At 41.2% G+C, this 144,179-nt stretch overlaps 3 protein-coding genes and 1 non-coding gene across 5 annotated transcripts; 3 read left to right on the top strand and 1 right to left on the bottom strand.

Moving 5' to 3' along the window:
* Positions 1-8,800: 8,800 nt before the first annotated feature.
* Positions 8,801-9,244, bottom strand: LOC131765205 (small ribosomal subunit protein uS10-like). Its single transcript, XM_059078651.1, has one exon. It carries the CDS (start codon positions 9,242-9,244, stop codon positions 8,801-8,803), a length of 444 nt encoding a protein of 147 aa, XP_058934634.1.
* Positions 9,245-21,257: 12,013 nt separating this feature from the next.
* EPCAM (epithelial cell adhesion molecule) lies at positions 21,258-32,704 on the top strand. The gene is made up of 9 exons (XM_059078332.2): positions 21,258-21,591; positions 24,207-24,314; positions 24,594-24,834; positions 25,772-25,837; positions 27,078-27,141; positions 27,971-28,072; positions 29,257-29,457; positions 31,371-31,415; positions 32,227-32,704. The coding sequence occupies exons 1-9, from the start codon at positions 21,516-21,518 to the stop codon at positions 32,266-32,268; spliced, it is 945 nt and encodes a 314-aa protein (XP_058934315.1). The 5' UTR covers positions 21,258-21,515; the 3' UTR covers positions 32,269-32,704.
* A 10,775-nt stretch (positions 32,705-43,479) lies between these two features.
* On the top strand, positions 43,480-119,728 carry MSH2 (mutS homolog 2). Of its 2 annotated transcripts, XM_067007644.1 has the most exons (18): positions 43,487-43,802; positions 50,744-50,898; positions 53,778-54,056; positions 55,731-55,877; positions 58,432-58,581; positions 59,470-59,603; positions 69,909-70,108; positions 86,490-86,599; positions 98,053-98,176; positions 99,639-99,789; positions 102,214-102,311; positions 105,340-105,585; positions 106,673-106,877; positions 108,118-108,365; positions 109,959-110,134; positions 111,961-112,119; positions 114,669-114,873; positions 119,505-119,728. In XM_067007644.1, the coding sequence occupies exons 1-18, from the start codon at positions 43,592-43,594 to the stop codon at positions 119,711-119,713; spliced, it is 3,207 nt and encodes a 1,068-aa protein (XP_066863745.1). In that variant the 5' UTR covers positions 43,487-43,591; the 3' UTR covers positions 119,714-119,728. The 2 variants fall into 2 exon arrangements, with proteins under 2 accessions (XP_058934280.1, XP_066863745.1); XM_059078297.2 differs by lacking the exons at positions 114,669-114,873; positions 119,505-119,728 and having other exon boundaries at positions 43,480-43,802; positions 111,961-112,408.
* On the top strand, positions 83,931-84,037 carry LOC131766038 (U6 spliceosomal RNA). The gene has a single exon (XR_009338341.1). It is a non-coding gene; the product is annotated as a U6 spliceosomal RNA (small nuclear RNA).
* Positions 119,729-144,179: the final 24,451 nt, after the last annotated feature.

Raw genomic sequence — 144,179 nt, 5'->3', positions numbered from 1 at the left:
GCCTACGAGGAGAAGAATAAGTTAGAGAGACCACAGTAGGTGCAGGGAATCCAGGCAGAGGACAGTCCCCTGTACCAGAAGGGTGGCACGGGAGGCAAAGAAAGTCGATGGATTTGGGAGCTATTTAAGAGAGAATAGGGCTTCCCTGGTGGCGCAGTGGTTGAGAGTCTGCCTGCCGAGGCAGGGGACACGGGTTTGTGCCCCGGTCTGGGAGGATCCCACATGCCGCGGAGCGGCTGGGCCCGTGAGCCATGGCCACTGAGCCTGTGCTCAGCAACGGGAGAGGCCACAACAGTGAGAGGCCCGCGTACCGCAAAAAGAAAAAAAAAAAAAGAGAATATTCTGAGGGAGATGCGGAGAGAAAGGACTCGATACTAGAAATTGGATTTCCCAGTATAAACTTTGGCATCTGTTACAGTTCTACAGCCCTTGAGCAGCCAGGTATCAGGGAGGATAATAAAGGGGGAATCTAACGCCTGAATTCTCAGATTCCTACTATGTGCCAGGCACTGCCTCAAGCTCTTATAACCCATAGGTTAATATGGACTTTGAAATAAGAAGGGTTCTAGTTCTGCCTTTATCACGTATTTGACTGTGGAAAATTTACTTAAACTTCCTCATCTATATAATGGGGTTAATAATGTCTTTCATTCAGAGTTGTTGTGAAGTTCAAATATATGTGAGATACTTAATATGAGTTACTTAGGGTGAGGCCTGGCGCATATAAACACTCAGCAAATGGCAGCTACTACTATAAGCATGTATTATTGCATTTACTCTTCACATTATCTCTGGGATATACAAATCATTGGCTCTGTTCTATAGAAGAAGAAACTTGGGCTCAGAGGGGTTAAGTAATTTACCCAGAATTTTCACTTCTGGCCCACGGTGGAGTTACAGGAATCAGAATTACCCTCTCACTGTAAACAACCAGAAAAGTAGACAAAAATGTATGAGACAAATGTTGTTAGACATTGGACGACAGGCAGCACAAGTCTGTGATCCCTAAGAGAAGGAAACAAAGGAAGTGAGACCAGCCATTGTCCCGGTTCTGCCTGGAGGCACATTCTAGACCATGGCACAGGGAGAGCCCAGTGGTCTTGCTGAGTTGAGGAGAGAATCATTGTTCAGGGGCCAGGGATTGAGAGTAGCTGGAATTAGTGGGGCTGAATTCCAGGGAGGGTGAGGTTACAAAGGAGAAAGGGCTTGGGGATCCCCTTGAATCTTTGCTGAACAGTAGGGTATACATGAGGAGTGAAACTCCATGAAAACATGAACACACAGAAGAGAAATGGAAGATACTTTTTAAAAACCCAAATGGGGCACTTCCCTGGTGGTCCAGTGGTTAAGACTTTGCCTTCCAATTGCAGGGGGTATGGGTTTTATCCCTGGTCAGGGAGCTAAGATCCCACACGCCTCGGGACCAAACAAATCAAAACATAAAGCAGAACAATATTGTAACAAATTCAAGACTTTGAAAATGGTCCACATCAAAAAAATCTAAAAAAAAAATCCAAATGGAATTTCTAGAGATGGAACTAACAGTAGACTATACACAAAACAAAAAAACAAGAGTACTGAACTTGAGACACAGAAAGAGAAACCAGCGAAAGTGGAGCAGAGGGGAAAAAAAGACTTTAAAAACTGAACAGAGCCTCAGTGATCTGTGGGACAATATCAAGTGATCTAACATAATTGGAGCCTCCCCAAAACAAGGGAAGGCACAAAAATTTGAAGAAGGGAACCGCCATTGTAAATCAACTATACTTTAATATAAAATAAAATTTTAAAAACACTACTATATATAAAACAGATAATCAACAAGGACCAACTGTATAGCACAGGAACTCTACTCAATATTCTGTAATAACCTATGTGGGAAAAGAATCTGAAACAGAATGAACATATGTATGTGTATAACTGATTCACTTTGCTGTACACCTGAAACTAACACAACATTGTAAATCAACTATACTCTAACATAAAATTAAATTTAGAAAAAAAGAATTGCTCAAATTTTCCCAAGTTTGATACTATTTGAAGTAAAAAATAATAACAATGTCTTATGGGGTTTATAACATACGTCCAAGTAAAATGTGTGATCACACTAGCTTAAAGGATGGGAGAGAAGCAATGGAAATACTTTGTTGAGAGATACTTAAATTTTACATGGAGATACATAGTAACATTTGAAAGTATTCTAGGATACGTGGTTTAGCCAAGGTTGCACATACGGAGCGGAGCTGGGATTCAAATCATGGGTTCTAGCTGGCAAAGCCTCACATGGAGAGAGAAGATGGGAGAACAAACTCACATAGACTTAGAGCCATACATGCTCCAAGACAGAGTTTTACCAAAGGCTGTGGGAATTAAGCTCTTTTATCTCTGTAATGGGTAGAATTATGTCCCCTAAAAAGATATGTTCAAGTCCTAACACCCCTGTACCTGTGAATGTGACCTTATTTGGAAATAGGGTCTTTGCAGGTGCAAACAAGTTAAGATGAGGTCAGACTAGATTAGGGCGGGCCCTAAATCCAGCGACTGGTGTCCTTATAAAAAGAGGGAAATTTGGACACGCAGGGAAAATGCCATGTGACAGTGGAGGCAGCGAATGGAGTGTTTACATCTATAAGCCAAGGAACACCAAGTGTTGCCAGCTCTACAGAAGCTGGAGGAGGTTGGGAGGGGAGGGACCCTCCCCTATGATCCTCAGGGGGAGCATGGCCCTGCCCACACCTTGATTTTGGACTTCTAGCCTCCAGAACCATGAGAGAATACATTTCTATTTTTTTTTCTTGTATTTAAGTTGAAGTATAGTTGATTCACAGTGTTTCAAGTGTATTATATGATAGTGAATATAGTTCTCTGTGCTATACTGTAGGTCTTTGTTGATTATCTATTTTGTATATAGTAGTGTATATCTGCTAATCCCCGATTCCCAGTTTTTCCTTACCCCTCCCCTTCCCCTTGGTAACCACAAGTTTATTTTCTGTGAGTTTATTTCTGTTTTGTAAATACGTATCATTTTTTTTAGATTCCACATATGTGATGTCATATGATATTTGTCTTTCTCTGCGTTTCTATTATTTTAAGTCTCCAAGTTTGTGATACTTCATACAGCAGCCCTAGGAAACTAACATAATCTCTAAAACTTTCTTTTCCCTGACATCCCCAGTCTTTTTTTTTTAACATTAAAAACTTTTTAAAATACATTTACTTTTTTAAAAAAATTATTTATTTATTTTTGGCTGTGTTGGGTCTTTGTTGCTGCGCATGGTCTTTGTTGCGGCAAACGGGGGCTATTCTTTGTTGTGGTGTGTGGGCTTCTCATTGTAGTGGCTTCTCTTGTGGAGCACGGACTCTAGGCATGCAGGCTTCAGTAGTTGTGGCACGTGGGCTCAGTAGTTGTGTCTCATGGGCTCTAGAGCGCAGGCTCAGTAGTTGTGCATGCAGGCTCAGTAGTTGTGGCTCGTGGCCTCTAGAGCGCAGGCTTCAGTAGTTGTGGCATGCGGGCTCGGTAGTTGTGGCACATGGGCTCTGGAGTGCAGGCTAAGTAGTTGTGACACATAGGCTTAGCTGCTCTGCAGCATGTGGGATCTTCCCGGATCAGGGCTTGAACCCGTGTCCCCTGCATTAGCAGGGGGATTCTTAACCACTGCGCCAGCGGGGAAATCCAGTCTCTAGTCTTTATAAGCTTAAAAAGCTCTGGGGGCCCAGGTGTGAAGAGAATGCTGAAAACAGGGCGCTAAGCTGACAAAATAAACCAGCCTCAGGATCTAAGAGCCATGAAGGAGGGAACTGGTTGGACTGGTTTTCCCATAAAACTCAGTGACTTTAATCCCAACCAGGTCGAATTTTAAAGTTAACTGATTCAGTGAGTGGGCCTGAGCACCTGTGTGTGAGGCCCTGTGCTAGGCCCACTGGGGAAAAGCCGGAGAAGTCACATGCCCTCTGTCTGTGAGGAGCTCTTTCTAACAGGACTCTCTGAGTGCAAGGTGTAATGGAATCCATGAGTGATTAATCCAGGTGTGACTAACAGGCTGTAGAGGCTCCAAATCAAGAGAGTGATTCATTCCACTTGGAAAAGGATCAGCCAGCTCCTCCTCCTCAGAGGAGGAGGGGGTAGAGGAGGAGATGTCACCAAATAATGCCTGACTGTGGAGTCCACAGCCCAGAGGAGATACCAGTCTTATCAGCTGATCAGAGACCAACAGAGGAAAGCAAATCTGCCAAGAATGCTGATGTTCTTCTGGGAAGTGTTTCACCAGCAGTTAGGTAGTGCTGTCTGCTCTGTGGAGAGGTATAAAGCTGTCCAGCCCCTGCTTGATCGGGGGCAATTCTTTGGGCTCTTGGAATCTTCTCTTCTTTTTCTACCTGGTAGAAAAGTCAGTGTTCCTCACCACCTTCTGAAGAGGATGAGGAAGGTGGCAAAGTGGAGAAGGTATGGGGGGGGATGTGCAACTGCTAATGAATGATCCCTTGACAACTACTTTTTGTTCAAGACCTGGTGGTGTAAGAAGAAGGGGACAGGCCCTTGTCTGACATTTGCAGTTTCCAGGGTAAGAATACAGCCTGCTTGTCCAAGCTCCATCCACACTGCCAATAAGTGACACTCCTTGGCCCCAGGTGGGCCTCTTCAGTGGCATGGCCCACAGGTCTGGAAAAGGGACCCAGAGAAGAGACCATGTCAGCCCTGAAAGCAGACTTGACCCTTTTGAGAAAGGAATTTTTTTTTTTTTTTTTTTTTTTTTTTTCCTGTATGTGGGCCTCTCACTGTTGTGGCCTCTCCCGTTGTGGAGCACAGGCTCCGGACGCACAGGCCTAGCGGCCATGGCTCACGGGCTTAGTTGCTCCGCGGCATGTGGGATCTTCCCGGACCAGGGCACGAACCCGTGTCTCCTGCATCAGCAGGCGGATTCTCAACCACTGCGCCACCAGGGAAGCCCGAGAAAGGAATTTTGACGTGCCAGAATGTGGTCCGGAAGCAAGGCGAAGGCTCCAGTGGGCATATTCTCTTGGCCCTGTTGGTCTCTTGTCCCATGGGAAGGGACATGGCTGGGATAGGCCTAGAGCAGGACCCTCTAAAGCCTGGAACCCCAAGCTGACTGACCCTTAGATTTATCTAAGGTAGAACTGGGCAGGAGCATTCTTAAACTCAGCATGTACTGACATTAAGTTTCTTGGTTTTGTTCTGGTAGCTGGATGAACTAATACCTATCATCACAATAGACTATATGAAGAATTTCACTGAAGGTAACTTGTCTGAGGCAGTGGCTCTCAACTGGGGGCAATTTTGCCATCGAGGGGCATTTGGCAATGTTAAGAGACATTTGTATTGTCACATTTGGGGGATGCTACTGGCATCTAGTGGGTAGAGGCCAGGATGTTGCAAAATCTCCTACTACCCTACAATCCTACAGAACAGCCCCCCTGAACAAACAATGATCCAGATCCAAATATCAATAATGCTGAGTGTTTGATAAGTGAATTTTAATATCTTGAGCCTGTGCATTCGGACCTGCCTGCTGCAGGATGCTGCGCCTGGATGTGTAAGATCACAGGCAGTCAGGGCTCCTAAAGAAGGACCCAGAGTGACTGCTTCCAGAAAAAAAATGGGTCAGTATCAGCAGAAAAACAACTCGATGGCGAACATGGAACTGTACTTATCAGCCTCAACAAGTGCACTTGAGGCCCAGCAATTGGCCATGCCAAGCTCCCATGAGACCAACCAGTCCTGAACCATGGATCCCTCTTCCTTGTGCAACTTTGCCACCATTGCCCCCCACCCCCAATCCCCTTGTCTTTGGTCTTCAAAGGAGCAGCTCTCATCCAACTAAATCTCCAAGGTTGAAACGAATTGGCTGAGTTTTCTTTACAGCTTAACACCATGCCCCACAGTGTCTACTTGTCTTTTATCAGACTCTACACCTCTGGACACAGACAGAATTTGGACTCAGGTCTGTGTGGTCAACAGAGCAACCGGTACTATCTCCCCAGAGCAGCCAGGAGTCTGGGAGAGATGCTTTGGGCAACATTTTACCAAATGTTTCTGTCTTCCCTCTTGCCCAGAGCAGAAAGTAGTGGTCAGGACTGGTTGGGTTCTAAACATCAAGCCCCCTTTACCCCTTCCCCAGGTTGATGACAACTCTTTAAGGTGAGAATACTGCAGCCACTTAATTCTTTTATACATAAAATAAGTAGCTGTGTCCACTCTGAGCCTGTGAGCAGGAAGGACCAAGTTCAACACCACTGCCTTGTTTGCACTGTAAGGCGTGGGATCCCAGCAGTTCTGGGGTCTAAAGGCTTTTCAGGTTCCTAAAACTTCCTCTATGTCCAATAATATTTTTCTCTGAAAACTTCCCCAGAAATTAGCTAAGTGTAAAGGAAAAGGTGTACCTTTATTGACACTCAATTCTTGATTAGTCTAGGAGGAATCCTCCCATTTTAGATATCACCAGCTTCCTCTTTGTTCCACTATTTTTCATTCATTCATAAATATTTATCTGACATCTCCCAGGTCCCTTAGCTCAGGGGTGTACAGTGGTGAAGGGCCATTTTCCTGTATAATATTACCCAGGCTGACTCCAAGATTTGACATCTCAGTCATGAAAAGGAGAAAAAGTTTTAATGAAATACGTGACATGCAATTTCACCAGTGTAAAAACAATATCCCAGGGAGATAATTCTTTATACCTCAGTTATTTGGGTGATATATGAAGGAGACTTAAAAATAGTGATATCATCCTAGAAAGGGAAGGGAAGGATCCTGAGTGACTGGTTGTTTTTTTAAAAAAGCGCCTTGATCTCAGGCATTTCCTACAAGTAAATAGGCGCCCATCTTTCAAGATCTGAGAACTACTAGTGAGTGTCAGTTTTATGGAGAAATAGAACAAAGCTTTCTTTCTGCAATAAGGATATATTAGCTTGATGTTGCTTTTTAAAAAAAGTTTCCACTGACCTTAAAAATACTGAAATCTACGAAATTGGATACTGGCTGATGAGGGAATCCCAGGGTTGTGGACACAGAGCCACATCGACGAAAAAACAAAAGGAAAAATGACAAAAGGGGGCTGCCGCCGGAAAGACTAGGAATCCTGGTCTCTGCAGGGATCCCAGGGGACTGAGAGGCACACGGCCCCATTCGTGCCACGTGACCCTTCTCTCAGCCTCCCCGGGGCCTGGAGACAAAGGAGACGGGAGGAGACTTGAGGACAAAGACCTGTAGAAACCAGCCCTCGGGTGAGAGTTTCTGCCTTTGTTTTTGATCTCACCACGAGGAAGTTAAATATTAACCCAAGCTGGTAAGAGGACTCGAGTCTGTAAAGGCTGTGAGGATCCTTAAGAGTCCCTGCTCCTCCAGTCTGTTCGCCGTTCTGAGACCAGAGAGCCAGAGAGCGGACGAGGAAGACTTTCAGGACAAGCTCGAGCCCCGCCCCTCCCTTCAGGTCTCTCCTACCCTCAGAGTCTCCCCTCCCACCCGCCGGGAGCTATGGACAAACCACCTCTCCCTGCCACCGTCTGAGCGTTTGTGCGTTAAGTTCCCTGTGCCCCGGCCGACTGGTTACAGAAGAGAAACTGTGCAAATGAGTGTCACCGAACAGCCAAGTGGTGGGAAAGGAGATCTTTTGTCATTTGATGTTGTTCAGAAAAATGCAAACATCATGTTAATGAGGCCAGACAAGAACAGGTGGGGAAAGCAGGACAGAGATTCAGGTCCCTGCATGGCCGTGGAATACATTTCCTCTGGGTCTGGTGAAACTATTTCCTCTAGCTTCAAATTTATGATGATATTCGTTATTTGGAGTGTTTGTGAGTTTCTCCTTCTCACTCTCTTCTCCCCCTGCCCCCTCCTGGCCGCCCCCCCTCCGAGAGCCAGATGCAGTTTAGAGATCATATCTCTGTTGAACAGACTATGAAATTAAAGAAGCTTCAATAGAATAACTTTCAGGAAAGCAATTTGTAAATAAGTGTCAAGGGGCTAAAAATGCTCTCATCCTCTTACTCAATTCCATTTTAAGAATCCATCCTATGAAGAAAGGAGAAATATATGTAAAGGTTTATATGCAAATATATTTGTCTTGCCATCTCATACTGAAAAAAAAAATAGAAGCAACCTAAATGTCCAAGAATAAGGAAGTTATTGCTTAATTATAGCATATTCATACAATGGAATATTATGCAATAATTTTTAAGGTAATGTTTTAAAGAATAATTAATGGTGTAGAAAATATTTATGATACAATGTTAAATATTCAGTGTATAAAACTATATACCAGGGCTTCCCTGGTGTCGCAGTGGTTAAGAATCTGCCTGCCAATGCAGGGGACACAGGTTTGAGCCCTTGTCCGGGAAGATACCACATGCCGAGGAGCAACTAAATCTGTGCACCACAACTACTGAGCCTGCGCTCTAGGGCCCGCGAGCCACAACTACTGAGCGTGCGTGCCACAACTAGTGAAGCCCACACACCTAGAGCCCACGCTCCACCAACAAGAGAAACCACCGCAATGAGAAGCCTGCACACCGCAACAAAGACTAAATAAAATAAAACAACTGTATACTATGTGTTCTAATTTTTTAAATTAAATGTTCTGTAGCATTCTAAATATGAATACAAGCAAATATTCTAGAAAAAAAGTAAGTATATGTGGATTTATGAGTGATTAAGGTTTTCTTCTTTTTTTATGATTTTCTTCTTTATGCTTTTATATATTCCTCCAAGCATGGGTTATTTTCATAATTATAAATCGGCTTGGAGTTTTTTTTAACATATGATTATCAATTTATTAAAAAGTTTGGTTTAAGCATCTGCAATGGTGACTTCAGCCTCGACTCCTGGCTCAATACTGATGGAAGTAATCTGCTTGTCAATTTTAGAAGGACTGTGCAAGTCAATGAGTCGCTTGTGGATCCTCAACTGAAAACGATCCCAAGTCTTAGAACCTTCACCACAAGGAGTTTTCCTTGCAGTTATTCTCAGAGGCTTGGTAGGCATCCGAACGGGTCCTTTCACTTTGAGATTGTTTTTCTTTGCACCTCTGATCAGGTTAGCATAGACCTTCTCCAAAGAGTTCATGTTGCAGCTGGTTAGAATAATTTTATTTCGGTGAGTCCCCACCTCTGGCTCCACCGGAGTCTTTCTGGTATCTTTAAAAGCCCAAGGCTGTGGTGAAGCTTCCTGACCGAGTTGTTCGGTGAGAGTGAACAGCGGCGAGTCAGGGAAGCGGGCAGTCCGGGGCTCCATTGCAGCAGCGACGGGAGATCGTGTCTTCCTCAAAGAGCCAGTTTTGTTTTTGGTTTTTTGGGTTTTTTGACCCACATAGGTTTGAGGGGAAGCTGAAGTCCACGTGGAGGTGAGATCCATCAAGTAAAGCTGACTGCCCAGCAGGCGGCTGATTCCACCTTCACCTCTATCTAGTCTTCCCACCTACTGGAGATGCATAAGGAAGCTGTGCTTCTACCAGCCAGTCATCTATCTTGGGCAGAGCTAGCTAGCTCATGGGGAAGTGGTGTAGTTCCCTGGGTTCCAGCCTGGCTCTGCTATGCGCTACCACTCTCTCTACTCTTGGGAAGCTACCTGACTGCCCTGCATGCATTTATAAAATGGAGGCAGTAATGGTAACACTTAACACCCATTTCAAAGCAGGAAGGTCCCCTGTAAAGATGACCCATTTCAAAGAAGGAAGGTCCCCTGTAAAGATGAGCATTCAATTACAAGCTTCTTTTGGAATCAGGCGGAAGTTAGTAAGTGCCAAAGTTTATCTGATACACAAATAAACATTTCTTTTTTTAATATTTATTTTAGTTATTTGATTGTGTTGGGTCTTAGTTGCAGCAGGCGTGCTCCTTAGTTGCAGCACGTGTGCTCCTTGGTCGCGGTTGGCAGGCTTCTTATTTGTAGCATGCAAAATCTGAGCTGTGGCATGCAAACTCTTAGTGGCAGCATGCATGTGGGATCTAGTTCCCTGACCAGGGATTGAACCTGAGCCCTCTGCACTGAGAGCAGGGGTCTTAACCACTGCACCCCAAGGGAATTCCCACAAATAAACATTTCTGTTAGTCTTCATGACTTAGACATAAACTTTAGGGTTGACATCAGCATTCAGTGGGTTAATGCATATATCCAGTTAATGATTTCACAAATTATTGAAATATTGTAGCTTAAGGTCTAATTTGTTAAAATTTCTTAAAACTGGACTTGCATGAGAAATTAAAATATAATAATATGGTACTTAATTATTAACCAAAATGCTCTCTCAGCTGAAATGCTTACCCATTGGTCTGCCATGAATGTGTTCAAATAAGAATCATTCTCGGGGCTTCCCTGGTGGCGCAGTGGTTGAGAATCCGCCTGCCCATGCAGGGAACAAGGGTTTGTGCCCTGGTCCGGGAGGATCCCACATGCCGCGGAGCGGCTGGGCCCAGTGAGCCATGGCAGCTGAGCCTGTGCGTCCGGAGCCTGTGCTCCGTAACAGGAGAGGCCACAACAGTGAGAGGCCCGCGTACCTCAGAAAAAAAAAAGAATCATTCTCTTTGCTGTTAAGGAGATCAGTATCCAGACTGAACTTTGGAGCCCTGAAAGAAAAACAATTAACTTCTCCTGAAAAGTTCTTCTGGGAATTAGTTCATGAACTCCCCAGACCTCAGTCTCATGATGGATTTGGGTACCACAATGTATCTTTCTTCTGGAAAGCTTAATGTTGTCCGCAAGTATTATTGTCTGGTGTTAATATGCAGCTCTTTATTTTTTAACTTCACGTGTGTCTGATCTCTCCCAGCTGGGCTGGAGGTTCTTGAGAACAGGCTCTTTTTCTTTTTCTTCCTACTCCCTGGATGCCATTAAAGCTTAGTACAGTGTTGTATAACTTAAATAATTTAAGTACTTAGTATGTATGTATTAAGTAAACAAGTTACAATTTAATGCCAAGCCAGCCCTGTGCTTCAGGGCGGTGATTTGACAGGTACCGAAAAACCATGTTACCTCAAACACCTCCCTCAAAGACTTGCTTCTACGCCTAAGATTCCTATCATCACTTGGCTCTTTTGGATAACAATTGTCCTCAGAAGGCCTGAATTAAAATGTAAATATCTAACCTTGGAGATGTCACTCACTAGCACACTGTCTTTAATTGTTTCCTAGCAGGGAGCTTGGGCCTAGGATTGTGTCCAGAGAAAGATCCAGAGAACCTTGCATCCAACTTTGGGGTGCAGATTACATGGAGTACCCCAACCACGTCTGTGACAGAGGAGGGGTGGAGCATAGAGCAGGAGTCCACTGGGCTGGACACCTGTGGGGTGGGGCCAGGAATGCCTAACTGGGCCAGAGTGCATCTCCCGAATGAAGCTATAGTATAGAGCCTTCAAACTAACACAGCGCTGCTGGGTATAAACCAAGTATTAGAGTGAATTCGCATCTGACCAAGAGGCACAAATGACTGGTCCAAGGGTACACTCAGAGCGTTGTCTGAGTGGTGACTAGGAGCTGGGTCAGTGCTCTTTGCAGGCTGTTCTACTTTCAGAAATAAGTGCTAATTTCATTGCAATTGCAAAGAGAACCAAAGCAGGAGAGCAGAGGAGAAACAATTTGGGAGAGAACCAGGAGGTTTATTTTATTTTATTTTAAATTAATTAATTTATTTATTTTTGGTTGAGTTGGGTCTTTGTTGCTGCATGCGGGCTTTCTCAAGCTGTGGCGAGGCGAGCCTGGGCTACTCTTCGCTGTAGTGAGCGGGCTTCTCGTTGCAGTGGCTTCTCTTGTTGCAGAGCACAGGCTCTAGGCGCGCAGGCTTCAGTAGTTGTGGCTTGTGGGCTCTAGAGCGCAGGCTCAGTACTTGAGGCGCACGGGCTTAGTTGCTCCGCGGCATGTGGGATCTTCCCAGACCAGGGCTCGAACCCATGTCCTCTGCACTGGCAGGCGGATTCTTAACCACTGCACCACCAGGGAAGCCCCAGGGGGCTTTATTAACTCAAGCCCTCAAGAGTCATGGGGAGATGGGTCGATGTGGTGTGGCCCTTGGCCTACAACCAATATAGCTTCTGAATTCTCAGCCATGTGTACATAAACATAACATGCCCATGTGCAACATACCTATGCTCAAGTGCCTCCACATATATAATTCCAATTTTTTTTTCTATAAGTTTCCTGCTAGGGTGGGGTAGGAGTCAGAAGTCAGCAGCATCCCAAAGTGAGTGGAAAAGTCATGGCTACCAGCCAGGGTCCTCTCTCCTCTACCAACCCCCAGCAGGAAGCAGACAGAGAGGGTTCCAATGGTTGTAAGGGCTTGGCTGCTTTATTATGTTCATTCTTATGGGCGTTTCTACAAGAAATAAGCAAAGTACAAAATATTGTATAGCCTCTCAGTTAGAAAGTATGACATCCTATCTTAAAGAATGAAGGCCCCCTGTAAAGATGAACACCTAACTACAAGCTCCTTTGGGAATTAATCCAAAGTTATTAAGTGCCTGAGCTTATCTGATACACAAATGTTTATTTCTCTAAGTTTTGACAACCAAGACATAAGTTTTGGGGTTGATAGCACTGAAGCTACATGACATGAGGAAAGAGTATAGGTTTTTGTGTCACAAACCTAGGGTCAAGCCTTAGCACCACCATTCACTAACAAGATTTTGGGCGTTACTTAACTTTGTTTAACCAGTTCTCTCACTTGTAAAATGGAAAAAAGTGATACAGTCTCTGTGAAGATTAAATAAGATAATGTGAAGAACGCACCTTGTGAGTGCCTACTGAATGTTCATTTTCTCTTCTCTTCCTTTCTAAATGGTCAGCTGAATTAACAAACCACTAAGGAAGATTTCTGAGCAGGAGCCAAATAAGGCTCTGAAAACTTTTGAGGGTAAGAAGAATCCAAAAAATTAAGCTGAAAAAGAGAAAACAGCCTGTTTCATTAACATTTACAATGATCTAGAACTGGGTAGTAGCCAGACCAATGCAGATCCTATTAATTCTACACACTGGAGTTATCGGTGTGGGTATATGTCTCGCCACTGAAGCTGGAAACTCATCGACTGAGAACCCTAAGAATTCTGTCTTACTGAAACAGAATCTCCACAGAAGTAGAACGGAGACCCACAGTTTGATTGTTGATTAAAATGAATCATTTTAATCTCCCCTCCCCTCCCCTCCAATTGGTTCTGAAATATCATTAGGTAATTTTGGATCCCCTTAAGGCTTACTCATTGGCCAACTTTCGCATTTTTGCCCCCACTTTATGCCCCCAAATGAATTTACCTATGCTTTCAGATGGACCTATTTCTACGGGGTGAACTAGCTTGGATGGCATATAAGCTGAGCTACGGCTGTGTCCTTATCTATACTTGTGAAATTCCACTGGCTAGCGATCTCCATTCAACACACCTGCAGCTTTCTCCTACAAAGCCTTTTGGACCTAAAGATAGAAGCAGAGTGTGATGTCCTCCATGTTCACATGGCTTACTAACCCTTCATCAGTCTGAGATATTCTTTGAACTATTCTCAGCATTTAGACCTGCATGCTATTTTTTCTGGGCTGTCTTTTGACCAAAGAGGAGATAGAAATTTGTCCCTAACAGTACTCCAACTGTGTAAGTAACTCAACTCACCACGCATTAGCTCCTAGCTGTATTCCAGCAAGTTTTGTCAGCAGCTGACCACAGGGGAAAATGCTAACTGTAGATTTGTTCTCTACAGGACTTTGTATCATCACCATCATCACCCCACCCCTTTTCTAACCTGCTGCTTGTTCACCTAATAAATCTTTTGTGGAAATGATCATGTGGTCATTACTTTATCACAAGACTTCCCTACAAACTCCTGGAAGTTCCCCTTCTTTTTTTTTTTTTTACAAACAGGGAACCAACAAAGAGATGACATGCCCTCTCTCCCCCCTCCTCTATGCACATTATTTATTTCCTCCTCTCACTTCCATCTACCAGTTCAAGGCAATCATTCTCCCTCTTACTCGGTCCTCAGTGACTGCTGATCCTCAGCACTAGGACAGGGGACAGCCCAGACTCCCTGGAACATTATCAAACTGAGTACATTCTGAGTCAGTACTATATACAGTGATGTGTGTTGTATGTGGTTCGGCTGGACTGTGACACTTGGTAATTCACTCATCCTGGGTAGAAGTACCAATGAAATTAAATTTGTGACATTTAGTTCATTCTTATCACACATCTGGATTTTCTAGGGACATCTCAGGAGTCCCTATTGGGACATACAGATAATTCCAGAAAGGAAAGCAATCTAAGTGTGCATTTTTATCCTTTGCTGTTTCCTTATCATGCTTTGTAAACTGCCAATGCATTCATTCTCAACCAGCAACATGAGAACCCAGGGCCACCATCCTGTTGGGCCCTGTCCAGTTACCAGGAGATGGAACTTCCTCACAATTGTGTATGTATACTTGGTTGCCTCAGAGATGTCATTAAACATGAACACTGAAAAAAGCTCTCAGGTTTTATCAAGGCTGTTGCCAACACCATAAATGACCCATCATAAAGACCCCACCCCTCTCTGATACTGATAAGGCAAAGGCTAAGGTCCATCTCTGTTACACTCTTATTTCCTTCTGTCTAGGCCAGAATACAGTTTCTGGAACCAACTGATTCCTCTCTCAGCTGTCTGTAAGAACACTGTATTCTTTTTACACTGTTTAATTCTCATACACAAAGTAAATGCCCAATATTTGTTAATGATCATGACTCAATCATTCAGGTGGTTATGAGCTAAGACTGGTCACTCCATAGCCCCTATGTTACCGTACTCTCCCAAGAGACCACAGCCACCCCTCTCCATAAGATTGTCACCACCACTACACTCTGCGGGGGTGGGCAGTCATCCTGAAGCTCCTGGACCTTCCTACTAACTATCCAAAATCCACACATCTCGGGCTGGTTTCCCATCTCCCTCCAAGAGCCTGTCAGGTTAATCCTGTCATGCTTTATATCTCATTTGCCTCAGTCACTGCCAGGAAAACAAGCCCTCTAAGAGACCCAGCATCAACACCGGACACTCATTCCAGAATCCCTGAGTTCATCGCCTAATCTGATCCAACCCTTCCCTGCCCTCCCTGAACTCTTCCACTGTGCCCTTTGCAACTCCAGATCCGTCACCATCAAACATCTTGGTAACCTCCTCTTCTTTGAACATTCCCTCCATCTCCTGGCAGTAAGTGAAACTGGTGGTCCCTGATTATCCCATCTCCGGAGCAGCTCTCTCGGGTAGAAGGTACTCATATCCCAGGCACCTAAGGGCCAGGGGGTATAGTAGGTGTGCTGCTTGCCATTTCTAAATTATTTCTTTCCTCTCCTCCTTCTAAACATCCAGCTCCTTTGAAGTCCCTCCTATCACCTCCTGTCCTTCCAGATCACTTACTCAAGAACTCCTATTGTCACAGCTCCTCAGCCTTGTCTGGCAGCTGCTTTTCTCTCCTCTCGTCTTCACTTCCAAACCCTGCTGAGGTCCCATGGCCCAGCGTTTTCATCCCACTTCTGCAAACATCTTCCCTAACAATCTTGTCTTTCTCTCTTCGGTCATACTGGCCTGAAATATCCCTGGAGGAAATCACACAAAGTAGTTGATAGATTTCACTTTGAGCTGGTGATCATGAATCTCAAATGAACACTGCATACTGCCTGGCAAATACTATCAACTTTCCTGGGAAAGTTCACTTTCCCACTCTAACATGACTTTCTCCATTTTTCCTCAAAATCTCCCACATTGCAAAGTTTTAAGGATAAATAGAATGTTTACTAACCTCAAAGTATCTCCCCCAGAATATCTATTAAAATTCTGATGGTTTTAGGGAACTCCCTGGTGGTCCTGTGGTTAGGACTAGGCACTTTCAATGCTGGTTTGGGCCCTGCTTTGATCCCTTGTCAGGGAACTAAGATCCCAAAAGCCACATGGCATGGCCACCCCCAACCAAAAAAAAAAAAAAAAAAAAAAAAACCACACCCAACTCTGACAGTTTTTAAAAATTAATTAATTTATTAATTAATTTATTTTTTGGCTGCATTGGGTCTTCATTGTTGCACGGGCTTTCTCTAGTTGCTGCGAGTGGGGCTACTCTTTGTTGCAGTGCACAGGCTTCTCATTGCGGTGGCTTCTCTTGTTGTGGAGCACAGGCTCTAGGCACGCAGGCTTCAGTAGTTGTGGCACATGGGCCAGTAGCTGTGGCTCACGGGCTCTAGAGCACAGGCCCAGTAGTTGTGGTGCATGGGCTTAGTTGCTCCGTGGCATGTGGGATCTTCCTGGACCAGGTCTCGAACCCTTGTCCCCTGCATTGGCAGGGAAATTCTTAACCACTGTGCCACCAGGGAAGCCCTGATGGCTTTAATATCTGTCCACAGTTTCTTTTATACTTCATCATTCAGGAGGTGATACTTAACTACCCTCCCCTTGAGTGTGGGCTGGATAGAGTGACTCAAATGAATAGAGTATGAAAATGGAAATGTAGCAACTTCACAGTGGGAAAACCTGGCAGACACCACCTTATACAAATGATCCAAGTAATAAATCATGTTGATATCTTATACCCCCGATATGATTCAATGAGAAGTGTGTAACACCTCTATGGCATTCTTCCCCCAAACACATAACCTCTGACTACTCATGAGAAAACCTCAGACAACCCCCAACTGAGGGACATTCCACAAAACTGTACTATACAAAATACTCTTCACAGTGTCAAGGTCATGAAAGAAAAGGAAAGACTGAAAAGTTGTCACAGATTGGTAGACACTAAGGAGATATGATGCCTTAATGCAATATGGGACCTTAGATTGGATCCTGGAACAGTAAAAGATCATTAGTGGAAAAACTGGGAAATTCCCAATAAAGTCAACAGTTTAGTCAAAAATATTGTACCAATGTTAACTTCTTATGGTTATGTGAGATGCTAACACTAGGGGATACTGGGTAAAGGACATATGGGAACTATACCATATTTTCATCTCTTTCATAAAATCTAAAATTATTTCAAAATAAAATTTAAAATAACTCATATCTCCTCATCCTCATACACTTCTTGAAGCTGGTGACCTCACCTCATACATCCTTGATAAAATAAAATGGTCAGAACAGTTTCATTCTCCACCACCACATTAGCTAGTATATCTGCACCTGCCTCCATCCTTCTTTTACAGTAGGAAACCTGTCCCTGCTCTTCTCAAGGGCTTACCCCTCCACTCTGGGTCCCATCCTCTCTCCTCTCTTCCTTTCTCATGTTGTCCCTCCTCTAGTTATTCCTCATCTCCCCTATTTCGTCAATCTCCCCTCTCTCCTGGACCATTTCCATCACCATAGAAACACGTTATATTATCCCTCAGATTAATAAGACCCTTTCTTGAGCCCTCATGTCTCTCAGGTTCCTATCTTATTTCTCTCATTGCCTTGGCTACATAATTTCCAGGGCCCAGTACAAAATGAAAATATGGGTTCCTTATTAAAATATTAAGAATTTCAATATTGTTACAGTAGAGCATTATACCAAGTATGGGGCCCTTCTAAGCATGGGGTCCTATGACTGTGCAGGTTGCATACCCATGAAGCTGGCCTTAAGTGCTAGACTAGGCAAACTAATTTATGGTGGAAAAAATCAGAATTGGGATTGCATCTGGAAGGAGCAGAGATTGATTTGAAAGAGAAAAACAGAACTTTCTGAAAATGATGGTTATATTTATCTTGATAAGAGTCCATATCACAGGTGCATGAATTTTGTCAAACTCATTTAATGTTACACTTACATTTTTTTTTCTCCTTATTCTTTCACCACACCAAAAAACCCTCTAAGCAAACACTGATCTCTACATAATGTCATACTTACTGAAGTAGTTAGAGAAAAATATGTAATGAAGCCTGCAGTTGACTTGGAAATGCATCAAAATAATAAGACAGATGAGTAGGTAAATGGATAGTTATGTGATAAAGCAAGTACAGTAAAACATTAATGGTATAGTCTAAGGCTGGATCTCTTCTCTCAACAACTGATAGAAGTAGACACAAAATCAAAAGGAATTTACAAGACCTGAAAAATACCATCAACCAACCTGAACACTCCACCTCACAAAATAGTTATTCTTTTCAAGCGCACATGGAACATTCACCAAGACAGGCCACATGCTGGGGATGAAAGACCCCTTAAGAAAGTGGTTGCCTCTGGAGGAACAAGAATCAGGACAGGAAGGAAGCTCTTATTTTTTATTTTAAACTTTATAGTACTACTTGACTTTTATACTATGTACACGCATTTCTTTGATAAAAGTAAAACTTTACTGTATTATTTTAATTACAATAGATATCACTTAATAAGCATGTACATATTGATATTAATGTACTAAATAGTATACTAAGTGCTTATTATGTGGTGCTTTGTATTTTATAAAATAATTTCAGGGGTAGAAAGATATGAAAAGGGTTTTTTCATGGTAGGGGTTAGGCATTTTGCTTTGGAGACAAAGTTTACTTTAATGACAAACATAATGACACTTGACAAAAAAATTATACACACATATGTATATGTATTAAGGTGGACTCTGAATATACAGACTATTTTTATAAACCTAAACCAAACTAAATAATATCTCCCACTCTGCAGAGAGTACATCCTATGAAACCAGGTTCTTTAGGATATGTGAGAAGTAATGAACAAGCAGTATGAATACCAAACTGTTAACAAGGATTATCTAGGAGAGGAGTTTGCTGAATAGTGGTCAAAAAGAGCTTTCATTCTTCATTCTATATAATGTACTTTTGTTTTCTACTAATGTATTATTCATGAAATAACTAAAATTTTAAGAACTAGTAGTCATTTATAGCAAATGTTTACACATTACACTCTCCTCTAGCCATGTGCAAGAATAACATTCATCCCATTTAAGGTTTCATTACACACATATACACACACACATACTCTAAAATCTATGTGAAGAAACTATACTAGAGAATATTAAATAAGTAATTTTCTTAAATAGTATCCCTAATTGTTTCTTTTTAAGGAACATGATACTTTTCTCCAATACTATTTATATTTAACATGTTATCTTTTTGATTTAGAAGTATCTCTTAACATTCAAGAGAAAGTCACAACCAAAATACCTAACCTAGCAATACTTTGCACTACCCATTGTATCTTTTCTTAACTAGTTTCTCTCCTTTTCTATCCACTCTTTAGCTTTGATGTTGGTTTTTTTTTTTTTTTTTTTTTTTTTTTTTTTTTTTTTTTTTTTTTTTTTGCGGTATGCGGGCCTCTCACTGTTGTGGCCTCTCCCGTTGTGGAGCACAGGCTCCGGACGCGCAGGCCCAGCGGCCATGGCTCACGGGCTCAGCCGCTCCGCGGCATGTGGGATCCTCCCGGACCAGGGCACGAACCCGTGTCTCCTGCATCGGCAGGCGGACTCTCAACCACTGCGCCACCAGGGAAGCCCTGATGTTGGTTTTTTAATTGGGTTCTTAACTGACGGACTGCAAGAGTTTGGTCAGAAAAGTTTAAATACAATTTTTAGTATTGTCATATTTTTTCTTAGCCAAATATATACAAAACTGACTACTGTGAAAATTAAAAAGCAACACCTGTAAATTTTAAGAACAATTTAAAGAATATACTTAGCTAGGAAATCTTACCAAGATTTTACGAAATGTTCTTAAATATGGCACTGGAACTAAAAAAGATTCACAAAGCATAAAATGGGAGCAATTTTGAGCAGTGACAAATTGAGAAGGTGTTAAAGAGCTATAAAAATAAATAATATCTTGGATGTATACTCAGATACTATGAGTCGGATTAGTCTGGTGTTTTGTCATTTATTTAATAATCATGTTTATTCAATTCACATGATTGAAATGAACCATTTAATAAACAGCTGTCAAGTTATTAAAAGATGAGGTTTTTCTTGATTAGGTAGGTAACAGATTTAGACCTGGCAATGGAACATTTTGCAAATAAAGCCACAATAACCAGTTTTATTCTTGGGAAAACAGTGTGTAGTTTGGGGGCTGGCAGTGTGTAACTTCCTGAAAACATCCAAAATGCAGAAGATAACAAAAATCTGGTTGATAGTTGTTCCTGACTTGATGGTACTATTCTTTTCATTTAAAGAAATTTTTAAACAGATCACAAAGTTCCAGAACTAGGTCTAGCTCAGATTTACAGATTTAAAATATTGACAGGATTTCCTTAATATGTCAATAATCAAATAGTTAAATAACTTATTTAACGTCCAACTAAAATTCACATTATACTGGTATTTACTGCAACAAAGTTATTATTTACATTAATCAACTGGCAATAGGCGGGTACAACACACTTAAATTATTGCTCAATAAAAGCATAATCCATGACTTGATATATATTTGTAAAAATTAATCAAATTTAGTTGAATCTTTAAATTGCCTGTTCATTTTTCCTCTTTTGAACTCTTTCTCCGATGATTAAACTGAAAAAAAAAAAAGACTTTTTAAAAACAGGTCAGAATGATATTACAGCTAACAAAAATACCATTAAAAACATTTAATACTTTTAATAACTATTAAAAGCTTCAAGTCACTATACTTATTTTAAGAGTGTAACAACAGCGTGTTGTAATTTGAATTCATTTGCACTGAAATAAATTATTGTCCTTCGTTTCTACTTCCTTCTATTTTCGATGTACTCAACATTGTTCTCTAATATTAATCGACCCTGGTAATCTCAGTTTCCAGCATTTCGCTCTATGGGAACACCTTCAAGTGCTAAAAAGGCTTATAAGAAAAAGAAAAGAATTATTGAGAATAATTATAAAGATCACATGAGTTTGTCATCCCGAGAGCTAGGGAGATTCTCCTTTTTTTCTAGTTTCAAAGGAGTACAATTAAACGGACAGGTAAAGCTCGAAGGTCTATATTTTATTGTGCTTGGGACGGTCTTCCGCTTCTCTTTGTATTGCATTTTACCTTCCGCCTTCATCCTCCCGGCCCCCTCACTCTTTCCTCCAGGTCCCATTCTTCAGAGTCGTGCTCCCTCCGGTAAAAAGGAAGTCTCAGTATTTTCAAACTTTCTCCGTGGCCACCCAGGGTCCCACCCTTCCCGCCCCTACCGGCCGCAAGAGCAAGAACCTAGCGAACCCGGCGCACACCTGGGGAGGGGTGGTATCCCAACGGCCGCGTTCCGAGTGGGGGAGGGGAGGGGAGGGGAGTCTGTTCCCTCCCCCCGCCTCCCGGCGGTGACTCATAGTCGAGAACTGGCCGGCAGAGGTGAGCAGCCGCTGGCAGGGGCCGGGGGCGGGGCCGCCAGGTCTGGAAGGTCTGCTCCGCCCCGCTGAGCGTCCAAAGCGCGCAGTCCGTCGGCCAGCTCGCACCGTGCTCCCGGCTCTGGGGCACCTCGCTGTCGTCTTCCCGACGCGGACCCGCGCGTCCTAGGCCTCGCGCCGTCCCGCCGGCCAGCGGGCTTCCCAGCGGCCTACTTTGTCCGCACGTCCTCCCGCGAGCCCCCGGACCGCCTCGAGCCCCTCGCGCCCTTGTCCTCGGCGCGCGCAGCATGGCGCCCCCCCACATCCTTGCGTTCGGGCTGCTGCTCGCCGCGGCGACGGCGGCGGTGGCCGCAGCCCAGGAAGGTGAGGAGCGGAGTTTGGGGGTTAGGAGGACCAAGGGGTGGCGGACCTTGGCGCCCTAGACGTAACCTGCGGGGACGGGGCGGGCGGCCGCGCTTCTCCGCCCGGAGACGGACGGCGCGGGGCTGCCCAGGCTCTGTGCAGGTGGAAGGCAGCGGGAAGGCGCCCACTCGCGTGGGCCGGAGGGAGCAGCCTCACTTGGCGCTCTGCGCGCCTCTCTCGGGAAATGGACCGGGGCAGGGGCGGAAGGGCAGGCGGGGAGCAGAGTGGCTGCGGCGGCGGCCGCCTCGACGCGCCCACCTCCTTCGGTCCCTGCGCACTTGGGGTTTTGGCGAAGCGGAAACCTGCCAGGGCCGGGAGGTGACTCTGCGATTGCGACCTGCGGCCCCGCCCCTCCCCGGGCACCTGCGGTGGGCCCCGGATGTGGGTCTCGGGCGGGGACTGGCGGCTGTGGTGAGGCCTCTGGGGCCGCTACGCACCTGTGCGCGGGGAGGAGGGCCTTGACTACGAGGTGTGTGGATGTTTTCTCAAGGATCATATAAATAATGCCAAGTTTATTGTAGGGAACCCAGTTATATCGATAATCGTAAAGAGTAAAAAAGTCATATTGGAACCACTTCAAGAGAATCCCGTAATTAATAATTGGATATATTTTTCTTTTAGACATCGCTCTAAACATTACCCTAAACCTAAACACATTGTTTTATGTCTTGATTTTTTTCCCCCTACATAATATCCAGAGTTTTCCGTCTCCTTTAGTCGTGAAAAGCATGATTTAAATGGTGCAAAACAATCTATAGCTTGGAAGGTCGCACCGTTATCCTAATGTTGGACATGTAGTTTGATTCCAGTTTTTCTTACTCTGGAATAAACATCTTGGCTGCCATCTCTTGATTTATTTGTAAGGTCGTGGCTAGCAGTGAAATGTCAGTTAGCCAAAGTTTTGTGGAAAGGCTTTTGTAGGCCAGCAGGGCTCAGCCTAATTCACTACACTTTCAAAATAATGCAGTTTAATCAACTCATGTTTTTTCAACTTCAATCTGAGGCCAAATACTTAATTTTAAATTGCTTTAAAGTGATGATAGCTGCTGTAGGAGTATGTTCAGAAAGTCTGATTGGTCTCTTTTAAATTTCACGTTGTTTAGGCATAAATATGTGCACTGAGCAGGTATAGCGTAGTGCTGCATAAGATTTTAACTCCTTGAGGACCGGCACTATACTTTCTCCTTTTATGACCCCGATACTGAGTGCTGGACAGATTATATAGGTGGTTTGTATTGATTATAATTTAAACAGGGAAAAACTAAAGCCAACTTGAGATATGAAGGAGCAATGTATAAATTCTTTGGTCTGTCGTAAATAGTTTTTGTTTTTAAAGATTGCACTCTCTTAGCTAGACGAAGAAATTAAATGTGCTTGCCATTTGAAGTTAAAATGAACTTTTGAGTTAGTCGAAAATATAACTATTAAATTGACATCAATATCCAGGATGGGCTGCTTAATAGCACTTTCAAAATCAGGTTCTAGAATTTAATTTAGTTAGGAAACGCACATCCGGAGGTACCTCCAAATTCAATTGAAAGTTTAATTTTTCTAAGATACAAAATTGTCCAGGGGTTGAATATGTTCCCATTAAGTCTCAAGTAGCATCTCTTATTAACAAAATGGGGTGGGAAGAGGGAGGTAATGTGAGTTATTCACTGCTCATAGAATTGGTACTTTTTTAAATTTAATTTTTATTATATATTGGGATCTAGTTGATTTTACAATGTGTTTCAGATGTACAGCAAAATGGTTCAGTTAAACATGTATCCATTCTTTTTCAGATTCTTTTCCCATATAGGTTACTAGAGAATATTGAGTGGAGTGTTCTGTGCAATACAGCAGGTCCATGTTATCTATTTTATTTTACTTTTTAAATTAAAAAAATTTTTGGCCACGCTGCGTGGCATGTGGAATCTTAGTTCCCTGACCAGGGATCGAACCCACGGCCCCTGTACTGGAAGAGTGGAGTCTTAACCACTGGACCGCCAGGGAAGTCCCTTGGTTATCTATTTTATATATACTAGTGTGTTGTTGATTTTGGGGAAAAGACTCCATGACCAACAGGCAAATGTTTATCTAGCAGGACAGGAGGAGGGAAGAAGCTGAGTCTGGGAGTTATCATGAAGGCAAAGCTGAATCTGGTGTTTGGAGGGTTTATTCTTGGTTTAAAACACAAATATTGGAAGGCATGCAAATTAGACTGTCTATATAATATGTACAAACTATTTAGCATAGTGTCAGCCACTCCAGTTATAGCTGAAAAATGACACATTCAGGACCACTTTTTTTTTTTGTATTTTTGTTTGTTTGTTTTCTGTATGTGGGCCTCTCACTGTTGTGGCCTCTCCCGTTGTGGAGCACAGGCTCCGGACGCGCAGGCTCAGCGGCCATGGCTCACGGGCCCAGCCGCTCTGCGGCATGTGGGATCTTCCCAGACCGGGGCACGAACCCGTATCCCTTGCGTCGGCAGGCGGACTCTCAACCACTGCGCCACCAGGGAACCCCTCAGGACCACATTTTAAGGCTGTATGTTCCTGTAACTTGGGCATTAAAGTGGATTTTTTCCCCTGCAGGATGTGTGTGTGAAAACTACAAACTGACCACAAACTGCTCTTTGAATGCACATGGTCAGTGCCAGTGTACTTCGATCGGTACACAGCATTCCGTCATTTGCACAAAATGTGAGTAGAATATCCTCATTACCTTTACGTTTTATTTTGACTTATACTTCTTTAATTGATTTGTCTTGAGTCGGGAAGTGTTTAATTGGCTTAAATCTGAATCATGTTATTTTGTCAACATTATCTCACCTCTGAAGTTTCTTATGATTTAGAAAGTGAACCTGGGAACTTATAAGTCTCCGGTAATCTTTGGCCGTGAAAGTTTGGAGTAAATTAAATTTTTTCCTTAAGCATACAACTGCAGTTATTTTTCACTTTGCCTTGATGCTTTCTTTTCAGTGGCTTCCAAATGTTTGGTGATGAAGGCAGAAATGACTGGCTCAAAGGATGGGAGAAGAGTGAAACCAGAGGGCGCTATCCAGAATAATGACGGGCTCTATGATCCCGAGTGTGACGACAAGGGGCTCTTTAAAGCCAAGCAGTGCAATGGCACCTCCACGTGCTGGTGTGTGAACACTGCTGGAGTCAGAAGAACCGATAAGGACAGTGAAATATCCTGCTCCGAGCCAGTGAGGACCTTGTGAGTTGGGCTGCCTATAAATTACTTGTTTTCATGCTTTTTGGATTTGTTTAATTAAATTTAGTTTTGAACATGTAATATGATTTTGTGATTTAGAATTCAAAAGATAGAAGAGAGTGCACAGTGACAATCCCATCACATCTCAATCCCATCTCAATCCCCCATTTACTAAGTTTACTTCTGTAGAACTGATGTCATCAGTTTATGCCATAACCTTCCAGAGATCTTCTGTGAATTTACTAGCAATGTAGTTTTTCTTATTTTTAAATTTTTTTCTTATGGTAGCATACTAAACATTTTCCTTAATATATTTTTACTTGACACTCTTCAGTATTTTAAAGTACGATTAGTGTTAAATGTAAATGAATTATTTAGGCTATGTATATATTTGCTCATTTATTGTGTCTTAGAGCAAGGTATGATTGTTTTAGGGATTATGTAATGGAAAGGAATGGAAACACACTGCAGCTAGCTTAAGCCAAAAAGATTTTATTGGAAAGGAGTAGAAAGATCAAGGCAGGCACTCTGTCCACTTCTGTCTTCTGGAGCCTTGTGGCCACTTTTCTGTTTCTCTCAGTGCCTTTTTGTCTCTTCCCATGAACGTGACCCAACATGACCAACTAAGCCTTAGCTGCCTATATATTACTTGTTTTCATGCTTTTTGGATTCATTTAATTAAATTTAGTTTTGAATATGTAATATGTGATCTTGAGTGTGGTGACCAGAGGCCAGAGGGTCCATGTTAGAAAGCCTGAGTTCTTTATGAATGATGTGTGTGAGGGCCAAGGAAGAAATGAAGGGCATGTCTTTTATATAGATCCTTTTTCTCTTAATTCTCCTGTAATTCCACTTGGGAATTTGGGTATTAGCATATTAAGAAAATAATATAAAAGGCTGAGTTGTTATGGTCAATCAATACTGTCTTTCTACTTTATAGCTGGATCATCATTGAACTAAAACACAAGACAAGAGAAAAACCTTATGATGTTCAAAGTTTGCAGGCGTAAGTGCTATTAAATGCATTATGTTTGAACAGTTGGTACTCAGAACGTCCATCCTACACCATTAGATAAACTAAAACAAGTCTCAATGCGTTTTCGTATTTCTGAAAAATAAAATACTGTAAATAATATTTTTAACTTTTTTTAAAAAACAGAGATGCAAGAATTGTACAGATTCCTGTAGTACCCTTCGCTCAGATTTACCAGTAAACATTTTGCCACATTTTCTTTTTATATGTGTATGCATATGTGTGTGTACTTTCTGTATCTATCTGAGCATGTATAAATATTATTTCCCCAGCACCATTTGAGAGCAAGTTCTAGATGTCATGCACCTTGACCCCTAAATACTATGGTGTATCTTTTCCTAGGAACAAAAGGCATTCTCTTACATAACCACTACACAGTTAATCAAATTCAGGAAATTTAATGTTAAACCATATTGTGCCAGTTTTCCCAATGTCCTTTGTGGCAGTTTTTCCCCCTCTAACCCAGGACCCAGTCTAAGATCATTCATTTAGTTGTTGTGACTGTTCAGTCTCTTTAAATATGGAACACTGCTTTGGCCTTTCTTTGTCTTTGTTTTTCCAATAAAATTTAAAATTTTAATTAATATTTGAATTATAAACCATGACATTAATTTTTTTTGTGTGTGTGTGGTATGTGGGCCTCTCACTGTTGTGGCCTCTCCTGTTGTGGAGCACAGGCTCCAGTCACACAGGCTCAGCGGCCACAGCTCATGGGCCCAGCCGCTGCATGGCATGTGGGATCTTCCCAGACCGGGGCACGAACCTGTGTCCCCTGCATCGGCAGGCGGATTCTCAACCACTGCGTCACCAGGGAAGCCCCATTGATATTTTTGAAGAGTATGGGCAAATTGTTTTATAGAATGTCCCTCAATTTTGGATTTGTCTCATGTTTCCTCATAATTAAATACAGGTAATTCATTTTTGACAGGAAAGCTACTTAAAGTGATCTTGTGTCCATCTCAGTACTTCACATTGGGAGGCACATACATCAGCTTGTCCCTTTACTAGTAATGTTAACTGTTGTCAGGGTGTTGTCCACCAGGTTTCTGTACTGTGGAGTTACCACTTTCCTTTTTGTAATTAATAAGTATAATCTGTGGGTAGATACTTGGATACTGTGTAAATATCCTGTTTCTAGTCAAACTAGAACTCAACAGTTTTTGCATCTATTATGATGATAGTTGCAAAATGGCAGAAAATTTTTTATTTACAGTGCACTCAAGGAGGTAATCACAAGTCGTTATCAACTGGATCCAAAATATATCACAAATATTCTGGTAAGATTTGTTTTTTTTAGCAAGTGAGCTTTAACAGAAAATTGGTCGGATAGTTTGGTTTGGGTATGATTTTTGATAGTGGTTAAACTGCATTTGAATAACAGTTTAAGCCCTGGGCACTTAATCCTGCAAATCCCCTGTTGTTGTTTTCCTTCCATAGTCTTTGAAAACCTCAGTTTACCCTTAAAGAAAATGTAGTGTCTCTTACTATTCCTGACACATGCCAGTCTTCACACCTTGGAAAACCTCTCTCTGTGGTTGTTTTTGGCAATACTTAGGATGCTACATAGTCCTGTTTTCTCTGGTTTCAGGAGCTAGTCTTTAACCAGTTAGCCCTTCCTTAACTCTTTCAACTGGTTGAAAAGTGCTTGAATAGTGTGATGGAACTCTTTCAAGGCAGAAAATTGCTGTCATTTTTTAAAAGACTTTTTAGTAGAGGCAGACTTTTTTCCTTCCTAAAAACAGAACATGGTAAATGCCACTGCATTTTGGATTGCATTTCTTTAGCATTTTAGCATTAAAGTAGTTCTAACCAAATAAGGTACTTTAATATCTTATTTAAAATCTTTTGAAAATTCTCTTTTGAAAAGAAAATTATAATTATCTTTGGTTACATTTCTATTTTAATTCCTTTGGATAGGTTTTTAAAACCTCCCAAAGATTTTGAAATTGTTAGTGATAAACCCAATTATCCACTAATGGCAAGAAACACTGACACATGCAGATTACAGAAAATCAAACACTGAATATTCTGATTATTGAACAATGATATTTTCATACAGTTTTCATTACAGTAATATTAATTTGTATTTTTCAATTTTTCCCCCAGTATGAGAATGATGTTATCGTTATTGACCTGGTACAAAATTCTTCTCAGAAAACTCAGAATGATGTGGACATAGCTGATGTGGCTTATTATTTTGAAAAAGATGTGAGTATAATCTTCCTCATTTCATTCCTGTGTTTAGAAATGTAATGTTGTCTATCATGCCTCGGTGGATTCAAGATCTTTCATCTGTTTCTCTACTTTTAGATCAACTGTATGAATAACTATTCTCCAACTGGTTCTCATGCTGCAATTAATTTTGTCCTCCTTGTCGTTGACACTCACCTTTCTTATACACCTTTCTTACTTGTTTGTATATTTATGCCTTTTTATCACATTGTTCTGCCTAGAATATCTTCTCTCCTGTGATTCTTATTACCTCCTTGGCAGTTATTTAGTTTGTGAGTGTAGCCTTCGCCTACTATAATTTCCGTTAACAAGAGACTATGTAAAAAATGCTGTGTAACTGGTGTGATTAAAATGTTTGTTTAAACTTTAATATACTGAAGTGAGCTGTTTTCATTTTTATTTTTTTTCTGAGCCCATCTCCTGGAATTTCAGTTACATGTATGTTAGACCACTTGGTAGTAACCACAGGGGCACTGAGCCTTTGTTCTTTTTTTTGTAAATTTTTTTGGCCGTGCTGTACAGCATGGGAGATATTAGTTCCCTGACCAGGGATCAAACCCGTGCCCCCTGAAATGGAAGCATGGACTGTTAACCACTGGACCACCAGGGAAGTCCCTAAAGTGAGCTATTTTCTGATGAAATCTGGGATTCACTTCAAAATAACAAGGCCAGGGAATTCCCTGGCGGTCCAGTGGTTAGGACTCCACGATTTCACTGCCAAGGGCTTGAGTTCGATCCCTGGTCAGGGAACTAAGATCCCACAAGCCAAGCAATGCAGCAAAACAAAACAAAACCGAACCCCACAAAACAAACAAAACAAAAAACCAGGATGCGAGAGGCTGGGGGGGTGGGGATAGAAGGAAGAGTAGATAAAATAAGGTTGGCCATGTGTTTATGTTATTGAATCTCCATAACAGGTACATGGGATCTCATTATTCTATTGTTTCTACTTTTGTATATGTTTGAAATTTTCCTGTCATTAAAGTGGTGGGTATTTTTTGTTTTTTTCTTTCTTATGTTTCAATGGATGAGATTGTTATCACCAAAACCATAAAGATTCTTGGCAGCACTTCTTTTGGTACATAATTGGCATGTAAATCTATGTGGCCATGGTAGGTTTTCTTAACTATTTTAAATTGCCTTTCTCGTTCTCAATGTAGGTTAAAGATGAATCCTTGTTCCAGTCCAAAAGGATGGACCTGAGAGTAAATGGGGAACTACTAGATCTGGATCCCAGTCGAACTTCAATTTACTATGTTGATGAAAAACCACCTGAATTTTCAATGCAGGGTCTACAAGCTGGTATTATTGCTGTCATTGTGGTTGTGGCAGTAGCAATTACTGCTGGAATTGCTGTGCTGGTGAGCATAGTACAAGTAAAATTTCATTTCAGGGTCTCTTCTTTGAAGAAAAGGTGATAATATGAAAAAGCCACAACAGTGTTCCAAAACAAGTTAATGAGACCAGGTCTTCACTTTTTGTAATCCTTTATGCTGAATGAATCTATTGCATTTCCAGTCCCTTTTTATAAAATAGTCAACCTTATGAAGCAAGAAAGGATACTGATCTGAGAAAAGCTTGTAGCTGAGCACCTCACAGGTTGGTTACATTGCTGTCAAATAGCAAACGTCCTTCAGTTGTCCTCACTGCACACAGGAGTGCAATTCAACACTGTTGCCCCAGGGTTAGTGCAAAATAACCTGAATTCCCAAACCATTCAGTGAGATGAAACTACAGAACAGAAATTAATGTTAGCATAAAAAAAAAGGATAAATATGAAGCAACAGTTCAAGATAAAAGATTTAATGTAAACTGAACTTAGAAGTGCTTCAGAAGAAGACTGTATCACCTGAACAAATAGCGTTTGTTCTAGATATATAAGGGTCTTTAGCATCAGGAAATTTTACCAACACAGCAAATTCAGAAATAGATTTCATGGTATATGAGAAGTTATATTTTCAGTTCAGCAGCATTATCACACTTGGCTCTCCATCTGGAAGAAAACAAAAGTTGGTTTCCTGTTTCACCCCACCAGGGCTGGCCGTATTGCTCGACTGTGTGTGAATAGCACATTTTGGAGCACAGTAGCGTGAAAGGAGTTGGGCAGTGCACCCATGTTCAAACACAAATGCTAGACAGGTTACAGTTCAAAATGTTAAAGAATAAAATAAGTCTCAAAATTAATTTAGGAGATGTTGTACAATTGTGGTAAAAGAAACCAAGTAAGCTGGGAAATCTGGAATCCATGAAGGAAGAAGTATATATTTGACTTCACTGAAATTAAATATTTTGTATGGCAGAGATACTGTAAAGTGAAAAAAATGTCAGTGATAGGCTGGAGGAAATTACTCAGTATGCATAAAACAAAAGATGATTATGCATACTATATAAAGGGTTCTTAGAAAATGATGAGGAAACTAAAGAAAGAGTGGTAACAAGTATGAATAGACAATTTACAGAAAAGGAATTCCAGATGGCAGATAAACACATGAAAGGTTCATCATAGAAATCTAATTGTCCTACAGAAATGAAAGCACAAGTACATAAGGAAGCATGGTCAAGGTCATATATTCCAGCGTTGCTAGTAAGGGTGAATCTGGAAACAACCTGAGTGTACATCCAGAGGAGGATGGATGAGTTAACTGTGGGGTATCCATGCCATGGAATAAAGTGGCTATTAAAAAGAAGTTCAGGGCTTCCCTGGTGGTGCAGTGGTTGAGAATCCACCTGCCGATTCAGGGGACATGGGTTCGTGCCCAGGTCCGAGAAGATCCCATACGCCATGGAGCGGCTAGGCCCGTGAGCCATGGCTGCTGAGCCTGCGCGTCTGGAGCCTGTGCTCCGCAATGGGAGAGGCCACAACAGTGAGAGGCCCGCGTACCGCAAAAAAAAAAAAAAAAAAAAAAAAAAGTTCAATCCATAGCTTTTGATCTGGAAGGATTCCTGTGATGTGGATACAGGCTGTGCAACGAGGGAAATGATACTCTGCATGATCCCGTTTTTTTTTGAGACCCCCTAAAACTTACATGCATATGTTCATATATTTGTATTAGGATGGAAAAAGATGTGGAAGAATGCACACGAAGCTGTTAAATTTCACTAAAGATTATTCATTGTTTTCTCAGTGCATTTGAGAAACAATGTCTACGGATAGATTTTAAAATTAGATTTGTTCATATCAGAATTGTGTTCATGAAAAGCATATGTGTCAGTTTAGACTAACTTTTTGTTTGGGTAGCAGTCCTCAAATAGTAATCATTTTTCTTCCATATAGGTTGTTTCCAGAAAGAAAAGAATGGCAAAATATGAGAAAGCTGAGGTAAGTGGATTATTTAATTAAAAGGCCCTTGTTTAATCTCTTACTCCTAATAATCCGTCTACCTTCCAGACACTGACAGGTCTCAATTACACTTGAGTCCCTTTATAGTATAGTCCTTAGGGTCTTAGGGAGAGTCTCACAATGCTAAATTTTCTTGCATGAATTCCATAGCAGACCAGATTATGTTGAATTCTGACCACTTATTGGCTGGGCAAGTTATTTAACTTCCCTTAAGCCTCCATGTTTCCTTTATCTGTAAGACGGGGATAATAGTACAGACCCATTGTAAGGATTTAATAAAGTAATTTGTGCAAAGTGTCAATCCCATGCTTGCCGCACAGCAAGATGTTTGCCATCCATAGCAGTTGTCATCATCTTGTCTCGGTTCTGCCTATAATTAATTGTACGATCTCAGACAAATCATTTAATTCTAAACTTCAATTTCCTCACCCATAAAGTAAAAGATTTTAAAATGTTTATTTTATTTTAAAATGTTATACATTTAACAATTAAATAAATAAAATGTTATTTTATTTAAAAATGTTACACATTTAACAAAAATATTACCCATTCTTAAAGATTTAGCTTACCTGCTACTTCCCCCTGTCACTTTGGCCATCTTATCTCTAAAAAGCAATTTGGATCATGTACTTAATGTGTGCTTCCTTGTAATATACCTTTTTTAAAAAAAATTTAAGTCATAAATGTGGAAGAGAATTTTTGTGCTTTTTTGTTTTTTAAGCTATTTTCAGAATGAACAAAAGACTGGGTCCAAAATTATTTTAATTTTTTCTTTTTCCCTCTATTTCAGATAAAGGAGATGGGTGAAATGCATAGGGAACTCAATGCATAACACTAATTTGAAGAGTAACTATAGAAGGGAAATTAGCAAACAGACTCAGATTACAAACGTATGAACATGGGGCAAAGAGAAGATCTTTGAAGACCACTATTGTGTTAGTTAACATCATATATTTGTAACAGTTAAACCTGTACTCAAAATATAAGCAGTTTGAAGTTGACTTTACTAATCTTAAAATTTGACCACAAGTGTCGTATATATGCAGATCTGATACAAAACCCAGAATTTGAACTGCATAGTTTGAATTATTTATGCGTAACATTGAAGGGTATGCATTAAATATGCTTCCACAGTAGAGTCTGAGTGACCACTGTCTCGTCTGTTTGTGATTAAATAGCTGCCTTTCTGTCTACTTTGAGTCTTGTACATATAAATGTTTTTTATGAACTATGAAATAAAACATTTGAAAAATGAGTTTCCTAACTTCATTTGAATCATATTGAATCAAATTTCATAGTATACAAATAATAGGTTAAGAAATGCTCTGAATGCTAGCTACAAATTAGAATTTGCATGAGTCCTTATAGTCATGTATATTCAATATAAAATGTATAACCTGTAGTGTGTAACTTCTTTTTTTTTTTTTTTTTTTTTTTTTTTTTGTGGTATGCGGGCCTCACTGTTGTGGCCTCTCCCTTGCGGAGCACAGGCTCCGGACGCGCAGGCTCAGCGGCCATGGCTCACGGGCCCAGCCGCTCCGCGGCATGTGGGATCTTCCCAGACCGGGGCACGAACCCGTGTCCCCTGCATCGGCAGGCGGATTCTCAACCACTGCGCCACCAGGGAAGCCCAACTTCTTTTTTTTAATAACATCTTTTTTTAAAAAAATATTTATCTGTTTTGGCTGCACCAGGTCTTCGTTGCAGCACGCAGGCTCTTTAGTTGTGGCGTGGACTTCTTAGTAGCGGCATGCAGGATCTAGTTGCCCCACCAGGGATTGAACCTGGGCCCCCTGCATTGGGAGCACGGAGTCTTACCTACTGGAGCACCAGGGAAGTCCCTGTAGTGTGTAACATCTACACACAGAAAAACCAAACAATTTTATTCTGCATGCATCTAAGATTCTATTTTAGTCAAAGTGGCATTTTGACACACTTAATACCTTGAGGCAGAATTGATGGAGAATGTTGTGAACCATGAATTCCATGGTTGATTGAATTAGAAGCACCAGTTTTTCAACTCAATAATTATGGTACAAACACATTTTATATGAAGTTAAAGTATCCTGAAATATTTTGCTTTTCTTAGGAAATTTTTTAAAACACTATGAAAAGAACATTAAAGAAAATATAAAAACTAGATTTAAACATTTACCTATGATTTTTATCCCTTCAGTAGTAGGCAAATTCTAGGATGGCCCCTAAGATTTCTTACCCATGATATATATGCTTTATGTAATTTCTTCCCTTAGAGTGTGGTCAAGATCTGTGAATATGATAGGCTATCACCCCTGAGATTAAGTTATATGGCAAAGGTGAATGGATTTTGTAGATGCAGTTAAGATCCCCCATCATTTGACTCAATTAAAGGGAGATTACAAAAGTGCCTAAAAGTAAGAGACAAAAAGCAGAAATAGACGTGCTCTCCTGTTAGCCTTAAAGCAAACTGCTGTGTTTTGGAGAGAGTCACCTATCAGGAAATGGCAGGCTGACCCTAGTGGCTGAGGGCCTCAGTCCCTCAACCATGGAAGTGAATTCTGTCAACGACCAGTGAGCTCGGAAGAGGACCTCAGCTCCTGATGAGAGCAACCCTGATGACATTTTCACTGCAGTCTCAAGACCCTGAGGAAAAGACCCTGTCACCCTTTGCTTGGACTCCAGACCTATAGAAAGTGAGGTGATAAATGTTTATTGTCTTAAGATGCTAAATTTGTGGTAATTTGTTACACAGCAACAAAAATTAGTAGTAGAAAGTAATGAGAACTTTAAAGACAGAATAGCAGATACGAGGAACAGCCACCACCCCAGGGCTGAGATAGCACCCAGAGAAGAGACCCTCTACTTCCACCAAGCCCCACACCCTGGGCTGGAATCCAGACCCTGTGGGAGAGGGCATTATGGCTTGATAAAGAGCAGAGAAGTTGCTGTGGTGCTGCACTGGCAGAACTTTTTGAAAATCTCTCTTGTGGAACTTACTGGAAAAATTTTCTCTCAAGGGCAGGAGTCATCAAACTACAGCCTGCAGCCTGGTCTGCCACTTGTTTTTAAACAGTCTGGGAGTTACGGATGGTTTTTGCATTTTAAATGGTTGAAAAAATTTAAAGAACATTTCATGATATGTGAAAATTACATGGAATAAAAATCTGTGTCCATGAAGTTTTATTGGAGCACAGCTACACTCATTTGTTTATGTGTTGTGTGTGGCTGATTTGCACTACAAGGGCAGTTGAGTAATTGTAACAGACCAGGCCAGTGGAACGCAAAGCCTAACTATTACTCTGGTCCTTTACAGAGAAAGTTTGCTGACCCCTGCTCTAGGGTGCTGAGGGATAGCTCCTCATAGGGAGGTGTCCTGCCTGACACCTACGGCACTGTATAAAGCTGCCTTTTATAGCTGTGGTGTAGCAGTTGGTGCTCCGGGAAGCTGCCATCTGCTGTCCAGGGCTGCAGAAGCCCTGGGTGCTTCAGGAGCTGGGCACTGGGGAAGCAGCAGGTGCCACAGGGGAAACAATACCCTTTCTTCTTGCAGTGTCTCTCCAGCGCCCTCTACCGACAAAGCTTCAGAGCATGCACAAAGGGTGAATTTGGAGCTAAGTGGTAATAAATCAGTACCTCTTCAATCCAGTGCCCTCTAGTTTCTGTTCTACCTCTTCTGAAGCTACTCCTGCCAAAAGTCAACACTGACCAGCTAATTGCCCATTTCCCCAGTATTGAATCGTTTGATCTCCACAGCTTATCACCACAATGACTGCCCCATATCCTACCCCAGTATGTTGCCTACAGATTTTCTTCTTTGGCTTTACTGGCATTACTCTCCTCTGTTTTGTTTTGTTTTGTTTTCTCTTCTGCTGACTCTGAAATACTGATGTTCCCAGGATTTATCCTTTCTTCTTTTTTTTTTTTTTTTTTTTTTTGCGGTATGCGAGCCTCTCACTGTTGTGGCCTCTCCCGCTGCGGAGCACAGGCTCCGGACGCGCAGGCTCAGCCGCCATGGCTCACGGGCCCAGCCGCTCCGCGGCATGTGGGATCTTCCCAGACCGGGGCAAGAACCCGAGTCCCCTGCATCGGCAGGCGGACTCTCAACCACTGCGCCACCAGGGAAGCCCCTTTCTTCTATTTTTTCCTTTCTTTTTCTTCCGGGAGGATTTCATCATTCTCTTGCTTTAGTTACCATCCAAGTCCTGATGATAATAGAAATACCATCTCCATTCTTGTAGTTCACCATGAGTTCTACACTAAGCTATGTTTCACTTAACTAACCTTTAATGACCTCATCATCTTCCTCCAAATACCTAGTGAACTCTTATTCTCAGAATCAGTTAATGGCATTGTCACCAGGTACCAAGTCCCAAGTTCTTTTTTCTCTCTTCTCCATTCTTTTAGTCATCAGGCCCCGAGATTCTCCCTCAGGCATAAATCTGCCTCTAATTTGCCTCTCACACATTTTCACTGATCTCTTCGCCACCAATCTATTCCCTTTCTAAACCAAATCCCACATTGCTCTCAAAATTATTTGCCTAAAGTTGATCATAGCACTTTTCTGCCCCTTTCCCCTGCCAGTCTGGCCCTGCACTGGGTGCTGTTTCCCCTTTTGGCTGCCCAGCATCCCGTCTCCTCTTCCATTTGGGGAGAATCCTCCTGTGTGTGGTATTGGGAGCCAGTTCTCCAACTCCCTCTGCAGAAATTTAAGGGTGGATATCCTCCCTCTGTTCTGAGCATCAGGGCACAGGCACCTCTACCTAGGACTTGGAATCTTGTGAAACCTCTCAAGGGCAGCGATGGGGTGAGACCAATGGCAGCCACAGGAGTGTTCCACGGTGGGATCCCAGCCCTCTAGCTATGGTCACTCTGCCTGGCCTCTCTTGGTTCCTCCTTTGTCTCCAGTGCCAATACCCTGCTCCAAAACTTTACCACTTGCCTAGATGTAATTTCTGGCTTCCTTCCTCTTCGCTCTCAATCCTTCCTGTGTATTATTCCCAGAACAACGAAAATGGTCACAATCTACCTTATTTCCCATTATACTTCAATATATCCAACTTTGCTGCATTCAAGATTTTCCTTCCCATCCCTCAAATGTTCCTGTTCCCCAGTCCTTTTATACTTTGCTTGGGCTTGACCATGCCTTTGCTTATGTTCTTTCTTTTATTTTTTTAAAAATTGGGGTATAGTTGATGTACAATGTTATATAAGTTTCAGGTGTACAACATAGTGATTCACAATTTTTAAAGTTTATATTCTTTTTTTAAACATCTTTATTGGAGTATAATTGCATTACAATGGTGTGTTAAAGGTTATATTCTTATGTTCTTTTCTTACATCTGGAATATCCTCTACTTAGTCAAGGCCCAGTGTAAGATTCCCTTTCATGAAGCCTTTCTTAACACTTTAGTTTCAGCTTTCTAATTCTTTCAACATGAAGGGGATCAGGATATGCTACCCCAAATATGCCACTTTGGCATAAGGATTTTTTTGAGCTAAAGGCAATTGAGAATCAACAGATGCAGAAAGAGTTCTCTGCCCTCTCCTTATCTGCCTAAAATCAGGGCATAAATTTCCCTTTGTGAAGGTGTCCCCCCCCCATCACCAGAGAGAGAGAGAGTTGACACTGAGATGAGTTTGCATAACTAGACCTTACTACAACACCCCTTATCTTCCATTAGTTCTCCCATATATTTCCTGGTTACTTCCCCACAATTGTCATCTCTGGAAGCCCAAACCCTCTTTCCTTTGTTAAGAGGATATATGAGGGCTTCCCTGGTGGCGCAGTGGTTGAGAATCCGCCTGCCGATGCAGGAGACACGGGTTCGTGCCCTGGTCCGGGAAGATCCCATATGCTGCGGAGCAACTAAGCCCGTGAGCCATGGCCGGTAGGCCTGCGCGTCCGGAGCCTGTGCTCCGCAATGGGAGAGGCCACAACAGTGAGAGGCCCGCATACCACAAAAAAAAAAAAAAAAAAAAAAAAAAAAGAGTATATATGAGACCCTGTGTCTAACCGATTCTTTGATATTTACTTTTCTGTGCACTCCTGTGCATGTATATATTAATAAAAAGTGTGCCTTTTCCCCCATTAATCTGTCTTTTATTAGTTTAATTCACATATTACCAGTAACTGAACTTAAGAGAGTAGAGAAAAAGTTTTCCCTCCTCAATAAACACAACCCTTTCTGTAGATACAACATAATTTCAGTTATTTCCCATCATCCTAAAACATGGCCCCCCAACCCCTCTAAAAATTCCCACTGACCTTGCTTCCCTGACAAGCTGCCATTTCTATCTCTTTTCCTTTCTTAACAAACTTCTTAAATAGAACGAGCACATTTTTTCAGAATGAAATTTTCAATCCATAGAGTTTCTGTTGCCCACATCAACCAACCAAAGAGCTTTCTCAAAAACCAATGACTTTTTCAGATCATTTGCCCACTTTTAAATTGGGTTATTTATCTTTCTATTATTGAGATGTAAGATGTCTTTATATATTCTGAATACGAATCCTTTGTCAGATATATAATTTGCAAATATTTTCTCAGAAGAACATACAGAGCACATGAAAAGATACTCAATATCATTAGTCATTAGGGAAGTGAAAATCAAAACCACAATCAGATACCATTCATATCCACTAAGATGGCTAGAATCAAAAAGACAGACAGCAACAAGTGTGGGTGAGGATGTGGAAAAGCTGGAACACTTATACATTGCTAAAGAGAGTGTAAAATGTTGCAGGCATTTTGGAAAAAGTTTTACAATTCCTCAAAATGTTAAACATAGCATGTTAAACATATGGGTTATAGTTTAACATGAGGACTACAGCTAAACATATATTAGAAGTATGATATAGTAGTCCCACTTCTAGGTATATATCGAAGAGAAAAACATTTGTCCACATAAGAACTTGTAAATGAACGTTCATAGCAGCATTATTCATGATGGCCAAAAGTGGAAACAATCCAAATGTCCACCAACTGATGAATGAATACATAAAATGTGGTATAGCCATTCAATAATACATTATTTAGTAATAAAAAGGAGTGAAGTATTGACACGTTATGAAGTGAATTAACTTTAAAAACATTATGCTTAGTTAAAGAATCCAGTCATTAAACACCCTATATTGTATGATTCCATTTATATGAAATGCCCAGAAAAGGCAAATTTATAGAGACAGAAAGTTGATCTGTGGTTGCCAGGAACTAGGGGGAGTAGGAAATAGGGAGTGACTGCTAATTTGTATGGAGTTTCTTTTTGGAATGACAAAATGTTCTAAAATTAGATTGTTGTGATGGTTATACAACCCTGTTAATATACCAAAAATCATTGAGTTATATACTTTAAATGGATGAATTATGCAGTATGTAAATTATATCTCCATAAAGCTGTTTAAAAAAGAAAAAGGTGTCTTAATACTCAGCTCCAGGGGTCATTCTTAATCGTCCTTTCTCTGAAACTGCAGCTTCTGACATGGTTGACAATACTTTACTTATTGTCATTTTTTAATAATGGAATAATACAACAAAATTACAAATATTTTAGAAACTAGAGTGGTGGCAAAATTAGTGTTGAATATGAATTTCTCATGGGCATATTATCATAGAAAACTGAGCTAACAATAATTTATTTATTTTTATAAATTTATTTATTTATTTTATTTTTGGCTGCATTGGGACTTCGTTGCTGCGCCCGGGCTTACTCTAGTTGCGGCGAGCGGGGGCTGCTCTTTGTTGTGGTGCCTGGGCTTCTCATTGCAGTGACTTCCCTTGTTGCCAAGCATAGGATCTAGGTGCATGGGCTTCAGTAGTTGTGGCACGTGGGGTCGGTAGTTGTGGCTCGCGGGCTCTAGAGCGCAGGCTCAGTAGTTGTGGCACTCGGACTCAGTAGTTGTGGTGCACGGACTCAGTTGCTCCGCAGCATGTGGGATCTTCCCAGACCAGGGCTTGAACCCATGTCCCCTGCATTGGCAGGTGGATTCTTTTTTTTTTTTTTTTTTTTTGTGGTACGCGGGCCTCTCACTGTCGTGGCCTCTCCCGCTGTGGAGCACAGGCTCCGGACGCGCAGGCTCAGCGGCCATGGCTCACGGGCTCAGCCGCTCCGCGGCATGTGGGATCTTCCCGGACCGGGGCAGGAACCCGTGACCCCTGCATCGGCAGGCGGATTCTCAACCACTGCGCCACCAGGGAAGCCCCAGGCAGGTGGATTCTTAACCACTGCACCACCAAGGAAGTCCCCGAGCTAGCAATAATTTATTTTTAAGATTAAGTTAAGACACAAGAGGGAGGAGATATGGGGACATATGTATATGTATAGCTGATTCACTTTGTTATAAAGCAGAAACTAGCACACCATTGTAAAGCAATCATACTCCAATAAAGATGTTAAAGAAAAAACGATTAAGTTAAACACTTTAAAATTTACTAAGCACTTTTCTATTTTTGGTTGTTTAAAAATCTTAATTATTATTTCTTTGAAGAGCCTCTTTGTTAGGTACATGTGCCTTTTTGCCCAATACTTACTTACTCTGATTATAAATAGGTAACAGTCATGAATTTGGAAAATATGAGAAAATTAAAACCCATTTGGTGGTAATGATTTTATTGCACCCTATCAGTCATATTATACCATGTCTTCCAGTTATATTTTTGCAAAATCCCTCTTTTCTGTTATTTTTAGAAATTCATAGTTTCCTATGTAGGACTAGAAAATATAAAAAATTTCTATAAGACAACTATTTGACATAACTTTCAAAATTATCATAAACATTTAATATGTGCACATGGCTTTAAAGAAAAGATATTGTTAAAACAACCTCTTAGGGAGTTCCCTGGTAGCTCAGTGGTTAGAATTCCAGGCTTTCAATGCCATGACCTGGGTTCAATCCCTGGTCCGGGAACTGAGATTCTGCAAGCCACACGGTGTGGCCAAAAAAACCCCAAACAACAAAAACAAACAAACAACAAAACAAAACAAAAACCTCTTAGGCAAATTGATTACAAGCACATTTCAAAGTTTTATTTCAAGCTTTCTCTAAGCAGGCTAATTTAAAGGTCCCTCTTCTCGAAGACATTTTGGCATTTTGGAGGAAAAAAAGCCTGTTAGGATCATTGTTATTATTTGCCTGGATACAAAGTAAAGAGTGTCTGAAATCATTAGCTATCTTTTAAGTCTGGTGAAAGGTCATTGTCCTCTGCCAAGGCTGATAGTCCTCTAGATGAATTTCTAGACTTTATGCCCATTAGTCTACCAGAAATGGTAGTAACTCCCCAAAAGGAGCAGTTAATGACATCAGACTATAAGGCTTAGGTCTGAGACACATTTTCTTTCTCAGAACAAAAGGACACAGAAAAAGCTCCCATTCAGGCTGTTGGCCCTTAGTCCCCCTGCCCAGAAGCAGCCATGGTTATGTTCCTTGTACTAGGTTCACACTCTGGAGATCCATCTGTATCAGCAGAGCTATGCATCTAAACTGTACAAATATTATAGCTCATAATCTAAAGTGGATTTATTAAAAATCTTGTTCATCTTTAAAGACTAGAGAAAAATCCACTGCCCTCACCTAGATGAAACCAAACCCCCTCCCGTCAGGCTCTCTACCTCCACCCTGTAAACTCTGTCTTTCTTAAATTGCCATGAGAAGCTTATGTTTTGATATTCCATTATCTTGAACTGCCCTCTAGTACACATCCAGGTCCTAACTCTCTAGATAAATCAGGCAAGTCCAGGTATTCTCTTTATTTTTAGAATTAATAGACTCAATTGATAAATAAATAATTCAATGAATAAGTGAAAGACATAGTCTGGGGGGGGAATGTGATGATAATAGTATAAAGGCTTTTTTTACAAAAGATAACAAAATATTTTCAAAGCTACTACCTTATTTGATCCTGACATCAACCCTGGAGGTAGTTATTACTATTTTGCCTTCCTCTGAACTATTTAGAATGTGAATTAGGAAAGGGGAGAAATGGATGACACTCAAGGCTAGGTTATCATATAGAAGTGGTTACTGTGATACACAGTTCCTTCATTTAAAAACATTTCCTGTGTACCTAGTATGTGCCAGGCCCCCTCTGGCACACAGATGGTTAAACTTACAGAATCTGGAGACTGAACTCTAGCTCTATCACTTACTATTATCTCTGGATCTTGGGCAAGCTACTTCACATTTCCAAGTTCCAGTTTCCTCAATGTAAAATAAGAATAACAATAGCTCCTAATAGAGTTGCAAAAATTAAAACAGTAAGCACATGTAAAAAATTTAAAAGTCAAAAAATGCTGATGAACATTAGCCGTGATTATTAACTATAAAAAAATGTAAATACTCATCTGTGTTCTTTCCAGGTGTTTAGTAAGAGAGACAGGTGAACATATATTTCTTTTTCTGAAATTAATTAATTAATTATTTTATTTATTTATTTTATTTTTGGCTGCGTTGGGTCTTCGTTGCTGCTCGCGGGCTTTCTCTGGTTGCAGCGAGCAGGGGCTACTATTCGTTGCGGTGCGTGGGGCTTCTCACTGCGGTGGCTTCTCTTGCGGAGCACGGGCTCTAGGCTCGGGGGCTTCAGCAGTTGCAGCACGCAGGCTCAGTAGTTGTGGCTTGTGGGCTCTAGAGCGCAGGCTCAGTAGTTGTGGCGCACGGGCGTAGTTGCTCCGCGGCATGTGGGATCTTCCCAGACCAGGGCTCGAACCCGTGTCCCCTGCATTGGCAGGCGGCTTCTTAACCACTGCCCCACCAGGGAAGTCCCTGAACATAAATTTCTAAAACAATGCAGCAAATATAATAGAGATATGAACAAAATGATACTTCAGAAGATAATTCAACTAATTACACCTGGGGGGACTGGGCATACTTGAGGCCTGAGGACTGAAAAATGACCAGTAGTTTGCTACACAAAGGGCAGGGCAAGGCCATTCCAGAGCACAGGGACAAGTCTGTGTTAGAGCCACAGGTATTGAAAGGTAAGGGGAAGTTTATTGCTCCAGATCACAGAGTTGGGGTGAGGGGAGGGAGCATTACAGGAAGTGGGAGACAGCAGTCAGATGATTCAAACTTTCTCTGCTTCTGAAACTATTTGAATTAAGTGGTTTCTAAACTGAGATGATTGTCAGGAATCTCCAGGGAGCTTTCTTACAGATCCCAAGATCCCACCTTCAGAAATTCCAACCCATTATGTGTGGGTGGGGCCCAGGAACACCTTCGAAAAGCCCTGGGGTAATTCTGCTGCTGAATCAGGGTTTGGGGCTGCTTTTATGGGGGAAGGGTGAGCAAAACGGAGAGTGCAATACCTTTTGTAAGGCAGGTAACTGTGCAGGACGTATCCTGACGTCCTTCAAGTCTTTGCTCAACATTAAATTAAAAAAAAAAAAAGTCAACCCCTCCCCATCTTTTTTACCTAAACACTTATCTTCTAACAGTTTACTTACTATAAGTTTACTTAGTATATTATCTGAATCCATTCATTAGAATGTAAGTTCAACAAAGGCAGTGGTTTTTCTCTTCTTTACTAGTGATCCTCAGATCCCAGAAGTCTGGCGCATAGCAGGCCTTTTGTTTTTGAATGAATGAATCAATCAAGGAGTGGACGATACGAGAATTTGGCCAGGATGGAGGCTGTGGAGAAGAAACGTGTAACCTTGATGCAGGCAGTTTGCTTAAAAACGAAAAGTGAGGCAGTTGGAGAGAGAGGGGCACAGGTTAAAAAAATACTGTGATAGGGAGAAAGACTAGTTTTTCCTTGTTTTCAAGTTTCTTTCTGATTCCACTCTCTTGCTTCCGGGTAGATAATAAACTCAAAACCTGCCAGAACTTTCCACCTGGTCTCCTAACTAGCTAACCATACACCGGGGACCCACACAAGTGTAGCCGAGAAAAGCCGAAGAACTGAATTCTTTCAAGGACGGCTGTCTGCCGGGGCGGCGCGCGACCTAGGCTCAAGCATGCGCAACAGACGGAGTCACCAGCGTGCGCGGGAAGCTGGGCCGCGTCCGATTATGATTGGCTGTCGCGGCGCACTCCCACCCACCGAAACGCAGCGCTGAATGCTGATTGGGTGTCTCCGCAGAGGCCGGACGCCGCACGGGGGGCAAGGGAGGGGAGGCGGGAAACAGCTTAGTGGGTGCGGGGTCGCGCAGTTCCATCAGGCAGGCGGCGGAGAGGTTCCGAAATGGCGGTGCAGCCGAAGGAGACGCTGCAGCTGGAGAGCGGGGCCGAGGTCGGCTTCGTGCGCTTCTTCCAGGGCATGCCGGAGAAGCCGACCACCACGGTGCGCCTCTTCGACCGGGGCGACTTCTACACGGCGCACCGGGAGGACGCGCTGCTGGCCGCCCGGGAGGTGTTCAAGACCCAGGGGGTGGTCAAGTACATGGGGCCGACAGGTGAGGGCGGGGACGGCGCGGGCTCAGGGGAGGACCCCGCGGAGTTGGCTTCTCTCAGGAAGTGGGAGGGTGTCGGGCAGGGAGACACGGGGGCGGGGACGCTGGTGCCTCGTGGGGGCACTGCGCGTGCTCCGGCCCCTGCCTGGCCGAGTGGGGCGCCACCCGCCCCCTGCCCTGCCTCTGCCCTGAGTCTGTCTCTCCGGAGCTGCCCCGGATCAGACCTAATAGCGTGCCAGGCTTCGTGCGAGGCGTTTTAACACATTGTTCTATTTAATTTTGCTGCAGTCCTCGTGGGTGTCTGCTTCTCGCTCCAGCCTTGTCGCTGTGGATATCATCACAAACGCCGCCAAGCCTCTCTATCACAAACACCAGTCCAGGATTGAGATTTAGAATAGAAGGGGGTTAGGGAGACCGTTTTATGTCACCAGCGTGATTTTGCCTGTTGGGCGAACGTGATTTATATCGCTGTTCAGCGCAGGGACCTATAGTGTCTGCTGTTAATAGGCAGTATTGCCAAGTGGTCAGGACCTCGAACTGGAGCCGGATTGCCTGGCTTCAAGTCGCAGCCCTCCACTTAGCAGCTGTGTGGCCTTGAGCTAGTCATGTATGTCTGTGCCTCTCAGCTCGGCATTCAGTGCCCTCGGTAACCCATCCCCATCGCTCTAGCATCATCTCTCCCTGGAAAGGTACAAACTTCTTACCCTCTTGTAGTTAGCTGTTTTGAACATCTAGTTTTATGTTAATCTCTTTTATCCCTGGCTCCTAGGAATGAACATAATAGGAGGAGTAAGGAGTTGTGGGTTTTAGTCCTGCCTCTGCCATATGCAGATGGAAGGTTACTGACAAAAGATGTTTCATTCATTAGGTAGACATTTATTTGTTTAAACATTAAAAAAAAATAAATTTATTTGTTTTTGGCTGCGTTGGTCTTCGTTGCTGCGCGCGGGCTTTCTCTAGTTGCGGCGAGCGGGGGCTACTCTTTTTGTTCCAGTGCGCGGGCTTCTCATTGCGGTGGCTTCTCTTATTGCGGAGCACGGGCTGTAGGTGCGCGGGCTTCAGTAGTTGTGACACGTGGGCTCAGTAGTTGTGGCTCGCAGGCTCTAGAGTGCAGGCTCAGTAGTTGCGGCAGACGGGTTTCAGTAGTTGTGGCACGCGGGCTCAGTATTTGTGGCTCATGGGCTCTAGAGCACAGGCTCAGTAGTTGTGGTGCACGGGCTTAGTTGCTCCGTGGCATGTGGGATCTTCCCGGACCAGGGTTCGAACCCGTGTCCCCTGCATTGGCAGGTGGATTCTTAACCACTGCAACACCAGGGAAGCCCAATAGACATTTATTGAGTGCTGCCTTGTCGGGCAGGGTTATGGGCACTGGGAGTACATAGATCAAAAGGCAGTATCCCCACCTTCACAGAGTTCCCCCTAGTGGAGAGAAAGGCAGAAGTAATTCCAATTACAGGTGAAGACCTATGGAGGATGCTCCATAACAAGTTGCCAAAGAGGCAGAGGCAGGATTGCCAAAGACTGAAGCCATCAGAAGAGGCATTACAAGAGAGGTTAAATTTCACCTGAGTCTTGAGAAACCCTGTACCCATTAGCAGGAACTTTCCGTTTCCCCTGAGTCCTCCCAAACCCAGGCAACTGCTAGTCTGCTTTCTCTCTCTAGATTTGCTTATAACGTTGGTCTTTTGTGACTGATTTCTTTCACTTAACATTTTCAAGGCTCATCTGTGTTATCAGTACTTTTTTTTTTTTTTTGTGTGTGTGTGTGTGTGTGTGGTACGTGGGCCTCTCACTGTTGTGGCCTCTCCCGTTGCGGGGCACAGGCTCCGGACGCGCAGTCTCAGTGGCCGTGGCTCACGGGCCCAGCCGCTCCCGGACCGGGGCACGAACCCGTGTCCCCTGCATCGGCAGGTGGATTCTCAACCACTGCGCCACCAGGGAAGCCCACTTCATTTCTTTTTATTGCCAAATATTCCATTGTATGGATATACAGTATTTTGTTTAATCCATTCGTTAGTTGATGGACATTTGGGCTGTTTCTTGAACTAATACTTTTAATGTCGTCTGTGCCCATTCTCTCCTTCCCTGTTGTGCCAGTGAAGAGATGAGCCTTTTTCTGTGGTCTGGATCCCCTCTCCTCTTCTCACAGATGGCTTTTCTGTTGATCATTTCTTCTCTCTTTGATTCATTCTTTTGGCATTTAGGCGTATTCATATCCTTTTAGCTACTTTTCTCTTACTTTTCAACAACTATCAAAACATTATTATAATAAATCCCTGTGAGGTGGGTTAGTAGCTTCAGTTTATTGATAAGGAATCTGAGTCCCTAAAAGAGGAAGTTCCTTATCTTTTTCCTCTTTTGCTGTCAGAACTCAGCTTAGAAGCATCTCCTCTTGGAAGCCTGTCTTAACTTCCATCTTAAGGCTGCCTGATTAGCTGCCCCTCTCATGTGTTCACTGCCCTAGGACCTTCTCCTTATCCTAGACACAGCACTTATTTTACTCTATGCCAATATACTGAAAGTTCCCAGAGGGCAGGAATTCTATCTTAACCAGTCTCTGCCTTTGAATCCCAGCACCTGGCACAGTGCCCACATGTAAGCAGACACATTATCAGCTGAATGAAGATGGGGGCTCCAAATTATTCTTGAAGCCCCCATACTTCAGACTTAAAGCATACAGCCAAGCTCTTCACCAGGAACATCCAGTGTGTCACAAACACTCCTTTGAGAGAAATAGTATCTTCGGAGGGTAACCTTTTTTTTTTTTTTTAAATAAATTTATTTATTTTATTTAATTTTTGGCTGCGTTGGGTCTTTGTTGCTTTGCGCGGACTTTCTCTGGTTGCAGCGAGTGGTGGCTACTCTTCATGGTGGTGCGTGGGCTTCTCATTGCGGTGGCTTCTCTTGTTGTGGAGCACGGGCTCTAGGCGCGCCGGCTTCAGTAGTTGTGGCACATGGGCTTAGTTGCTCCGTGGTATGTGGGATCTTCCTGGACCAGGGCTCGAACCCGTGTCCACTGCATTGGCAGGCGGATTCTTAACCACTGTGCCACCACGGAAGCCCGGAGGATAACCTTGATGGTTGGGCAGCCTATCTGGAGATTAGTAATGGAGGAAGTAGGGGAGGCCATGGTGGGGAGGGGAATCACCTCATTTGCCTCTTCACCCACCCACTCTTAAGAAATCAGCACTGGAGACTTCCCTGGCAGTCCAGTGGTTAGGACTCCATGCTTCCACTGCAGGGGGCACAGGATTGATTCCTGGTTGGGGAAAGATCCCACATGCTTCATGGTGTGATTAAAAAAAGAAAGAAGGAAAGAAAGAAATCTGTAGTGTTGTGAATGTGTTCCTGTTGAGTGTGTCTAGAAAAAGACTGAGGATTGACCTTGATCCCCCTGCCCTTGGCCTGGCAGATAACATTGATGTGCAAATAGTCAGGTATAAGTAATAGGGAGTGGTGGGGCTTGTGGATCTGAGAGTGCTTGTTCTTGTGTGCTAAGCATTCAAATTCAAATGCTTTAAAAACCCAGTGCTGGCCAGACAGCAACGCTGGTACATTCTATTGGGCTGATGATTTTTAAGACCTGTTTCTGAATTAGGTGCCAGACCAGTGTTATTTTGTCTTCTAAATTAAAGGATGATATAACACTGTTTTGAAATTCATTGCTGTTTTTACTGGAAGTTGCTGACCGATACTTACAGTGGCATTTATAAGTGTCTCTGGGAGAAATTCATCTCTAATTTTGTATTAACTCTGGTTCAGTGCTTTCCGTGAGCAAATTTTTTTAAATGATAATATTTTGTCATATGAGTAATGTTACTTATGTAGAGTTCAGCTGGATAAACTGATAGTGTGTTCAGTCATTCTGGTTTGCTTGAGACTGACCGGGGTTGGGGGGGGACCTCCTGGCATGCTGGACTTTCAGTACTAAAACTTGGGGAGTCTTGGGCAAAATGGGATGAGTTTCTCACCCTATGTGCTAGGCAAAAACAGGAAATAATTTAAATAGGGCCTACCATTCCACTGAGGTTCTGGTCCTGAGGGAGTCTTAATTGGGAGATGTGAGTCTGTTGCAGCCTGGATAGGCCTTAGATCCTGCTTATGCCTCTGAGAATGTTAGTACAGGCTTTGCTGAATGAGTAATGTTCACAGTAAACATAATTTTCATGCAGCTTTCCAAATGCAAGGTAAAGAAACAGCAGTATATTCAAGTCTGTAAAAATGTGGCCGTGTTGAACTTGCTGAGTTGAAAACTGGTGGCCTAAATAGTGTTTTCTTAAAAGTTTGAATTAATTGCCTGTATTTTAAAGATTGGGTAGTTTTATGAAAAAATTCAGATTTTGAGCTTCTTTTGAAAATTCTGCACAGTTGGAAACCCTGGGCAAATTAGCAGTAGGTTGGAGTTGAGTGGCTGCTCCCTCTGACCTACTGAGTCTAGATTTTTTTCCTTTACCCTGATGTGCTTTCCTTGTTTTGCCACAGTTCCCACCATTTGAAGTCATTTTTCATCTGTCAGTTGTGTTGTTCTTCCTTTGGCTTTCTCTGCTCATTAGATACCTGCCTGGTCCCTGTAGATATGTTTGCCAGTCCTGGGTTAGATCTTAAGGAATGTTCTAGGGAATAACTTTATAGAGGCAAGATTTGAGCCAGTTTTCAGGGTGTCTTTGACAGCAGGGGGGATTCTTTTTTTTTTTTTTTTGTCTGCATTGGGTCTTCATTGCTGTGCTCCGGCTTTCTCTAGTTGTGGCGAGCGGGGGGCTACTCATTGTTGCAGTGCGTGGGCTTCTCATTGTGGTGGCTTATCTTGTTGTGGAGCACAGGCTCTAGGCCTGTAGGCTTCAGTAGTTGCGGTGCGTGGGCTCTAGAGTGCAGGCTCAGTAGTTGTGGCACACAGGCAGCGGGGATTCTTGTCCATTACTTGCAACTAGTGAACTGATACTGAAAGTATCAGCTCCGTTTTGCTGTACAAAACAATTGTATTATGTCATTTAATTAATCTTTATGCTTATTTGTATTTGTACTTGATATGATCTATTGTTAAATTTAGGTTAAATCTTTCATAAGATCCAGAATTGTCAGAATAATCTACAAGTATAATCTGAATTACCTTTAAGTGAATAATTTGTATTACCTATATTATATGAAAATTGAATTTTAATTCCATTTGATGATGTGGGTGATTTTATCTATTTTGTAAAGAAATTGTTATTTACAAATCAAAACTAAGGTGAGACACTGTATTCCATCTAAGACAATTTTTTAGCCTTGGCACTATTGATATTTTGGACCGAAGAATTAATTTGTTACTGTGAGGGGCTATCCTGTGCACATTTAACAACATCCGTGCCTCTTCCTACTAGATTCTGTTTTTATTCCCTTTCCCCAGTTGTAACAACCAAAATGCCCCCCAGGCATTGACAGTTGTTCCCTAAGGGAGCATGATCCTCCGCTGAGAACCAGTGATGTAAGATGAAGGCCAGGAAGTTCGAAAACTCGTTGACTGGATAAGGGAAATAGATGCACTCACACTTTATAGGTGGTAGTGTTAATTGGTACAGCCAACCAAGGGGGATAGTCTGCAATATTTATAAAAATCACACATATCATCCTTTGATAAAATCCAGTTTTAGGACTTTATCTCACAGATACACTCAAATGTTTGTAGAGTGAAGCACATACAAGGTTATTCATGCAACATTGTTGTAATAACAAAGATTGGAAACAACCCATAGGTCCATCAGGAAGAGGCTAAATTATAGAAATTCCTGAGGTTCATTGGAACATTTGCAGCTGTAAACAGAAAGAAGCTGATTATGTACTGATGGAACAATCTCCAAAATACTATATCAAAGTTAAAAAAAAAAGATACAGTACAATGTGTAATTACTTATGTAAAAGAGGAAAAAAGCAGGGCCTTATATTTGCTTGTGTGTGCCTAGACTATGTTTGGAAATATATTCTATAAACTGATAACACTTGGGTGGTGAACTGGATGTGTAGGGGACAGTGGTGAAATGCAAGTCTCCTTTTTGATGTACCTTTTTGAGCCTTCAAGTATTTTTTCTTTTTTTCTTGTGTTTTGATGTGGACGATTTTTAAAGTCTTTATTGAATTTGTTACAGTATTGTTTCTGTTCCGTGTTTTGCTTTTTGGCTGCAAGCCATGTGGGATCCCACCTCCCTGACCAGGGATCGAACCCACACCCCCTGCATTGGAAGGCCAAGTCCCAACCACTGGGCCACCAGGGAAGTCTCTGAACCTTCAAGTTTTTTTTTTTTTTTTTTTTTTTTTTTTGGTATGCGGGCCTCTCACCGCCGCGGCCTCTCCCGTTGTGGAGCACAGGCTCCGGACGCGCAGGCCCAGCGGCCATGGCCCACGGGCCCAGCCGCTCCGCGGCACGTGGGATCCTCCCGGACCAGGGCACGAACCCGCGCCCCCTGCATCGGCAGGCGGACCCCCAACCACCGCGCCACCAGGGAAGCCCCAACCTTCAAGTTTTGAACTGTGTTACCTAGAACATTTTAGAACATTTTATAATGAATAATAACAAATTTATTTTTATGGACCTTTTGAAAAAAGTCCTATACAAATACTATTGTAGTTGTTACATAAGAGTTTTATTCAAACTTGTGAAAGACAAATGATAAAAAAGGACAAGTAGGATTAGCTGTATATATATTGGCTCATTCTTTTGTCTTTGTGTTTTCTCAATTCTTTATTTTGATGTGTAGGCTCCACAGGTGCAGGGGGTTATGTCTATCCACCATTTTATACCCTTCATCTACTAAAGTCTCCAGGACATGTAATAGGTGCTTGATAGTTTATTGAGTGAATGAATTATGGGAAAACAACATAGCTTGTGGGGAGGCATTGTGTTAGGTCTTCAACACTTATGACTTCAAATCCTCAAATCCCTAACATGTATTTTTAATATTTTTCTTTAGGAGCAAAGTCTCTGGAGAGTGTTGTGCTTAGTAAAATGAATTTTGAGTCTTTTGTAAAAGATCTTCTTCTAGTTCGTCAGTACAGAGTTGAAGTTTATAAGAATAGAGCTGGAAATAAGGCCTCCAAGGAGAATGATTGGTATTTGGCATTTAAGGTAATTATCTTCCTTTTAAATTTAGTTGTGTTTTTAACAGTAGACAAAATAAAAACATGAGAGAATTCTGTGTTGGTTTAATATTTTAGCCAGGTTGTGATAGTAAAATGCTGTGAGAAACTTTAATAATCTTTAGCATGTGGTTTTTAAAATCACAGTTTAATAGCAATTCAGAAATTCAGTAAATCCTTATTATGAGTATGAATACTCTGAGCTTTGTCACTGTCCCTAAAACCTAAATAATAAATAGCCTTTACATAAAGTTGAATACCAGCATTAAAGAAGATTTGATTTTTACTGTTTTTGAAGTAATATCACTGAAATTTACATATCCCAAATATCTATTCATACACGTTTGTAATGTGTTTGGATATTTGTATTTTCCTTTCACTTTCATTAGACTGTAATTTTTTTAGGAGTATGGCACTTTGTTTAATGCTGATCATATTCCTAGGTGTGCCTAGAAGGGCTTATTGATGTGCTTCTAATGCCTTCGTGGAGATGGGGGTACTATTTTGTTTTATTTAAGGACTATCTTTATTTTTAGTCTGTAAAATCATGTTTCTGTTTGTTCACACACAATACCTTCACATAAATATTGGATAATGGTTAAAATGTTGGGGAGGTGAGATTTATCCTTGAAAGGGAATAAATGTGTGGTAAGGCAGGACAGTGTTCTGGGCTTGTATTTGGCTGATCTCATTTCTCTGCATGACCTTGGCAAATTTCCCAGCCTTCTCCTGTATCTGTTTCTTTATAAACAGTAAAATTAGAAGGTTTTTAAGATGTTTTTCTGACCTGAAAGGCCTGTGAAAGTTTTTTTGTGAGGTTTAATACAATATTTCAACATTTGATGTTGGTGCTGCCCCAAATAGAATATTCTTTAATATTCCTTCCATATTGCCTGCTGTCACTACCCCCTGCCTTTGTAAATGTCGACGTTTACTGAAGATTATATCTGCGAGCATTTCTCATTCCTTATTATGGAATTTCCTCGGAATTTTCATTGCTACTTTACTGAGAAAAGTGGGACTTATAGTTTTATCCTACATTTTGAAAGATTTTAATAGAAAATTGAGGGTACCACAAAGTGATGTTTTTCTATCTCATTCTTCACAGAGCTCAGTTAGTAACAATGTGGGATCATGAGTTCAACTGATTAACTGGATTATCAGCCCATCACACCTCACTCCTTTGTGTCATCAGAATTCTTTGAGATGCATTGTTTTTAACCCTTATGTTTTAGATCAGATGGAAAAAACTCTTCAAATATGTATCTTTATCAGGTTAAAAGATAGTATCTTCATCCTGATATTTATTTTAAGAAGTTCAGATCTAATACTGCTAAAACTGATTTATCTTTTAATTTTTAGCTTATTGATTCTATTGTAAAGTATTAGTGATATTTAGGATAGTTGACCTCTATAATTGACATTTAAAAAAAATTATTTAATTTTTGGCCTTGCTGTGTGGCTTGCGGGATCTTACTTGATAAGCTAGCTACTAGTTCACTTTTGAGAGTTTTTTTAAGGTGTGTATAACCTGTGCGTGTAAATCCAAAGCATGTATGTGAAAATATGATGTTCACGTTTGTGATTGAATCAGTGCTTTTTAAATTTGAGTATCAGGTAATACTAGCTTTCCATTTCTTTTTTTTTGGGGGGGGGGGTCACAGGGATCGAACCTAAGACCCCTGCAGTGGAAGTGCGAAGTCTTGACTGCTAGACCGCCGGGGAACTTCCTCCATTTCATTTCTGATCCAGATTTTAATCAATAATCCATACATAGTACAGGATATTCAGAACCATATTGAGAAAAAATAAATGATTATCATGATTATGATGCTAAAGACATTTGAGAACTATTGATGGCTACTGGTTGCTTAAATTTGGCTTGTCACTGTGCTCATTTGGACTATTCCTGACTATCTCATGTTTCATACCGTGGTCCATCAGTTGCCCCAGAAATGCCTCACGTTAACAGCAACCTGTCAGTTTCTGATCATGTTGAAGTAGTTACCTACCAACTTGACACAGGTGGAGCCAAAAGCAAAGAAACTTGACCCTTTACTCACCTTGTACAGTCTTAAAGAGATTTCTAATCTTTTTGAAATTTAAAAAATAGGTCAGGGACTTCTCTTGTGGTCCAGTGGTTAAGATGCCGCACTCTCAATGCAGGGGGCCTGGGTTCGATCCCTGGTCAGGTAACTAGATCCCACCTGCCACAACTAAAGGTCCCGCATGCCGCAACTAAAAGATCTGCATGCCTCAACTAAAGATCCTATATGCTGCAACAAAGATCCCGTGTGCTGCAACTAAGACCCGGCACAGCCAAAAAAAAAAAAAAAAAAATGGTCAAAGACCCTTTATTTGGAAATCATTGATCTAGAAGAATCTCTGCATTTTACTAATAAATACATTGATATAGAGAGATGTCTATCCAAGGTTAATATTTAAGCTAATAATACTGTTTTTCTATGTGGTATAACTACTCAGTGAAAATTCTGATATGTGCAACCAATAGGTAGTTTGGCAGAGTGTAGAAATTTAGGCATACCATTGAGAAGGTTATCACTTTGGGTACCTCAATGATTGTGTGAGTGAGTGTAAACTTAGATGCCAAATTTCAAACTGAAAATCGCTTTTGATACTATTATTTTTAGATGTGCCCAAGTGTTCTGAAATTAATTGGAAAAGTAGGGAGGATACTTTATAGAAAATGTGGTAATATTAATTGGACTATATGGTTATAAGTAATTTTTTTTTGGTAAGAAAATGTTTCATTAATAAAATTCATCTAGGTTGGGTAATTTCTGTTGGTTAGTAAAGTTTTAAAGTACATTCAACAGTTTCTTAAAATTTTTCTTTATTTTTGCTTAGGCTTCTCCAGGTAATCTTTCTCAGTTTGAAGACATTCTCTTTGGTAACAACGATATGTCAGCTTCCATTGGTGTTGTGGGTGTTAAAATGTCTACAGTTGATGGCCAAAGACAGATTGGAGTTGGGTATGTTGACTCCATACAGAGGAAGCTAGGACTGTGTGAGTTTCCCGATAATGATCAATTCTCCAATCTGGAGGCTCTCCTGATTCAGATTGGACCAAAGGAATGTGTTTTACCAGGAGGAGAGACTGCTGGAGACATGGGAAAACTGAGGCAGGTAAGGAAATGGAGCATAGAGATAGAGGAGAATCCAAGGCTAGGAATGGCTCTAAATTAACATAATACTGTTTTACTTAAGGAAAAAAAATTAAAAGTCAAACCCTTTTAAATCTAATCACAACAGGGTTTTGAGGAATGTCTTGATGTTTATCTTTGATAGAAACTTTGTATCTTTAATAGGACTTAAGAAGGAGCTGTTTCTTGTTTAAGACTTTGTTCTACCTCAGATCATACCCCCTGCCCCTCCCCCTCCCAAAAGAGAAACTCAGTGCCATTTTAAAGGGATCACAATTGATAAAAGGAGTGCTTTCACAGTTGGGGGGTGCAGGGTGGGGAAGAGGTGATTTAGGGCCATTAAAGAAAAAAAAACTGTAACTGTATTTAGCATGGATATATCAAATAACTTGCAGTTCTTCAGGATTAATTTTTTTTTTTTTTTTTTTTTTTTTTTTGCGGTACGTGGGCCTCTTACTGTTGTGGCCTCCGGACGTGCAGGCCCAGCGGCCATGGCTCACGGGCCCAGCCGCTCCGCGGCATGTGGGATCCTCCCGGACCGGTGCACGAACCCACGTCCCCTGCATCGGCAGGTGGACTCTCAACCACTGCGCCACCAGGGAAGCCCCCAGGATTAATTTTTAATAGTTCAAGTGGAACTTCAGCTTATTGTTATTATTTTAATTAATTTTTGACTGCGTTGGGTCTTCGTTGCAGTGCGCTGGCTTCTCATCACGGTGGCTTCTCTTGCTGTGAAGCATGGTCTCTAGGCACACAGGTTTCGGTAGTTGTGGTATGCAGCCTCAGTAGTTGTGGCTTGTAGGCTCCAGAGCGCAAGCTCAGCAGTTGTGGCGCACGGGCTTAGTTGCTCCGCGGCAGGTGGGATCCTCCCGGACCAGGGCTCAAAACCGTGTCCCCTGTATTGGCAGGTGGATTCTTAACCATTGTGCCACCAGGGAAACCCTAGCCTCTTATTATTTTACTGATTCTTTTATTTTAACAGAATTCGATTTTGCTATTTGTATAGATACATGTTTTATTATTATTATTATTATTTGCGGTACGCGGGCCTCTCACTGTTGTGGCCTCTCCCGTTGCGGAGCACAGGCTCCGGACGCGCAGGCTCAGCGGCCATGGCTCACGGGCTTAGTTGCTCCGCGGCATGTGGGATCTTCCCAGACCGGGGCACGAACCCGCGTCCTCTGCATCGGCAGGCGGACTTTCAACCACTGTGCCACCGGGGAAGCCCATGGTTTATTATTTAGATATTTAAGAGATGTTGTATTCCCCCCAAGGATTCTTTTCTTCTCATGAGCCTCAAATACAATAAGAACTACTTGAGAGTTAGCATATCTGTGATGGGCATTTTTAGCATAAATAGTATTTAGGCAACTTTCCACAAGTATTATTCTGTTAAGAGATTTTACTATTGAAACTATTTTTTGAAAGCTTTATGTGAGCCTAATTTTAAATTTCCATGAAAATTTCATTTACAGATTTTAAAAATACATGTTAATACATATATTACCAATGTCTTCTTGCATGTTGTATAAAAATTTAATGTGGGTTAATAATTTGTTAAGCTGTTGTCACTTTATATTTGTCAGTGATACAGCTTTCCTTATTGCTTTTCTTGTTCCTTTTCTCCTAGTAATTAAAAATATTTCTTGTAAAATAGGTTATTCAGAGAGGAGGAATTCTGATCACAGAAAGAAAAAGAGCTGACTTTTCCACAAAAGATATTTATCAGGACCTCAACCGGTTGTTGAAAGGCAAGAAGGGAGAACAGATGAATAGTGCTGTGTTGCCAGAAATGGAGAATCAGGTATGTGGATTACAAATGTGAATTTACCATTAAATAGTGACCTTTTAGAAGGCTGCTTCTGTCATCTATATCTCAAAGCCTAAACTGGATTACTGATATTTAAATTTATTTTAATCTATGAAGAAGCTTGTGAAAAACTCAAGGACTGACTAGAAAAATTTAAACATAACCTTAAATATAATTTCATTATATTTACACAATATATATCCTTGGGGTAAGGAAGAGTTTATTGTTTTATTGGTTTCACCTGAAAGAGCCTGATTACTGTCACCTAAGTAGGTGAGGTAGCTTAGTTGTTTAGGGGGAAAAAGACCTATCAAAGTTTTATAATGTACGAGCTGTGGGGTTTTTAAAAATTACTTCAGTTTCATTATCTGTGGAGGATCGTTGTGGAGATTAGGAAGTAATAAGGGTGAAAGTATATACAGTGCATAAACAGTTCAAAAATTGGCACTGATTATGTATGTTCAGTGTAGAAATGAATATGCAAACAATGTAACTTTTTATGGGATTTTTCAGTGGTTGAAGTTTATCTTCAGTTTTTCAAATCTTTGAGGCAAGTATGGTTTGAGGGATGTATTTTTAGGGTAAAATATTAGAAACTCTTGACCAGGTTATTTGTGGATCACTGATAAGTAAAATGAAGAATTGTATATTTAAATAAGAGCAAACTCTAGCTTCTTATAATTTTGAAAATTGATTTCAAACTACAGTAGAGGCTATTATTACTATCATGATTTTGCAGTGATGGCTTATCACATAATAGTTTGATCCTTATAAACTAAGTTTACCTGTTTTACTTTTCTTGTGTGACAGAATCAAAAGCAGTTGTGTATGAGCAATAATCCCAATATAGACGTTCCCTGACTTATGATGGTTCAACTTACAATTTTTTTTTTTACTTTACAATGGTGCGAAAGTGATATGCATTCAGAAGAAACTATACTTCGCATTTTGACCTTTTCCTGGGCTAACAATACTCAGTGCAATTCTCTCGTGATGCTGGGCAGGGCAGCGTGCAGCAGCTCCCAACCAGCCATGCAGTCATAAGGGTTAAATGGCCAATACACTTAAAACCATGCTGTACCCATAAAACCATTCTGTTTTTCACTTTCAGCACAGTATTCAATAAATTTTGAGTTATTCAACTTTATTATAAAATAGGCTTTGTGTTAGATGATTTTGCCCAACTATAGGCTAATGTAATGCTCTGAGCATATTTAAGGTAGGTGAGGCTAAGCTACAGTGTTCAGTAGGTTAGGTGTATTAAATGCATTTTACATTTACGATGCGTTTGTTGGGATGTAACCCCATCATAAGTCAAGGCAGATCTGTATTAGAGAAACTTCAGCGTTGAAAATGGAAGAAGCTTTTAGGGCTACTAAAAGGTGTTATCATCTGTGCCTTCTGGTGACATAGCAGGAGATTCTTGTGACAACCTTATATATTTGTTAGAGTTTGGTAGAGGCAGATAGATGACTGTGTTATCAATTAGGAAATATATGCACATTCACAATGAATCTGGTATTGAATATAAGTAGAACTTGTCATTGGGCTATCAGTTTGATGTCCTTAGCTTCTTTATTTTATGTTATAGTAGTAATATAGGCATTTTATTTAAACTTTTTAATTAAATATACATATAGGAAAGTGCATATATCATAAGTGTATAACTAAATTTTCATAAATTATAAGTACCCACATGACCAACACCCATGAAACAGAATAGTACCAGCAACGTAAAGACCCTTTTTGTTTTCTTCCAGTTGTTATCTCCACCAAGAGTAACCCTGCTTCTTACCTCTGACAGTATGGATTAGTTTGGTCTGTTTTTGTAGTTTACATAAATGGACTCATACAGTTCATGCTCTTGTGTTTGATTTCTTTTGTTCAGTATCATGTTTGTGAGATTTATCTATATTGTTGCATGTTGTTGTGGATTGTTTGTGCTTATATCTGTTGTTGTGTGTAGTATTCCACAATGTGAACATGCCAGGCTGTATCCCTTTTACTCTTGGTGGACATTTGCATAATTTCTGCTTTTGGCTATTGTAAATAATGTTGCTGTTACAGTAAATTTTTACTTTCTGAAAATCATTTTTTATTTATTTAATTTATTATTTATTTTTGGCGGCGTTGGGTGTTCATTGCTGCGCGCGAGCTTTCTGTAGTTGTGGTGAGTGGGGGCTACTCTTCGTTGCGGTGCTTGGGCTTCAGTAGTTGTGGCTTGCAGGCTCCAGAGCGCAGGCTCAGTAGTTGTGGCACACGGGCTTAGTTGCTCCGCGGCATGTGGGATCTTCCCGGACCAGGGCTCGAACCTTGTCCCCTGCATTGACAGGCGGATTCTTAACCACTGCACCACCAGGGAAGTCCCTGAAAATCATTTTTTAGTCTTAGGTTTATTTAAACTTTGTCTGATTTTCTTGGTTTGGATTGGGAAAGAACAGGGAAAACGATAGTGTTTGAAATTTATTTTCATCTTGCCATTTGTTTTTTTAAAAAATCTCTGGAATTCTAGTGATAGTCATCTTTTATTTTAAATTCTTAATCTTAGGTTGCAGTTTCTTCATTGTGTGCAGTAATCAAGTTTCTAGAACTCTTATCAGATGATTCAAACTTTGGACAGTTTGAACTGACTACTTTTGACTTCAGCCAGTACATGAAATTGGATATTGCTGCAGTCAGAGGCCTTAACCTTTTCCAGGTAAAAAAAAATACATGGGTTAAAAATATTGAGTGGTTAAAAATGTTTCTCTCTCCCTCCCTCCCTCCCTCTCTCTCTCTCTCTCTCTCTCTCTCTCTCTCTCTCTCTCTCTATATATATATATATATATATATATATATATATATGTAAAAGACTCTTACTAAGGAGCTTAAATATTTTGAAATATTATACTTAAAACATATAGTTTTATGAATAATTTTGTGTATTAATAGCAGTTTTTAAAAATTACATTCTAAGAAGTTTTATGTCTAGAACTGCAGTAATTTGGTGGTTTTGGTTTGGGGGAAAATATACAGCAGAAAATCAGATTAACAGGTTGAAAGTTTGATTTTTGGATGAGGAACCTTTGTATACATTTCTATTTAATATTTGAAGAATGTTAAGTGTTTTTTCTTTGTTTGTTTTTACAAGTTTGGGGAGTGCAGGGGTTGTTGTTGTTGGTTTTTTTTTTTTTGGTATGCGGGCCTCTCACTGTTGTGGCCTCTCCCGTTGCGGAGTGCAGGCTCAGCAGCCATGGCTCACGGGCCTAGCCGCTCCGCGGCATGTCGGATCTTCCCGGACCGGGGCACGAACCCGCGTCGCCTGCATCGGCACGTGGACTCTCAACCACTGCGCCACCAGGGAAGCCTGGGGTTGGTTATTTTTAAATTTTTTTTTGGCTGCGTGGCTTGTGGGATTTTAGTTCTCCGACCAAGGATCGAACCCAGGCCCTCGGCAGTGTGAGTACAGAGTCCTAACCACTGGACTGCCAGGGAATTCCCAGTGTTAAGTGTTCTTGTTCCCCAAATTACTTAATCATTATTCAGGGCATAGTAAAGTTTTCACTAATGAGCGTGCCATTGTTCTATTTTATTTTTTGTTTACTAGGGTTCCGTTGAAGATACTACTGGCTCTCAGTCTCTGGCTGCATTGCTGAATAAATGCAAAACCCCTCAAGGACAAAGACTGGTTAACCAGTGGATTAAGCAGCCTCTCATGGACAAGAACAGAATAGAAGAGAGGTATATTACTAGTATACACTTTTTTAAGCTCTGAGTAACTTCCAGTCACTCCGTATGATTATACCACTTATTGTAACATGGAATTTTGCACCTATATTTTAGCATCTAACTGCACAGAAAGCTAATAAAGTAATAGAGTAGTTACGATTTAGATTGATTAAATAGCTTATTTTCTTAATTATTATTTTTCCTCCATTATGAAAAAGTAAAATTTTATTAGAGAGGTGGTATGGATAATGTCTCAGCATGAGCTTGGGAGCCGGGTGACCTTGGTTCATGTTAAGGCTCTACCACTTAGGAGCTCTGTTATATTGGCTGTTATTCAACCTCTGTGTGGCAGTTTCTTCCCTTTTAAAATGACAGTAATAACACACCTACTTCTTAGGGTTGTTATGAGGCTTTGATGATTTTCTGAGGATTAGATGATCTAATGTGTATAAAGTACTTTGAACAAGGTCTGGCACATAGGAAGCACTTATGCTTTATTATTCTAGAAAGGATTTAAGGCAGCCTAAATGTATTTCAGAAAATCTTTAAAATTGAGGAAATAAAAGTTATATAATGCTGCTGTCGTAATATAATTAGCATTGGAGTAGGTTTTATTTTTATTTTTTGTTTTAGATACAAGTTTTAAAACTTAAATGAAGTATACTTTGCATAAGAGCACAAATCCTAAATGTGCAGTTTGATGGATTTTCACAAAGTGAACGCATTGGTAGTAACACACAAGTCAAGAAACAACATAACTAGCATCCCAGAAACTCCCCTCAATTATCCTGATAGTTACTACCTCTCCTCACTTCAAGAGTAATTACTATCCTTCTAACATCATAGATTAATTAGTTTTGCCTGTTTTTGAACTGCATATAAATAAAAGAATTTTCTGTAGTGCACTCTTATGTTTGATAGTCTTTTTAAAAACATAATTGTAATCCTAATATAGTTTTGTGCCCTTGTTTTTTTCCCACTTGTGCTTACATTATCATAAGCATTTTTTAGCGTTGTTTTATGTTCATATTCAGCATTTTTAATAAGTACATAATATTTTATTGACTGGATATACTTTACCTTTTTCAATAATTAGGTTATTTCATGTGACCTTATTGTATACCTAATGTTTTCGATTTGGTAAATTAAGATATATTGCTAGGAGAGGTAAAAGAGAGTCAGTATTTTTATGGATTTGATGTTGTCAGATTGTTCAAGAATTTGTTGAATATCTACTGAATTCTGATGGTATAAAGCGTGGTGATCTCTTGACTATTTGGGACTCTGTGTATGCCAGGCAAACGTAAAATAGTTGATCAGTATCATAAGACACCCTGCAGATAATTACCAAGCTAAGTGTTGATCCTGTGGATTCTCAAGGGTCTTACAATAAAAATAACTCATGAAGTCAGTGATTCGTGGGTATGTTGATATATCATTGAAAATGCAAAAATTGAAATGCTAAGGCAACTTTCTGAAGCCAGGTTTGTTGGGGAAGAAAAGTGGAATTTAGTAACTTAAAATAAGAAATAGGAAGGATTGGATATTTGCAAGTAACTAAGGCAGTTTACAATTTTTAATTTTAATTATTTGTGAGTAAGTAACTACGTTACCGTGTGTCGAAAGTCCAACAGAACAGAAGGATATACAGTGATGAGTCTCTTACTCTTGTCTCCCAGTTTCCCAGTACTCTTTTCTCAGGGCCTCTACACAGCTCCAGGGACACATTTAGTATTGTACTCTATGTGAATTGCCAACACCTGCCCTGGGAGCAACTGGTCTTAATCAGTTTCTTGAGTATCCTACCATGGAAAGCCTGTACCTAAACAAGTAAAAGTTTATGTCCATTCTCCCTCATCTTTTAGTTGTTTCTTAAAAGAAATATTAGGTAATTTAAATAATTCCCAAGACCTAGGTCATTGGTTTTATTTTTAACTTTGGGCTTGTGGGAACAGGGCACGTGTCAGTGGTCCTCTTCCGGCCTAACAACTAGAGCCTGCATGTATTTAAACGCTTCAAAAACCTTACATACTATTACCAGAATAACAAATTATTTAGAAGACAAGATATCAAAATTATTATTTTTTGACTGTAAGTAAAGGTTATTTTCATAGGACATAGCAATAATTTCCAAAATCTGGTGGCCTTATAAGACTTATTAATTAGAAATAACATTTGCGAGAAAGTCTTTATAAGTCAAAATATGATCTACTAAGATAAGAGGAAATATTTTCACCTTTTTATCTTGGGCAGAATTTTTTTTTTTTTAACCAGCAATTACTAAGGCCTGTGGTTTTCAAAGCCAAATGCTGAAATTCCACAGACAAGGAAGAACAAGTTATACTCCTTAAGGCAGACTTTCATTGGGACAGTCTCCTTTTTTTTAATCACCGTTCCTCAATTCCACCTGCTGTGATACCTCATGCTTTCTAGTTAATGCCTTCCTGGGGTTCTCAGGGCAAGTCTATTAACTCCCTCTCTAAGCATTTAAGATTGATCTTCAGGATTACACACTGAATCAAGTTTTTTCTTTTTTAATATTTATTTATTTTTTTGGCTGCGTTGGGTCTTAGTTGCGGCGCGCAGGCTTAGTTGCCCTGCGGCATGTGGGATCTTAGTTCCCCGACCAGGGATCGAACCGGCGTTCCCTGCATTGCAGGACGGACTCTTAACCACTGGACCACCAGGGAAGTCCCCATTTTTTTCTGTTTTTTTTACTGTCATTGTTTTGGGATGATTTTCTAGCAGAGAAAGTGGTGGAAATCTCTACTCCACCCTCTTAAACAGTAAGTGAGGAGTTAATTTTAAAGTGTATGGCTGTGTGGTGAATTCTGTTAAGGAAAGCAAAGGTTTCTCTTTTTCTTCTATTTTTATTAGAGCAGACATAGGGACAGTTATGACTAGATCTTTGAGTTTGATGCATGTATCTTGTCCAGGACTGTAGCCCAGTGATAGGTTCAGGAACAATGATGAAAATAGGATTACTTTTAAGTTACTATCAGGCTCTTAGGAGGAAGAGAAGACAGGTTGCCTGGCACTGTGCTAAGCATCTCATGTTCATTAGCTGTGTGGTGATGGAGGCTGGCTTTAAAGCCAGGCTGGCCTGACTCCAGAGCCCATGCCCTTAAACGCTGTACTGTATTTCTGTTTTTTTATATAAATTTATTTTATTTATTTACTTTTGGCTGCGTTGGGTCTTCGTTGCTGCAGGCAGGCTTTCTCTAGTTGTGGCGAGCAGGGGCTGCTGTTTGTTGTGGTGCCCAGGCTTCTCATTGTGGTGGCTTCTTGTTGCGGAGCACGGGCTCTAGGTGTGCAGGCTTCAGTAGTCGCAATGCGTGGGCTCAGTAGTTGTGGCTCGTGGGCTTTAGAGCTCAGGCTCAGTAGTTGTGGTGCATGGGCTTAGTTGCTCCATGGCGTGTGGGATCTTCCCGGACCATTAGCAGGTGGATTCTTAACCACTGCGCCACCAGGGAAGTCCCTGTACTGTATTTCTTGTTTCTGTCAATTGTATTTAATTTGATCCAAGTTGGATTAACATCATAAGTGAAATGTACTATTTTGGCTTTTATTTAAGTTATATCCATGGAATTGCTTTATGTATTGTAATGCTCATTTTTCCATTCATTAAAACCTATTTGTACTGAGACTACAAATACTTTTTAGCTAATGGCTTAAATACTTTAATCTCCAATGAGAATTGATAAGTTATTACCTTTTAGGAGTGAGTTTCTGGATATTTCTTCCTTTTGTGCTTTATCTAACAATCAAATTAGGAATTATAAGAACACTGTCCATATTACTATTTTTGCACTTATTTTCTGAAAGGTCCAAAGAGTCCTCATGTTTGCACATACACTAGGACTATTACTGTTACTTTTAATCTTCTGGGATTTTTTTTGTTTTTGTTTTTTTGTCTTTCCATAGATTCATCTGAAGCCTTTGTAATTGCCCCATGTTTTTTCAAAGTTAGAATTCTTTAAAGAACATTGACTGTATGTTAGCATATGAAATAGTTCACTCGTGAAATTGCTGATGATATCATTTGCATATGTTGAATTTGTTATTCTTATTGCCTTCTAGTTTAAAACTGAGTATTTCTTTTTCTATGACATTTAATATGATTAATGTAGCAATCTTTCCACTTTTTTTTTTTTTTTTTTTTTTTTGCGGTACGCGGGCCTCTCACTGTTGTGGCCTCTCCCGTTGCAGAGCACAGGCTCCGGACGCGCAGGCTCAGCGGCCATGGCTCAAGGGCCTAGCTGCTCCGTGGCATGTGAGATCTTCCCGGACCGGGGCTCGAACCCGTGTCCCCTGCATCGGCAGGCGGATTCTCAACCACTGCGCCACCAGGAAAGCCCGATCCTATCTCTTTAAATCCCAACTATTTAGAATATAGGCAAATGAAATACCCCAAAATGAGGTTCCCCAGCTCCCATAGGAATTCTCTGCTTTCTTACTTGTATCACATTTCATTGCATTTTGTATCTTGGTTGTTACTCAGCACTAACTGTAAGATGCAACATGTCCTTCTCCTCCATTAGATTGAAAATTCCTTGAAAGCATGTTCTTTTCTTTTATATTTTGCCATACTTTTTTTTCTTTTTTAATTTTCTCAAGCCTAGGTAGCAGATTATTTGCTATTTAATGTATCAAATGAGTGGTTCTGTCTGCCTTAAACCATGTGAAGAACAGATAAAGAAGAGGCTCAAAAACTTGTATTTAGGTACCAGATTTGTTCTCAGCCATATGAATAAGCTGTCATGAAATTCCAGTCAACTGTTCTTACAGTGAGAGATCAGAAGTGCTGGTTTTAAAGAACAGAATGGTGATTTTAAAATATCAAAAATTTCATGACTTATTTTATAATTTATTCTTTTGGAATTTTAGAGATTAACTGACCCTAAAAATTATCTTGTATTCCAGTCAACTTGTGAGTTAATGTATCAAATTGTGACAGCTGAGTAATTTTGAGTAGGTTGACAGGTATACTCTGTTTTGCCAACACTAACTTTGGTACTTCTGAAATTGTGATTTGAAAGTGGTATTGTCATGGAAACAGTAGAGCAGTCTTTTTTTAAAAAAACCTCTGTTAGGCAGAACACAAACTAATACTATAATTATTTCTGAAATGGCATATTGAATAGACTTGTGAAACTAGCAATTTATTAGACTTAAAAAAAATAAATTTATTTATTTATTTTTGGCTGCACTGGGTCTTCGTTGCTGTGCATGAGCTTTCTCTAGTTGCGGTGAGCAGGGACTATTCTTCACTGCGGTGCATGGGTTTCTTATTGTGGTGGCTTCTCATTGCAGAGGACAGGCTCTACCTGCGCGGGCTTCATTAGTTGTGGCGCACGGGGGCTTAGTTGCTCCGTGGCATGTGGAATCTACCCGGACTAGGGCTCGAACCCGTGTTGCCTGCATTGTCAGGCGGATTCCTAACCACTGTGCCACCAGGGAAGTCCATTATTAGACTTTTAATGATATCCAGACCAAAGACTGAGGGGGCTGTGTATCTTGCCTTGTGCTATGTGTTTTAGAAGCTTTTTCATTCCCTTGCTGTTTTACTTCTTAATACTCTTTCTGGAACTTTATGCTGTTTTTTTAAATTAAAGTATAGTTGATTTACAATGTGTTAATTTCTGCTGTACAGCAAGGTGATTCAGTTATGTATATACATTCTTTTTTTATATTCTTTTTCATGATGGTTTCTTATAGGATATCGAATATAGTTCCATTTGCTGTACAGTAGGACCTTGTTGTTTATCCGTTCTATATATAATAGCTTACATCTGCTAACTCCAACCTCCCACTCAATCCCTCTTGCCCTTGGCAACCACAAGTCTGTTCTGTATGTCCATGAGTCTGTTGCTGTTTTGTAGATAGATTCATTTGTGTCATATTTTAGAATCCACATATAAGTGATATACGGTATTTGTCTTTCTCTTTCTGACTGACTTAGTATGGTAATATCTAGTTGCATCCATGTTGCTGCAAATGGCTTTATTTCGTTCTTTTTCATTCCTGAGTATTATTCCATTATATATATATATACTACATCTTCTTTATCCATTCATTCATCGATGGACATTAGGTTGCTTCCATGTCTTGGCTATTGTGAATAGTCCTGCTGTGAACATAGGGGGTGCATGTATCTTTTTGAATTATAGTTTTGTCTGGGTATATGCCCAGGAATGGGATTGCTGGATCATATGGTAATTCTATTTTTAGTATTCTGGGGAACCTCCATACTGTTTTCCAAGTGGCTGCACCAACTTACATTCCCACCTTTTCTCCACACCCTCTCCGACATTTGTTACTTGTAGACTTTTTAGTGGTGGCCATTCTGACTGGTGTGAGGTGATACCTCATTGTAGTTTTTTTTTTTTTTTTAAACTTACTTATTTATTTATTTTTGGCTGTGTTGGGTCTTCGTTTCTTTGCGAGGGCTTTCTCTAGTCGTGGCAAGCGGGGGCCACTCACTGTAGCGGCCTCTCTTGTTGTGGAGCACAGGCTCCAGATGCGCAGGCTCAGTAGCTGTGGCTCACGGGCCTAGTTGCTCAGTGGCATGTGGGATCTTCCCAGCAGGGCTCAAACCCATGTCCCCTTCATTGGCAGGCGGACTCTCAACCACTGCACCACCCGGGAAGCCCCTCATTTTAGTTTTGATTTGCATTTCTCTATGTTGAAAAGATGTTGAGCATCTTTTCATGTGCTTATTGGGCATCTGTATGTCTTCTTTGGAGAAATGTCTATTTAGATCTTCTGCCCGTTTTTTGATTGGGTTGTTTGGTTTTTTGTTGTTGAGTTGTATGAGCTGTTTGTATATTTTGGAAATTAAGCTCTTGTCAGTGGCATTGTTGGCAAATATTTTCTCCCAGTCTGTAGGATGTCTTCTTTTTGTTTGTGGTTTCCTTTGCTGTGCAAAAGCTTCTAAGTTTGATTAGGTCCCATTGTTTATTTTTGTTTTTATTTCTATTGCCTTGGGAGACTGAGCTAAGAAAACATTGGTAGGATTTATGTCAGAGAATGTTTTACAAAATTATGATCTCTTCTAGGAGTTTTATGGCATCATGTCTTATGTTTAAGTCTTTAAGTTATTTTGAGTTTATTTTTGTGTGTGGTATGAGGCTGTTTTCAGCTTCATTGATGTATGTGTGTCTGTCCCAACTTTCCCAACACCACTTGCTGAAGAGACCATCTTTTTGCCATTGTATATTCTTGCCTCCTTGGTTGAAGATTAATTGACCGTAGGTGTGTGGGTTTAATTCTGGGCTCTCTATTCTGTGGAACTTTATGCTCTTGAACAATGTTGGTTACTTATGATTCTGTGGTCAGCTTGAGAGGAAACAGTGATAAGATACTTGGTGGAACAGCAAAGAAGCATAGGGAGATTCTAGATCAGAAATGTCTTCTCTATGGTTACTTACCATTTATGGAGAGTGGCCTAAGGAGTTTTAGGAAAAGAAGAGGAAAAGAAAGATGAGGTAGGTGAAGCCAACATCAGGATTCTTTCATCCTTTTCCTGACCCCCTTAAACTTCTCTTCCTCCTTTATCATGAGAACTCAGAAATTGCTTGTGATTGTTAGAACTCACTTTTTTAAACTGTTTCGGGCCAGAGAATCGCTTGAGAAGCTCATTGCAGTTTCACAGGTGGGCCCCAACCTTGGGGATTCTGTATTCCACCTCCAAGTGATTTAATATGGGTAATCTTGGATCAAACTTGGAGAAGCCCAGTTAGAGCCAGAGGATTAGCTAGGAAGGCCCAAATTTGCTGTGATTTGGCTGCATCCCTTACTCAGTTTTGTTTGCTTTGTTTTTAAAATCTAGAGTACAAGCCATAGAAATCTTTTCTGGAGCAGTAAGTGCCTGAATACTTCTGTTTGTTTATATAGCCTGTGACTGGTTTGCAATACAAGCTTGGTAGCAGATTATTTCCCCACTAATTTGGCATTTGCTATAACAAATATATCTACTACCAACTCCCTAAATATTATCATGACATTCTATAGAGTTTGTTATTTTTCTCTTTATTTTCATCTTTTAAAGTGATTCAAGGTCCTTTAAACCAGTGGCCTAGCCTGGGGCTGTACTCCCCTCCCCTGCCGCCTCTGGGACATTTGGCAGTGTCTGGAGACATTTTGTGTTGTTACTCTGGAAAGAGTATAGTGGGTGGAATTCAGGGATGCTGTTAAACAGCACAGAACAACCCCTCACAGCAAAGAATTATCTAGCCTAAATGTCAATATTGCTGAGGTTGCAAAATCTTTTTTTTTTTTTTTTTAACTTTTTACTTTATATTGGAGTATAGCTGATTAACAATGTTGTGATAGTTTCAGGTGCACAGCAAAGCGACTCAGCCGTACATAAACATGTATCCATTCTCCCTCAGGCTCCCCTCCCATCCAGGCTGCCACATACCAAGGTTGCAAAATCTTGCTTTAATATTTGTAGTCATTATATGATTACTACAGGGGCAGCATATTTTTCCCTTCATATGACATGCTAGATGAACATTATGATGATGCAGGAATTGTAAATGCTGATGGAGAGATCAGTAAATAGTTAAGAAATTTAGAAAGCTGATTTGGTTCCTTTTCCTGTTCCTGTGCAATTTGAGGATGAATTTACTACTCATATAGTTTTTACAAATGTAAGGAAAATGGTAGTTCATCTGATAGCGTTCTAAACCTAGGATTGTCTTCTGTGCCCACGCCATTTCCCCTACCTTTGAATGTTAAAGTTTACCTTTCAGCTATTACTTCAATACCATCTACTACATAGTTTTTCATACTGCATGTTGTGACCCAGTGGTGGGTTGTGAAGTTAGTGTAGCAGGTATAACTAGCATTTTTGAAAAGTTAAATACAATAGAAAAATAAAAGAGTGCACCACATAGAGTAAGAGTTAAGTTTTGTCTTATAAAACCTATTTTAATTATATGTTGTCAGGGAGGAAATTTTCTTTTTCCTACTACTCTCCTAGTTCTTTGGCTGTGGCCCTATGAATTGGACTGACAAAAGGCAGATTAACAAGAGAAAAAACAAACAAGTTTATGCTTACATGTGGGAGCACTCAGAGATGAGTAACTCTAGGGTTAGTTGGAACTCGGGCTTATATAGCATCTTAGCAAAGGAACAATAAATTTTCAGAGAAGTGACAAGACAAAGGAAAAGGACTTTGAGTTCCTAGGGCTACAAATTGTGGGAAGGGAAAAGTATGGAAACTAAAGGTAGATAAAGGCTAGCTGGTAGGGTTATGTAGGTTCCTCTGTTGCCATCTCCAGGCTGTTAAGGGTCTAAAGTTGAGATTAATTGTTGTCCTTCCTGGTAAAGAAGGAAGGGGGAGCCCCTTGGTAAATTGATGTCCTGGTTTTGGGCAAATAGGGAGAAGGCAAAGAGCTTTCCTTCTTTCTGCTCCTTCTCAATTGTCCTCAACTAAAAATAGCCCTTAAGGACCAAAGTAGTCCTTATGGACACTAGAGTGGCATGTTTTGAGGTGGCTTATTTTGCCCGCTACAATATCTGTGCATGTGTGTGCTGGGTCATGATGTAAAACTATTTTTCTTGCTGTGGATTACGGGGAAAAAAATGGAAAGACACTGATTCCAATAAATTACAAAAACAATATTAGCTGCGTGTTTGATAGTTCTTGAAACAAGCTAAGATCTTACTTATTGATTTTTGTGAAGCAATAAACTTATTTCAGTTTTTTAATTAGAAAATTTTGGCTTTGTACTATCATGAGGTAATTTTAGAATGCATTTTGAATTTATAAGACTTTCTGATAGAGTAAGTATTGAATTTGGCAACATTCTTGAATTGTAGTTCTGTTTCATTAAAGATGTTTCATTAAAGATCATTTTGGCTTTGTACTATCATGAGGTAATTTTAGAATACATTTTGAATTTATAAGACTTTCTGATAGAGTAAGTATTGAATTTGGCAACATTCTTGAATTGTAATTCTGTTTCATTAAAGATTATTTTTTCCATGTGCAATAATGTATCAATATCAACAGTCCCAATAATGAGATTCCTCTATTTAAGAAATGTCAATTTGATGAAAGGCAAACAAAATTGGGTATATTTCAGTATCATATGATACTACTTAACTAAACATTAATTTGGTTATTAACTAATCACAAACTGCTTGCATCACAGTGTTATGGAGCTTTCCATCCTCTACAAAAAACTAATATTTCAGAATAGGTTCAAGCTTCTTACATGGAGTTTTTGAGTTGAGACATGCACCTAGTTGACAAATTTTAGTTTCATACTAAATATTTAAGATTAATTCTAGTATAATTTATTTCAGATTAAATTTAGTAGAAGCTTTTGTAGAAGATGCAGAATTGAGGCAGAGTTTACAAGAAGATTTACTTCGTCGATTTCCAGATCTTAACCGACTTGCCAAGAAATTTCAAAGACAAGCAGCAAACTTACAAGATTGTTACCGACTCTATCAGGGTATAAATCAACTCCCTAATGTTATTCAGGCTCTGGAAAAATATGAAGGTAATAAAATGATTTTGTTTTTGTCTTCCTTCACTTTCAATATACTGAGCAAATGTTCTGCCCTTTTAAAGTTGGTTCTGGTTACTCATCTTTTAAGTTTTCCTAATAGGCTTGTATTGCCCTCTGGCTGTATCACAGAAGCCAAAAGTCATGAGACAGTTTAGAATTTTTGTTTTTTAGAAATGAATATTAGGATTACGAGGTTTATTAATAGGTGTCTTGCACTAACAGTGGCAGTTGAACAGGGTTTGATTGCTAAAGACTCACAGGACCCGAAATGACAGTGCTTAAACAAATATATGGTTTATTACGGGAAAAGGATACAGTCTAGCAGCTGCACTAAAGTAAGGATAATGCATGACAGCCAAAGGCTGTCACAGCAAGGGGGCCAGGGAGGTCAGGTGCAGGTACCTATAAAAAGGTCCTTGGTGAGGTGCACCTCATGAGGTAAAAAAGCCATCCTTGTCCCTGCATCTTCCTCTTGTACCTGTACTTAGTGAAGTTTCTGAAAGCCTACATTTCCATATTCCATTCACTCCACTGGCTTCAGCCCTGACCACTGTACTGAAATGGCATTTGCTACGTGACTTAACTTGTTGCTAAATTCAATGAACACGGTCCAGTCCTTATCTTACTAGGTTTCACTGGAGAGTGTGACAGGCTTTTTTGCCTCCCGGTTTTATTGAGATATAATTGACATATAACATTGTATAAATTTAGGTGTACAATGCGATTTGATATGTACATATATACTATGTAAATGATCACCACAATAAGTTTAGTTAACATCGTCACCTCGTAGTTTTTTTTCTTATGATGAGACTTTTTAAGGTCTGATCTCTTAGCAGCTTTTCGAATATACAATACAGTTTTTGTTTTTGTTTTTGAATTACAGTCACCATGTTGTACATTACCTTGCCAGGACTTAAATCTTATAACTTGAAATTTGTACCTTTTGACCACCTTCATCCCTGCCTCTCGCAACCACCAGTCTGTTCTGTATTTATGAGTTTGGTTTTATTAGATTCCACACATAAGTGAGATCACAAAGTATTTGACTTTCCCTATGTCACTCTTTTCACTTGACATAATGCCCTCAAGGTCCATCCATGTTGTTGCAGATGGCAGGATTTCTTTCTTTATGGTTGAAGGATACTCCGTTGTACATATGTATCACAGTTTCTTTATCCATTCCTTCGCTGGTGGACATTTAGGTGGTTTCCATGTCTTGGCTGTTGTAAATGATGCTGCAGTGAACGTGGGGGGTGCAGATATTTCTTCGAGATAACGATTTTGTTTCCTTTAGATATATACCCAGAACTGGAATTGCTGGATCCTTCTATTTTTTGCCATCCTCTTCAGTGTAGTCACCCCATGCTCACCCCACAACCCCGAGTTCTATTTTTGGCCCCCGTTTCACTCAATACCTGAAACTTTAAACCTGGGATTTTTGAATGAGTTCTTGAAAGTATCATGAAATTTTATGCAAAATTTTGTGTATATGTATTTTTGGAGGGGTAAAGGATCTGCAAGTTTCATCAGATATTCAAAAGTATATGTAAACCACCACCACACACCCGCAAAAAAGTAAGAAATATTGCTCTGCATATTCTCTGGGGAATCTTTCTTATTCCCTGAGATAAGCATGGAAGTTAGGAATTGGATTTGAAAGGCTTGGCTCTCTTCATGAGCCTCTCTGCATATGTGTGGATTAATGTACTTGAGAGTTTTCAACAAGTCAGTAATTCCCTACTTTTTCAGTGTTACACTTAATACAAGACCTGTGAGATATCATCACATATAGCCCTGTGAGATATCATAAATTATGTAAATCAAATGCTTTACATTGTCAGTTTGATAACTGATGTCCAGTTAAGGTATTTGAAATCACCAAGCGTAGGAAATATTAAAGGAGGAAGACTGTTCCAAGTTTCGTGGTGCTAAGAGCTATGTATTTTCTTTCAATAACATGGAACATTGGAGAATCTAGATGTATCCTAGTCACTGGGAACCTAACTAATCTCTCTTGGGTTGATTTACACTATTAGTTTCAGGTGTACAACATAGTGATTCAGTATTTTTATAGGTTATACTCCATTTAAAGTTATTATAAAATATTGGCTATATTCCCTATGCTGTACAATATATCCTTGTAACTTTTTTTACCCATAGTAGTTTGTACCGCTTAATCCCCTACTCCTATGTTGCCCCTCCCCTCTTCTCTCTCCCCACTGGTAACCACTAGCTTGTTCTTTATATCTGTGCGTCTGTTTGTTTTATTTTTTAGATTCCACATATAAATGATAGCATACAGTATTTGGCTTTCTCTGTCTGACTTCATTAAGCACCATACCCTCCAGGTCCATCCATGTTGTTGGAAATGGCAAAAATTTCATCCTTTTTTATGGCTGAGTAATATTCCGTGTGTGTGTGTGTGTGTGTGTGTGTGTGTGTGTGTGTGTGCGCGCGCACACACACACACACACACACACACACATCTTCTTTGCCCATTAATCTGTTGATGGACACAGGTTCCTTCTGTATCTTGGCAATTGTAAATAATGCTGATAGGAATATTGGGATTTGTGTATCTTTTTGTATTAGTGTTTTCATTTTCTTCGGATATATACCCAGGAGTGGAATTGCTGGATCATATGGTAGTTCTATGTTTAGTTATTTTTTTTCCATACTGTTTTTCACAGCACAGTGGCTGCACCAGTTTACACTCCCACCAACAGTTTATGAGGGTTCCCCCCCTTTTTTTTTTTTTTTTGTGGCATGCAGGCCTCTCACTGTTGTGGCCTCTCTCATTGTGGAGCACAGGCTCCGGACGCGCAGGCTCAGCGGCCATGGCTCACGGGCCCAGCCGCTCCGCGGCATGTGGGATCCTCCCGGACCAGGGCACAAACTCATGTCCCCTGCATCGGCAGGCATACTCTCAACCACTGCGCCACCAGGGAAGCCTGAGGCTTCCCTTTTTTCTACATCCTCGCCAACAATTTCTTATTTGTGGTCTTTTTAATGATAACCATTCTGACAGGTGTGAGGTGATGTCTCATTGTGGTTTTGATTTGCATTTTTCTGATGATTAGGAATGTTCAGCATCTTTTCATGTGCCTCTCTTGAGTTTAAAATGGCATTTTGCAGAGTTCAGCATAGCTCCTTAGCCTACTGACTTCATGGAGAAAGTCAAAACAGGCTAATTTATGAGGAAAAACCAAATGCACTGTCCTTAAAAGTAAAATCATTAAAAGTTTTAAAAAATATATTTGTATATTACTACAAATTGAATGTATTCTGCCGTCTTGTGATGTTTTGGTTTTAATTAACTCTAGGTTTAATGTTATTCCTGGAGAAAAAATGAAAATAAAGTAAATTCAGAGACAGCAGAGGGCAGCAACAGTTTAGAAAGTAGATTTGCATTGAGTGATAAAAGCTCTACTCTAAATTATCTTTCTCCTGTTTAAAAAAAAAGGCTATTTGAGAAATGTACTTGGCCTCCCTTATTCCTCATATCTTTTAAAATTGAAAAGTTGAGACACACATTTGCAGCAACATGGATGGATCCAGAGTTTATCAAACTAAGCGAAGTAAGTCAGAAAGAGAAAGACAAATACCATATAATATCATTTATATATGGAATCTAAAATGCGACATAAATGAACCTATCTACAAAAACGAAACAGACTCATAGATATAGAGAACAGACTTGTGGTTGCCAAGGGGGAAGGGGGTCGGGGAGGGAAAGATTGGGAGTCTGGGGTTAGCAGATGCAATCTACTATATATAGAATGGATAAAAAATGAGGTCCTACTGTACAGCAAAGGGAACTATATTCAATATCCTGTGATAAACCATAATGCAAAAGAATATGAAAAAGAATATATACGTGTAGCTGAATCATTTTGCTGTACAACAGAAATTAACACAACATTGTAAATTAACTATAGTTCAATAAAATTTTTTTAAAAAATTGAGGCACAACCTAAAACAATGGTATTCTGCATTTGGAGCAGATTTCTGATAGTGCTTAACACAACTCTAAGTATCTAGATTTTGTTGATGAATTTTATTGCAACAGCTAATATCATACTGAGGTATGTAACCCTTTCCTTTGCCCACATCCAAGTAATCATCCGTTTCTGTTTCAGTATATTTAAAAACCTTACATGTGCTATTTTCCCTCCCCTGGTCATTGCATCCTCCTCAATGACCCCATAGTAATCTTTCTTAGCACATCTTAAAATATCCTTTCTTCCCTTTCGGTTATGAACACATTAATTTGCTTCCCATGACCTACCAGAAGAAGCCCCATTCCTGTGCCTGGCTGGCTGCTACTTCTGTCAGCCTCCCTTATACTCCCTCACCTACTGTTCTTCTCACTGTACTGGTTTTCCAGACTGCTCTGATTTTTTATGCTTTTCTCCATGTTTTTCCTTTGTCTTAAATGCCCTTCACTACCTTGTCCACGTGATGGAACCCTACTAATATTTAAGATTGAGCTCAAATATCACCCTTTCTGTGAAGCTTTCTCTGCCCTCCTCATGCAGTGTTCTGGTTTCCATAGCACCTTCTGCTTATATCTCCATTGCTTTTCAACCCTAAATAACATAGTAGGTTAGCGTAATAATAATCCCCCCTTTTAACCTGATTGCTCAGTTTCCTTCTAAATAGAAGATAAGAATATGAAAGCAATTTGGCATTTCTGAAAAGGAATCTGCTTTACTAATGTAGCACTTTTTAAACTTTAGCCTATAAAGCTGCAATTTAAGATCTGGTTGGATTTTTGTATTTTGGACATATTTTCTTTAAATTTCATCTTTATCAGTTTATAAAAGTAAGGTAAACTCTTGGTAGTAATTATTCTACCATCCAGAGGTACTCATTATTAATATTTTGCCTTATGTTGTTTCATTCTTTAAGCAAAATTATAGAAGGTCAGTTATGCTTAACACTTTCTTTGACAAGGAAGACTTGTTCTAATGTAGTTCATATATTAGGAAACAATTTGAGCATAATGTGAATTTTGTGTTGCTTATGCACATTTTGCCCATGGGAAACACTGGGTGAATGCAGAAAATTGCACCCAGCTGAACTGAGCAGGGTAGGCATACACAAAATGTACACAGACACACACCTCAGATATCCACCGTGTGTTCTTGAGCCATGCTCATTTGCATGTGGTGTTACAGCTTTGCACTGCACTTCAGAGGACTCACCATTTCACAGTAACTTACAAGCTGCAGCCTTCTGGAAGTCCACCTCCACAAGCAAACTTCATGTCTTTTGTGAGGTAAAATGCATTACTTATTGTAGTATTCTTGTATTTCCCATACATTTAATTTAAATTAACATGTGTAAAACTGCCCTTTAAATTTTTTTGTTTTTTATTTCTTTTCTTAATTTTATTTATTTTTTCATGGAAGTATAATTAACTTACCCAGTTAGTGTCAAGTCATAGAGGTTAAATTATGGCAACTAACAATTAGTACTATTTTTACTATTGTAAAATTAGTACTATTTATTTATTAAATGTACAATTAGAACATTTTTATCCCACCAATATATTCTATTACACTTTTCCATACAGCCTGTTCTGTTATAATGCAACATATGCATCCCTATGCAAAACTGTGCAATAAAAACTAGTTTATGAGATAAAAGAGGTCAAGGCACAACACTCAGAAACTTCATCAGTTACACTTCTGGTCACCAAATGTGTGGAGGTTTTGCCCCACACCAAGTGATTTCCTGTGACACTAACTGGGTGTTCTGCAGTTTAACTCAGTTGTGACACTGTCTCCCTGGAGATAGCATCAGATCCCATAGGTTAAGGGCTCAATCCCACAAGCCTGGTGCCCTGCAACCTCTCTACCCAGTCTCAAGCCCAGGTATTACCTGTACTTCTGACCAACCAGTTACAGATGAGGTCCCAATGACCCCCTTCTTGGGTTTAATCAATTTGCTAAAACAGCTCACTGAACTCAGGGAAACACTTACTTAACACTTAACAGTTTATTGATAAAGGATGCAGATGAACAGCCAGATGAAAATATAGGGCAAGTCTTGGGGGGTCCTGAACACAGGAGCTTCTGTCCTATAGAGGTGAGTTGCGTCACCCTTCTGGTGGATGTGTTTGCCCTCCTGAAAGCTCTCTGAACTGAACATGCCCCCCTTACCACCACTACTGGGGTTTTAGGAAGCTTCCTCATGTAGGCATGATCAATTATTAACTCAATTTCCAGCCCCTTTCCCCTCTCTGGATGATGGTGGCGGGGGTAGAGCTAAAAATTCCAAGCTCCTAATCATGGCTTGGTCTTTCTGGTGACCAGCCCACATTCAGGAGCTCATCTCGGATCACCTTATTAGAACAAGAGATGCTCCTAGTGCTCTTATCACTTAGGAAATTACAAGGGTTTTAGGAGCTCTGTGTCAGGAACCAGGAGCAGAGACCAGTACATTTTTCTGTTATCTCACAGAGACTGGCATGGTGTAAAATGAAACTCCTAACTAATCAGTGGAATCAGAAGAGAAAGTCAGCATTGGAAAGAAAATTACTGTTTTGTCAAAATGACAATAGTAAGAAAGGAAAATGAGGTATATTGTCAGAGAAAGTATTACCTGCAAATGAAGGAACGGAAACAGGTGGCTGTGCTCAACAAAAGGGGTGACGTGACCCAAGAATCTGAAAAGGAAGAGAGGGCAGGGGCCATGAGGGAGGATAAGAGGCCAAAACTATAGGGCGGCTGTTGGTGGTGGAGGAATAACAGAGATGCCCTTGTGCTAAAGGTGGTTATTCAGAGCGATTGAATTATTTTGATCTTTTACCATGATTGACTGCACTTCAATGTTGGCTTCTTTGCTGATTTGGTAATGTTTTGGCTCCAGCCTCATATTTGTGTGAATACTGTAAACTTTCATTAGCAGCATCTTGCTAGCCTTTTTTCTACTTACATGAATTTTTAAATCCATTTCATAAATATATTTAAAGGGTCAGATAAAATTTAATTGTACTTCATAAAACTTCTAGGTTGGAGTTAATAATACAAGGAAATTCCGTTAAATTAGTTAAGGGAACATGGGCATAGCATAAATTTTTAAATCTTTGTTAATTGAAACTCATGTCTTTTTATTACCATTTACCAAAATATTTACTAGAATAAGGATGTTAATACTAACTTGATAATTAATGTAGACTTTAGGTTGGTTTTTCCGATCGTATTCTATTTGGAAAGTCTGATTCAGCAGATTTGTGACTAGCGGTAGGCCTTGGACCTGAGTTACTGTCGGGAGGACACATGTAGGGAGGCACCTCATATCTGTTACCCAGAACTCTCCTATAGTTGATTTTGATTTTAGTGTTACTTGTTCATTTGACTTGATTAGAAAATCTTAGTGTCTTTTTCTTAATTATTTTGCCAACGTTTCCAGTTACTTCTCAGTTACATTAAATAAAATGTAAATGATTTGAGAGAGAAGACGTTTACCAGTGAGTATCAATAATTTAGGTGCAATTACAGCCAATTTACCCAGCAACCTCAACTTTGCCAGACACAGATCTGGGAAAGTCTTCTCGTGGTGGGAAGTTGGGGGCCTGTGGTGTGGTTGGTGTCTGCCTGTGGTGAATAAGACTAGGCATTGCAAGCTCGTGCCTGAAGGGGCCCGTCAGGTTATAGATAATGAGGCAGAATGGTGGGCTGATATTCTGATGAGCTAGGGAAGTCATGGTCTGACTAAAGTGGACTGCTGCTGGTCGGACTACCTGAGTATCACAGAATGGGAATTCTGACTGAGGATTTCTCATATGGGCCCATGTTTCAAAGTCTACTCTGAATTCCTCCCTCTAAACTCTGCTTTTGGTGTTCACTCTCTCAGTAAATGGCCCCATTATCTACCCAGTGGTCCAAGCCTTGGGAATCAGCCTTAACTGTTGCCTCTCCCTCTTTGTATTCACTCAGTCACCAAGTCCTCTTGGTATCGCATCATATATATTCTTTACCTCGGACACCTTTCCATCCCACTGCCGGCACCCTAGTCCAGGCTGTAGCATTTCTTACCTGAACTACTGTCAGCCTCCTAATGCTTTTACTATCTCTTGTCTTGGCTCTTTCTAATCCTTTCTCTTTGCTTCAGCCAACTGTCTTTCTCAATATGTAAATATATTTATAAATAAAAATATAAATGTGTTGTTAACCCTTCAGGGGTTTTTCACTGCCTTTATATATTTACTGCCCTTATATTTCACTTCCTTATATTTTTGTGCGATTACTTGTCTAATGTCTGTTTCCCTCACATGCTGTAAGGGTAGAGACAAGACTGTTTCGGGGTTTGACAGGCCCCTCATAAATTGTTGCCTCTGCCTATCTCTCTGTCTATCCTTTCCCTCCTAGGACTCATTGCCAATGTTTCTCAGACTTTTTTGACCATGTCTCAGAGTAAGATATACATTTCATTTGACTTAGTGCATACCCATGGGTGTGTCTATGCAGTGTTAAAAAACAAAATTCAACTGAGTGAATTTTTTTTTTTTTTTCAACTGAGTGAATTTTAAAGATCTTATTGGCTTTATTGAACAGTTCATGAATTGGGCAGCATCCCATCCAGGAGACAGAAAGGAGCTCTCTAGAACTGTACAAAATGAAAGACTTTCATAGGCAGATGGGAGCTGAAACAAGGGAGTCATAAAAAGTGGGTTGGTTATTGTAAGGTTACTTTCCTTTAGGGGATTGTAGGGGTCCGTCAGGTGTATTACCTAACTGGTGCTGATCAGGTGATTCCTGATTGGCTGGTGCAAGATTCCATTTCTGGGAGAGCCGAAACTGTAATTAAGGTAAGCCTCGATTTGGTGACATGGGGCTTAGCATAAGTGACTCCATTTGGGGCCTATTGTTCTGTTTTTAACAACATGTATACACGGTATATATAAAAACTGAAATAATTATATAATAAATTGTATAAACTGAAATAATTTGTAAAACTGAAACAATACAGTGTACTTTGGCATTTTTCAATTTTTTCACTTGAAAATGCTAAGATTTATGAAATTTATGACGGAGAAAAGTTTGCAATTTGAAAAAACAAACTGCATTTGTTTTTGGCATCTGTTCAAGTGAGCTTGAACATCCTCCGGATCTCACATATACTGCACACTCTTTGGCCTTTGTTTGTGCTGTTCCTTTAGAGTCAGACATTTATCCCTTCCTGTCTCACCTGGCTTTGTTGTCTTCATCTTTAGATTTTCACCTTCAAAGTCATTTCTTTGGGTAGACCTACCTTGTTCCTACATTTGAGTACACTCCTGTCCTGGTTATGTGTTTCCAAAGCACCCTGTATTTCCCTGTCATCATACTTGCCATCCTTCTTTGTAATTAGTTTAATGACTGTGTCATCTCTCCCCGACACCTGAGTGTACGGTATGTCCCCAGGGAACAAGTATTTCAGCCCAGCTTCTGACATGTAATAGGCCTTCAGAAACTTCTTTTGGGAGAATGAGAAAATACCACTTAGTGTGGGAGAGAGAATGTGTCAGAAAGGAAACTGAAAAGCAGTAAAAGAATGGGAAAGTACTTAGTGATGAATGGTTGTGCTAGGGGTTCAAGATGCTTTGTCTTACCATTGTTATTTAAGAGGTCCTGAAAGCTTACGTTGTTCTTTATTTTACTTTAGTGTCTATACTAATAAAGGTATGTTAGCAAAAATTGATTAATTCATTGCTTACATCATAACAAAGGACTGGTATCCAGAGTTTGTTAGGGAAGATAAGGGAGAAGCAGAAACAGCGAGAAGGTTTAGCAAACACTTGGAGTACTCACTGTGTTCCTGACACTGCTAGCTGCTGAAGCTGTGATAGGACCCCAAAACAGTCTCTGCCCTTATAGCATGTGAGGGAAACAGACATTAGACAAATGATCACACAAAAATATAATTTTGATAGATGTCATAAAAGGAGAATTCTAAAGTGGTATATCAAGAAAGTGCAACATTTTATTTTGGGGCAGTGCACATGCCAAAGTGGTTTTCATTGGTGTTTTTGCCACTTGATAAGTAGCCGTGTGGCTTGCGGGCTCCTAGTTCCCTGACCAGGGATTGAACCTTGCCCCAGCAGTGAAAGCGCTGAGTCCTAACCACTGGACCGCCAGGGAATTCCCCTGGAAATTAGCCTTTCTAAAAAGGATAGTCTCCATAGTATTTCTCTCCATAGTCTCCATAGTATTTCTCTCAATCTGTGCTTAAGTGGTATGAACATAGGCAAGATGGAGAAAACAAGTCCCCAAACTGGTGTTAATACACCAGTTAAGGCTTAGATTTAAAGCTGGCCTGGGCATCATTCCAGGAGTATATTTAATGAACCACTTACTGTTTTTTTTTTGTTTTGTTTTGTTTGTTTTTTTTTAGTATTTAAATATTTATTTATTTTTGGCTGCATCGGGTCTTAGTTACTGCATGCAGAGTCTTTGTTGCGGCATGCAGGATATTTCCTTGTGGTGCATGGGCTTCTCTCTAGTTGTGGCATGCAGGCTCAGTAGTTGTGGCGCATGAGCTCGGTAGTTGTGGCTCATGTGCTCAGTTACCCCACAGCATGTGGGATCCTAGTTCCCTGACCAGGGATCGCACCTGCGTCCCCTGCATTGGAAGGCGGATTCTTAACCACTGGACCACCAGGGAAGTCCCTGAACCACTTACCCTTGATAGACTTATGGGCTTTCAGTTTATCCTGAAATTTGTTATAATTTTTATCATAGTAATTGATGATGAAATGTTTGATAGTGATTAAATTATGCTTTGGGTTGTTACAGAAGTGTAAGTACTTATGCTTATTGACCTAAACATTGCAGCAGTTTCTGAGGCACATAGCAGCATTCTTTTAAAATTTTTCCTTGTGATGAGAATTCTAAGGATTTACTTACTCTCTTAACAGTTTTCATACGTATCATACAGCCGTGTTAACTGTAGTCATCATGCTGTACATTATATCCTCACTGCTTATTTATCTTGTAACTAGAAGTTTGTAGCTTTTGACCACCTTCCTCCAATCCCCCTCCCCTCCCAGCCACAAATCTGATCCCTTTAACTATGAGTTGTTTTTGTTGTTGTTGTTTTAAGATTTCATGTATAAGTGAGATAATGAAGTATTTGTCTTTCTGGACTTCCCTGGTGGTGCAGTGGTTAAGAATCCGCCTGCCAGTGCAGGGGACACGGGTTCAAGCCCTGGTCTGGGAAGATCCCACATGCCGTGGAGCAACTAAGCCCAAGCACCACAACTACTGAGCCTGTGCTCTAGAGCCCGCAAGCCACAACTGCTGAGCCCAGGGCCACAACCACTGAAGCCCACATGCCTAGAGCCTGTGCTCTGCAACAAGAGAAGCCACTGCAATGAGAAGCCCGCACACCACAACAAAGAGTAGCCCCTGCTCACTGCAACTAGAGAAAGCCCGCGTGCAGCAGTGAAGATCCAATGCAGCCCAAATAAATAAATAAATAAATTAATTAATTTTTTTTAAAAAAGTGTTTGTCTTTCTCTGATTTATTTCACTTAGCATAATGCCCTCTAGGTCCATTCATGTTGTTGTAAATGGTGGTATTTCCTTTTTTTTAAATGACTGAATAGTATTCCATTTTGTGGGTATGTCTGTGTGTCCGTGTGTATGCGTGTCTGTTTGTCCGTGTGTATGCGCGCGTGTGTGCGCGCGTGCCACGTTTTCTTTATCCCTTTATCCATAGATGGATACTTAGGTTGTTTCCATATCTTGGCTATTATAAATAATGCTGCTATGAACATGGGAGGTGCAGATACCTTTTCCAGTTAGTGTTTTGGGTTTCTTTGGTTATATTCCCAGGAGTGGAATTTCTGGATCATATGGCAGTTCTATTTTAAATTTTTTAAGGATCCTCCATCCACTGTTTTCCATAGTGGCTGTACCAGTTTACAATCCCATGTCAAGGAACTTCTCCCCCATGTTTTCCTTTTTCTTAAAAAAAAAAAATTATTTATTTGGCTGTGTTGGGTCTTAGTTGTGTCATGCAGCATCTTCATTGTGGCATGTGGGATCTTTCATTGTGGTGCGTGGGTTCTTTGTTGCGGCACGTGGGCTCTAGAGCGCGCAGGCTTAGTTGCCCTGCGGCATGTGGGATCTTAGTTCCCCCACCAGGGATCAAACCCACGTCGCCTGCATTGGAAGGTGGATTCTTAACTACTGGACCACCAGGGAAGTCCCTCCCCCATGTTTTTTTCTAGGAGTTCCATGTTTTCAGGTCTTAACAAATTTACGTATTTAATCCATTTCAAGTTAATTTTTTGTAAGTGGTACAAGATAAGGGTCTAGTTTCATTCTTTGACATGTGAATATCCAGTCTTCCCAGCACTGTTTATTGAAGAAGATTGTCTTTTCTCCATTGAGTATTCAGCATTCTCAAAAATGAAATCTTCAGTGAGTTATAAATGAATCTTTAGGGGCTGACAATGAATCTGGAGTTCTTAGAGAAATTATTGAATTTGATTGCTTAGATATTCCACATTTTGATGCATTTAAGGAGTTAACAGGGACTTCCCTGGCAGTCCAGTGGTTAAGACTCTGTGCTTCCACTGCAGGGGACGCAGGTTCGATCAGTGGTCAGGGAGCCAAGATCCTGCATGTCAGGGCCAAAAAATAAAAATTATTAAAAAAAAAAAAAAAGAAGCAGCAGCTAACAGTTATTTCCCAGTGTGATCTTTTGTATTTTTCCTAGGTGACTGTTGCGTGTTTCAGAACTAATGACCAGTGATTGGTTGCTTCATTAGTCCTTTGCTCCTTTCATAAAGTCATTCATTCAGCATAGAGTTATCCATTGCCTACTTTGTGCCAGGCATTGTTCTGGGAACTACAATGGTAGATATGACAGGTAGGGTCCCTCTTCTTATGGAGGTTCAGTAACAGTGGAAGGGTAGAGAGAGATAAATAAATGAGCAAGAATTTCAAAGAGTAGTAAGTACAACAAAGAAAGCATAATATTTTGATGTGACAGAGTGACTTGGCTAGGCCAGAAAGATGCTGGATATGGTGGTCAAGGATGGCCTCTCTATGGAATTGCTATCTCAGGTGAATCTCAAATGATGACAAAGAGCTCACTGTTAAGATCTAGGGGAGGCTAGTGGGGCCAGCTAGTATAAGTACCTATAGCTTGACTTGTTGAAGGAGTGAAAGGAAGCTAGGGTTGTCAAGCATAGAGATAGAGAATAAGGGCGCTTGTTAGGAGGTGAGGCCAGAGAGGTGAGGCCTGTCCAAGGTTCTTAACATTTTTCATGCTGTGGACCCTTTTGGCTTCTAATAAAGTCTATGAACCACTTGTCAGAATAGTGTTTTTAAATGCGTAAAATAAAACACATAGAGTTAAACAGGAAGCCAATTATATTGAAATACACTTATCAAAATATAAAAGAAATTGTTGAGAAATAAGTCCTTTTTATTAGTGCATTAAATAACATGATCTGAGTGAAGTTCGTACTTCTTTAATTTTGAACTAATGAGTTTAAATATTAAAGTTATCTCCAAAAAACTATAATATGATATGAAAATATATCTGGAATTTTACTTGATGACAAAGACAGAAGTACTGATGATACTACTGTGATTTATTACTTACGTTAACAATGGAAGAAAATGCTTGATTCCAGTTAGAGGTTAGAGAAAATGAAGATGGGATTTACTTCTCTTCTTTGTTTATGTACTACCTTGAATTCAAGGATCTATGGACCTTTGTTTAAGACCCTGGGATGGTAGATCATGTAAGGCTTTTTAGGTTGTGATAACTAGTGGAAGATGGAGTTTATCAAAACCCAATGGTGGTGCTCGCTTTGGCAGCACATACACTAAAATTGGAACGATACAGAGAAGATTAGCAGGGCCCCTGCGCCAGGATGACACGCAAATTCGTGAAGCGTTCCATATTTTTAGGTAACAGTGTTGTTAAGATTTTATTTTAGTTTCTGTACTTCTGTAATTAAAAACAATCGTACTGAAACGTATGTTACTAGAAATAAACCAAAAATGATAAAAAAAAAACCCCCAATGGTGCCCATCAATTGATGAATGAATAAATAAATGTGGCATACCCATACAATGGAATATTGTTCCTCAGTCAAAAGTAAAGAAGTACTGATGCATGATACAAGATGGATGAACCTTGAAAACATTATGCTAAGTGAAAAAAAGCTGTCACAATACAATGTGATCCATTTATATGAAAAGACCAGAATAGGCAAATTTATAGATTCAGAAGGTGGATTAGTGATTGCCTAGGCTTGGAGGAATAGCAGGAGGTTGGAAGGAAATTGTAAGTTACTGCTAATGGGTACTGCTAATGCGTTCCTTGTTTCTTTTGAGGGCAGTGACAGTTTGAAAATTGATTGTGGTGACGGTTGCACAAATCTGTGAATATACTAAAAACCATTGAATCGTACACTTTAAAATCGAGAATTGTTTGGTATATGATTTATATCTCAATAGAGCTGTTATTTTTAGTTAAAACCATAACCAACTGGGGGGAAAAACAACCCAGTGGGAAATTGCCAACTGGGGCTTAGTACAAATTACAAGTAGGGGAAGGAATTCAGGATGCTAGTGAAGGCTTTGCAGGATATGGAACAAGTGAGCAGAGGAAGGGACTTTAACTCTGAGAAGAGCGGCAGCAAGGTGGGCCTTTGTGTGTGAGGGGCTAGAGGACATGTTCTGAAGTTTAAACAGGTACTTCTGTAATAATACTACTTGTGTTTTCTTGGAAAACCTTACCTTCTTCAAAGTCATGTGCTAGAAAACAGAACTTACAGAAAAAAATAGAGATAAGGTAGACCTCAAAATATATGAAAAATTTTAAGTGATTAATAACAAAAGCATTAACAACCTTTAATAAAAACAGTAGCCTGCGTAAATCTCCGTTGCATTTGTAGCCAGCATCAAGTGACACTTTGCAGCTTTAAAGTCCTCCTTTGAGATGCCCTTTGAGGACATTTGCTTCAAATGTCAGTTTCAACAAAGTTAAAAATCTGAACCAGGGTATATAGAATTCAGTTAAATAAAAATTTTCTTTTTAAACAGTGGCAAATGTTTTTGTACTCTTCATCTATACTCAGCCTTTCTACATATCAACATAGTGGAAAGTATAATGGTCATTAAGCCAGCTACTCTGAGGTCTTTGTATGTTGCTAAGCTTACTCTTAATTGTGTGAAAGCTTTCCCTTGATCTCTTCAAAGCATTTATGGGCTGGGGGAAAAATAATTCGTGAACCAGTGCCACCACCATGTTTTGCTGCCATCATTCCCCTCTTTACCAATAGCATATGAGCTAATTCAGAATAAAGAACCAGGCATTGTAGCACAACAGACATGTGGGCAAAGTGTTGTTTATAGACTGTCTAAATAATGTTTCACACATACGTACTATTTTCTAAATATGTCTAGATGCTGTTGTGATTAATAATAAAATATGAATTCTCACAATAGTTTTACTGACTGCCATCATAACATTTTATCATTTTCTCAATCAAGAGCTACCAATATGTCTGGAAAATGTTGGGAATTATTGCTTTGGAGTGAAATGCAGTATGCTAGAGATCACTTGCAGTGTTCTCCTAAGGGAATTTATTGGAGATCAGAAGAAAATCCTTGTGTTATAACCAATAATAATGCGTGGTAACTATTGCTGAGCTTCTATTGTGTCAACTACTGTATATATACTAAGCATAGTTGTCTTATTTATTCATCTTCTAGGTAGCTGTTATTATTACTCCCATTGTAATAGACAAGGAAAAGGAGGCTCCAGATCACAGAGCCAGTAGATACCAGAGCAGGGATTGGCTTCCAGGTCTCTCTACTCATACCTTTCACACTGTAGACTCTGTTGCTTCACTTACTTCACCTCACATAATTCCCCAGCATGTGCTCTTAAACAGCATCAAGCGAAGTTGCATTTACTTGTGGCTTGATTTAACATCTGTCAATTGGAACACTGTATTATTAATGGAAATTAGGGATTTATAAGGTAAGTTAGATATTTTAATGACTTCAACTTTGGGTTATTAAATCTAAAACGCAACGCTATTCATTTGGTTGTAATTAATGTCACGTTTCTGCATCTATAGTACCTCTTCTGAAGGAGGTTAACAGACATGCAGGGCAGGCAGTGTTTTATTAGTAGGAAACTTTGAGTGCCAGATCATCTCCCTTACTATATAAGTACTAAACACATTTGAATTAAGATACCTGAGTGAGTAGTAACTTCAGAGATCTGCTACACAGTTTGTGCTTTTGGGATCAAAGGCTGCTCATTATCGCAAATTTTCATGATTTGTAGTTCTGTATTTTTAATATAGGACCTACTTATTTATTTACTTTTTGCTTTCTTTTAGGAAAACATCAGGCATTGTTATTGGCAGTTTTTGTGACTCCTCTTATTGATCTTCGTTCTGATTTCTCCAAGTTTCAGGAAATGATAGAAACAACTTTAGATATGGATCAGGTATGTAATATACTCTTTAAAACAAGTGGCAGAATAGTTTTGAAAAGCAAAGGCACATCAGAACACTTTCCAGATTTCTCTTTTTAATATTTAATTTTGGCACTTTTGTAAGGCACCTTTGAGACAGTGGATGTAAGATTAAGTGATGGGAAAAGGTTTTTAAACTTTTTTTTAATAACAATCATTTCAGTGGACAAAAATTAAGAAAGGTTAACAGAGGAAGTGAATATTGGGCATAAGTGGCCTGGTTAAAGGAAATTTCATAAATAAAAGATTTCACATATGCCAACTGAGTTTTGTTTTAATTCCAAGAAAGAAGGAAAGTTATAGTCACTGGAAAAGGGAAGGGTATAGAGGTAAACATAGAACGTAAGAGAAGTCAGCTTCTCTTGTTTAATTTTCCACGTAGGGAAGGTCTTGGGGGGAGGAGGTTAGAGTGTGGGTGTATCTCCTGAGTTAGTTGTATACTAAAAAATTAACCATGACTCTAAATACTAATACTTTGAAATTTTCTATACTAACTTTCCTGTTAAACATAATCATGCAGGAAATATGTGCTTACATTATTCTTATTAAAGAATAGTTAGATTCTTTGCATTCTTCTTAATAACTGGATTAAGTGGAGTTAACATTTGCCATATATGATGTTGATTTATTTTGTTTTTACTGGATCATTAACTGAGATTTAAAGCAATTAAACCTCGTTTACTCTGTGCTCTTTGGATTTTAGAAGCGTGTGCGCGTGTGTGTGTGTGTGTGTGTGTGTGTGTAGGTAGGTAGGTATAAATACTCTTTTCTGGTAATTTGTCAGTGATAGGGCAATCTTTTCCATTTACTTGCAGGTTAAGCAGTCAGAAAACTTGCATCATTCATCCTTTGTTTAGGAAAACTTGTGTTTTAGCTCTCGTTTCCTCTGTAATGTTGCTGTTAGTGGAATGATTTTAGGTACCCAACTTTTAGATCATTGGGAGCCCAGCAGTCTGTTTTAACAAGCCCACCAGGTGATTCTGATACATGATTAAGTTTGAGACCCACAATATTAAGGCATGGAGATAGCAACTTAGAAGTTTCTAATAAAGCTGGCCACAAAGAGCAAAATCAGCTGCAGCATTTCATCAGAGCTTTGCCTGGCCTCTGGGTTCCTTCAAGTGTGTAAATAGGTGTAATGACATGGAAAAGTTCAATTCTTGCTTTCCCACCTCTATTTTAGAGTTTTTGTTCACCATCAAGAGCTACACATTTACTTGCTTTCATTTAAAGGAATGTTTACAAATATCCAACTCTGCCCAGTCACAGGTAAGGCCACATCCTCACCTGTTGGGAAGAAGGGGGCAGCAGTATCCAGATGTTTAAAATCTTTGGATTTTAGAAGCACATGAATGTGTGTGAGTGTGTGTTTGTGTGTGTGTGTCGTCCATGTGTGTGTAAGTATAATTGCTTCTCTTCTGGTAGTATTTTGTCAGTGATAGGGCAGTCTTTTTCATTTACTTGTAGGTTAGTGTGCTTGTGGGTAGTTTTCCAGGAAGATATTTAAAATACCAGGATATAAATTTTTAAAGTGTTTTTCTTTATTTGGTGCATTTCTGCTTACAACTGGAACACATGGTATTAGAACAAGTGAAACAAAATGATTGAAAGAAATACAGAGTCAAAAATGACCATCCTTGATATTTCTCCTTCCCTCTTTTCAGATGAACAATGTTAACAGCCTGGTGTGCTTTCTTCAGCTCCATTGTATTATCCTTATTGTGGGTTAAGGATTTTTACTTTGATCTGAAATACTTGACACATATCTGTTAAACTAGAATTTGCTGTGACTGTGAAATAGTAGTCAGTGTTAATTCTTGCATGATGCTATGGGATTAGAGCATTATAAGATTTTATAAATGTCTGGGAAGAGTGGATTGCGAAGGTAAGCAGTGCAATAATTGGTTGGATATAGACTGCAAAAGAAGAGGTCGTTTGTCCTAATTTCATTGCTGTCACTTTAGATACGACAAGCCCCAGTTTTTAAATCTGAAAGTAGAATATTAAGTAGTTAACTTTGTAGGGGAAGAAAACTTTTCTTCTCCTTTCTTAGGTTCATTGTTTGGGGGACTGGTAGTTAAACTGACCCCCCCCCCAAAAAAAAAAAAAACTTTAGCAAGAGAACAGACTTTGAGTTCACAGAAAAATGTGACTCAAGGAAGCTGTTAGAATTTGGGAATATTAGGGGAAGGGGAGTGGGAGAAAAGGCACTTATTGGAAAACAAATGGCTTTTAGGGAAGATAAATGAGCTCTTTGGAGAACAGATAGAAGATATGATAGTTTTGACTTCCCTGGTTGTGAAACCGCCTGGGAAAGGACTTAACGACAATTGAGTTCTTTGGGGAGGCTCTGCTTTTAGGGAGATAAGAGAGTTCAGAAACAAAGTCTACTCTCATGCTCTCATCTCAATATAATTTTTATGCCACAGTGACATGTTGTGGACCCCTTCAATATTAAGTACTGTGCCAGTAAGATGTGTTATGGGTTTGCTTTTTAAAAATTTCCTGAGTAGATTATTTGTGGTTAAACTTAATATCAATTAGGACTCTCTGTTTTTGCAGGTAATCTAAACTCTCAGTACACCTTGGCTCATGAAATTTTAAGTCTAGAGATACGGTAGGCTTTATTTAGAGTTGCTTTATTCAGCAGCTCTGTGAGGCCATCCAAAGGACCTAATTTCTTGATCTCTTCTATTTTTTTGTGATTTAAATTTTGACCTAAGGCTGGTTCCTCTTTTGGCTCTAGGATGGCTACCTACCAGTAGCAGTTCATGCCATATTCCAAGAAAGAGTCCTGAAGTTTGCCCTGATGGTACTATTTAAGCAATGATTGTGGCCAGAGAAATAGAATGTGACGTTTGGCCTAAGTTACAAGGGGTAGGTTATTTCTCTAGTTGGAGATACACAAAGTAAGAGCACTACTGGGAAGGGAGAAGGAGGGAAATAACTGTTGTAAGACCACCAGGAGTGTCTCCTAAGACTCTGTCTTTATTCTCAGTTACAAACTTGTAAACTTAGCTCAGGTTATGAGGTGAATTCAACCCTTCACTATCATTGTAGATATTTGTAGTGAGTTTAGGCATTTCATTTACGTGACTCAGAACCACTTTGAGAAAACCTCAAGAGGATATCAATCGTTTCATGTATGATTTCATATTTTCTACCTGTGTACTTAGGAATTCATGTGATAAGAAGAGCAGTCGTTTATATGAGTGGTTGGGTTAATTTTTGTTTTTTCCTAGGCTTATTATATAAATGCGTTGGGTGTTTTTTGTGGCTGCTTTCCATAAATCTTATAGAAAGGTTTTACTTTTTTTTTTTTTTTGCAGTACACGGGCCTCTCACTGTTGTGGCCTCTCCCACTGCAGAGCACAGGCACGCGCAGGCTCAGTGGCCATGGCTCACGGGCCCAGCCACTCCGTGGCATGTGGGATCTTCCCGGACCAGGGCACGAACCCGTGTCTCCTGCATCGGCAGGCGGACTCTCAACCACTGCGCCACCAGGGAAGCCCTGGGTTTTCCATTTTTGAAGTAAATGTAGAGCAAAACTACCCCAAGACAGGGTTCAAAAAAAAACCAATGATTTTTCACAAAAATGTAAACAATATTTGTTTATTGGGTGATTTAGTGAGATGTATTAAATTTTTCAACCTTTCTATATGTGTTTGGACCATTTTATCTTTGAATCTTAGTTTTCACATACACTTATTACTGATATTTCATCTATTATTGGAAAAGTAATGACTTTAGATAAATTCTTATTGAAAATACTGGGACAGAAGAAATTGAAATCGTTTTTTTTAAACATCTTTATTGGATTATAATTGCTTTACAATGGTGTGTTAGTTTCTGGTTTACAACAAAGTGAATCAGTTATACATATACATATGTTCCCATATCTCTTCCCTCTTGCTTCTCCCTCCCTCCCACCCTCCCTATCCCACCCCTCTAGGTGGTCACAAACCACCTAGCTGATCTCCCTGTGCCATGTGGCTGCTTCCCACGAGCTATCCACCCTACATTTGGTAGTGTATATATGTCCATGCCACTCTCTCACTTCATCACAGCTTACCCTTCCCCCTCCCCATATCCTCAAGTCCATGCTCTAGTAGGTCTGTGTTTTATTCCCGTCCTACCCCTAGGCTCTTCATGACATTTTTTTTTTCTTAGATTCCGTATATATGTGTTAGCGTACAGTATTTGTTTTTCTCCTCTTGACTTACTTCACTCTGTATGACACACTGCAGGTCCATCCACCTCACTACAAATAACTCAATTTCGTTTCTTTTTATGGCTGAGTAATATTCCATTGTATATATGTGCCACATCTTGTTTATCCATTCATCTGTTGATGGACACTTAGGTTGCTTCCATGTCCTGGCTATAGTAAATAGAGCTGCAACGGGTTTTCTCTAGTTGTGGCAAGTGGGGGCTACTCTTCGTTGTGGTGCATGGGCTTCTTATTGCTGTGGCTTCTCTTGTTGTGGAGCATGGGCTCTAGGCACGTGAGCTTCAGTAGTTGCAGCACGCGGGCTCAGTAGTTGTGGCTCGCAGGCTCTACAGCGCAGGCTCAGTAGTTGTGGCGCACGCACGGGCTTAGTTGCTCCGCGGCATGTAGGATCTTCCCGGACCAGGGCTCAAACCCATGTCCCCTGCGTTGGCAGGCAGATTCTTAACCACTGCGCCACCAGGGAAGTCCCTGTTGATCATTTTATATCTTTGGAGAAATGTCTCTTCAGATCCTTTGCTCATTTTTAAATTGTGTTGTCTGTCTGTTGTTGAGTTGTAAGTGTTCTATTTATATTCTGAATATATTTCTAGTAGATACATATTTCTGAGTTTTCCAATTGCTAAAAGTTGTTCATAGTGATTGCTTATTATTTTTAAAAGGACTGCTGTATTTGCAGATAGATTTCCTGTTTATTTTTATTTTTTTAATTAATTTATTTTTTTTTGTGGTACGCTGGCCTCTCACTGTTGTGGCCTCTCCCGTTGCGGAGCACAGGCTCTGGACGCGCAGGCTCAGCAACCATGGCTCACAGGCCCAGCTGCTTCGCGGCATGTGGGATCTTCCCGGACCGGGGCACGAACCCGTGTCCCCTGCATCGGCAGGCGGATTCTCAACCACTGCGCCACCAGGGAAGCCCAGTCCTGTTTATTTTTAATATAATTTGTTTGTGCCTCCCTTGACACTTCTTCCTTTCCATAGTTTGTCTGTTTTTTAGAGAATCAACTTGTCTAAATTGACCTTTAAAATCCCCTTTTGTATCTTTGGGTGTTTTTTTTTTTCCATTAATTTCCATTCCTACATATATATTTCATCTATTTTTGGTCTCTTTTCAGCCTCTTTAGTTGAGCATTCACTATTTTTCCAGCCTTTTATTTTTTTAGTAAGCACTTAAGATTATACTTTTCTTTCAATGTGTTGTTTCAGCCGACTGAATCCTATACGTTTTGAGAGGTACAATTTCTTACTTAGTTTTAAGTCCTTTATTCCATTATCATTTATTCGTTCTTTGGTTTGTCATTTGTTTAGAGGTAAGTTTTTGTTTAGAAGTAAGTTTTTAAATTTCCAAGCTTTGGTATGTGTCAGTTTCGTAAAAGTTCTCCATGTGTTTTTGATTATGAGTGCTCCCTAATTTTGGTTGCAGAGTTCTCTATATGTCCATTAGATAAAGCTTTAGTTGTTTTGTTCACATTCTCTGGATACTTGGTAATTTTAATCTGCTGAGTTACTGAGAGAAATGTGGATGTCTTCATAAATTCAGTACATTTTTGCTTCGTATGTTTTCAAGGCACAGAGCTGTCATTTTGTGTGTGTGTGTGGGAAATTGAACCTTTATCATTCTTAGGGATATTTAAATAATAGTAATGCTATTATTATGTAATGCTTTTTGCCTCAGATTTATTTTGTCTGATAATAAGAAAGCAGTGCCAGAGTCCTTCCTTTTTGTTTTTTACATGGTATATCTTTTCCCATCCTTTGTGAGTCTTTTTGGTTTAGGTAAAACTTATAACTGGATTTTACTTATTTTAAAATTTAATTTGAGGGCTTCCCTGGTGGCACAGTGGTTGAGAATCCACCTGCCAATGCCGGGGACATGGGTTAGAGTCCTGGTCCGGGAGGATCCCACGTGCCACGGAGCAACTCAGCCCGTGTGCCATGCCTGCTGAGCCTGCACTGTAGAGCCCACGAGCCACAACTACTGAGCCCGCGTGCCACAACTACTGAAGCCTGCATGCTGCAACAAGAGGGACCACCGTGGTGAGATGCCTGTGCAGTGCACCTCAGCAAGGAGTAGCCCCCACTCGCTGCAACTGGAGGGGGCCCGCAACAGCAACGAAAACCCAACACAGCCAAAAATAAATAAATAAATAAATAAAATACATTTTTTTAAAAATTAAAAAATTTTTTAATTTGATAGAGACTTCTCTGGTGGTGCCGTGGTTAAGAATCTGCCTGGCAGTGGGTTCAGTCCCTGGTGTGGGAAGATCCCACATGCCATGGAGCAACTAGGCCCATGAGCCACAACTGCTGAAGCCCGCGTGACTGGAGCCTGTGCTCTGCAATAAGAGAAGCCAGCACAGTGAGAAGCCTGCACACTGTGTTGAAGAGTGGATCGGCTCGCTGCAACTAGAGAAAGCCTGTGTGCAGCAACGAAGACCCAAAGCAGCCAAAAAAAAAAAAAAAAAAAAAGTTTAATTTGATAATCTCTTTTTTTAAAGTGGCAATTTGGATTTATTTCTACCAAATTATTTTGTGATTCTTATTGTTCCTGGTTCCCCTTACCTGTTCTTTCTTAATTTTATGTTGATTGGGTTTTTAAAATTCCCATTTTCCCTCTTCTTATGCTCCTCCTCTATCCTATCACACATGCACTGGTTTGAAGTTCTTCACAAAATTTTTTTAAAAATGTGTATACATAACTCATCAAAGTCAAAAACGTCATCAGCATCTTCTTACTTCTCCCCCAGAATACTAGGACCTTAGAATTCCTTAGATCAGATTATATTTCTTCATTACTGGCTGATATTTTAGTTCTATCTTTTATTATTATTTTTTTTTTAGTTCTATCTTTTATACCCCTTAGTTTTCTCTATAGTCAGTGTTAAGATTTGCCCGTATGCTTACCATTTTCTTTGCTGTTCTTTTCTTCTTCCTGGATATTTTTTAGGAGTTCCTTTATTGGTGGCGGGGGGAGTCTGTTAGTCAGATTTTGTTTGTTGGAAAATTTCTGTATTTCATCCTTGTTCTTTTTTTTATTGGGGTATAGTTGTTTTTGCAATGTTGTGTTAGTTTCTACTGTACAGTGGAGTGAAGTAGAATTCCCTGTGCTATACAGCAGTTTCTTATTAGCTATATATTTTATACATATTAGTGTATATATGTCAATCCCAATCTCCCAATTCATCCCACCCCTGAACCCCTGCTTTCCCCCTCTTGGTGTCACCCTTGTTCCTGAAGGATATTTTATCTGAGTGTACAATTCCACATTGACAGCTACTTTTCCTTAGTACCTGTAAGATTGTGTTGCATTGTCTGTTGGCTTGCACTATTATTGTTTACAAGTTTTGATCCCAGATATCGGTTCCTTTTACTACACTGGGTCCAAAAGTGGATTTCTTTTTTATTTTTTCTATTTGGATTTGCTCTGTTTTCTTAATCAGAATTCATGTCTTTTATCAGTTCTGGAAAATTATTAGTCATTATCTCTTTGACTATTGTGTTTCTTTACTCTTTTTCTAAAGCTATGATTAGACGTGTTAGACTTTTGCATTCTTTTTCTGCCATGTGTCTGTGCTTCTCTCTTTGTGATTATTTCAGATGATCTAATTCTTCAGCTCTAATATGTTGTTTAACAATCCCACTGGGTTTTTTAAAAATAAATTTATTTATTTTATTTATATTTATTTTTGGCTGTGTTGGGTCTTCGTTGCTGCGTGCGGACTTTCTGTAGTTGTGGCGAGCAGGGGCTACTCTTCGTTGCGGTGCACAGGCTCCTCATTGTGGTGGCTTCTCGTTGCAGAGCATGGGCTGTAGGCGGTTGGGCTTCGGTAGTTGTGGCACGTGGGCTCAGTAGTTGTGGTGCAGGCTCTAGAGCACAGGCTCAGTAGTTGTGGCACACGGGCTTAGTTGCTCCATGGCATGTGGGATGTTCCTCGGCCAGGGCTCAAACCCATGTCCCCTGCATTGGCAGGCTGATTCTTAACCACTGCCCCACCAAGGAAGCCCGGGGTTTTTTTTTTTTTTTTTTTTAATGATTATATTTTTCATTTATAGAAGTTGTTTGGTTCATTTCTAAGTCTGCCTAGTCTTTTTCTTTTTTAAGTAGTATCTTATTCTTTGCTCATGTGTTCCATTCCCATTCTTAATATTCCATCTCTAAAATTTCTTGGATTTAAATCTGCTCCTTGTCTTCTTTCTGCTGAGTCTTACCGTTTTTTTTTTTTTTTTTGACTCTCTTACTTGTCGTGGCTTGTTTCCTTGTCTGTTACGTATGTTTAGATTATGAATTCTCATTTATCTGGGTTCCTTCTGTGCAAATCATACAGGCAAATCATATATCCTCTCAGATAAAATTTGCTTTTGCTTTTGCCTTATACCCTACAAATGTAATTAACCCAGTAACACATTTAAGTTAATTTCTCAGCCTGTAGCTTTCTACATTTGTTAGGGCGAACATTTAGCTGTTGAAAAAGAAACCTCAAATAAGTAACAGTGGCTTAAACAGGAATAGGGGTTTCATTTTCTATCATGACAGTGTGGGCATAGCAGCACAGGGCTGGCAGGGCAGCCCCACTGTCTCTGCACCCTGTCTCCTCCTTTACTTCTCTAGCATCCTTAGGGTGTTGCCTTCATCTTCAAGGTCCAGGGTGGCTTACTACCTTATCTTTATTCCAGCCAATGGGAGAGGCTAAAGGGGAAGAGGAGGACACATTCTGGAAATGGTACACATCATTCCTGCTCACATTCTATTGGTCAGAATTTAGTTACATGCCCACACCAGCTGCAAGCGAAGCTGGAAAATGTAGTCTTTGTTCTTAGTATTTACGTGTCTCATGAAAAATTATCAGTTCTGTCACTGTAGAAGGAGGGGATAATAGAAATGGCCACACCCAGCAGCCTTTTTCACCGCTAAGACATACAGCAGACATTTGAAGTCCCAACCCCAGTGAAGGCAGGCTTTTATTTATTGATTTATTTATTTAAAATTAATTTTTATTGGAGTATAGTTGATTTCCAGTGTTGTGTTAGTTTCTGCTGTACAGCAAAGTGAATCAGTTATACATATGCATATATCCACTCTTTGTTAGATTCTTTTCCCATATAGGTCATTACAGAGTACTGAGTAGAGTTTCCTGTGCTAGATAGTAGGTTCTTATTAGTTATCTATTTTATGTATAGTAAAGGCTGGCTTTTAGTCACACATTGTGAGAGAGGAGATTCTGCCCCCGCCTTCCCTTTTCCAGGGGCCCAGGCTGATAGAGGCAGGTTTCCCTAATTGTTACCATATCTCATGAGGTAGGTTTTTAACATGGTCCCCTGGCCTTGCTCTATGCTGGGGACTCTCCACTTTGCAGGAGCTCAGACATAGTTTTCCCTAACTTAACTATACATTTATTTGAAAAAGTGCTTATAATATTTTATCTAGTATTTCTAGGATAGTGGAGTTCTTGCTTTTGTTTTTGAAGATTTCTAGTATCTTCCATACTTATTTTCTCCTCTCTAATTACTTTAATCTCTTTCATGTGAATTCTGATTATATCAAGTCTTTTCTACTATGTCAGTACAGATAATTTGATTCAACAGTATGTCTCCTCTTCTTTGTTATGTTGTATTTATTTGTATTTTAATGATATTGCTAGGATCTAACTTCCCTTCCTTATTCTTTTTATCTTGTTTCTTGATTTCATTATCCCGTTTTGGAGTTCTAAGCCTGGGTTTATTTTGTTCCATTTCCTTTGTGTAGTCTGGTGTAATGGGTGTGTGTGTTTCTGGAGCTAGGTGGGTGATAGTCTGAAAGACAAGTCGTAGAGGTCATTATGTCGTGTTTGTTAGAATACCTCAGTTCTAGGTTAGAACACTCAGTTGGGTGGTATATTTTCTTATCTATTGTTTGGGAGGAGTAAGGCATTACTGAAGGATACTCCATTTGGTGTGTGGCCTAAGAGTGTTTACTAAGTTAGAGCTCAGTCATCACTTTCCCTTGCTTCACTGGGGTCTCTCAGCATTTTCAGAATAGTGTTCCCCCATCTGCAGAAGGAAGATGTAAGGGCGCCCCTCAACTTTCTACTCTCCAGGTTGGGATTATTAGTGAGATTTCTCAGGGTTTTGTTGACTCACCAGAGGATTTCTTAGTATTTGGTGATAGGTTTTTTTCTTTTTCCTTAAAAAAAATAGCTATAGAATAATATCTTAAGGTTGCTTAAATATTCATGTGTTTTATTATTCTGGAGCTTTAGCAGTTTTCTGTGGCTTTAGTTTACTACTTATTTTCTCATCTGTGAGTTGTGTGTTTTTATGCCTGCCCATTTAATGACTTGATGTTTTTCTCATACATGCAAACAAGTGCCGTTTTATAAAAGAAAATGTCAACCTTTACATTTTTATATTTTGCAGAGCTATTTTTACAAATCTTTTGCTTTTTAAAAAATTAGGTTTATTTGAAATTTTAAATTTTAGTATATTATATAATTAAATCTTTTGTTGGTTTAAATTGAGAAAGTTATTTGATAAATGTTTTATTCTCTTTTTTGCTAGCTTCCTGTATTGTGATTTTATTTCCTTATTGTGGTGTTAATTTTGGTATGTGAAGAAGGTGTGCTCTGATTAAGTGGATAGTAATTGGGAGGAATTTATATCAATCTCACTTACTGAATTTTAAAAAATCTTGTTTTAGAAAACTGACTCATATTTTTACATAAAATTAGGTCTTTTCAATAGTTCTTAATGTCTATAAGGATAGGATTCATTCTTTTTAAAAAAATATTCTCTCATAATTTTGTCTGTTCAAGGTTTAGTCGTTTTGTTTCAAAAAGGGATTTCAAGAGCTAACTTTTCGAGCTTCCTAAGATGGATCCTTGATTTGGGCAAAAACTACACATTCTGTTACAGTCTTTAAACATTGCTTAGGGAAAAATATTAAAAAAAATAATGAATACTGTTAGGGACAAAATTATCATTAGCACTATGTTTCATATGAATAATTTTTCTGTATCTAGAGATCTAAGCTCCTAATAAACAGAACTCTTTATATCTGTTAACATATAGAAACTCCTTATAGTTGTGACTGAGTAACTTATGGATAGTGAATCATTTAACTCAAAACATTAGTGAATTTTAAATTAAATAAGCAAAATACTTTAATGACTTCCATCTTTACCCATCATTGATAAAATTTAGCTACTCTTTGTTCTGTCTCTAGGTGGAAAACCATGAATTCCTTGTAAAACCTTCATTTGATCCTAACTTGAGTGAATTAAGAGAAATAATGGATGACTTAGAAAAGAAGATTCAGTCAACATTAATAAGTGCAGCTAGAGATCTAGGTAAGAATGGGTTCTTGGAGGTTTGAATAATTCTTTTGTCTACATAGTATCCACACTGGAGCCAGAATTGCTTTCCTAGAAGACACAATTGATCATGCCACTTCCTTGTTTAATGTGCCAGCCCCCTTTTCTACTGAATAAAATTACAGTCACATAAAGTCTACATACAGGGTTCTTTACATCTGGAGCCTGGCCACCCCTTCAGATTCTTCTCTTACTAATTTCCCTAATCCCAGGATGACCCCCACGTTCCTGCCAGACAAACCACCCTACATGCCCTTGCATCGCGTCTTTTAAATAAGACCTGTTTTAAATGTCACCTCCTCTATAAGCCTAATTCTACTAGGAATAGTTCATTGATTTGGCTTTGGGGTTCACAAGCACTTCATTAATATCAACTTAAAAAAATTATTAGATTTAAATTCCCTAGATTATCAGTTCCCTAATTAGTCTCACACTGTTTGTTCTCTTTTGCTCTGAATTTATAAACCTCTGTTCTGAGCATCTCTCACATGTATGTTGAACAAATAAATCTTAGCATATTAGAAGACCCCTCAGAGCAGTAATACTCTTGTATATGCCCATACCAACATATATAAACATTTTTACAAATAGTTTCCTTGGAGAGTCCTTATATGAACTAGATCCTAGATTTAAGAATCTTTGCCTTGAAGGATGTTAAAATTTACCCTCCTCATTTCATAGATCTCTCCATGTTCTCTCTATGTCTCTTTCCTCCCTGGTCAAATGAGGTCTGTCTTTAGTTGTTTGCTGCTTCTAACATTCCATAGTCATGCTTTAGCAAATAAGTTTGTAGATACTATCTCTCTCTTCTGGTTTGGGGTCTAAAGATTACAATGATGAATGAGATTATGAGGACAGGACAAACATAAAAACTCAAAAATCTTAGGTGCATAAAGTCTAGCTGATTGATCACTGCCTGTTTTGTGAAGCTTCCTACACTTAACATGAAGTGTATGTCCTAGTTTTTCTAGGGCTTCACTGTCAGAGTCTCAAGTTTTTGTTTGGAAAGTATATTTGTTTTCTTTAATTATACTCTATATTAGTTCCAGAGAAATGCTTTGGTTAACTAAAGAACCCTCAGCAGAACTCAAGGACAATGACCATTTCTTATCTACCCTCGTGCCCACAGCATCTTAGAACAGTGTGTGCTACCCACTGCTGGTGCTCTGCAGCCTTGGTTGGGTTTACCTAGAAAGGCCTCCACATCAGAAACTAACATTAATAAGGGGATTTAAGTATTTTCATGTAGTTTTTTGAGTGAAGTGAGTGAAGTAGGATGTGCATCTTTCCCAGTTGGATAATATTAATTATTTCCAGTATGCTGTCATGTAATAAAAGTGTATTTTTCACTATTTAGATTTAAGTATTTTAAACACTTACATTGAAAATGGCTGTAGATATCTATGACATACTTTTTCTTTTTTTCCTGATCATGAAGGCTTGGATCCTGGCAAACAGATTAAACTGGATTCCAGCACACAATTTGGATATTATTTTCGCGTAACATGCAAGGAAGAAAAAGTCCTTCGTAATAATAAAAATTTCAGTACAGTAGATATCCAGAAGAATGGTGTTAAATTTACCAACAGGTTTGTAAGCCTATGTTAAATTAAGTCTTTACTAGTCCCATGAAACTATTCTCTGATGAAATGTGCATGTTCTGTGATAAGGAAGTTTTACCATATTTATTGTTAATTGATATAAGGCATAAGATAAGATTGAAGCTCTTTTTCCCTTACAAGAGGTTGGTCAGATATCCCAACACCACTTGTTAAATAGTTCATTTTTTCCTCATTGACTGAAATGTCACTTTGGGTCTATTTTTAAGATTATTCTTTCATGTATGTCTTTTACCATCCTTTTATCAGTGTGAAATACATTGTACTACATTTATTTTATGTTTCCATATTTATTAGAGTTAGTTCCCCTTCATATCTCTGTTAGTTATTTTCACATTTATTTTTTCTAAGAAAACTTTGTTATCCTTGATCAGTTAAATTCTTCTGGTATATCAGTTGGATGTATCATTTAGTTTAGGGAGATGTCTACCAGCCTTAATAAGGCCATTCATTAGACTACAGCTTTTTTTTTTTTTTAAATGTGTTCCACGTTGTAAAAAAATCTTACCAGTTTTTTTCTGCGTTTTCTCTTGCTGATGTTAGGAAGTTCCTGAGGCAGATTATTCATGGGTGAAAAAAGAATTATTTAAAAATAAGTCTTCTGTGACTGGTAGAGTGAGGGCATTTATCCTTTCTCTTCTGTATTGTTCTAGAACTTATGGCCAGCCTTACTCCCACCCTCCTGAATATTCTTAGTATTTACAGCTAACTTTTGTATATATGATCCTCTTTTATCCATTTATTTAGTAAGTGTTTTGAGTGTCTGTTATATGCAGACATTATTCTAGGTGTTCAGACAACCTAGTAATGAAAATTGTAGGTCTGTTTGTTTCTCATAACAACTCTCTGAGATAAATAGGACAGGTAACAGTTCTCTCACTTTTTACATGGAGAAACTGAAACTCCAATCCCCCAGGATTGGACAGCTAGTAACAATAGATACCCAAACCTGGATCTTCTGTTGCCAAATTTATTAGTTGCTGTTTCTCAATCACACTATATCCCTGATTCAAGAAATTTATATATGTTATAACTAACCAATGGGTGACTGGAAGATGATTATAACACCTCAAAAGTTCTGTCTTATCTAAGCCAAAATGTATATAGAGGTTGAACTGACCACAGTGGTTCCAAAAGTTGTGAAAAATTCATTCGTTCATTCATTCATTATTGCTTGTTGTCAACAGATTGCTTGCTGTGGATCTGACTCTGAGATCATATAATTGTCCTTCTTAAAAACCTCCAGTGTCTGTCATCCAGAAACATTTTAAATCTTTACTATAACCTGTACAATCTGATTCCTGCCCACCTCTTCTTTTCTCTCTGTCAGCTCTTCCCGTCACACAGCAGTCTCACTTTTATAATGTCTTTGCTTCTTTCTTTTCTTCCTTTAATTCTTTCCAGTTGCCTGTTTCATAGTCTTTTTGTGCCAATGTACTGTTCTTGAGCTGTATATGCATGTTATGGCATTGGCTGGTTCCATCATGTTCACAATTATTGCCTTGATTGACTAATACCCTCCTCCTTCTGATAAGTACTTCCCCCTCTTTCTCGTATCCTCTGTGACTCCCTCATCTTGTCTTTTTGTTTTTAATTTCATTCCCTTTCTTTGATACCAGTGAATATTTTTTCTCTATTCTCATCTTCAGCAATTTTTATTTCAACCTTTAATTTTCATTTACTCTTCACATTGCTCAGTAAGATTGTTTTCAAAACATTTACCTTACTTCGACAACTTTCAGTATCGAAGACCGTTTCCTACAGTAGTGGGAGAAACTGTGTTGTGGGGGTGTGTGTGTTATTTAGTTTTTAATCGAAGTATAGCTATAGCTGATTTACAATATTATATTAGTTTCAGGAATACAGCATAGTGATTCAGTATTTTTATAGTTTATACTCCATTAAAAGTTATTATGAGATATTGGCTATAATTCCCTGTGCTGTACAATATATCCTTGTTGCCTTATCTATTTTATACATAGTAGTTTCTATCTCTTAATCCTATACCCCTAATTTCCCCCTCTCCCCACTGGTAACCACTCGTTTGTTTTCTATATCTGTGTCTGTTTCTGTTTTGCTGTATACATTCGTTTTATTTTTTAGGTTCCATTTAAATATTTTAGAAAAGGTCACAGACCAGAATTTTACTCAAGGGAATAATTGTTATAGCAAGAATACTATTGGTGCCAGTGGGCCATTCCAAACAGCATAAATGTTAATACACTGAATTCCAGCCACATCCGCCCCTAATGAGTTGCCCATTTTCTACTGATATTTCGATTTTAATTGTTTTGATGCTTTATAGGATAATACTCTGGATATATTTTATATAGTGCACATTACCTCCAGTAGATGTTTTGATATTTTTAATAATACCATTATCTTGATTTGCAGTAAATTGTCTTCTCTCAATGAAGAGTATACCAAAAATAAAACCGAATATGAGGAAGCCCAGGATGCCATTGTTAAGGAAATTGTCAATATTTCTTCAGGTAAATTTAATAGAACCAATACATTAAATGTTGAAGGTTTGTGGCAACCCTACCTTGTCATATGATGGTTAGCATTTTTTAGCAATAAAGTATTTTTAAATTTAAGGTATATACGTTTTTTGTTATTGCACACTTACAGGCTACAGTGTAGTATAAACGTAACTTTTATGTGCACTGTGAAACCAGAACATTTGTGTGTTGCTTTATTGTGATATTCCCTTTATTGTGGTGGTCTGGAACTGAACCTGCAATATCTCCAAGGTATACCTGTAGTAGTCTTGAAAAAAATGTTTAACCTGAATAGTAACAAGAAGAAAAAAAACTGGATAAATTTAGATTGTGGAACATACTTTTTAAGGCCTGCACTCTTTAAAAATGTCAGTGTCTTGGAAGCAAAGAAGGAATGGGCAGGTTCTGTTCCAGATTAAAGGATACTTAAAGTGACAGAACAGTCAAAGGCAGAGGATGATCCTTGATTGGATCCAGTACTAGGGGTTGGAATTGGGGACTAGCTATAAAGGACACTATTGGGACAAATTGGCGAAGTTTAATATGAGATAATATGATATTGGTGTCACATTTCTTGGGTGTGTATAGTGATTAAGTAGGAAGATGTCCTTGTTCTCAGGTTATGTGTGCTGGATTGTTTAGGGGTAGTAAGTCATTTAAAAAGTACAAGCATGTATAATTCTGTAAATTGTTTTACTATTATGAATTTTTATAGTAAATCAGAAAGAAACATAAAACTTTTAAAGGGTTTTAGTGTACTGTATATATTTGTGTTGAGATGAATGAGATTTGTAAAGATTACATTTTTGCTTGGTGGTATCAGATTGCTGTAGCATGGTAATCTTCTAGTTGAATTATGTTCCTAGCCTAGATTGCATTTGTAAGGACCCTAAAAAGCACTACATATATTCAAACTGGGAGTCTTTCCCCAAAATAATATTAACTAATATTCATTAAATACCTAGTAGGTTAAAGCTGGTAGATTTTAACATTTAAATCGAAGGTTTTGTATTTGGAGTCACCTTGAATTTAAATGAAACGTCTTCTTGGTCTAATATACACATTATAAACTGTCTTTATTAAAAATGTAATAGATCATTTTTGTAATTTATCTTGCTCTTAAACCAGAAAAGGTGATGCTGTGAAGAGCCAGATGTTGTGAGATACCAAATATAGACTCTTGATTAAGAGGCTTTTATTTTTCTTTTATTATAAACCTATTCTTGTTGGTATGTTAGAAATTTTATGAGTTAAAGTAATTATGTAAGTACTCCACTAATATTTAAGTAATTCTCACAGGTTCCTATTGCTATATGGTAGGGTAGTATGATGAACTCTCCCCCCCGCCCTTTTTTTAATATGTTAGGTAAACAGGAATAAATTTAAAAGTGGTGAACCTAAGAATTATTTGTTTTGGGCCATTCATAAGTTAATTTTTATTTTCAAAAAATATTTTATCACTTTTATGGGGAACAAGGGAATCAGAGATGAGTCAGATTTTCTGCCATTTGATTAAACTCATAATATTGTATTTTTCTAAAATTAAAGTGTTCTCTTGATTGTCTTTTGAAGCTTTTGACACATTGATGTCCATGTGATAGTTCGTGTGACCCATGTGTCTGTTACACCAGCCCCTCCAACCTATTAAAATTTTAGAATCTATTCTGAAAATTTTGACCATTTTTATTTTCTTTTTTTTTTTCTGCGGTACGCGGGCCTCTCACCGTTGTGGCCTCTCCCGTTGCGGAGCACAGGCGCCGGATGCGCAGGCTCAGCGGCCATGGCTCACAGGCTCAGCCGCTCCGCGGCACGTGGGATCCTCCAGGACCGGGGCATGAACCCGTGTCCCCTGCATCGGCAGGCAGAGTCTCAACCACTGCGCCACCAGGGAAGCCCCCATTTTTATTTTCTAATCATGCTTTGCCTAGCATGTGTCAGGGACTGTTTAATGTATGTAATAGCTTTTAGTTTTACTGCTCTAGCGGAGTGCAATCTTGTTGAAAGTGTTTTAAGAGACAATTATGGAACTAAATTTATGCTAAAATTTAACTGCATGGGAAAAAAACCTCAAGTAACAATCTTGACAGTCACATTATATCTTATTACCTTGTGTTTGCAGGTTTCTTAGGATAATTGTGAAATGCCATCCTGGTTTCAGACTCTTAAAATTTAGAAATGTGCCTCACATATCACAGCACCCTGCTTTTCTTACCTTATCAATATATCATGAAAGCTTTTTCTTGTTAGTTTTTTTTTTTAACCTCATTTCCTTATATAAGCAGCTATGCACTCTTTTTTTTTCTTTTTTGAGAACAGGCCATTTATTTTGTAGAACATTTCTCAGTTTGAGTTTGGTTTCCTCATGATTGTTTTCAGGTGATACAGTTTTGTCTGGAATATGCAGACGTTACCACTGTCTGTGGATTCATATTAAGGGGCACATGATGTCTTTTGCCATATCATTGGTGATGTTAACTTTTGCTGCGTGCGGGTTTCTCTAGTTGCCATGAGCTGGGGGCTACTCTTCGTTGCAGTGTGCAGCCTTCTCGTTGCCGTGGCTTCTCTTGTTGCGGAGCACGGGCTCTAGGCACGCCGCCTTCAGTAGCTGTGGAGCATGGGCTTAGTTACTCTGCGGCATGTGGGATCTTCCTGGACCAGGGATTAAACGGCGTCCCCAGTGTTGGCAGGTGGCTTCTTAACCACCGTACCACCAGGGAAGTCCAAGCAGCTATGCACTTTTATATTTTAATGGATCTTGGTAAGGGAGGGCATCATACTCTATTTTTGAAATCTGTTCATAGTAAGGGAAAATGTGACAACACATTTTAACCTCATGCTAAGTTTTAGGTGTGCTTTCATGTTTAGTTATGGCAAACCTCTGTTCGTTTTTAAAAATTATATAACTTAGGAAATGGTTTTTGAATTCCCAAATGGAGGAGGGTTGAATTTATTCTTACAGCTGCGTATATGTATTTTTTCTTATCCAATATTCCTGTGTACCTTTTCTGTTTTTATATAGGCTATGTAGAACCGATGCAGACACTAAATGACGTGTTAGCTCAGCTAGATGCTGTTGTCAGCTTTGCTCATGTGTCCAATGGAGCACCTGTTCCATATGTACGGCCGGTCATTTTGGAAAAAGGACAAGGGAGAATTATACTGAAAGCATCCAGACATGCATGTGTTGAAGTTCAAGATGAAGTTGCATTTATTCCTAATGATGTTCACTTTGAAAAAGATAAACAGATGTTCCACATCATTACTGGTAAAAAACCTAGTTTATGGGCTTTTTGCGGGTAATGTTTCCCATTTATTATGTTGGAGTGGAAATATATTTTAAGTTGATGAAGAAAATCCTAGTCCTTGATGTTAGAAAAAGAACGTTGTTCATTCTAGTTAGTAGTATATTAATAATATATGAATGAATGAATGAATATATGTGAACAGAATGAAACTTCTGTTCCAGGGGTTCAGTGCATTTAAAAATGAATATCTCTTCATCCTCCAAGCTTACCTTTGGGCCATACCTTTCAACTGTGAGGTCATTGAAAGTCAAGCAGAATTAGGTGCTGGAATGACCTCAGCTTAGGGTAGCGATTCTTTAAAAGACATGATACTATATTCATGTGAAACTTGAAAAAAGTAGACTTGTGTATAGACTAAGGTAGCTTGTCTCAAACTAAAGGGTTTTGAGAGATCTTAACGAGATTCTAGAAAATAAAAGTGTTAGGGTGCAGGGGTGATAGGAGTCTTTGGGCAAATGTGTTTGGGAAACAGTCAATGATTGTATTTTATTTTCCCAAATGGATTTTCAAGTTGTTCATATAATCTAACACCATTAATTGGTAAATTGCACATTTTCCAAAAGTAGGGTCATGTCTTTGGGTTTTAGTGTGGAATTTACTTGATTTGAAGGATTTGATCATACTGATTCATTCTCTGATAGATGCATTTATTAATGAATTATAGTGTTAGTTAATTAATCAGTTAGGCCTGTACTGCTTTTCTGAATGTCATAAAATTATCCTGCAGGCAGCTTTGTGAACTGTGGGGAAGTGGTCTGTATGTTCTTTCTAGACCATAGTCAAATTATAGGTAAGATACATTTTTCATGGGTCCTCTTGAAGAAGGGCACAGCATAGGTTTGTCTGAAGAGAAAATAGCATTGTTTCAGGGACTAGAATAAGGCAGGAACTTTGTTCATGCCTTTGGGCAGCCTGTGGTCTGCTTCTTGTATGTCATATCACATGACCTAGGTAATTAGTCACCGATGTGCAATTTAGGAGTAATATTCAATTTATTAGTAGCAAAAATAAGTTAATAATCTTGCTTGTTGATATAATATTTTGTAGGTCCCAACATGGGAGGTAAATCAACATATATTCGCCAGACTGGGGTGGTAGTTCTCATGGCCCAGATTGGGTGTTTTGTGCCATGTGAGTCAGCAGAAGTGTCCATCGTGGACTGCATCTTGGCCCGGGTAGGGGCTGGTGACAGTCAGTTGAAAGGAGTCTCCACATTCATGGCCGAAATGTTAGAAACTGCTTCTATTCTCAGGTGAGTTCATTTCCCAGTCCCCTGAAAATGGAAATGGATGTCTCTGTCCTTTGAAAAGTAAATATGCAGGTTCATCGATAAAACATCTGTGATCTTGTATCTAGTTTCATAGTTTTCCTGTGAGCTTTATGCACTTTATATTACCTTAAAAGGGTGACTAGCGATAGTTGTGGAAAGCGTCTTTGATTTTTAATGTTGTCTTCTTAAGGTTTCTGGTAGTTGTTCACCTTATGAATCTCCCCACTGCCGTGCTTTTGCTTACACTGTTCACACTACCTGGAATGATCCTTCCCTGCTGTTTACCCAAGTCCTTTCTAATCTTTATAGGCCCGTAATGACAGAAATTCTACTTCTCTGATGACTTTCCTTGTCACATGTGCCTAAGGTCATGGGTGTTTCTTAGAACTCTTTGACATGCCTGTAATTTATTAGCTTTTAATTTTAGAGTTTATGAAATCTCTTGTCTTTATTTCATTTTTAGGAGCTTCTTTGAAGACAGGGAGTCTATGCCTTCTGTTTCTTGGAGTCTTCTAAAGTACTTTGCATATAGTAGATCCTTAATAAATTAGGCTTTGATTATTGTTTGTGGGGAATTATAAAAGCAATACAAATGTTCAGTAATTAGTCAATAAGTCAATATGCATAACTTAAGAAATTAAAGAAATAAGCAAAAGGTGTCAGTGGCATTTCATGGAGAAAGAAACAAATGGCCAATAAGCACATGAAGAACTGTCAAATTCTCTAATTAAAAAAAAAAAAGTTCCCCTCCTTTCATTTGGTTAAAGAGAAAATAAAATGCTAATATCTGGTGTTGGTAGGGCTGCGACAGGCACACAGATTCACGTGACCACCAGCCGTGTATGCGAGTGTTCATGTCACCACATCCTTGTCCCATCTTCTTGTGGTATTATTTTTTTAATCTTGACTGATTTGATTGTTAAGAAATGAATGATAGCTGCTTTATTTGGAACTTCTTAGATTACAGCTAATGAGATTGGTAATTAAAAAAATATTTATTCACCATTTGTTTCCTCTTATGTCAGTTGTTTGTTCATGTCCATGCCCATTTTCTTACTGAAGTTTTAGTGCTTTTCATTGACCTTATTGAATTTTTGTATATATTAAGATAATTAATCTGTTACATTTGTGGCACATCTTTCCCATTGTGTTGCCTTAATTTTGTTGTTTGCATTACCACATGCTATATCATGGGAAATTTTCATGTAATTATGTGTTTCAGGTCTGCAACCAAAGATTCTTTAATAATCATAGATGAATTGGGAAGAGGAACCTCTACCTATGACGGATTTGGGTTAGCATGGGCTATATCAGAGTACATTGCAACAAGGGTCCGTGCTTTTTGCATGTTTGCAACCCATTTTCATGAACTTACTGCCTTGGCCAATCAGATACCAACTGTTAATAATCTACATGTCACAGCACTAACTACTGAAGAGACCTTAACTATGCTTTATCAGGTGAAGAAAGGTGAGTGCATACCACTGGTGTACTGTAAATTTGGTGTCCCTATCCTTGGAAACATTAGTAATTGCTTATTCTGCATTAGGATGAATTATTGATGTTTTTACAGAACACATTTACCTCTTAATTTACAGTCTGGGGACAGGGACATGGTACATTATCTATATTTCTATGTGTCATAGTAGAACCACTCATTTTTAAAAGGTCACAGAAAGAATGATCAGCACTTTTGAACATTGTCACAGGGCTTTTGTTCCACCTCCCATGGCAGCATGTTTTCTTGTCAGATTAGCTACTTGATAGTAACAATAAGCTTTGAAGTTCTGAGGCTCTAGCTGTTACTGTTTAATAAACTGTCATAACTGTCTGATTATATTTTTAAGAATGTGTTATATAACAGGTTCATTTAAAGCTGGGGTTTCCAGAAATCTTGAAATTGTTAGTAGTTACCAGGCAAGGAATGACTTATTTGTTGGCATTTCATCCTTTGAGAAAAGTTTGTCATTAGTGGACCTGGCAGCTAATCAGATGACTGCGTTGATGAGATTAACATACTGTAAAGTTTTTATTGCTTTAACATTTCACCAGTCATCAGAATAGCTTTTTCACATGGCTTTCTGATTTTCCATGAGTGCATTTTTCTGCATCAGTTGGTTGCACGTAAATTGAGATTATTTTTGATTCTTGGTTGCTTATGCTTCTCAGGAATCCTTCTGAGTTACTGTTTGCATTGTTGTTGTTGATAGAGAATATAGATACTCTATGGCATACTCATGGCATTTAGCATGAAGTTGAGGTTTTGCTTTTAAAAGGTGTTTTGTGTGATAAAGAAATGGGTTCAAAGTATTAAAAAAGACCAGGTGAAGTTTGGAGAAGATAGGAACAGATTCCTGCTTCACTGTGGATTTTTATCAAACACTTGCTTCTATTTTATTTTTGTTTCTCTAAGCGGTGCAAAATATCCAGCTCCAGAATGCATGGGATACATAACTAGGCTAAAGGAAAATTTACAGTTGAGGCAAAAATGGGAGCTCCATGATAACACTGTGCGCACCACTGGTATTTAACATTTGGAAGGAATGTCTTAAGTCACTTTATTTTCTGCAAATGTGGGTGAAGTTAACATACCTAGTCTAAAAATTTACTAGACTAGATTTGGGTCAAAAATTTCATTGTCATTTGAAATACATTTTGAATTAAATACTCCTCCTAATTAGTGACACTTTACATTTATCTTTTTTTTTCACAGTACTTTAGTTCCTCCCTTATGGAATGAGAAAACCTCAGAGATATTGTGTTGATTAATTTTTCTTCAGATTCAGATATTTGTGTAGGCTTTTGAGGACTAGCTGTCAAGGCTTTTCTCTGCTATTTTCATTTTTCCTACTACATTTGTCGAGGATAAAATATAGCACTGTGTGCCAAGTCATAATCACTTTTCACTTGAGGCTTAATTAAAATACTCTGAAACATTTGGCTAATGTATTTGAAATAATACAAAATTAAGTTTCCTAATGACAAAGTGAGAAAGTAAGTTCCATTTGCATAAATTGCTGTCTCTTCCTAGCCTGCCCCTCATGCTCCTCAAATTTCTTACAGGTGTCTGTGATCAGAGTTTTGGGATTCACGTTGCCGAGCTTGCTAATTTCCCCAGGCATGTAATAGAGTGTGCTAAACAAAAAGCCCTGGAACTAGAGGAGTTTCAGAATATTGGGAAACCACAGGAATATGATGAAATGGAACCAGCAGCAAAGAGGTGCTATCTGGAAAGAGAGGTTTGTCAAATGATTTTTGTAGTTATTTTTTTCCTATATGATTCTAATGTTTACTTACTAATCATTCATTATTGATTTCCACTTACATTTCTTTGCACGGTAAAGAATCCATCTGTATCATTTTGGTTTCACCACTGCACACATCTGCACAATTGAAAGATAGCACTTCAGGTACCAGATTTCAAAAATAGGAGGATAGGAATATTAGTGTAGGTTAAAATACATCATTCAAAGGAGTTATAGAGGTCCATGCACATCTTTGATTACTTGTAAACAAATAGATCGAGTTCAGTTAAATTGTATATTTACTCAGTGCTTAGCTAAGATGATGAAGAAATGAACACAGTTCCTGCCCTCTAGTTGTTTAGAAACTAGTTGGGGAGGTAGTAATAGTGAGCATGTCATAGAGAATTATGACAAATGTTTACTCAGGAAAGCTCTCTGTGGGCAGTTTCAGTTCTTGTGGGAGCAGTGGATCTTAAGTTAGGCCTTCTGAGTGGTGGGTGAAATTTAGATGTTCACACAGAAAGGTATAAGCATATGCCCAGTGGATTTTTTTAAAATTAAATGATTATTAATTAAAAGGATTTTAATTATTATTTATTTCTATAATAACAAAAATAAAAGAATGTTAATTTACATTTAGGTCCTGGCAGCATTTACTGTGATTATGCATGTGACAACTTCTTGTCACATTGTTAGCTTTTACCTGGTGAATTTTTTGTTGTTCTTACTTGAAGGATAGATGATGTTACAGTAATAGATGATGTGTATGGTTTTGGGGCTTAAAAGATAAGGTTTTATCTGTTGTACTTATACAAGCAGGAGATATGTATTATAACTTGTTAGTAGTTTTAAGTAGGGAAGGTTGCCATCCTGGATATGAAACGGTCTTGGTGTCAGCCCCACAGCTATCCATGATCCAGGATTAGGTAGGTTCCTTTATGTAAATGATTCCCAATTAGAATAGAAGTCATATACTTTTGATAATACTAATTACAATGAATTTTTTTAAAATTTTAAGCTAAGGGAGACATATAACACAATTATCGATGTTACTCAATCTAGATTTTATTTTTTGGGAAAAAGAGGCACTTGTTATTTAATAGAGATGTGTTTCTTCTCTATCTTATCATTTGGATTATCTACCTTTCACCTCTAAGGTACATATTACTAACTGGCTCCCTGGTAAAAAGCAGACTTCTCAGTTCAGCTTCACATGGAGTAATAAACATTATATCCTTTGCCAGGCAGTGTTCTTAGCACTTTATACTCTTTAATTCTCACAACAGCCCTGTGTGGTTGGTAATATGATTGTCCCCATTTTATGGATGAGGAATGTGTGTTAAGGAATTAGCCCACGGGTCACATAGTAAGTAATAACCACGTTCTTTAGAATGGCAATAACTAGGTAGTAAAATAAAGAAGACACATCCTATGTGTGTATGAGTATTAAATTTTCAGTGACTGTTTATACCTTATAGTATTTGTAAACCTTGAGTTCTTTTTCCCCCAGAAGGTTAAGTTTATATGTCAGTTATAAAAGCTGAGGGATTTGGGAACTACTAAAATATTCAGTTTCTTTGGCATTAGCAGCTGAAAATATATTTATAAATATCCTTTTAATGACTTGCTATGAAGAAATACAGTCAACTAAGGCCTTTGCTATAAATTCTAGATGGTGCACACTTAAAGTTTAAAGAATGTTGTTTAAATATTGGGTGGAGTGTTTAGATTGAAATTATAATGGGACAATTCATTACTATTTAATGTGACTTTTAGAAAAGTCATTTTAAAGACTAATGGAACGTTCACATGTTTTTCAGCAAGGTGAAAAAATTATTCAAGAGTTTTTATCCAAGGTAAAGCAAGTACCCTTTACTGAAATGTCAGAAGAAAACATCGTAATGAAGTTAAAACAGCTGAAAGCTGAGGTGATAGCAAAGAATAATCGTTTTGTAAATGAAATAATTTCAAGAATAAAGGTAACTACATGAGTAAATTCCACTAATGGAATGAAGATAGTATTGATAAGCTATTGTCTGTAATGCTTTTGTACTGTTTTATATTAACCCTTTTTCCATAGTGTTAGCATTTGATGTCCATGGGATATCAAGTTAATAAAATATTTAGTATACTTTGCTCTACCTGAGTATATTTTCAGAGATCTTTATTTTGAAAAATGAGAGCTGTAACTGAGGAATACTTAAATGGACTTGGGCAATAGTAGGCAATATGTTGAATTTTATAAATAAAATCATGTAGTTTTTAGAATTTGATATGTGTTGTATTTCTTTGTGATAAGACTTTTACACATATTCCCGAATGGTATGGAAGAAACAAGTAGCCCAGAGACTTTGTAAAAAAGTAAGGGATCTTAAAGCTAGAAGGAAGCATGGAACCCATTTCCAGTGATTTCCCCAGTGTCCATCTATTGGCACGAGCCAGGTTGGCTGCATATGCATTAGCCAAGGAACTTATTATAAATCCAGGGTCCTAGTGTGATCCTCCAGCCCATCGGCCATTCTCCCACCCCCAGTTTGTGATGAGATTTAGAAATCTGGGTTTTAACAAAATCCTTCAGATTGAGAACGCTGATTTAGTCTACTTTTATTTTACAGGGAGATGGAGAGGTTAAGAGTGTAGTGGCTGGTCCTGCTGAACATGGGAGGAAAAGGATAGCCTTTATAATAAATGGTGATGGGATGATTGGGTATTCATATAGGAACAAAATGAGATTGGATCCCTATTCCATATCATATAGAAAAATCAACTCCAGTGAATTTTTTACCTAAATGTACAAAGCAACACTACCAAGGTTTTAGTGTTTGTAGTTCTGTAGAAAATAAAATAGGGAAATATTTTTATGACTATAAAAATATAGGAAATATGAAGTTGACTTTGGGAAAGATAGTTCTTAAGTCACAAACACCATCCATAAAGTTTGACACACTTAGCAATATTGAAATTAGGAACTTATTTTCATAAAAAGGCATCACAAAGTTCTGAGAGTACAGTTGACCCTTGAACAGCAAGCAGTCTGGGGCACTGACCCCCTGTGCAGTCGAAAATCCACATATAACTTTACAGTCCCTTCATATCCACAGTTCCACATCTATAGATTCAAACAACTGTGGATCATGTAGTATTGCAGTATGTATTGAAAAAAATCCAAGTATAAATGGACCCACAGAGTTCAGACCGGTGTTGGTCAAGAGTCAACTGTAGATCCATAATGGGAGAACATATTGGTACCACATAAAATATCAAAGAATTTATATCCATGATATAGAAAGAACTATAAAAATCACTAAACAGACACGATTCTATTTTTTTTTTTTTTTTTTGGCAGTACGCGGGCCTCTCACTGTTGTGGCCTCTCCCGTTGCGGAGCACAGGCTCCGGACGCGCAGGCTCAGCGGGCATGGCTCACGGGCCTAGCCGCTTCGTGGCATGTGGGATCTTTCCGGACCAGGGCATGAACCCGTGTCCCCTGCATTGGCAGGCAGACGCTCAACCACTGCGCCACCAGGGAAGCCCCAGACATGATTCTTAATGCAACTCATTAACAAAAAGACAACCAGTTAAAAGGCAAAGGATCTGAGTAGATAATTTTCCAAGGAAGATACGCAAATAGCCAATAGGCAAATGAAAAGATGCTAGATGTTATCAGGGAAATGCTCATAAAAACCACAGTGAGCTACTACTTCACACCCATTAGGATACTAAAATCAAATCAGATAAACCAGTATTGAGGATGTGGAGAAATTGGAACTCCGACACTGCTATGAAAACGTAAAATGGTGCAGTCACTTTTGGAAAACAGTCTGGCATTTCCTCAGTTAAACATGAGTTACCAGATGACCCAGTATTTCCATTCCTAGGTATATATCCAAGAGAAATGTGTTTACACAAAAACTTATGCACAAATGTTTATAGCAGAATTATTATTATTTTTAATTAATTAACTTATATTTTTGGCTGTGTTGGGTCTTCGTTGCTGTGCGCGGTCTTTCTCTAGTTGCGACGAGCGGGGGCTACTCTTTGTTGTGGTGGGCAGGCTTCTCATTGCTGTGGCTTCTCTTGTTGTGGAGCATGGGCTCTAGTCATGCAGGCTTCAGTAGTTGTAGCACATGGGCTCTAGAGCACAGGCTCAGTAGTTGTGGTGCACGGGTTTAGTTGCTCCATGTCATGAGGGATCTTCCTGGAGCAGGGCTCGACCCATGTCGCCTGCATTGGCAGGTGGATTCTTAACCACTGCACCACCAGGGAAGTCCCAACGGAGTTATTTATAATAGCTAAGAAGTAGAAACAATCCAGATATCCATCAGTGGATTAATGAATGGATGTACAAAATATAGAATATCCATACAATGGACTATTGTTTTTTAAAATTTTATTTATTTATGTATGTATGTATGGCTGTGTTGGGTCTTTGTTGCTGCACGCGGGCTTTCTCTAGTTGCGGTGAGCAGGGGCTACTCTTCGTTGCAGCGTGCGGGCTTCTCATTGTGGTGGCTTCTCTTGTTTTGAGCTTGGGCTCTTAGACACGAGGACTCCGCAGTTCTGGCACCCGGGCTTAGTTGCTCTGCAGCATGTTGGATCTTCCCAGACCAGGGCTCAAACCTGTGTCTCCTGCATTGGCAGGCGGATTCTTAACCACTGTGCCACCAGGGAAGCCATATACAATGGACTATTAATTGGCCATAAAAGGACTGAAGGACTGATACATGCTAAAGGTAGGATGAGCCTTGGAAACATTAGTGAAGAAGCCAGGCACAAGAGCCTATGTAATATGTAATTCTGTTCTTGTGAAAGTCCAGAATAGGAAAAGGTATAGAAACAAAGTATAGATTAGCATAGGGCTGGCAGGCAGGGCATGGATGGCTAGGGAGGTGATAGCTAAAGGATATGGGGTTTCTTTTTCAGATGAAAATGTTCTAAAATTGGTGATGGTTGCATATATCTGTGAATATACCTAAAAACCATTGAAGCATACACTTTAAATGGGTACACTGTACAATGTAAATTATATTTCAAACTTTTTAATTTTAAAATTTTTATTGAAGTATAGTTGATTTATAATGTGTTAGTTTCTAGTATACAGCAAAGTTATTGAGTTTTATATATATATATTCTGTTTCATATTCTTTTCCATTATGGTTTTTTATAGGATATTGAGTTTACTTCCCTGTGCTATATAGTAGGGGCCTTGTTGTTTGTGTATTTTATATACAGTAGTTTGTATCGGCTAATCCCAAACTCCTAATTTATCCCCCCCCATCCCCTTTCCCCTTTGGTAACTGTAAGTTTGTTTTCTGTGTCTGTTGCTGTTTTGTAAATAATTTCATTTGTATCATATTTTAGATTTTACATGTAAGTGATATATGATATTTGTCTTTCTCTGTCTGACTTCACTTAGTATGATAATATCTAGGTCCATCCATATTGCTGCAAATGACATTATTTCATTCTTTTTTATGGTTAGGTAGTATTCCATTGTATATACAACACCTTTATCCATTCATCTGTCATTTGACATTTAGGTTGTTTCCGTGCCTTGGCACTTGTAAGTAGTGCTGCTATGAACATTGGAGTGCATGTATCTTTTTGAATTATAGTTTTCTCTGGGTATATGCCCAGGAGTGGGATTGCTGGATCATATGGCAACTCTATTTTTAGCTTTTTAAGGAATCTCCATACTGTTTTCCGTAATGGCTGCACCAATTTACATTCCCACCAACAGTGTAGGGAAGAGTTCCCTTTTCTCCGACAAAACTTGTTTTAAAAGAAGTTCAGGCACTTTACCCAAGAGGAAATGTAAATGATCCATACACATGAAAAGGTCTTCAATCACCAGTCAGAAAAATGAAAATGAAAACTATTCAGGGTTACACCCTCCTGACTCTCTGCCCTCCCCATCAGATTGACAATCCTTTAAAATAGGACAATACCAACTATTGGTGGTATTTGTTGATGTGGCACAACGCTGCTGGTGAGAATAATTACCTCGTAAAGTTGAACACAGACATATGACCCAGCAATTTTGCTCCTAGGTGCATACTGTGGAGGTACGTATACACACTGTACAGTGATGGTATACAAGAATATTTGTGATACACCCAAACTGGAAACAACCCAGCTATGAAAACAAACTATACCTTCACAAAATAACATAGATGGAATCTTAAAAACAGTAAGCAAAAGAAATGACAGATAACAAATAATACCGTTTTTCTCCCAATCATATGAAGTTGAAGAATAGGTAAAATACTGTTTAATGGTGCATTCATGGGGGTGAGACGATAAAGAAAAGCAAGAACTTGACTATGTAAGTCGGGAGAGTGGTTGGCGGTGCTGACGGGGAGGGGCTTCTAGAGGGCTTCTGGGGTGCTACAGCATTCTGGTTATTGACCTGAGTGGTGGTTATGCAGGTGCTTGCTTTATGATTATTGCTGAACTCTGCAATTATGTGTTAAGCGCTTAGTTTGGTATGAGAACAAATGAAAATTTAATGCCAATAAGCCCTTTAAAATGCTCATCTTGGTTTACCACGCTCTTTTTCATCATTGATAATTTAGAGTAAGCTTTTCTTTTCTGGCTATCAAATGCTTGGGTAGAAGGCAAACTTAACAGAGAAAAAATTTAAATGTGGACATTTTTATTGGTTTAACAAAATCATGTAGCTGCTTATAAGCAGAAGACTTTTTTATATAATTCAAAAGGCAATTTTAAAATTCCAGTGAAATATTTTATCCCCTGGTTAGCTATGAGCGCGTGTTTTTATATTGCTGTACAAAAGCATGTATAAAATGGAGATCAGCGCATGGTTTTAGTTGTTAGGGCTACGAGAAATGGAGGGGGGGAGGTGTTGATTCTAAGAAAACATGTAGTCTCTCAAGCTCTGATAAATCAGGCTGCTTTCATTTCTCTAAAAGAGACTTAATGTTTAGTTCTAAGATGTTATTGAAAGTGAAAAAAAACATAATAGACCCGTTGTTTAAGATGTTTCAGACTTAAGCTGTGCTTATTATATGAATATGGTAATGAAGCAGCCAGTCTCCTTCCTTTTGGAATGGTAGATGTAAAGCAAAAGATAAACTAATTTCTGACCTGTCAAAAGACAGTTGCATTTTAAAATTCTAATTGGAATGTGGCTTGGTTTTCCTTCTCCACTCAAACACGAACTTGGATAATATCAGAATAAAGCCGAATCTATAAATATTATCGAAGATTTAGAACTCAGCCATACTGTTACCATGAAATCTGTTGGCCACATAACCACGTTTCTGAGAAAATACATGGCTTTTTTGCATTTTAAAAAAGTTAGCACTAAGAATCCATCCAAGATGCAATTGTTTTTGTAGTTAGATTTTTTTCCTTAAAATACTCTTTTGAGGGTAAAAATTAGAACAGAAGGAAGATGTTTTAGGATATATTTAAAGACTAACTTTTTCCCTGTAAAATCTCAGTGTTCTACATACTAAGCACATCCTGTTAGACTTCATGAGTATTAAATGCATCTTCTATCCTTAGTCTTTCTGCATTTAGCTTTTTTGGGAAGTATGTTTTTACCCACAGCATATGGTATGAGCTGCTGATTCAGTGCTGAGCGGTTCTTTAAGCTTGTTAGTTATATTCTGTTGATTAAGATGGTGTGCAGAATAGTCAGAAGGAAAACCAGTGCCTGGTCTGAAATAAATTAAACCATGTTAATCAGCTTATGGGGAAGAACAAATGAGTAAAGAGAATTTTCATACACAAAGGAAATCTCTTATTATTGCCTTCCTAGGGTCGGTCAGGGTGTTTGGGATAAGGAGATAGGGTGTGGCCGGGAGAGATGACGAAAGTGCTCAGAATGCTGCACATATTTTCTGACTAAAACTGGAAGTGGAGCCCAACTTAAAATAATAGTTTCCTGCCTGATGTTCTCCCCACTCCACGTCCTTTGATAGACAGAGCCACTGCTTTCTCTTATTATTCTGCTCCAGCATTTACCTATTTGGCCAGCTTTCAGGTGTCTGTGAACATTGTGGTACAGAGCCAGGGTATCCAGAAGAAGTAGTCAGTCCCTTGCAGACAGTGTCTTATTGCAGGTAGCAATGACTCCTGTTCTTTGAGGAGGAAAATGGGGAGCCTTCGCCTTGCCTTTGACACAGCAGCTTTCCCACGGTCCTGGAAGCAACAGTGTTTCCTGTGTCAGACCACATTCAGAACATGATCCAAATTCAATGTATGTTAGCATATTTTTGCTTTGGTGTGTGATTTGTCCAAACAAGTGCCCACACACATCTTTCATCCAGCTATGTGGGGAACTCAGCAGTGGCATGAATGATACTGGATGCTGGGTGGCCTTCATTGGACTATTCCCATCCTATTTCTAGACTTGGTAAATAGAAGACCAGACTGCTGCTGCCTTTGCTTCACCTCAAAGAGATAAAATTGTAAACTCCCTAAAATTGTTAAATTTAGAAGAAAGGCTAATTCTGTCAGTGGACAATTTCTTATTCTAGCAAAAGAACAATGGCAGTGAATTCCTCAGTGTTCAGAATCAACCAGTAAATGAAACCATAGGGATTAACCTGTATTATCACACTATTACTATTGCATTTATTTCCTAGAATTTTGTTGACACTTATCTGTTATAATTAGCAGTCAGTTTAATTTTATGAATAATCTTGATGTTTTAAAACCAGATTAAGTATAGTTAAATCTAATTAAGGCAATGCAACTACTTTCAGTTCAGCCACTAATCTGAAACTTTATGGTGCATTGCCCATCTAGCAAGATGTGTTTTATCAATTTTTTCTTCACATAATGATCAGGACTTCATGTTTATTATCAATTCTAATGTGATGTGTTATTGCTAAACATTGTTTGGCTCAGCCAAATCCATCATGAAAATGACTTTCGGCATTGAATCCTTAATATTACAAAGTAGATGCACGATTTGGCAACATAAAATACTTTGTGAATATCTGAAAATGGCAAGCAAGGTTCTGTGCTGGGCTCCTCAAAAGACTCATCCTCTTCAGCAATACTGAAAGGTGGGTACTTCTATTACCTGTGCTTCACAGGTGAGAACGTCGAGGCTCAGAGGTTGAGTAACTTGCCCCGGGCACCCAGCCAGTAAGTGGCAGAGCTGGGGTCTGAACCCCAAGCAGTGTGTCTCCAAAATCTGTACTTTTTTTCTTTCCATTTAAAGGCTTAAAATATTGTTAGGAATCTGAGATGCACATGTGACAAATTTAATCTTTCTAAATATTATTTAGTGTCAAAATGAGTGATGTCGGCAGTGCAACAGGAGTTAAGGAAGACGGGAGGTGTGGTGCAGACATTAAGAAGTACTATTTCTGTTCTCTTGTGGAAGCTGGTTCTCCTGTGGAAGGCTTCTCTCTCGGGGCTGTGGACACAGCAAGAGGCATCCACCTGGGGCCCTGCCACCCATCTGGTTCATGGCAACTACATGGCTGCTCTCTGGGGCTTGATACCCCAAAGGAAACAGGAGCTAAGCAGTTGTATTCTTTCAGAAGTTCACCAGTCACCAAATGCCAACATCTGGCCAAGAGATTACATTGAACCGTTTGGACAAAGGATTATGTTTAAATGAGAAGAGAGACAGTCAGCCAGAAGCTTGCAAAATGAGGAGATGGAATTAAATGTCAACAGTGTTTGGAGCAGGACACCGAATCTGGCACACTCAGATATTCGGATCACTTAACTGGAGGTTATGTATGTTCTCTCTTGAGCCAGGAAAGTTTTATCCAGCCTGTGGGGAATAACCCCAGAGGTTTTCTCCACCGCTCTGCTCTGAATTCGTGCCTAGTGAGTAAAGTGCTGAGTAAGCCCGCACAGGTCAGGATATGGGTGAGTTAAAGTGAGCAGCAACGTGGCGCATCAGGAAGGCTGCTTGAGTTGGATTAGCCCTTGCTTTTGGCCGCTTAGCTGTGTCACCAGAAACTGTCCCTCCTTGGATTTTCCCTCTTCTGTAATTTAAGGGGGTTGGGTTGTTAAGAGTTCTCAAATGCCACACCTTCCGGGCCAGGCAGGTGCAGAGTACAGACAATAGTAGGGTTAAGGTGAATGCCCCAACCTAAGAACAAATGATTTTTTTCATAGGTACTATAAAAGGGCTTAAGCCTTGGTTGCAGTTAGTCTAAGCCAGCATCCAAAGAGCCATCCTGAGGTGATACCCGCTCTCCTCAAAGTGCCATGTCAGTAATCTAGCTCGTAATTCTCTAATCAGCAACAGAGCACTTTGCTGCTTTATTATTATTTTTAGCTGTGATCTTAGCATCCAAGTACGTTGAGGCCCAGAAATATTCATTGATAATGCTTTTCCCTGAAACCCTTTTGGTGGCCCTTTCACTAGAATCAGACATGGAGAAAAAAGGTCCAGTGAATTCCAAGCAAATAGAATGGGGGAGTCTGGTTACCTGAGAAGGGAAAGAAAGGCAAGGTGGTCAGACCAAAGTGGCACTTCCAAGTCTCTTTCAGCTCCATGAGCCTAAGCCTAGGTTTTGGGGGCAATGGGGATGAGATAAAGCAGGCTGTTGCCTTCAGAATTGACTATGACTGAAGTAACTTTCAAGATTGAAAAATAGTAGCTTGAAGTAAGTACGTAAAGCAACCAGGTCAAGGATGGGAATCGCCAGAAGGATGGACTCGAGGAAGAAATGTGACGAGTGGACCTGCCGTGTTTGAGTTCAATGAGGGGAGCGTGGGGGTGAGTTAATAATAGCTGCAAAGAGAGAGCAATTGAGAAGAAAGGGGGTGGGATTATTAAATAATATTATTGTTTTGATATTATTAATATCAAAACCATATCACGATAGTACACTGCCTCTCCTAACTACAAATTTTACTCATTTAGTGATAAGTTAAACACCGACAAGTTATTTAAGAAAAATAGTAAAACAAACAAACTATATTTGGGATGAAGGGTGTAAGAGAATAAATCTGCCACTCTTTCTGTAAGATAATGTCTAAAATTGGAAAATAAAGAAATAGCAGTATAAGCGTGTTAAAAATATGGAGATAGGGCTTCCCTGGTGGCGCAGTGGTTGAAAGTCCGCCTGGCGATGCAGGGGACACGGGTTCGTGCCCCGGTCTGGGAAGATCCCACATGCCGTGGAGCGGCTGGGCCCGTGAGCCATGGCCACTGAGCCTGTGTGTCCAGAGCCTATGCTTCGCAACAGGAGAGGCCACAGCAGTGAGAGGCCTGCGGACCGCAAAAAAAAAAAAAAAAAAAAAGGAGATAAATGCTAGAGGATTCTAAGAGAGCAGAAAGTGAGCAGGGCAGCATTGAGAGGGGGGACTGGTATTTTTTATTATAAACCTCATGATGCTTTAATTTGATCTTCTAAAACTATATTGCTTTGATAAAATCAATATTAAATCGAAAATGACTGTCTTATCTTAAATCAAGGACTATCTAATATTACAAAATATCTTCAAGCACCCTTAAAATTGTGACTAAAGGGAATTTACTATTAAAAACAAAACATACCTAGGGCTGGGGAGGCAGAGGCAGAAATGGGGAGTGACTGATAATGGTACAAGCTTTCTTTAGGGGATGATAAAAATGTTCTAAAATGAGATCATGGTGATAATTGAAGAACTCTATTATAAGTATGCTGAGTTGTACACTTTACACAGGCAAACTGGTATGTAAGTTTATATCTCAATAAAGCTGTTAAAAATAGTAGCTGCAATAAGATGTAATAATAGCTATGTGTCTGGCACCCAGTTTATTCTCAGCCTATTAGGTAAATACTATTCATTTTAGAAATGAGGAAGCTGGGGTGTAGAGAAGATAAGTGACTCGCCAAAGATAATCAGACATAATAAGTAGATTAGGGTGGAAGTTATTTTTGTTTCATGTGAAAGAAATCTGGAGGGAGGAAGACTAGGTAAGGTGGCTCTATGAGCATCAGGGACCCTGATTCTTCAAGCTTGTGTCTCTACTGTGCTTGGCTTCTGTTCCCAAGGTCCCCTCATGGCCCAAGGTGACTGCTGGGGCTCCATCCAGTGCACCCACATTTCAGGCGGCAGGAAGGAGGAATGATGTGTAAGGATGCTCTTCCTAGCTTTAGGGAATCGTGGACGTTGTACACATTGCTTCCACTTACATCTTCTTGGCCAGATTAAGTCATGTGTCCACACAGAGAAAGCCAGGAAATGGAGTCTTTTGGCTGTCCTCCCTACCTCATAGGGGGCAGTTGGACCAAACTCATTTTGAACAGTGTGTTTTGGGAACGGCAAGGATTTGGTGCTTTGGGATGACGATGTTTCCTCTTCAGCCTACCATCTTCAAAGCCCCACCCTGTCTAAATGTTAATTTATTACTATTATTATTTAATTTGTTTTTTCTCAAAGCATGTCTTGGCTTCTGTTCTCTCCTTCTCTTTCCCGAATAATAGCTTCTTTGGACTCCACTCTGTTCTGTAATCCTGTTTCCACTGAACCCAACTAAGCTAAAAACTCAGGACCTCAGCACAGCAGGCATGGAGTAGTTTCTTAGAGCATGAGCTCCCTGGGGACTTGGGTCACTGACACCATGGAGCAGGAACTCTAACGTGGCTCCATGCAGATACTTCTCCCTCTGTGCTGTCGTGACGGGTAGCGGAGCACTTGAACATTGGCACAGATGGAACAAGATGACACTCCACAGGATGCAGAGGGCGGGTGATGTGCCGATGACCACATGGCTGGCTGGTGGCAGAGCTGTCCCGGAGGGTGAGCCTCCTGACCCTCCAGCACCTCTGACCACAGAGCTTCTCAGTCAGACACTGAGTTCCAGGTGGAGCCACTACAGGGTCATTAAGTAAAAGAGAAATGGATGATAAATTTTCATGTATTCAGAAATTGTTTCCTCCCCTCCTCTTGGGATTGATTAACTTAGTTGGAAATAATGAACCTGAACTGATTTTTGAGCACCAGGTCTACGTGGTAATTACTATACTTGTACCTTGTTTGCAGACTTTCCAGAGACGGTAATACTTGCTAAGATCCTTTTCTCTCCCCTACTCTCCCAGTTTTCCCCTTGGTGTGAGAACTGACAAGCCAGAAAATAAATGAGCTGGAAGAAAGAGTAGTTTCATTTTTCTAGGAGTTGTGTCCTTTTTCTAAAGGGCAGCACTGGGAGTGCCATCTTCCCTTTGGGGAAGCCATCATGCTTCAAGGACACTCACTGGCGGGCAGGCTCCAGGGCAGAGTGGCCAGTTCAGGACCTACAGTCATTGGCCAGACCCCTTCCTTTCCACAGTCTTGCTGACAGAGGCCCCAGGGTCACCTCCAAGGGTGTTTTGAGGCCATTTCTGCTTTCTTCTGACTTTTCTCTGTAGGTTTTTGTGGCTCTCTTAATGATATTGTCTCTCAGACCACTTGGGATCAACCCACATTTATCTCTTGGTTCCTCCTGATGTGAAGTCGACTCCTATTCTCAACTGGCTTCACAGGTTTTAAAGGCAGCCCTTTCTCCGAGTCTCAGGGGTTGGTGGGCAATTCTGTCTACCTAGTGAGGGACATGGAAGCATCAAAATCTCCCCTGGAGCTAGTCCGATGGTGACTCCTGCCCATATTCTGTGGTCACCAGAGGTCCCAGGTGACAGCTCAGAGAGGGCACCATCCCCTGGGAGCCCTGGGGACTCGGCCTCTTATTAGCTTGAAGATGTTCTCTGTACTTCCCACCTGGGCCCTGGCAGCACAACAGCCAAGTAAGAAGAGGCCCAACCTCCTTGGCCTGAAGCTGAGTTGCTTCCTCTATACATGTAGTTTTACCCTCTGGTTCCTTCCTGGAGCTTCCAGATCCCTGCCATCCTGGCCCCACATTCTCCCCAATAGTCCAGGCAGACTGAGGGACGAGTCCCTGCAGCATCTTGACCACTTCCAACAGTCTGATGCCAGTTCTTCCTCACCCACAAGCAATTTGATCTTCCAGTCATGCCAAGCCCAGCTGCTTCCTGATCTTTGCTCTGCGAGGGCTGGCCTCTGGTCCTGGCTTTGGCCAGCCCCCCGCTTTAGCTACTTTAGCACCAGCTCCTGCACAGTTTGGGGCTCAGGCTGTGGCAGGGATCCCTTTCCCAGGAGGGCTTCATGTCTTGTTGCTGTGACAGTCCTTGGATGATCAGCGCTGGGAGGGTCTTCAGACAACTCTGCCAAGTTCAAACGCTGGATTTAGATATGAGGAAACCAAGGAACCGAGGCCACACAGGTGGTATGAAGTGTGGAATGAAGTGCCAGGAATGGAGATGGTAAGCAGCTGTGTGCCCCCATCCCAGGGTGTTGTTGGGGGGAGGCTGGACTGGACGTCCTCCACTGAGCCTTCCACAAACTCTAATCCACTTTGACAGTGAGGTGATGTCTGATGTTTTGTCTGTTCACCATCCCCTCCCTCCCCACCTTTCTTGGTGAAGCCCCTCTATGTAGTTCAAAAGGGGCTGCCAGTCACAGGGCCCATTTTCCTGGCCACAGAGGTGGGCCAATGAGCCAAGCTTCCTACTAGAGTTTATACACAGATTTGGGGAAAGAGAAGCTCTCCTTCCTCCAAGATGGTTTGGGATGTTGCTTACTCAGAACTGTCTATGGGCATGCCCCTCCCCTCCCTTCATTTTCCCTCACCCACCCAGCCATCATCACATGGAGTCCAGCAGCAGCAGGAAAAATAGAGTCAACATCCAGAGAGAGGAGAGCTCGTAGGTGTTGGTGGGGGAAAGGTGCAAAATCAGGCCGACCATGTTGTGGTCCCTGGGGTTTCTGAGGGCAGCTCCACCCCTGGGCTCTGAGTCGCCAAGCCAACCAATTCCCTTTTGGCTAAGTTACTTTGAGTGTGGTTTCTGTTGCTGGTGACCAAAGGGTCCCTGGATGATTCATGCACAGATTTCATTCTGAGCCAGAGTGAAAACCCATGACAGCCAACTCCTAATGGGCCTCAAAAGAGACATAAGAGACTCGTGCTTCTGTGAATTATTCAGGCATCCACTGTTTAGGGCAACTCTGCTGTGAGTTGTTTTGCAGCATTTTGCAGACCGTAAATATGGCTTTGCATATGTGGATTTGAATAAAGTGGGGTTATATCAGTAACATGTGACTGCACCTCTTCCCTAGGCTGTTACTTCTAAGAGAAGAACAACCCTTTCTCCACTGTTGTATTTGCACAGCGTCCAGCATATGGCCACACTGGGCATTCATTTAGAATGAAATCTATTCATGCAAAAATCTTTGCTCTGCCTCTGGACCTCAGAACCTTAACCTCATCTTCCGCATGTGTAAAATGAGGATAATAATAGAATTTATCTAATATTCCTATCTATGAATAATCAGAACTTTTTTGCTTTCAGGTGAGAGAAAGCCAACCTATACCAATTTATACAAAAAGAGACATCTGGGGTGGGAGTTGCTGGAAACTGGAGCAGTGCCGGCTGGCCGCCCTCCCTCCCTCATCCCTGCCTGTCTGGGTGTTGGCCTCGTCCTCAGGTTCCTTCATGTGACAGGGAGGACATGGCCACCAGCAAACAGCAACAGGGTCATACCCTTACAGCTCTCAATCCAGAGAAAAGAGGGCCTCTCTCTTTAGGGTCCACATGTAAAGTCCCAGGAAGGATTTCAGTTACCTTGATGTGAGGCAAAGTCTACCAGGGCAGCCCCCCAGAACCATGCAGCATGGGGGAGGGGCTTCTTAGAGCAAATGGGGGGCAGTACCATGATGCAAGGAAGTGAAGAAGGGGTGCTGGGCTGAAGAAAAGGGCACATGTCCACACACTTCTTTTTGGAGGCTTGCGAGGATCAGAAGAGACATGACTCGGGAAAAGCGGAGCACAGCGTCTGGCTCCTGGCGAGCCCTCAATAAGTGTCAGCTGCCGCTAACATGGCCGCGGGAGGGAGGGGAGGGGGAAGGGGAGAAAGCGGAAGGAACAGGAACAGTGATGTGGCAGCTCTGCGCCTTGCACGGGGGTGGCCAGCTTGTGGCTGAGGGGGCGACACTGCAGCCTTCACCCCACCAGTCGCCCTGGTCTGGCCTTTATCTGCTCAGAGGGGCGTCTGGTTCTCATTACCACAAAGGCCTCTGAGGAGCAGGGGATCTCTTTGTGCTGAGGCACAAAGAATGAAAGTGATTCTCAAGTCTGGTAAAGGATGCTGAACTGGGGCGTGAATTGGTGGCTGGTGGTGCAGTGAAAGGAGGAAGGATTTCAGAAAATCATTTTCTAGGAGCCGTAAGCTACTGAGCCTGGCTTGGTTTCCACGTGGAAGTCATCCTAAGGCCTCAGAGGTGTTAGTCAAGGAGGGGGGGCACCAGAGAGTGTTTGGTTGGCCTCAGCATTCGGGATCCAGGGGAACCCTGTGCCTCCTGTTCTAGGCTGAGGGGACTCCGCTGAGTGTGGACAGCAAAGACGGGGCGGGGCGGGGCGGGGGAAGGGAACAGAAAACAATGAGCACCTGGTGTGCGCCACGCGTCTCATTTAATCCGCACGCAAACCTGTAATCTACACAAACACGGAAGCGGAGGCTCAGGAAAGGGATGCTACTTGCCCAAGGTCACTGAGCTCACGAGAGATGGGAGGACCGTCCCCACCATGACTCCCGCCCCGGTGAGCTGGCGCCCGGAGGAGAGAGCACCACCGTCGCAAGCAAGCCGGCCGGCTGACGTAGGCGAGGTGGGTGCTTTCCCTACTTATCCGCTAGTAAATGGAGATTCAGAGAGGTGAAGGGCCTTGCCCAAACTCACACGGCTGGTAAGTGGCAGAGCTGGGTCTTCTGTCTCTGAATCTGCAACCCTGAACAACCCCACCAGCCGCATCGGCAGCATTTTCTCAGCAATGTCTTTGCAGGAATCTTGCGATCCAATTCCTGGTGGGTAGTGGCCTGCAGAGATGATGGGGTGTTTCATTCATCATGTTGATGGGTTCTTGTTTCTCACTGTGGCAAACAAAATTTGTAAGATTTTCCTCTTATCAGCTGAGAAATGCTGCCCCACGCTGTTTATCAGGCACTTCTGTAGGGAGATACTTTTCCCCTAATTCTTCCAGGGGGTGACAAGTTTGGGCAGAACTCAGGTGGCGGGGAGACGTTTTTTGTTTTTGTTTTTTTTTTAACATCTTTATTGGAGTGTAATTGCTTTACAGTGGTGTGTTAGTTTCTGCTTTACAACAAAGTGAGTCAGTTATACATATACATATACATATATCCCCATATCTCTTCCCTCTTTTGTCTCCCTCCCTCCCACCCTCCCCATCCCACCCCTCTAGTGGCCACAAACCACCGAGCTGATCTCCCTGTGCTATGGGGCTGCTTCCCACTAGCTATTTTACGTTGGGTAGTGTATATATGTCCATACCACTCTCACTTTGTCACAGCTTACCCTTCCCCCTCCCCATATCCTCAAGTCCATTCTCTAGCAGGTCTGCATCCTTATTCCTCTCTTACCCCTAGGTTCTTCATGACCTTTTCTTTTTTCTTTTTTTCTTAGATTCCATATATATATATGTGTTAGCTTACGGTATTTGTTTTTCTCTTTCTGACTTCACTCTGTATGACAGACTCTAGGTCCACCCACCTCACTACAAATAACTCAATTTCGTTTCTTTTTATGGCTGAGTAATATTCCATTGTATATATGTGCCACATCTTGTTTATCCATTCATCTGTTGATGGACACTTAGGTTGTTGCCATGTCCTGGCTATTGTAAATAGAGCTGCAGTGAACATGTTGGTACATGACTCTTTTTGAATTATGGTTTTCTCAGGGTATATGCCCAGTAGTGGGATTGCGGGGTCGTATGGTAGTTCTATTTGTAGTTTTTTAAGGAACCTCCATACTGTTCTCCATAGTGGCTGTATCAATTTACATTCCCACCAACAGTGCAAGAGTGTTCCCTTTTCTCCACACCCTCTCCAGCATTTATTGTTTCTAGATTTTTTGATGATGGCCATTCTGACCGGTGTGAGATGATATCTCATTGTAGTTTTGATCTGCATTTCTCTAATGATTAGTGATGTTGAGCATCCTTTCATGTGTTTGTTGGCAATCTGTATATCTTCTTTGGAGAAATGTCTAGCGGGGAGAAGTTTTTAAGGAGGTGGAAGCTGGCTGCTGGTGCTGCAAAGCCCTCACTTAATGGACTCTCTGGCAGACTGTTGTGTAGGGAATGCCTGGCCTGAGGCAGCTGTCTTTAATGTATCCATCATCTCCTCATTTAGCTCGTGGTGGTTTCAAATTCCCTCATGGACGGTCCAATTAAAATCTTGGAAGGAATCTGGACTCTGTACATTGTCCTCAGTGGATCAACTGAGAGCTGAACACAGTAAACTGAAAGCCGAGACAAAGCCAGGGCCCAGGTTAGGAAAATGAGACTCTGAGGCTTCTTCCTTGTGCAGGAGGAGAAAAATGTCCTAGTGGTGTCCATTAGAGAAGGAAATGTTTTATGAAATCAGAGGTAATCCTGGCAATTGCCTTCTATTGGAGCTTGAAGAGAGGTCTGGGAATGTTTAATCTCCCAACACTTTCTCTGTACCTCCCTTAAGACACTTTTCACTTTCTGCCAAGTCGTTTGTATCTTGGTCTTAATATTTAATTTTCGCTTCTAGATTGTATATTACTATATCTACTTCTGTGGACAACTTGCGGTGGCTTGTACATAGAAGGTGCTCAAAAAATGATGTAATATAGATACATGGATGGATGGGTAGATGGATAGGTAGATGGATGGGTAGATGTGTGGAACAGTGAATGGCTGGATCACTGGTTGAATGGTTGGTTGGGTAGCCCCTTATAGTCAGGTTGGCACAGGAAAAGTAGAATTTGTGGATTCATAAAGGGAGATAAGAAGGGAACTGAATGTCTGTGCTAAACCCTGTGTCTGGCACTTTATAATATCATTTCACACCAATGCAGTAAGGTAGGTTTGTTTTTCCATTTCAAGATCTTGAAACTGATGATGCTTCAGAGGGGTTAAGGAATTTGCTTAATGGGACCCTCATCCAGGTCAGTCTGAATAGAAAATCACACCACACTCTAGAAGTCAACCCAGCACCAAGTAGACACCAAAAGTTGATTTTTATGATGTTGTTTACTCAAGAGCATCAACTCAGAAAGCATGTGGGTGCTGGATTAAAGTGGAGTAGGCGCGGGCTTGACTGAGGGTCTGCAGTAGGGGCTGAGGGAAGAGCTGCCCTCCCCCAGGCCTGGGTGACTCAAGTGTCAGCCTCAGAAGACTGTTCTCCTCCTTGGTTTGAGAGGAGTCTGAGGACAGGTGTGGCCTCAACAGACCTGTCCTGGAATGCTGTGTGCTGGAACAGGTGGGGCCCAGGCCAAGGCCAGCTGACCCTGCCTATCTTGGTCCTTCTCCCCTCCCATGTCCCCCAGCCCTGCCTTCCCCCGGGCAGCAGATCACCCCCTTCTCAGTGCTTATTCCAGAGTGTAAAAGCTGAGAACAGGTGTCACCTGAATGGACAGGCCTCAGAGGAGGAGTGAGATGAGGTCTCATTGTGGGAGCTGGGGGCTGCCCGGGAACAATGTTTGCCTGGCCTGGTGTCACTCTCAGAGGAGATGGGGCCGGCTGGGAGCCAGTGGGCAGAGCAGTTTGGGAGCCCAGCCTGTGGATTCGGTTCTGGAGACCGAATCCTTGGTGTGACGGCCCAGCATGATTGTGGTTTGACCCCAAAGCCTACGCCACCCTGGCTGTGGGCCCGTCCCTCCCAGAAGCCCTGTCTAGGTGACTTGTGGGGTGAGGCTCCATCAGCAGGCCCACCCTTGATGGAACCGTCTGCCATGACTGCTCTGTCTCTTTGAGGCTGGGCTTCTGAGCTTCTGACAAACCACAAAGCTGCTGGACTTTTGTGCCCTCTCACCCCCTCCCCACCCCCAGCCCCTCGTGGTACCAGTGAGACCTGCTATTTCTGCCTTTAGCTTTGCCATAAACAGCCCCGTGCAAGGGTTCTATTGTCAGTCATCTATTTGTGTGGTAGTATAAGTGGAAATCACTGTATCTCCTTTCTCCCTGGTTATTTACACTTCAAGTCATATTGTGGAGAAAAAGTTTCTGTCAGCAAAAGAATAATAATCCTCATTTCTATTCATAAGGCCTCCAACAGTAGACATAATTTTTCTCACATGTCATCTTTTGGGCATGGAGTATTATAACCCTGTTTTACTTGCATCCCTGTGGAGGGCTCATTTGCTTATGTGGCAGCTCTGGCAGGCCCAGGCAGTATTGGCATATCTTTGTACAGGGATCAGGGGACCCTGTGGCCTTTGGAGTTGGCAGCGGGGAAACAGCCCCAAGATGGAGGAAAGAGAACGCCCCCTCCATCCACCAGGATGTTGACAAGGTAGAGAAGAAACTCCTCGTGAGGTTGCAAAGACTTAAGGCTCTTGCACTGGACCTTGGAATTCTGTGGGGAGAGGTACTTTTGGGTATGACACTGTGTAGTGCCATGTGAGTACCCTTTGATATGGATTGTCCATGGTTCCTTGAGCGAGAGAGCTATAGGAAAAAGAGACAGCCGGGCCTGCTCTTGGGGACATTACTAAGGGGCTATAACACTGGTAGAGAGAGAACTTCTACCTTCCAAAAGAGCTGAAAACGGGACGTGTGTGAAAGTGATACAGCGGAGTGATGTCACCAGTGGGCGTGCAAGAGGAGGACGTCAGGGTCCTTCCCACTCACGTGGAGAGTCAGGAGGCAGAAGGGATAAGGGTCACCTCTGATGGCCGCAGCAGGACAATTTTTATGGCCACCAAAGAGAACACATCAGCCCCTCAGGTCCCTGTTCGGGGAAGAGAGGGTCTTTGGGGCTGGGATCTGGTGCTGATTCTGCTCGGAGGGGCCGTGGAGCCGAGCCCAGCTGTGCTTCCAGGGATCTTGCCCATTTTGGCCACTGGCCTCTGCTGGCATGACCCAGGGAGGCAGAGTCCACCTTCCAGTGAAGAACTGGGCCCAGGTGCAGGTGTGTGCAAGAAAGGGTCTACTCAGCAGGTTGGGGGTGTTCACATCTGCACGTTCTCAAGGCCTGGCCCTTAGCTGCTCTGGGGAGATAACCTCTGAGCCCTTGGAAGATCCTGCCTGATAGCAGTGTCTTTGCACACCTGGAAACTCGAGCCACGCTACATAGTTTACACTAACAGTGTGATTCATAGTGGTCACCTGGGCCCTGGGCAGTGCTGTGTTGGTTTGCTCTCTGGAGGGGCTGAAGGCTGAGTAGCTAAGGTCGGTCCGTGGGTGCTCCCCGCCTGCGTGACTGACCCTGCGTGAAAACCCTGGACGCCAAGTTTCAGGTGAGCGGCCCTTGTTGGCAAATACTTCATACATGTCGTTACACGTCGTTACTGGGAGAATTAAGTGCTGTTCATGTGGTTCTGCTGGGAGAGGATGCCTGGGTGCTTGCACCTGGTTTCTCCTGGATTCTTGCTGATTTTAATCTGTATCCTTTCACTGTAATAACCCACAGCTGTGAGTAGAGTAGCTTGTCTGAGTTGTGTGAGTCCTTCTAGTGAATCACTGGACCTGAGGGTGGTCTTGGGGACCCCTGACAAAAGGAGCCGGGGTCTGAGCCTCATGTTTGTTTCCGAAGTCCTACAGCAGGTGGTCTTGCCAATTTTCAGTACCAAGATGCTGGTGGGGGAGCATTGTTTTTTCTTCAAATGGTACCGTTGGTGGAACTGGGGAAGAGATGCCTGAAATCTCAACCCAGAGGCAGCTGCTGACTTGCCTGGGGGTTGCACCTTTTCTTGAATATCTCAGGTGGTGTGCTGGTCACTTCATTTTCAGTGAGCAGCAAGTAAGCACTGGTGGGGACTGGGCTCCGACATGGGCACTGGGGCAGATGGGGTCGGGGGTTGATGATGGAGAATTGGGGAGTAAAGAGATTTTATACTTAACAATTGTGCTGTTTCCAAGCTATGTCTCTTTTTATTTTCACAAAATCCCTAAGAGATATGGGCTAACATTTTAAACTCCACTTTATGGTTGAGAAAAGCTATCCCCAACAAGGCTGTGACTTGTCCAAGTAAACAGTAAAAGGGGGGACAGTTTGGCCTTGTTCTTGGGGGAGATCATGAGCTCCTGGAACAGGTGGGGACATACACTCAACCATGATGAGAACAACTATAGATGGACAAGTGTGTACCGGTCAGGATAAGCAATGTGAAGCTGCAGTAACAAACAATCCCCACATTTCAGTGGCTTGACATTTCAGGAGTGTATTTCTTGTTCATACCAAGTCTTCTGTGGATCTGGATGACTTTCCAAGCAACTGTCTGGGGGACTCTCCAGGTGGGCTTGGGTCACCTGGGGTTAGACTTTGAAGCCCTTGAAGTGAGAAATGTTAGAAGAGAGGGAACCTGTAAGTAGTGGAGGAGAGCATCCCCTTGGGGGCATGGGTCAGGGCCATGTTCTCCCTGGCTATGGCTTGACATCACGGAAAAAGCAAAGGCTCTCTGCCAGAGGTGCCAACAGAGGTTCCAACAGAGGTGCTTCTGGTCCAGGCTTTTCCTACATACAACCAAGAGACTCTAGCCAAGTCACTTCTCTCCACCTAGGCTCCTCATCTGTAACACAGGAGGGTCAGACTAAACCATGGTGCACTATGCAGACATCCATAGTTTGGGAGGATTTCTTAGATCTCCCTTCCAGAAGAGAGGTGGCCAACCCAGACTGGAATCTGGCCTCGTCCACAAGCTGCTTGCCTGTGTGGCTCTAAGCAGTTTCCCCAGTGTGCAGTGGGTGAGCTGGAGCAGGCAATAAGATGGCAGTGATGCTCATCTTGCTCGTTCTGTGGTCAGATGGCTTATTTCACCACTGCCTCTAAGGGGGCACTGAAATTGGTGGCAAATCTCTCTGGAGTTTCTGCAGCAGGAATGAAGCTCCTCCATTGCATCAGTGATGGAGCAGCAGGTGTGAGACCCGCCTGGAGTCCACGTGCGGTCCCCACAGTCACGGTACAGAGAGGATGGGGTGCTCACTGTGTGAGGCTGTGGGAGGAGGGAGGGGGTCTTGCTGCCTTCAGGAAAAGGGGTTGAGGGGGACTGTAACATCCAGGAGAAGGCTGCACCCTAAGACATCTCCGGGCCAGAAAGCTTGACTCTGCCTCCAGCATTTTGCATCATTTTCATGAACTTGTTTAGGATGAATAAAATTGCAATGGTAATAATTTTTCCCCTTTCTATTATTTCGATTTTTAACCAATGAAAAAGAAAATTCCTTGTTAGGGAGAGTGGGGTGAGAATTGGAGGGCTGGGGAGGGGCAGACCTTCCACGTTTCTGGAACAGAGATGCTCCTGGCTTTCTAGCCAGGAGGAATCTCCCTCCTGCTGCCCTCTTGCCCCAAGCTCTGGATGCTCAGAAGAGAATCTGGGGAAGTTGGAACATGGAAGAGAGAGACAGATTGAGAGATTCCTGCGAATGTTGGGGTGTTTGGTTAATAGAGTTAGAAGCCGGGCTGGCAGAGACCCTGTCACATAAACATTAAGTCAACACAGGAGACTGAGCATTTGTTAGAAATGTAACGGGATGGCTGGAAATTTGTTTTTTAAGGGAAGGAGTGTTAGGGCTTCTATTCAGTTCAGTTCTCTGAAGCCTGAGTCAGCAAGGTTGATCCGTGATGCCCTCAAATGGCCTTTTCTGTGGCCTTTGTCGGGTCAGTAGAGCTCCCATCTCCATATGCCAGGAGCCAGGGCTTTACCCTCCCTCAGCGCCATCAGAACCTGGTCTCGGGAGAGGCTCCATTGTCAGTCATTTATACTTTAGTGTGAAATGTTATTGTTCTTACTCTCCCGGAGCGAGTCTGCATTCCGAGACTGAACTTTCCTATGAAAGTGGCTATCTCTGTAAAAGGCATTTCAGCCCTCAGAACACAGGGAAGGAGTTAATTTGGGGTAAAGAAAGAGACAGTGTTAGCCCAAATTTTTTCGGTTGCAGGGTAACCTAACTCAGCCTACAGGCAAAGGGGGAAGTTACAGGTTTACACTGGTAAAGAAAGGCTGAGGAGGCTCCTAGATTTGGAGGAAGAACTGCAGACACTAGGCCTCAGGGAGCACAGCTGGGCTCAGGCAGGCGGCTAGGCCAGCCTCTGCTTCCTCTGCACTGTGGCTTCCCTCTTCCCTCCTGTAGGCAGACCCTCCGTGTGGCAGAGGAGGGGGTTGATCGCTAGCTGACAGCCCCTGCAAGCAGGATGTGGCAGCCAGGCATTCAGCATCTATTCCACCCTCCTCAGTAGCAGGCTCTCCTGTACTGCAGAGGCTAGAAGGCTGAAAACTACACTTCCCAGACTCTCTTGCAGCTACTATTCTGGATGAGATTCCAAATGTTAGATGCACTTGCACAAGATTGGAGGTAGAGCCCATTCTTCTGCTGTTTTCTGTTGGCAAGTGGGTGTATCTGATTTTTGGGGACTGGCTTCTTGATCATGGTGGGCTTCATGAAAAGGGCTGCTTACTGGTCATAAGAGAGATAGCACCACCCTGTGGGTGTGTCTCTCCTGAGAGTTGGTCCTGAGAGCCCAACCTAGAGTCTTTTCAGCTTTCCCAGTGATGGGCCATTTAACAGCCCAGGTTAAATTAAAAAATGAAGCCCATCAGAGACCAAAAATAGAGTGCTGAGTGAAAAAGTTTTCTGCCAAGCAGGAAACCTGATCCAGGACAAGGTCTAGGAAGGCCGTTAAGGCCGTTTTGATGAGGATAGAACCTGGGCCCACAGCAGTGAAAGCACCAAGTCTTAACCACTGGACCACCGGGGAATTCCCTGGATGAGGTTCTTGAGGAGGAGAATTGGTGTAGGTCTTTTAAAACCAGAAGACTGCTGTAATGCACAGCATGGTGACTACAGTTAATAATACTATATTTCATAGCAGAAAGTTGCTAAGAGAGTAGATCTTAAAAGTTCTCATCACAAGAAAAAAAATCTTGTAACTTTGTATGGTGACATCTGGTAATGAGAATTATCGTGGTGTTCATTTTGCAGTGTATACAAATATCAAATTATTATGTTATACACCTGAAATTAATGTTATATGTCAATTATATCTCAGTTTTTTAAAAAAAGCTGCAAATTCCCTCTCTGTCCCATAGTAGGAAAGCAAAATCTCTGAGTGATATTGGCTGGATTTGTTGGCTGTGTAAGCATTTGGAGAGTGGTGGTGGCCTGTTGTGTTCGAGTGGTGCCTGTCTTAGGATTATGGTGTCCAGATGTCTCTCCTAAGCACATAAGACCCTGCCCGGGGACCATGGCATCAGTGCCCTGTGACACGCCTGGAGTCGTAGTACGTAACTGTCAGGTTGTCAGTGTCAGTGGGCTGAGTGACCAGGTCAGAGTTTATCACCTACAATAAATTTTTTCTGCTTAAACCAGCTGAACTGAATTCTGTTGTATTAACTTTACCGTGACTGGTGTACTAGGCCTAACTTGTTTTCCAAGAGAAGAAAGGGCCACTCTATCACCTCCAGTCCTTGTAAGGCCAGGGAGCTGCTTGCCTGGCCGGGGGCGTGTGCCCTTCCTTAGACCAATGATTGTGTCTTTAAGGATGTGGGACCATGATTGATACAGCCTAGAGGGGAGGGTGGCAGGGACCGTAGGTGGTCTTACTCCACACCATCCCAGTCCCCTTGCCCTTGCTGTCCTCCTGTATAGAGGATTGAAAGCAAAATGCACCATCTCCTGGCCTCCCCTGTAGGTAGTGGTGACCATGAGACATTCTTCTGATTAATAAGATGCCAGCAGAAAGCCCCTAGGGAAGCCTGGGAAAAGGCTCACTGGGAATTCTCCCTTCCTACTTCTTGCTGCTGGTAACATGGATGTGAGACTTGGAGGTGTAGCCACTGAAGTCACAAGCATGAGGACCAAAGCCAGCATGCTAAGGACCCCAGGGCAGAAGAGAGGAGGAGCTAGCTGTACGGCGGGCATCACCGAGACACGCACCATCCCACAACACCTGTCTCCAGACTTCTGGTTATCGTCATCAAATAAACCCCTGTTGGGCTTCCCTGGTGGCACAGTGGTTAAGAATCCGCCTGCCAATGCATGGGACATGGGTTCGAGCCCTGGTCCGGGATGATCCCACATGCTGTGGAGCAACTAAGCCCGTGTGCCACAACTACTGAGCCTGTGCTCTAGAGCCCATGAGCCACAACTACTGAGCCCGTGTGCCACAACTACTGAAGCCCGTGTGCCGCAACTACTGAGCCTGCACTCTAGAGCCCTCGTGCCACAACTACTGCAGCCCATGTGCCTAGAGCCCGTGGTCCGCAACAAGAGAAGCCACTGCAACGAGAAGCCCACGCACCGCAACAAAGAGAAAGCCCGCTCGCCGCAACTAGAGAAAGTCCGCACGCGGCAATGAAGACCCAACACAGCCAAAAATAAAAAACCCGCCTGTTTCTGCTTCTTTAATCTACTCTCTGTTGGATTCTCTGTTAATTGCAGCTGAATGCATTGGTAACGAACACAGGAGGCACCCTGTGATCCACAGGCCCGCTAGACCACAGGGAGATGGGCTGGAGTTTTTCACAAAGGATAGTGCAACAGGGTTACTGTTCCCATAACAAGGAAACAGGAGAGCATCGTGGGCAGACAAAGACAAAGGCTCTAAGATCTACTTTGACAGGCCTTCTCAACATACCTAAAGTCTTACCTGCAGACAGCTATGATTCCAACTACGAACATGCCCTACAATCATGGTTTGTGCCTACTGAGTGCAACTCAGCAGTACTGCGACCTGGGTGTGAGAGGGTCTTTAAGAACCTGATCTGGAGCAATTTTAGGTGGAGGAGCAGAAAGGATGGGGTGTGGGTAGAAGAGGTCTCTAAACTCTGGTGTTAACTGGCTGCTGAAATTTTGATAAATGAAGAATGTATCTTATTCTTTCCAGGTGGAAAGTAGATGAGGAATGGGGACCCACAGGACTAGAGCTGGGGTGAAGTACAGAGCCACCCAGTGCTGGGCATGGGACTCAACCCCAAGCCCTGGCTGTACCTCCTTCTGTGGGCGGGATTCATGTCTTATTGACTGTAACTGCTATAGGGCTTAGCACAAAGCATACACGCTATAGGTGCTCATATGTGTTTGTTGAATGAATGAACACAAGACCAGACAAATGGGCTGGACAGAGCTGTGGGCCAAGCAGGAAAGCCATCTGGCTTCTGCTGGGGATTGGCTAGTGAATTGCTGTGTGACCTTCTCCTTGCTGGGTCTCATTTTCCTCCATTTGCAGAATCGAGCAAATGCTCCTTTTTTGTTCCCTCTCTGCCAGAACGTTCCTCAATGAATGTTCAGATCAAAGGGAACAGCTCTGTGAAGTTGTGCTTCATGTCTTACTTGCAGCAATTCCTGGAACTAGGCTTTTAATAGAAATGTTTGTGTGCCCGTGCATGCACATATGTATTTGGACCAAGGGCTCTCGTGTGTGAGGACATGCATCCCGAAGAAATCTACCCACAGCCCCAACATCTACGGGGGCTGTGGTGGGAGAGGCTCCCATTTTTCCAATGTGGATGTCACCCACAGTGGTATAAAGTCCTAAAGGAGGCCTCAAGGGGTAACCAAGGGATGGGGGAGGGGTGGGCACCCCATGGTGAACAACAGCAGGAGGGCTTTCCATAGGGACAATGGAGAAGAGGCCACTGGGAGGTGGAGGAGACCACAGTGGGGCCTGGTGGTTGGGGAAGAACTTCCACTTCCGCCAGCCCCGGCCGCAGAGCCCCCATGGGGTTCAAGCTTTCTGATTGCAGGGCTCCTCTAGAGCAGCACTGCAGCACAGACCTCGCTGCGGTGAAAGAAATATTCTGCGTCTGTGCTGGCCAATATGGTAGCCATTAGCCACATGTGGCTCCTGAGTACTTGAAGTGTGGTTAATGCAGCTGCAGAGCTGAATTTTTAATTCCATTTAATTTAAATCCATTAAAAATTAAAGAACTGTGGCTGGCAGCTACTGCATCGGACAGCACAGCTGTAGACAATGGTACAAATGAAAACCAGGACCTGGTGCTGGCGGAGGTTCTTACAGGCTTGTGGGTGTGCTGGAGCCGCAGCTTTCAGCAGGAAGCTGGCCAGTCCTCAGGGGGCACAGTTCCTTCCCTCCTGCATCCAGATGGCTGGACCCGCTCAGCCCAGTCCATGGACGAAGAAGAACAGGGACAAATTGTTGAAGCTGGGTTGGGCATATGGCTGAGGTTAGCTAACGGTGGTTCTTGATGAGAATCCCTGTGGCACTCACATTTCTCCTCCCAAACCTCAGAGTTACAGAGCTGAGAGGCCAGCCCCTCATTTTGCTGACATGGAAAAGGAACCCTAGGGAGGGGAGGAGATCTGCTCACAATTGGCGAGATAGGCAGAAGCCAGAGAGGCAGAAGTGAGCTCTCATCACCGCGTGTTCGTTGCCTTATGGTTAAACCTTTCTTTAGCGATTCCACCAACATCCCTTCTGTGAACATTTCCCTCAGAATGGAGTAGGAAGGGGCCTTGAAAGTAATTTTCTTTGCCGGGACTCCACTTCTAGTCAAGCAAGCACTGTGCAGGCTCCAGGCCCACAGGACTGCACACAGTTCCCCTCTCCGTTCTCACAAAGGGCTCCTTGTGTCTGGGACACCTGTGCCCCGCTGCAGTGGCCTCACCGTGGCCCCTCTCGGGCCCAGCTTGGACAGCCTGCCTCCGAGAGCCTCCCCTGACTGCCTGGCGGGCTGCCTGCCTCTCTGTGGGTGCTCCTGGCAGCCCAGACTGCCCGCGGATGTGGAGCACTCATCCTGCAGAACTGCGGGGCCCTGTCCGCTGTCAGCTTCCCACAAGCCTGGAGTAAGGGCTGTACTGTCTTTCTCACTTTGTCTCTCCGGCCCCTAACATGGCAGGGGGGTCCTGGCCCCAAACTAAACAAATTACTTATCCCCTCTGACCCAGGACAAAATGAAGGGAAAGTACCAAATTCCCAAGGTTGGTAGGAGATGAAGTGAGAAAAATATGCAAATCTCTTGTCCAAGTAAATATAAGTTGTTGTTTTTTTTTTCTTCTCATCAGGAGAACAGAAAAGTAACTGACCAACTGACCATTAAAGGGAGAGGGTTGGCAGTCCATCCAGGATGGCTGGCTGGGGATCTAAAATGTCATAGGAATCATAGGCCTCAGAGCTTGAAAGGACGGTAAGGACCACTTCATGCAGCTAAAACACCCACCTGAATTGATTACACAGCTGGGGCATGAGACCCAAAGAGAGAGGAAGACTGATGGTTGAGCAGAGCCCAGACCTGTCCGCTATCACAGCTAGCTTGTGGTTCTCAGCTGGAAGCAGGGTAAGAGAAAGGCCTCTTTCCAGAAACCACAGGCTAGAGTTTTTCAAACTGCTGGGTATAATTCCTAGGCAGATCAGGAAATCAATCTGATAGCTTTGACCAGCAGCGAAACAAAACAAAACCAAAAAACCAGAATGGAAAATAGTACACTGTGTATCACTGCAGCTGTATGAAATCTTTGGGGCTGGGGGGGGAGCCAGAGAGTGATATTGCAGATTGAGGCAGGCAGGGCCTGCACTTGAGTGACCTGTCAATTACTTCTCATCTCTAGGGCAAACTGAAGGAGAAAGATGACCCGGGGAGGGGGCTGTGGAGGAGAGAGGAAGTCTCAGTGGAGTTTGGCGATGGTGATTAAAGAGGTGCCAAAAAGGAGAGGGTTGCAAAGGCATCGTGGACAGAAGCAATCATCTGGCTGCAGCCTTCTCCCCCAGCTGGCACCACAGAAAGGACCCCCTGCAGAAGCAATAGGGGCTGCCTGGTCTCTTATGAAATGCCTCTATAACAGTGATACTGTATTAGTGGAGCATTTACACTTTTTGGAGTTCCCAGCCTCCTGCGAGGCGATGGTGAAGTGAGGGTGGGGGCAACGGGGGGGAGATGAGATCATTCTCCCATTTTAGAGATGGGGAAACTGAGGATCTGATGAAGCCGACTGCCAGATATGGAGCTAGAATCCAGACCTCCTAGCTTCTGAAGGCGTGCCCTTTCCACACCACAGTGTGAGTGCTCTGTTTTAGAGTGTAAGTTTCAGACCCCGGTTGCCCTTTAGTTAATTAATAATTATTATTTTTTTGGCTGCACCGCAAGGCATGCGGGATCTTAGTTCCCCGACCAGGGATCAAACCCATGTCCCCTGCAGTGGAAATGCGGAGTCTTAACCACTGGACCGCCAGGGAAGTCCCCCTGGTTGCCCTTTAGAATCACCTGGGCAGCTGCCAAAAAATTCCATTGCCTGCCCGCTCCCCTCCTCATTGAAATTGAAATCAGAATCGGGGAGTGGGAGCGGGGCCAGGGCATCAATATCTTTCAAAGCTCCCTTCAGAGAATCTAGTTCACAGCCAGGCTTGGAAACCACGGCCACAGTTGGGATCATTTCCCCCAGTGCTGGGTTCCTCATGCCTCTACCTTCTTCCCAGGCCTGGCCATCAGAATCTGCCTTGTCCCAGTCTGGCCAGACTGCCTGCAAGGTCCATTGGTGCCCTTCGCTCAGGTGGATTTCACTGTTGTTTTGTAAAGTAACTCCCCTGGGACGCTGTCACCCTGGCCCGATCCTCCATCCTCGGAGCTGACGTCTCTTGGCCCCCCGCCCCCCACCAGAAGAGGTGTGATTAGGGAGATGGGGAGGCAGGCGGCTTTGACAGAGGAAAAGCAAACAGCTCAAAGGGGTGGCAGGCTGCATTTTATTCATTGTTAATTTAAACACCCTCAAGCCCTCTCTTGGAGTGTTGCTCGGAAAAATAAATGTATTGTCTAAGAAACCCTGCAGGCTTGCCCCGCATGCTCTAACCCCCTCCTGAGAGAATGGGTAGCATAGAAAATGATTTATAAAGCAAGTGGGGAAGCTTCCCTAGGGAGGAGGTGGGGGGAGGCTGACAGAAAGGGGAAGGGGGTCTTGGGTCAGGTTGGTGCAGAAACCTCGTCGCTTCAGTGATGAGACTGGCTGGGCTCGGTACCTGCAGGTGTCAGAGGTGCTCCAGGGGCGAGAGTCCGGGCCCTGAGTCCATGACGATGAGCCCGTCCTGGGGGTCAGGAGTGGTGTCAGCAGCCCTCCCCCGCCCCGGAGTGGAGCCTTTGGTGGCACCAACCAGCACATTTTATAACAACCGTTCCAACAAAAAAACTGGCCCCAGCCAGCGCCTCTTCTGGACTCAGAAGTGCCTCAAGCAGTCTGTCTGAATGTGCTTTCCAGACAGTGTGCGTGTGGAATTGTGCTTTTTGTTTGTGAAGAATGTAAAAAGTTACAGTAAGGTGGAGCCGCCTGGCCCACGGCTGCTGTGGCCTCCGCCTCTGTGGGCTGCCGTGGCCAGGAGGGCTCGGGCGCCCCTCACCCAGGGTGCAGGGAGAGGGATCTGCTAGGAGGCCTGTCTGAGAGGTGGAGGAGCCTGTGTACATTCAGCAGCTGTTTTCCAGGGTTTGGCTTGGGTCTGGTCTCTGGCATCTGTGTAAAACACAGATACATGCAAAGTGTCCATGAAACTCCCCCAAGACAGGGAGGAATTTTCCAGGCCCCTGCAGATCTCCAGGGAGTTAAAAATGCAAAATCCTTCTCCTTAAAGTGGCCCAGACCAGGATTTTTTTTTCCGTGGGGAAAGGGGCCAGTAGCTCTTTATAAGGCTGACGTGTGTGTGTGTTGTGTGTGTGTACACGCATGTGTATGCATGATGCTGTGATGTGTGACACTCCTGGCAAAGCCCAGGACTTTGTGGCATTTCCCACAAGCTGAGGCCTGAGGCTGCCTGAGCCTTCCAACTCCTTCGCCAGGCCCAGAGGTGCTGGCTTCAGTCAGAGGACACAGGGCCCTGACCACCTGGCCTTCTTAGAGAGCAAGGGCACCAAGGGCGGCTCCTTCCCTGCCTGCTTAGCTCTGAGAAAGCCCGGCTGCATTCTAAGATCCTGGCCTCTGTGTGGCCACAGCCGAGTGACAAGAGCCCATGCTGTCTGAGAGCCCATGCTGCCCTTACGGGAGCCCCAGAGCCCCAGCACAAGAGGGGTGAGTGTGGGCCTCAGGTTAGGAAGCAACTCGTAGAGCCTGGGGACGTTGTGATTACAGTCAGCTACCAGCTGTGGGTCAGACTGGAGACCCCTGCATGGTGGGAGAGGCCACAGCATCTAAGAGGAAGGAGCCCTTTCTTAGCCTGAGGTTCAGAAGAATCTGCACCAAAGAAAGGGGTCCCTATCAATGTCTATAATCCTGAAATGATGGGAGGACCCCATCCCAGCTTGTCAAGCAGGTCTGGTTCTCTATGCTCGCCCTCAAGCAGGATGTCAAACAAGCCCTTTAGGCATGGGTGTAGGCTCCAACAAACCCCCTGACCTTGGGAGCCCGGCTTTTCCCAGCAGCCCCTGGCATCTGGGGGACCGAGCCCTTTGGCCTGAGGTAAAGGACAATGATGATTGAAAAGGGCGGTGGTAGGGGGGAACCAGGGGCACATGGACAAAAATACGTGCATACCACTGAGTCCTGAGCTACCATTGTACACTAGAGGACTGGTGTTTCTCTGGGAGGTTGCTGAGCAGGAAGGGTCCCTTTCCTAGCTCCCTTGAACCATGCTTTCGATTCCTTCAGCAGCGTACTCAAGCTGCCTGCAATTGCCTCCTTCCAAAGCCAAAGCATAGGAAAAGAAGTGAAAACAGCTAAGGCTGCAGCATGAGCAACTCAGAATAGACTTTAGGAAGCAGTGGTGACAGAGAAGACTGCCAAAGAAGTTTATGAGCTTTCCTTCTCCGGAGGCAGGTCCTGTTCCTGCCTGTGCGGATGGGATTCTTTGCAGTCCTGTGTGCTGGTCAGCAGATTGCCCGGATGCCTTTTTGGCCTGTCTAGCTCAAGGAGCTATGATAACTGTGTCTTAAGCCTCCTGTTCTCTTCCTGGGGCTCACTCTCCCTGGGTTGGCTGCTATTTTGCCTGCTATTAAGCCCTCATGGTCTAGATGTCTCTGTCATGGGGATGTCTACTTTCCCCTCTGGATAGCTCAGATCCCCAAATTATTTCCTGTTGCCTAGGTGACACCTCTAACTGGATGCCTTTTAATCTTTCCTTCTGTTAAAGGGATAAACCTGATACTTTATTTCTAGGTCCTGTTAGAGGACTCTGCCCTAAATAATGCGTGCCTCTCTGAGCACAGTGTGACCGCAGCCGTTGCTCAGATGGGGGAAGGGTGGCAGTGTTGGGGAGGCTCATGGAGCTGGCCTGGCTGACGTCACAGTGCATCCTGGAAGCGTGGCTCTCTGGAAGCCTACCCTTCGGGAACTGGCAAGACTGACTTCTGTCCTGGCCAGCTCCTCCTCACTGGCTTCACCCCCAGCTTACAGTCTGTGTTTAAAAACCAATCCCAATCCCAATTAGAAATTATCCCTCAACCCCCAAAAAAGAAATTACCCAAAGTAGCTGGAGAATTACTCAGATCTTAACTTGTTTTTTCCTTCCTGCCATGAACTGGAAGGGGCGAGGGGAAGCTGACATTCAAGTATGACCCTTAATGCTGTGTGTGTGTGTGTGTGTGTGTGTTGTGTGTGTGTGTGTGTGTGTGTGTGTGTGTGTTTGAGTGTTCTAGGCACATATGCTTCCTTCACTGCCAGGGAGGGAGATTTTACGGCTTTTGATGCCTCTCAGGCAGACGGTGTGAGGTGTCCTGGTGCTTTCCTAAGACTTCCTGTCAGAAGCTGTATGTATACTGGTGGGTCACACTGTGTTTGACTAGACTCTGGTATTTGTCCTTGGGATCGTCATCTTTTTGGATGAGAAAAAATGGGCCAAAAGAGTATTGTTCCTTTACAGTCCAAGACCCCCATCTCTTCAACGAAGGCTGGGTATCTGGCCTTCCTCCAGGTCAGTGACCTCCTATGAGGTAGAGGGTGAGTCTGGGAGAAACTGTCCTTCACCTTGAGGATCATCCAGAGCAAAACTTTAATCCTAAACCTGCTTCCATCCACCAGCTCTCTCCTTCCTGCCTTCCTCCACCTCCAATACAGACTGTGTGTGTGGAAAAAACACATTCACTTGAATATTAGTGGGGGCCAAAGAGGGTGTAGAATAGGATGTGTCCCAAACACATCAT

The sequence above is a fragment of the Kogia breviceps genome, chromosome 11 (assembly GCF_026419965.1).
Source record: "Kogia breviceps isolate mKogBre1 chromosome 11, mKogBre1 haplotype 1, whole genome shotgun sequence".
In the NCBI taxonomy this organism is placed as follows: Eukaryota; Metazoa; Chordata; class Mammalia; order Artiodactyla; family Physeteridae; genus Kogia; species Kogia breviceps.
The sequence above is the reverse complement of the archived record's forward strand: the minus strand, read 5'-3'. Positions and strand labels throughout refer to the sequence as shown.

Coding starts and splice junctions, on each gene's coding strand:
- LOC131765205 (XM_059078651.1), bottom strand. CDS start 9,244: ATGGAGCCCCGGACTGCCCGCTTCCCTGACTCGCCGCTGTTCACTCTC.
- EPCAM (XM_059078332.2), top strand. CDS start 21,516: ATGGCGCCCCCCCACATCCTTGCGTTCGGGCTGCTGCTCGCCGCGGCG. Junction 24,835..25,771: donor TCCGAGCCAGTGAGGACCTT/GTGAGTTGGGCT, acceptor TCTACTTTATAG/CTGGATCATCATTGAACTAA. Junction 31,416..32,226: donor CAAAATATGAGAAAGCTGAG/GTAAGTGGATTA, acceptor CCTCTATTTCAG/ATAAAGGAGATGGGTGAAAT.
- MSH2 (XM_067007644.1), top strand. CDS start 43,592: ATGGCGGTGCAGCCGAAGGAGACGCTGCAGCTGGAGAGCGGGGCCGAG. Junction 105,586..106,672: donor GATGTTCCACATCATTACTG/GTAAAAAACCTA, acceptor AATATTTTGTAG/GTCCCAACATGGGAGGTAAA. Junction 112,120..114,668: donor AAATAATTTCAAGAATAAAG/GTAACTACATGA, acceptor TCTTGTTTTGAG/CTTGGGCTCTTAGACACGAG.